The sequence below is a fragment of the Gasterosteus aculeatus genome, chromosome 20 (assembly GCF_964276395.1).
Source record: "Gasterosteus aculeatus chromosome 20, fGasAcu3.hap1.1, whole genome shotgun sequence".
Lineage (NCBI taxonomy): Eukaryota > Metazoa > Chordata > Actinopteri > Perciformes > Gasterosteidae > Gasterosteus > Gasterosteus aculeatus.
The window spans coordinates 12804532-12948710 of NC_135707.1; the positions used below are offsets into that span (position 1 = coordinate 12804532).

Here is a 144179-nt window from a genome sequence, read left to right on the forward strand (position 1 = left end):
TAGAGAAAACCTACCGATGTAGATATGTATATCTGCACCCTTTGTCACATTCATCCCCTGGGTAATCTAAGTGCACAGAATCCACATGAAAGGCTAACCTGTATCAGCCAAACCCAAACGTATCAGCCGAGCTTCGGAGCAGTGGGCCACTATTAACACATTTGTACATTGTACAGATGGCGGATCCATTCACCTAGCGACCACAGTAAACAGGTTTTGCAGTGATGAAGATGAGCAATTTTGCCACCATCCCAGTACTAAGAGGACTGTTTCATCACCAAAGCGCTCCAGGAGTAAACAATTATGCTGCCTGTTTACGTTTGCTAAATTGCCTAAAATATATTCTAGCTAAAAAATAAAATGTTGCTCATTTACAATATTAATAAAATCATGAGCACATTTAAGGGTCACTTTTATTGGCTGAATGATAAGGAATAGCAGTAATAAAAGGCTGTTTATACATGAAGACACAATTATCAGTTCAAAGGGTAAATTTTCTTGGGCTTCATCCCAGGAAGACTGATTCCATTTTATTCCAGCCCGTTGTGCTGTATGCTGGCTGTCTGCTGTTCAGACAGTCATGTTTTCCCTTCCCCCTCTCCCAGACAGGCCCTTATTATAGGGGGAAGGGCTGGTTTAGGAGCAGTCAGCCAAGGGCCCTCCAGCATAGCTGATGAGCATGTCTGTCTGTCTACGTTATGTGTGGGACTGTGTGTGTGTGTGTGTTTGTGTGCGTGTGTGTGCATGTATGCATTTGGTTTAAATTCTACGGATAAAATGTAACCACATGACATGGCGATCTCTGTAGTAGGACCAGCCACTGTATCTCTGCCTCCCACAGATAGATATACACATATATATATATATATATATATTTCATTATTATTGTGGTATAAGACAACAAGCTGTGTACCAATGCAGTAAGAACCCTACAGCATGTTCTAGTTATGTGGGACTTCCTCGAAGCAATACATAGGCATGCATTGTGCTGCATGAATACCAGTGGTTGTTTCATGGAGTTATGCGTTTTCTCATGTTGTGATTAAATAATTAAATGAAGATAGCAAGACGTTAAAGACGTTTGCTTTCATAAAAAAAAGTGCTATATTATGCAATGAGAAAAACAGTATCATTTAAATGAGCACATGCCAAATTAGGTGATTGCTCATGTAGCGGCAGCGGCATCTATATGTTAAGTGTTCATAAAAACACGATTATCAGGTTAAGAGCTACATATACAATATTACGCCATAGGACCTATAGCCTCACGCCATGAGGTCTGATTCACATTAACAGACGGATAATGGGGAAGGAGATGGGTGCAAGAAATGAAACAGACAACACATTTGAATTCAACATTTAGTTACGAGTGTACGAGAAGCAGCCATGCTTGCTCTTGTGGAGGAAATACACTGAGTGTGCACTTGTGCATCATCCATAAGTGATCTTACGAAGTGGCTTCAACTAAGCCGTTGCAACATCAAACCAATAGGCAGATAGGTGCATTTGTTCCAGGCTTAATTGGGTGTTGGTGACTAACTGATTGTTCAAAGTAAACACTGTTGATATTGCTTTATTTTTATACCCACCATTTGTATCATTCATGGAGATGATATCTTAAGTGTGTGGTGCAAATTGTTCTAAAAGCTCCAGCACTTCCCTGTATGTGTGTGTATGTGTGTGTGTGTTAAACTCCTCTAAGCTGTATAGCCTGCTCAGTGTGCAGTCTCATGGCCGGCTCAGCTGACTCCGCGGTGGGAGACGTGCAGCAGGCAGCCGGAGCAGAGCGGACTGACTGCTGGAGTCAGTGGCCCAGTAAAACCACAGCAGGGAGGATAAGAGCCCCGCCGGAGGGGGGGCGAGAGAGGCATGACTGTATCTCTATGTCCTACTGTCTGTATAGGTAGCTGATCTGCGCTCAGGCAACGGGGGCTGGATGGTGGGGTGGATTAGTTGATAGTAGAGTATATTTCCCCTCACTGTTTTTTCCTTTAAAAAAACATGTACTATATATATTTTATTTCTTTTTCTTCCTTTTTGATATTGCATAACACCACGTGTTTGGCGTTTCTGTTGTTTTCAATTCACAGACTTGTTGAATTCATTTTTTATCATGCATGGCTATTAAAAGGAGGACACAGTGTTCTCTTGAGTGTTCTAGCCTCCACTTGACTGACTCTCCCAGATCTGAGATCTTCCTGTATGATTGTACTCTCCTGCAAACTGGAACTTCCCCCAAAACTGGAACTCACAGCGATGTTCCAGGTGGTTGTGACTGAGAGTAGTTTCTGTGTGCCTGTCTGCTGTGTGTCTGCCAAGAGACTAAATAACTAATCGGTTTGTGTGTGGGGTGTGTGTGTGTGTGTGTGCGCAGTATAAGAGGAGGGTGTGTGTGTGTGTGCGGTATAACAGGAGGGACTACATTTTGATCCGCCTGTTCTTGTGGATGTGGAAGTATAGTTCTACATGTACACAACAACATTAAGATCCCTTCCTTTTTTACCAAAACATTGGCAATTAACTATGTAATTAGCTGTGTTAAGGTGTTAATAGACTGAACTGATAATTAAAACTGAATAATATCACAAGTCTAGATAATAAAACTAACAAACTTGCATGCACATGGAATAAATCAACTGATTTGAATGTGTACTTAAATAAGGGGTGTAATATCAAGTAATTTAATAATAACAGTTTAATGCCAAAATATAACATTACATGTTTATTATATATATATATATATATATATATATATATATATATATATATATATATATATATATATATATATATATATATATATATAATAAACAAGATGTATGATCTTACAGGCCTTCTTTGATCTCAAATGATGCTCTTTATCCTTGTATGTGTTGCCATTAACTGAATGTATCCGCTACTCTGTGCATTAAATAACAACAATACCATTTTCGGTGCTGCTGCTCAAACACAACATATAGTCTCAGCCAATGGATCCAGGAAAGTTTGTTGACTGACTGACTGACTGACTGATGCTACACTTGACACTGAGTAAACAGTCTTCGTGTATTACTTAATAAGTGACGAAGCAAAGATTTTGACTGATTGTATCGTAAGTGGCCACTAGAATAAAAGAAGAGAGTGAGAGAGATATCTGAATAGGGGGAACATAAATAATACAATAATAAAATGAATGAAATAAAGACAAATACATATTTGAAAGCAGATACTTGACTCACTTAAAACAAATAAAAATAAAGTTAGTGGGTTTCAAAAAAATAAAAGAAACTAACCTGATCCCAAACGATTAACCGTCGTGCCTGTTTTAGTAACAACACACATCCACCGGCCGTCCACAGTGTTTTGCGCACATAGTTGTTTGACTTTGAGAGGGCGGGACTCTTTGGAGAGCGAAATGAACTAGGCGCGGCCAAAAGGCGCCCCATCCATCTATCACACGTGTAGACAAAGGGGGACTCCACAACACAAAGCTGGATGCGCCCTCTCAAACTTTTTCCACGACGCGCGGAGAGGCGCGCAGAGCGAAAAGCCTCCTGGTGAGTTGTCTCCTGCCTTTTCCTTTTCTCCCCGCCGCGTTCCTTTCGAATTGATTTCCAGTTAAAAGTTGCCGCTGTAGTTGGTGCGTCAGCGCTCAAACTTGGGAGCACAAAGCGGGGCGAGAGACACCGAGAACCAGCGGCGGCGGCGAGGAGAGAGAGAGGGAGAGAGAGAGAATGAGAGCGAGAGGAGCGCTCCCCTTTTCCTTTGTCTGATGCGGGGCGCTTTGAGGGGAGAACTTGAGGGGATGCTCAGGCACGCAGGCATCTTCATTACGCTCAATATTACAGCATATGATGCTTAAAACGCGTTGTCACGGAGGGGAGATGGAGTTCCTGCTGCCGCCGTATATTTGCGTCTCATGGGGATGTTGCGACGCACCAAGACAAAGCAACTGCCTGTCAGAAGTTTGCGGAGAAAATGACCTGTTATGCACGCAGAAAAAGTAGTATTTGTTATTAAATAGTTTGTAACTAGTCCCCAACCCCGTGCAAGGGTTTTTATGAAAGTGTGGTTTGTGTTCTTGCGAAGTTGCCAGTGCACTGAGGGAATTCAGGACAATGCAATCAGGTGTAAAGTAGCTAAAGAAACGAAACGGCGACAGAATTTAAACCTGTTGCTCGAATGTGGAATATTGTTTGGAGTCAAAAATGATAGACACGCGTTATGTTTGTCCCGAAAAGCACCAGGAAAGTTGTTGTAGTTGATTAGAAAAAGTGCAACAGGTACAAGTCGATGCAGCGTCTTTGTTACAGTAAAGGCTCCTTTGTTCTCAGTCATACAAAGAAGACCGGCCGAAAGGAGCGCAAATACACAAGGAATCTACTTTTTGTAAAGCCTGAAATGGTTTTCACGAGATATGAAATATTTTCAATTTAGTTTTTTTGAAGAAAATTGTTGAAAATTGAAGAATAAGGTTGTATTTCCCCTTTTGTCGTTCAAATGTTTAAATCCCGCCAGAGTACGTGAGGATGAGTACGCATACTTACAACATCCAAATGTCTTCTTGATTTAATGTGAGCTGAGTAAAACATCTTAAATCACTTTACATGATTTTTTTAAAAGTTTCTTCATCATGTGAAGGTGTGGCCAAATAACTTGTTTGGATTTCCTGCATTCCATAGTCCTGGGCTTCAACTTTCGAGTCAATTTATCAATTTGCATTTACAGGATTATTTTGGTATATAAAAAAAAGTGTGGTGTTCTTTATAATAATTGATTTTGGATACGTTTGTTTTTCCAACTTTTTACAGCACATACCAACTTGTACACTGCACAGCCTGACAGCTAAAGTTTTACTTGATTCAACATCATTTTTCCAACAATGTATGACTTGGTTTTCTTTTTTGGAATACCAGTAATGAACACTTGCTTTTAAAGATTTTTCTCGATTCCTCTGGGATCCGTCCTTAGGTGAATTTTAACACCAGATTAACCAGCAAAAGGTTTTCTTCAGTTGGAGGTTAAAGAAAGGAAAATATGAGGAAATCACACGGAAGATGTAAAGTCACCCACCAAGCAGCTTTTAAGAAGAAGACGAGGATTAAGAGACTGCCGTTTTTTCTTTTTGGAGAAGGTGAGGACCCATCTCATACGGATTTAAACCTCAGGAGGAGCAGCAGTGCCATGCGGGATGCATTTCAGGCACGCATGGATATCTAAAACTCATGGAGACACTTTAAGGCTTATAAAGAATGTGCAGTGTGTCTCTCCACAAGACAGCATGCCACCCCAAAGTCACTGGGAGAGCAGGATATTGCATCTATGATCCTCTTCGGCCCTCCACAATGGTAGGTGATATTACCTTGAACTGTGACTCTTGCTCTTTGTTTCTTTGTTTGTAGGGTTTCCCTGCTCACTTGAGAGCGAGCACCAGCTAACGCCACAAACAAACACAGAATACCAACATTTTTATCTGAATTTCAGTTGAATTTTGGTAGAGGCTGAGGTGCCCGTATGGCTTTATATATATGTGAGAAAGTTGTTGTAACCAAAAATCAAGATGAATGCGATTAAAACAATAAAATGAAACAAATCAATGCTCCGCGGTAACCATCGTCATTTTAGTCACTACCAATTGTAGTCGTCAGATAATAAACTGTTTGTACTCTAAGGGTTTTGCCACAACTGGGGAGTTTGACTTTCACACTTGCAGAAAACACACTGAAAAACACGTTTAACCTGAAGTGCCTCATGAACATAATCCAATTTACTGCATGTTATAGAGTATTTGATTGGCTGTAGACAGTTCATGATGGATCAGTGATTTCATAAGGTTGCACATTTCCCTGACTGGTCCAACATTCCATGCAACTTCTTTGTCTTTAAAGTCTCTGTCTCAGCAGACTTGACTTGACCAACCCGGTGTGTTTGGCTTATTTAATTCTCTCATAATCACTTCTTCTTTGTTACGTGACATCCAATGCGTATTACAGTTGTAACTTGTCCAGTTGACCTCAGTCGGACCCATAATACCAATAAGGGCGTAGCAGAATAAGAGCTTCAGAACGAAGAAGGTTCATTTATTTCCCTTTCAACCTGTGCTTGAACAATATGTGTGCGTGTGTGTGTGTGTGTGTGTGTGAGGGAGCGCTAGAGCAAGACTCAATAATCAATGATGTCATTAAGAGCCAATGAGAGCGCACAGTGGTGCGAGTCAGCACTCAAGCTCCGCCTCCGGCCTCTGTGCTTTGCAATCCACATGTTCCCGCAGCATCACATTGTCCCCATGCTGCAGAGAGAGCTAACACAGGGATGTGGCCCGTGGCTGTGTGCTCTCATGTTACTGTAATCTACCGTGTTTTTCCCCAAAAATAGCTTGTTTTTCACTGGAAGCATATGGAAGGTACAACCGGAGGTGTCAAGAGGCATTTTTTTGTTTACATTAAAGATTAGCCCAAAAATATCTTCTCCCCTTGAAACTTGCAGTTGCAGGATGCAAAATGCAGGAAAAACATCCAAACAGAAAAGTTAAATTATTGAAGTCTTCAACTCAGTCAACGGATTTTCTATTTTTAATGTGCCAATAAATTAATTTAAGCTTTTATTGCCTAAAATATAGAAAATTGATCATAAAAGATTGCGTGAATTCAGCCCAAATCATCCGTTTCATAGGCAGAAGGACATAATTGTACCCGACAGTATCTGTGTGAGCTCAAGGTCAATTTACCAGGAGAGCTTTACGGTTCTGATAGAACGTCTCTGTGCTGCTCTTTTGGAACAGGCTCAGGTCACAGTTTGTAAATGACTGGATCAGTGCGAACGGGGCTCAGTAAACAATGTGACACCTTTTTTGCTTAATTGTTGTAAAATCTAATTTAGTTTATGGAGTACAGAGCTGGATGGTTGTCTACAATGTCAAGCACATGTTATATTTCAAGTGTCAGCATGGTAGCTTCAAATAGGATTAAGATGGTCTAGTTCTCCTTTAATGCGCAAAGGCAAAAAGAAAAAAAGTTAAGTCTGCTTCTTACATTTAGAGCTCTACAACCATTCTGCCCTTCCATTTAGCCGGCCTATTCTACTGTGGATTATAAGTATGCAGATTCAGTACGGTACCCAGTTAATGAACTTGTGAGTAAAACAGATACATCAGGTTTAGCATAACTAATCATTATGACAGGCCCAGCACTGAGCTCTCAATAGGCATTGCATGGTATGCTTTCTGCAACAATACAGTGTTCTCCACAGTGTGTAGCTTAATTACATTGCTTATCTGTAATGCTATTATCAAATACAGGCAGAGCTTTCATAACATTTACCATTTGGTGGACGCTTTATGAGCAAATGCATTTCTTTTTTTTTACGGACGTCCCAGTTGGAGTTGAACTTCTAAACCTAATCCATTGAGTTACTCGGGACAACATTTGCACAGCAATCTGTGGCATCTTCCAGCTCTGAAGTCTCAATATCCTTCTAAGCTGGAATGCTCATTAAAATGGGCAATGGTTTCACAACATCTTTGTCCCTGCAGCATATGCACAACTAAATCTGCCCCAACATAATCTCTCATCCCATCTGTATTTGCTATGACATTAATATTAAGTACTTCATTTTCTGGTGAAGCCTGATTAGGACCACAAAGCGTATTACTGTGTGGGAGCAAAGTAGACCGACTCAGACATCCATGCATTCTAGTCTACGTAATTCTTTTGTAGTTATATTTCTGTAACACAAAGCATGTCCGTGAGCTGGCCTGATGTTATGCAAAGTGCATTGGACTAGAATAGGCTCGCAACATTAAGCCTAGAATAACCAATCACTACAGTAAGCCTAATTCTCTCAGACATCCTGTGGTCAGCCTTGGGGAAGCCATCAGGTTTAGTTTTAAACACCATCGGACGTAGCCTGTGGGCATTACAGGAAATCACTACAATACACGTGTGCGTATACACTGGTTAGATTTTATGGTTCATCAACCAACAACAATACAACTCTTACAAGATAAGCTCCAATCTGTTTTTGCAGTATTTGATACACAAGAAACACTGTTAACCGATGGCCGATGGTACTTTATGCATTATTTAATTTACACTATTTCTGCACAGAAAACACATGGGGTTTGATGCTCCAATACAAGTACATGGACAAATGCACGTTGAGCTTCATCATCAACTAACTCATTTATATCTGTATCAAACTTGACAAAAAAAGAGACTGAATTGATGAAAATGAGAACCCCAAAAATGGTTTTAACAACGATTCAATCTAATTTTACTCATCAGCTGACTTTGTGTTGATGTTCCCTTTGTGCAAGTATCAGTGACTCACACAAATACACCACACTGTGGGTACAGTAAATTACAGTGCAGTGAAACATTAGGCCAACCATCACTAATCGGGACGACAGTCCTGATTCTCCGAGCTACAGGCATTCTTTGGTCATCCTGTTGCAAAGCATCAGAGCTTAGTTTTACACCGGGCGCCTGTGGCCGCGAGATAAGTTAACAGGCTGCGCTGGCATGCTAATACATACCCGCACATGGGGGGGGCAGGGCAGGAATAAATGATTTCTTTATGACTGCGCACAAGGCAGAGCGCTTGAAGGAGGGGAGGAAGAGATAGAGCGGGAAGCTATGGACACGAAGCGAGGAACAGAGACATGGGGGTGAATGATGGGCAGCAAAAGAAGGAGGGAGAGAGAGAGAGAGAGAGAGAGAGAGAGAGACGGAAAGAGAGAGATGTGGGGAAAGAGAGAGGAAAAAGATAAGATACGAAAAATACACATAGTAAGCTATACAGTGCTTTTTATATCGGTCTCTCTTCCGTTTATAGTAATTATTTCACCATGACAAAGTGGGGTAGTCATTTTATGTCTGACTGACATGTCTCCGTAAAATGGAAAAAATGACCAAAAGGACGGCTAACTGAAATGTATTTTTTTTGCAGATAGGAAACATTTAAAAGGGTCATGGGCAACAAAAGGCTTTCTTTGGCAAATATTAGGCGTAAAGATTTATTTTACGGCTTCAACCGAAAAAATATTCAGCTTGTATCGAGCATAGTCGGACCCTTTGAGGGATTTAGTCCTAGTTTGAAATAACCAAATCATGCAATGAGAAATAGCTTTTGGATGTCATGGGGACGGAAATCCAACTACAAAAATGTTTTTTGTAAAGAGGAAACCAGTGGGATGAATTCGTCCATAACATTTAGCTATTTTATTATTATTTTGGGTGTTAATGTCTTTCTTTGTGCCAAGTCTTTCTGCCCGGTGCACATTTGCCCACTGGGATGTGAGTCAAGTCAAGAACAAACGACAAACAATTGCCGGGAAAATCAGTTGGAAAACCCATAAGACATATCCAAACTCACTGGTTGGGAGCTCACATGTTGTCTTGCTTAGCAGGCCAGAAATGCCCCTGAAGATAATGCTTTGTTCTCCTCCCAGCACAGGCGCGGATATAAGAACACAATTTCCAAAACGAGCTTCAGCCAGTGGTCTGTCTATTACAGGTCAACTTATTACCTCCATAAATGCACAGCATGCTGCTGTCTGGGGATGGACTGATAATCCCTCTAAAGACTAGGGTTTTATCAAAGGCTAAATCTGCTCCTTATCAAACACACGCACACATGCACATACACACACACAAGGAAAGACATTCATCGGGAATATCCACATGGTAACACACAGACAGACCGACTACACACGCACACACACACACACACACCCACGAATATGAAGATAGACCGGCCTGGTAGACAGACAGCCACACGTGTAAAGACCATGGTTCTTATCGCAGACAAATCTGTTATCGTCTGGTTGTAGATTAGGAAGCGGTGATTCCATAGACACAAACGCACACTCGTCATTAGAGGATGAACACTGGCGGCACTCTGAAGGCACACTGCAGTTAAGGATCACCAGTGCAGCTTACATTTACTGTAATGGTTTGATATTACCATAAAGACCCAGAAAATCATTTTGCTAACAGCTTTCACTGTATGTACGTATCTCTGTTTTTACGTCCCACTTTCAATAAATCTCCTTTCAATCACCGGCAGTCCATTAATGTGCTGCCTCTTCCTCAGTTTTGTTTCGTTCAGCCACAATGACTATATTTGTCAACTTGATTGACAAATGGGGATTTTGGAGGTCCTTATTAACAGTCTCTATTAACAGATTTCCAAGCAACCTTTTGCTGGTTAATTTGTGGCAAACGGTCCATTCGATAACTTATACTAAGAACATGGTCACGGTGTTGTGCTTATGCTAACACATTGCAACCCGTAGGCTTCAAACTATGACACCCTCCATGGCCCTGTAGTGTTGGTTTAGGGTGGCGAATCAAATCCGCTTTAAAAAAAATCCCTACACTAAAATCCCGTGTTAGTCTTTTTCGGGTGTCTGTGTTTGTCTTCTGTGGGAGTACGTGGTCATGCTATGTCGCTGCTTTTCTCCAAACACATCCATCTGACCTTTTCGTAGCAGGAACACGCTTGCCTGATTAAGACTACGACCTGTCAAGCCTCCCACCTCAGGAGGATCAGGATAGCTGCCAAATCCTTCTGCTCTCGGTTTGTTGTTTTTGGTTGACCCGTGGCTCTGGTTCTTCTCCTCACATGCAGGTGTGTGGGAGTTCAGATGACGGGGCCTTTTCTTTCTCATTTTCTTTTTTGTTCTCAATAATTATCCACAAGGGGCAAAAGAGAAAGACTGTGAATCACAGTGATCCATTTAAAGAGCACAATCCAATCCTGCTGCACTGACTGTATCTCTAATCACTAGCTGAGAGAAAACTTGAAACTACTCCAGTTTCTGCTGCACCCATTTGTGTACAAACACCTCTACATTCAGCAATATGAGTTTTAATATGAATATTGCTGCGTGGAATGATGATCTCTGCATGCTCTTGCTCATTTACCCAGTAAAGCCAGCCGGACGACACCCAGAGCTGAACAAGGTGTCGACTGGACCAGGAGTTGTTTGAATATGTTTGTACGTCCTGCTTTAAGGACCCAGTCTGTAACTGTAGTTTTGTAGATGTTTTGTCTTCTGAGCTCTTGATACTATGCACACTGATCTGCTGAATCACCGTCCCATCTCAGACGCTAGTCCTGCTCTTAATTACAATGCTGCATGATGCTGGACTGGCATACTCTAAAAGGACCAGAAAAATGTATCTTGCTTGCCATGCGATTCTTACAATGGTCTGCATCAAAGATCTTTTTGTGGGTAAACCTTTCTGTATGGATGTGCCATTTCTAGCCATGTGATGGCTAATGTAAAATGTTGGGCTTCCTGGAGGTAGATTATGCATCAGACTATGATAGCCTTCCCATAAGTATCTGCACTGACATGATTTTCCAGTCCACTGCCAGACATAATCTGAGTGCCTGGAAATGGGCTGAATAAGCTCGAGTAAATGCCTCGTTCTCAATAATGTAGTACAGTGCTTCAATGCTGGAGGAAGCCTGTGTGCTAAATAGGGCTGGAAGCAGTTTCTTATCAAGAAATGTTTGTGCAAGAAAAAAAAGAGTCCAGATTGCAATTTAAAATTGAGGCTTTTTTTTTATAAACAATAAAAAAATAAATATGCTTTTATTGTCATCTGTGATGAAGGCTACTTTCATATTATTTCAGTGTGTAATCTCCGGTGGGAATGTTGCTAAATAAGGCCGAGTCATGCATACTATGCGTCAGCCGTTAGCCATTCTGTGTTGCCAGCGCACAAGGTCAGATGTCCTCGGTAGATGTCCTTGCTTTATCAAATAAGATTCTGATTCGTACCGTGCACTATGTGTGCTTGAGACTCGCTGAATTTGTCACTGACACACACACACACACACACACACACACACACACACACACACACACAAGCCCAGCCCACACACAATGTTTGTTATAGCCTGCGGCAACGTTCACAACACCTCAACACTCTTATTAAGACAAACAAACCAGTGCCGAATCACAGTGGACACACATTTCATCCCAGACAAGGTCAAGACGTCATCTTCAGCATGAGTTGAGTAAGCATGAGTCACGCTTTGAATTATGCATCAGCCTCTGACGAGCAGGCGGCGTTAGCTTTCAGATAGCTCTCAAAGGGTGGAATCGCATGTGACCCTGTAATCTGTGGTCATGTTACAGTATCCCTACTTGGAATCCAGAAAATGCTTACAATCCAAAAATGAAACACTCCCTAAAGATGTACTTTCGTCTGCGTCTAATTAAATCCTAAAATGGACACTTCTCCTGTGAGTAGCTATCTTACCGTCAGGATAATAACTTGTCAGCAGGAACAATTTGCTCTCTCTCTCAAAATTGAAGCGGCCCCATGTAAACACTTTAATTGGCGTAGACGGAATTAAGAATATTAACATACAACTTAATTGTACAGTATATTAATATGACTCATTTACTTTTATTTCAAATTACGTGCCATAAAACCTGAGGCAGCTTAGAGGAACGTGACTGGCCAGATTACTCTCACATACAAAATGAATCCCTGTGTACCAGTCAGACTACTTTGCAGTCTGGTTGGGTATATAATCCACTTCCAGCCTCAACAGTACGTGTTTAACGTGCGTCGGTGATTCTGTGTTCATTTGCGTGCCACTATTTCTCCGGCTGTCGGTTTGTTTGGTTGCCTCAGTTGTCGTCTGTGTTCAGATAGAAATCAGCCACCCAGCAGCCTCTCTGATGTCCTCGGCCGCGCGCGGTAACGAGAGCTGCCGACGCAGTGAACTGCGGCCACTCAGACTCAAAGAGAGTCAGTATGAAACACGCTCTCTCCCCCATTTTACTCCCTGTCTTACTATCTGTTTGACATATGTTCTCTTTTCTTTTTGCCATTGCCCCCCCCCCCCCCCCCCCGTCCTCTCTGCCTCTTTATCTCCTTCTCTGACTTAATTATGTGGCACACGCTCCGCGAGATGTTGTTGTGCCGCGTTAGAAAAATGGAGAGCGGTGAGCAAGCTTCCTCCTCAGTTCACCCACAGTTCACCCGGCTCCCCACTGACAGCAGTGATGCTAGACAGAAATGCAGATTTAACAATGACAGCGACCACGCCAGCCACAAATGTTAACAGTTCTCCTCAAAACTTCAGGGACCATTTTGAATTCTCTTGAAAATGTAACTGCAGACTTTTGGACGAGGGTCTTTGTTATTCTTGTCTCGGAGGAGTGTGGCAGACTGATAAAATGCTGTCATTTGGTGCTGACTCGTCTGTCCCAGGAGATTCCAAAGGATCTACAAATATAGCCAGACCTTGTGAAAGCAATAAATATATAAAAATGCTGCACTCAGTGGCACCGTTAATCAAAAAAGAAGAAAAAAAGAGCGCATCCTGGGACAGTCTCAGCATAAGTCCCATCAGTCCCCTCTCAATGTCCTCGTGGGAACTCGATCAACCCGACAATGAGGTGACTCATTGATGCCGCCAGTGTGGACGGCTGGTCATCTGACGGGCTGGTTTGCCGCCTGTTTCACAGCCTCAGCTTAGAGGGTGTGGTGGACAGACAAGTTGTCCTTGTCATGCAGTATTTAGGACTGTGCCCTTACGCGCATGTAAGAATCCCTGCCGAGTTATCAGTCGGCGTGTACGTCTCTCTCACCATCTGGAGCTCTCACCCTACTTGCACACCTCCTCTTTCACTTTTTCTATCCCCTCTAGTTACACTTTGACTTTGCCCCCCCCCCTCCCCTGCCTCTCTCCCTCTCTGTTACGTGCTGCTATGCATGGCTGTCTTTCTGTATTTGCACTTTAAGGTTCCTCGGGCCAATGTGGTCTGCCTGTCACAGTTGGGATGCCTGTCTGTCTTTTTCTCTCATCCTCACTTTATACCTTGATCTCTTGCTGGATGAGTGTCTGCTTCTATTTCTCTCTCGGTATCGGTGTCTGGCTGTGAGTCTATGTCTGCATCTTCCTCCCACTCTATACCTCTCTCTGTCTCTCTCTGCCTGCATTACCGCATTTGAGCATAAATGTCTTACCAGTAATGCTTTTTTCAAAATGTGGGTTTCTTTCTACTTCCTGAGCTAGACACTATAATCTCGCAGGTTGCAGGTTCCATGGCTTAGGTGCATTAAATCAATATTTGTGAGCAAGGCTATTGTCCCTCTCCCCCACCATAAGAATATACATTTTGAAAATGGGTTATGGTCCTTTTTAAGTGATATATTCTCCGTAGCTGACTTTAGGCTCTGTACACACAGCTTTTTCCTTCTCTTATATGACACAAAGTAGAATATATTTGTGCTCAAGATGTAACCTTCCAACTGGCTCTGAGAGGAAATGGTGGAAGGAGCAGGTGAACCTACTGTTTTGTACACAGTAAATCTCAATGGACAAATTGTGATGTAGTGTGTTCTTGCTTTGCCTTTGTGTGTGCCAGATTGTTCTGTCCCTTGGTCTCCATGTGTTCATGTCCATGTGCGCACGGTATCTGTCTGTGCATCTGTGTCACTATATGTTTGTTTAGCTACATGTCTGTGTTTTTTACTTGTCACATGTGTTTACAGTGTGCGTTCGCCTCTAAGTGTGTAGTCCCCCCACCGTGCGTCACCGTTGAGCTGCTGAGTGTTTGTGTGTGTGTGTGTGTGTGTGTGTGTGTTCGGATCAGGATCCCAGTCGACACGTCAGGTCGTTGACGTGGACTTTCCGCTCAAGAGTCCAAACCATGGGAGCCATTTTCAATCTGGGGAGCCATAAAACTAAATCTCCCATGGAGCCGTGATCGGGGGGTGGTGCGGTTTGGGCGGTGGAGGGGGGTATTTTGAGGTCCAAATGTTCTTATCTCATGCACTATTAAGCGAGGCAGTGGGGTGTGTGGGTAACAGGGTTTAGAGTCCGTCTGTCACAGCCTCAGGGAACGCACACACAGACACAGACACAGACACATGCATACATGAAAAGTATGCATGCGCATAAACACACACAAACACACACACACACACACACACACACACACACACACACACACACACACACAAACACACCTCTTTCTCTCATTTCCTCATTTGCAGACACAATTATGCACAGCCCCTAAGGCCGCTGTAGCTCTTGTCCTATACAGCCTTGGTGCAGGTCAGAGGGGTCGACTGTGGCTCTCACTCCATTAATCACATCTGGACAGCTAGCTGCTTTTTTATGTACATGTTTCCACATGCATTTAAACTTTATTCAACTTTGACTTGAGGGCAACGTATGAACCTAACGATGTCTTTAAATATTTAATTTGATCCAGGAATGGATGTAATTGAGAGGATAGTAAACGTGTATCAAGACAGGATTTTGTTGTAAATTGATTTTGTTCAGCAGTAATTGAACACAAACATTTTCTTTCTACTTGTTTCTCTTAAGTGTTTAAACGCTAACAGAGCTTTAACCAAATTCCGACCCTTCAGAAACTCTGAGACATTTGTGTTTTCTGTCATTTTTTTATTTTATTTTGTGATCATGATCATGTTCATATTTAAAATTACTCCAATAAAAGTGCATAGTAAATGTAAAAGCACAGTCTGACCTTAAATAAATAATTTTTTTCAGCTTGATTGCCATCATTTATGTAACAAAATGTCATGGGTGACTACAACATTTACAAGATCCTGGCCATGCATTGATTAAATAAACAAATGAGGGCGTAATGGTTTTGACACAGAGTTAATAATAGTCGGTGCGCTTACAAACTCATGCTGTCATCACCCACCTTGAGCCGGAGGGAGATACCTGAAGAGGCTTTGGCAGAGCAGTGCTGAGTCGTGTGAGGTGTTATCAAAACGCCTGCAGTGAAACTGGTGTCACACTGGGTTCATTGTGCCTGTGCAGGTGCACGTGTGTGTGTGTGTGTGTGTGTGTGTGTTTCGCCCTTGACTGTTGACACTCCCACATCCTGGGGAATAGTAGTAGGGGGATTTTGATGGCCGGTGTGTGCGTGAGAGTGAGAGAGAGGGCCTAAAAATAAAAGATTATCATCCCTGAGAAAAATAACATCACTCCTTTTCTCAAATGCTCCGTTTTTTTTCATGCACACACACACACACACGGTGCATGATTTCAGTTAACAGCAGGCATCAGTTTTTCACCGTAGTCGTCCAACATCAGGTGTTTCTCTCACAAGGTGTCTGTTATATGTGTGTGCGTGTCGAGGGAGGGCAAAGACACAGAGCGAGAGAAAGGGGGAGGTGTGGGGGGGGAGCTATTTGCGTCTCTTTGTGTGAATGCCAGGAGAAGTGATGTTTGATGTGTGCGTCTGTGTGTGTGTGCGTGTGCAGATGGGAGTCTGGCAGTGGGTGAGGGGTGCATTTGTGTCATCACGATCAACATGGAGGCAGGGGAGAAAGGAAGTGAAGATGTCTGAGCATATGTGACTCTGCTGTAGCTTTGTGCGTGAGTCTTTTCCATTTTTAATCGAAGCAATATGCCAACTGTGTGTGTGTGAGTGCGTCGGGGGTGTGCGTCAGTATATTCACACTGTGTCAGTGGCCCCCTTGTGGTCAACACTATACAACATTTAACCCACTTGACAAGGATATACATACAATTGAAAGGTTACCTGCGGTCACTCGTCCGCCGTCGGGCCTCCTCTCCAGTGGATTCTCTCTCCCGCTCGGCTTCAGTCTGAGCTCATTCAAAAAAAACTCTGGACCAACTCAGCATCAAACTTTTGATTCAGCTCTTCTACTTTGTTTCCAGGTTATCCAGGACTACGATTTATTTTTTGGGACAGTCACACCAAAAAAAAAACCCTCGCCCACACTTCATGCTGTAGCTGATGGAGTAACGCAGGGAATGACAGACTGTGTGTGAAGTGCTAAGTGAGCAGGCTACTGCAGCCTCTCACAGCCTCCGCCAACAGCATGTCGCCTTGGCAGGAGAACTGTCCTCTTTTTTTTTTTTTTTTTTGCACAGCAAGCGGCACCACTGATCAAATGTGCTTGTGTGTCTGCATCTGTGTATGTGTGAGTGAGACCGGTGTAGTTGCCACTAAGTATTTCTTAGTTTGTTGTGAACAAGGAGTTTTAGTCTGAGGCCTGCTCGGATGGCGACAAGGGCTCCAAAGAGAGCTGGCGTTGAGATTTGTAATCAGTCTAACTCACCTTTCAGGTGCCAAGGAGCGTGGACGTCTTCGGGTGCGTCCAAACTCTCATTCCGCATTACTCAGATAGTGGGAGGGGGTGAGCACAGACCAGCGAACCTCAAAGTGGGTTTATCAACAAAGCACTTTGAGGAAGAAGGAGGTGAAAAGTTAAAAGTAGCAGTAGGGATCTCTTTTTGGAAGTTTACCTCGGAGGGAGCTTTGGATCAAGGCCCAGCTGGGTGACTCCACGTCTGACCCAATTCCAGGGAAAAAAGATAGAATGCGCACCAATTTCAGAGGTAGAACGAGTGGGAGGGAGAGAGAGCTTGGGGTGAGAAAGATTGTATTGACTTTTAATCTCCGGCTTTATGTTTGTACACATACTTTTCAGAAAGGACACAAATGCCCTCAACATAACTGAAAGAATGAACCCAGTTGAGCATCATGATGTTGCCTCATAGTCTCTGGGATGTAACTGGATATGCAGCATGTGAGTTAGGCCCGGCTCGCACGCTGCCTTTAATTAACCACCTTTCAGCCTTATCACAGTTTTGTACAAGTCAGACTGTTCAATTAATTAAGCAACAAAGTTGCAATCTCAGCCAGATTTTCTAGGATGTCTCGGGGCTGCTTATAACATGGATTTATTTTGGTTTTCTAAACTCGGAGCAGCAGGCCTAATTAGAGGTTGAGTTTGGTTGAGTGGTGTTGGCTGTAACACTGAGTTTTTATCCAACCTGAAAGCACACCAGAGTGTCGTTTTGGTGTCTCAGCAGAATAGTGTTGATGCAGCTGTACTGCCCGGAACGCTTTTCCTGCCACTCGCCATTTCATTTTCATGCTATAAAAATATCATAACGTGTTTAGAGAAAGCAACCTTTGCTGTCAATAAACTCCAAGCACAAAGAGAAACCCAGTACGCAGTTATCCCCTTTTCAGCAAAAAACAAATGTGTCCATTCCTTTTGATTTGAAGAAAAATGCAGGAACTAGATTGCAGTAACAGGTTTTTCAACATTAGCAGAGGCGTAGTATATTTATATTCATCTTTCACAACCACATCTATTAAATACCCGAAGAATAATGTCATTCTTATTCACATGCCTTATGAGCATCATTATTGTATGCGACGCTCTTCTGGGATGTCGCTTTGCACGTACAAATAATCTGCATTGCCCAAAGCAAAGACCCCAAAGTTGAGCCAATTAAATGGATCCAAGTTTTCCTCACGTCTGGTTTCAGTCCAGCGAGGTTTTTATGAGGGCATATTTCACTGACTCACTGGCAGGGCTGAGCGGGGAAATCCTTCTCTTCACGGTCTAGTTGGGATGACTGATGCAAATATGCCGCTGCTGAGTCCAGACACTGACACCATCATCACACTGACCCAGTGGGGGAGAGAATGAGAGAGAGAGAGAGACACAGAGAGAGGAGGGGGGAGGGAGAGAGAGATGTTCCGCGTCATTTCTTACTTGCAATATTTTTTGACTCCACATTTTTTGAAGTACTTTCCAAGATCGTTAAAGCTTTGAGCCACGCATGGCAGCCCCTATGATGTGGAATGGAAGAAAAGATATATTTCGTTTTTTTTGGACACTCAATAAAGAAACAGAACAGCTTCAGATCATTTATGATGTTATATTGTGTGTTTCCTGTGCAAACACATGGAAATTGACACACACTGTTGCTGTTATAACTAGCTTGCTATAACTGCTATATAACTTGCTATAACTAGCAAGTTGTATGCTGGTCGTCCTTTTGTCATTAAAGCAGCTATTGTTTTTTGTGTAATTCTTAATACTCATTTGAAGAACGGTAATTGTATACATGTATAATAAATGCATGAATGAATGGATAATGGACATTTTGGGAGGAAATAATACTACAGCAGGATATTCCATTAATATGAATCTCTATCAAAGGTTCTTCTCCCCCATGTCGGGTCGGGTCTCTACTGTTCTTGTTTGTATTCCATGTGAGTGGTGCTGGCCTTACTGCTCGTTAACCTTTCTTAATACGACCAGCATGTATTAATAACACTTAGCTCAAAAGGTCAATCGATGTGAGTGTGTGTGCGTGTTTGTGTAATTGTTTGTTGCAGGAAATGCTTTGCAACCTATAGGTGGCTGCGTTTAGATGGTATATGGGCTTGTCAGAGAACCAGTGAGGGTAAATTGAATTTGCTCCCAATAATTAACCAGGACTGATGGTTTAAGTTGTGCTGTGCTTATGTTTCCTGGGTTGCAGGGGAAAAAATCTTGCTACTGATATACAATCAATTGAATTGTGTATCATAATGTGTGTGCTGGCTCTGCATTTGCCGTTTCATTAAAATAGTGCTGCTCAGCCTTTGGATTCCAAGTGAAATTTAACAGATTTACACACTGCATAGTGATTAACTGCATAATTAAATTCAGTTTGACTTCAAGAGATACTATAATTATTGTAAATGCGTATATCTGACCGGTTTAGGGGGATTGAATCGATCGTCTTATTGCGATGTGGGATTCTGAATCCAGGTTGACCTTTTGAATGTTACAATGCTTTGCAACGTGGCTCTTATACAAACTAACAGCACTTCTCATGTTGAAGATATAACTGATTTATATCAACAGAGAAAAACAATGAGAAGTACACAATAATGATACGAGATGAAGGCATCAACATCAAAATGATCTTTTATCCACTTAATGAGGTGTTTAGACGCTTGTTTTTGCGTGCCTGACTTTGGCCTTCATGCTAAGCTAACATGATCCGGGCTGCATACTAAAGACATGATAGTGATATTTGTCTTGTTATCTGAATCTCAGCAAAACAGTGAGCAAGCATTTCTACCAAGTTGTCACACTATATCCTCCAACAAGATTACTGACATTCAAATATCATTGGGAAGGGATCACTTCACAGTATGAACAAACATAAATACAGTGACCAATATCTGTGAGCAGCAAAATGTTCTATCAAGTAAAAAGAAAATACTTCTATGCCGCCTCAGATTGCCTCAGTAAATCTGTACTTACAAATTTCCTATTCCGGGTTTGCGAGGCCGCTCCCTGGTGTGACTTTGGTGAGCGGGTGTCAGAGCCCACCTGATGCCACTCCTCGTATGTCCTGTGACGCATGACTGTCCACTATGAAACCCTGAGGAGCCACAAGAGAGAGATTCAGTGATGACAGCACATTGTGTCAAACAAGCATCAGTCAAAGGTCCAAATTGTTACCGGTTGCATCAAAATGAATGAATAATTCAAAGCGCATTCGTTTAGTTTTAATTTTTTTTCACGTCGGCCAACTTTTTGCCATGAAGTAGGAGAAATTGTGATGAATAATAAACCATCTTGCTTCAGTTGTATTGATTATCAGCCAGAGCATGATGGAAAAAAAACAGTAAACAGAGCTAGAGTTCAAGACACACAGACCTACACAAATGGTGTTTTTCACAGTCTGGCTGTACGCGTTGGACTGTTAGGTGAATGTGAATGATTCACTCAAACACGGCTTCACCCTCCAGGCGAATGCGGCACTCAGAAAACCCACCGTTTCTTGCAGGTTAAAATATATTAACCAGCCGACCGTTTTGATGTTCAGATCAGTGACTTTTCAGAAGCCTTTCAGATCTTTGCAAAAAGGCACGCAAAGTTCAGCTTTCATTTAATTACGACCCACCAAAGACCCAATTCTGGGTCCTAACCCATGATTTAGGAAAACAGCCGACACAACCCACTGCGGATGAACATTTCATGTTTTCACGGTGTCTGATTTCCAATCTGACTGAGGCCCGATAACGGCAACATTGCCGTTACTCATTCCCTTAGATCCCCTGCCTCAGACTCGGCTAATCACATTTCTCTGGTTGGGTTATTTATCATCGCCAGCTCTGACTGTGAGTGATGCTTGGCTAATGGGTTTAGCATTCAAATCTGCTGGCTTGATGCGACGGAATCCCAACAAGGGTTGTCATTCCTGTGGCGGCAGCAGCTTCAGAGTGGCGTAAATAGGAGGGAAATGAAATTGGTGAAATCTGTATTCATGGCACGGTGGATTTTACGTTTGGTTAGATTTTTATTGATTCTAAAGGTCTCGAGATGAAAAGGAACAAAAAGAGAGAGTGAAAGAAAGAAAGAAGGAAAGCAAGAGGAGAAGAAACTAGACTATTTGTGCTTACAAATCAAAGACGGACGTGTCCGTCCAAGCTCTCATGTGCACATGCATAAATCCACAAGTAAACCACACATACTTTTGCCAGCTCATTACTTTTCAGAGGAGACAGGAGTCAGGACAAAGAAAAACATCATGTATTGTCCAAAGGAGAAAAGGAAAAGAACAAATCAACTAAACTAAACTAAAAGAGAGAGGCTGTCTCACCGTGTGGTGTGTCAAAGAGGCCACGTGGGGTTGAAGGACAGTTACGGTTAAGACAATGATTATGAGACACAAAGCGACAGCTGTGTGTAACTCTGCCTGCAGTTTTTTTCGTTTGCACCTGTGCCATGTGGTAACATCATGCGGTATCATATTGTTATGTGCAATCTGCCATCTGACAGAAGTGTAAATTATAAAACAGATGTTAGTCAGTCTCCATCTATTTAGTTATGATACGATATGTGCTTTAGTGTTACAGATTGTTTATAATGTTTGATCTAAGACCATGAATTAAGTGGGAGCATAGATAACGAGACAGTGTGCACGATGGTGTGTCTGCGTGTGTGTTACCCTCTTCAGTGTCTTCTGCCCCAACACCTGTTCCATGTACGTAGCTCCAGATGTGTGGAGGAAAGGCTTCATGTGGCTCATTGGAAACGTCCTGGACACCCGTTACCTCATTGGTCGTTATAACCCAGTTACAAATACTGACACCCGTCCAACAGACGCTTCTTTTTAAACAGCAAGTTTTATGTTTACTCTGAAATAAGGCAGTTATGAGGACAAGTGATGTTGTGATGCAGCAACGCATTTTGACCTTCAACCCAACTCCCTCGTATACAAATTACTGATCAATCTTATCCATTATCATCCAACAGCGAGTCCGGACAAGTCTCCTTGATCTGAGTTAAAAAAAGAAAAAAAACCCTGGTGTTACGAGAGAGTCACAGCACGAGTGCATGACCTGTCTGAGGCGGAACAACCCGCTAGTCAGGTAGAGTTTGACAGCGTGTGAAGCACTCTTGTGTGGCCTGTGCGGTGCGGGCATGTTACAGCAGATGTTGTGTTGGTGGTTGTTGACAAACCAACAGGATGTGTGTGTGTCGAGGGACGTTCTACGGTATCTTCCAATAACGTACTAACGTTATCTCGTTATATTGTTTTTTTAGTCCGTTTTTTTCAGGCGCATCTCTTTTTGATCCGCAGCGTCTGATTGATCAGATGCTTTCACCTCTCTTTCACCTGTTAATCTTTCACGCTTACTTAGTTGCCGACACTGCTTGATCTCATTCAGGTTTCATTTCAACATTCCTCCGATTAGCCCTTTTTTCTACATATTCATCATAACAACCATTGATGATGATCATCTCCCTCTGTTAAATTATATTACATTATTCATCTATATATAATTTAACTTAATAAAACCTTGAGAGGCATTTCATTTTCACAATATAGATATTGTGATGGTCCTTGACGTTGAATGGGACCCCTTGTTTTCACGTATCAGTTTGGATTAGTGTCTGTTTTATGTCCGTTCGTGTCTATGGGATGTTTATGTGTCTCAGCATGACTTCAAGTCCCCCCCTCGGCTTTGCAATTACCGTTCTTTAAGCTATGACTGGGAATTGGAGTTCAGGAAAAAAAAAATCACTGTGGCAAACACGCACCCGCACGCATAAGCACACGCATGTACACAAACACAAACACAGTTGTGAATTCATTACTTTTGGGAACATTACATGTACTGACAGTAATGTGTGGCCATTGCGGCGCCACACCACCCCACACGGCCTGTGAAGAGAGAGAGCAATGCTCCTAATTATTAAGTTAAAGCCCTTCTGTGACCATTGCAAAGATTCATGTTGGAGAAAAACACATGGATGAAACATACATGTCTACATGTAAGATTTCAGTGGATTTCTGCTTGCGGAAATACACATCTGACCGGTGAAATCCTTTGTTTTGTTGTGTGGAGTGGACACGGCTCTATTAAGGAGGAACCTCATTCAGCCTTATTAGGAAAAAGTTCTGGAGAAAAATGTAGATAATGTCAAAGCCAACAGCGAAACCCAAAGACTGCAAACAGGGGGAACGGCTTCCCTGGCTAGTAACAAAAATCCAACACTGCAACACAAATTCACAGCGGATCCAGTATTTATAGTTGTCTCAATGTGAAGATTTGCACTTCTCACTTCTCATTCTTCTCACTCACACATTGGAACAGCATTGAGACATTACATCACTGATTTATATTGATCGAAACGTATCTTAGCATACGCATGTTTACTCATTATATAGGATGAGATCTTAAGGACTCACAGACACACAAAGAAAAAGAAAGTTAATACAATGTTAACCTCGGGTTTGCTTCAAGGGATCAAAGGAGGGTATATCTGATCCATCTCTCTGTCTTTCTTATTCTGTTTCCCATCTCTTTCTCTGCTGTCGTTCACTTCCATCTCTTTCTTTAGATGCCTTAGTCTTAGTTTAGAGGAGCTCTTAAATGAAAAAAACTTCAAGAAGTAAATGTGCGCACTGATTACCTCCAGCAATCTGTCAGCAAAACAACACCGCTGAACTCACACTCAACTTCATATCAAAATGTCACAAAGTTTGTACTTTAATAAAGGTCTTGACAGAGTTCATCTACTGAATTCACTGAGTGACAGAAACAGACACAGCGTAGACAGAAAGAAGAATATCAAGTTCCAAAACTCACATCCACTTCAATTAGAATGTCAGAGAATGTCACTTTATTGTAATACGATTTCTGACGGGAAAAAGAGAAGAAGAAGAAAGCAATAAATGCAAAAAGAGAGTCACAAAACAAACATTCATTTATAGGAATTGCCACGAGTATTGCTGTGGACGTGCATTTTTGTTTGGTCAACCATTTTCAACGGTGAAGCCACATGTTCTCTATTTTTACTTCAGGTTGCGTATGCGCCCCTGAGTGTGTGTGTGTGTGTGTGTGTGTGTGTGTGTGAGAGAGAGAGAGTAGAATACAAAGGCAGACTGTGATTCTGGCCATGGTTGAAGTCATTCCTCGAATGAGTGTGTGTGTGTGTGTGTGCGTGTGTGTGTGTGTGTGTGTGTGTGTTATTTTGTGACAACAAAGCCACAGATTATTGCACATGAAATGTTATTCATATGAAGCAGCTCTGGCGTGACTATCCCCCTGCTACAGAACTCAACAGCCTGCTGGAGAAACACAACAGAACAAATCTCAGTGAAAATAACTTTTTCGAGGGAGATGCTTGCTGCAGTTGACAATGAAAGTGTTCTTTTAATTAAAGCAATTATCTACATACGTGTGGAACAGTGGCGTGTGACTTTGACTCTTGTGTTTCTAGAAACCCATTAATAGGAAAAAGTGGAGGAATTTATCTATTGATTCTGCTCAAAAGCTTTGATCAGCCATAATGTCCAAATATTGTCCTGATTGGATTTTACATAATGTGCATTCATTCACCATTGGTTTAGCTAGATTGCAAGTAATTATACAACTTTTTCCCAAAAATGAAAAATCAATCGTTAACAGAAAACAAACAAAAACAATATTTTCGTAAGAAACATGACTTTACTGCACCAGATATTTGGCCAAATCTCTAAATGTGTTGTCTGACTTCTTAGTACCTGAGCGGATGGACATGTCTCCTCTCTGCTTTGCTTACGTTTCCGGCTCAGTGGTGAGTGCATTTTAGTGCATGCGAGTCCCCGTTGTGCACCACTGGCTTTCTTAAGGGTGCCGCTCTGCACTGCGCTGATACGGCAGTCACCGCTGACAACCTTTCCCAGACCCATGAGGTCGTCACAGTAGCATAACGCCTAATATCCAGCTCCTACCTCAGGTAAACACGGGCAAAATCAGCACTAATGCTGTTAGTTGCTGTGTTTGGGCGTTTTTCGCACCATTAACTGCTGGCCGCCGGCTCAGCCGGCTCAATGTTGCGAGCTGTGTGGTGGCAATAGATTCACTCCAAGGGTGATCAATACAAAATCCAACCACTCTTACAGCGCTCCAGTGACCATATACAAGGCAAGTCTGCAGGGTAGCTAATCATGGTGGAAGGTAAGCATGCCACCTACATTTTGTTTTGGTCTCTGCTGCACAAGTGATTCCGGAGTAAACCAAGCACATTTTATGATGCAAACAAAACCATGATTCACTTTATTTAAAGTAGTTGTTGTTATGCGGCCGGTGCTTCCTCCAGCTGTGTGTTTATGTGTCTGATAGCCATGAAGTGGATGTGAGGAGTGGATGTTGCCATTGTGACTTCACACGTTGGTTTGTGGACCACAGGTACAACTGTTCTGCAAGAACGTCGCTTGGTTAATCGTGACGAGGATTCTCTGTTGCAACTTATTCCTGCTTTAACAGTTTGCATGCTATGAATGTATGGAACCAGGAAACATGGACACGATTCAACATTCTTGTGTGGCACCCCAAAGCGTTATTACGCGCGAACAAATTTCCGGCTAGAGATAAAAGCCGTAAAAAAATAGACTGATTGAAATGCTGACTTGTTGTATCTTGATTGTTGTAGGAGTCCCTAGAGTGCATGCAGGGAATTTTGGAGAGATTACCAGCTGTGTTATCAGTCCAGGGAGGAAACTCTCACAAACAATCAATCCTTCTTCTCAGTTCATCACAATTCATGATGATTCATTCATCTCCTTCCTGTTTTTCTCTCCTTCTCTTCTTTTACCTAGTTGTGCTCTGAGATTTCTACCCTCTGCTGTTTGGGTTTTTGTCTTTTTAATCGCTGTGATCTCCATGCGAGTTGCTTATAACCCCTAAATGTGCCACCTCTCCACGCTGACTTATTTTCCCTGAGTAACAGTGCAGAGAAATGTATTCACGTTCATGGCGCTCCGACATGCTTATCTTTTATTTCCCTTCGGATTTTTTTTTTTTTATGGCAGTTCAGTTTTGTCAGATTTTATATGGTGAGAGGTAAGGCAGAATTGGAAACGGGTTCCACTGTTGTCTCTGTGCAATGACGTTTTAATGCTGTGGTTTCATGTCTTTTACTGTTTTATCCTATTTTGAGCTTTAGCACCAAGTCTTTCACATTTAAACAAAACACTTGTCACTTATTCTCTGTATGGTAAATTGAATAATAAATATTTTATTGGTTTGCTCTCAGCTGCACTAAAGGAAATGTAAAAAACCTTGCGCGGCTCATTGCTCGCATGAAACTCTGGTAATATATTGGTACAATAACAAAGGGAAAAACTGTGCAAGACATTTTCCTTTTAATAAATAAGATTCAAATGTCGCTTTTCCTCTTTGCAAAGTCCTTCAACTGTTGCTAAAAAAGTATCCGTTGCTAAGCAACTTGCGAGTGGTAAGTTGCATGTTCATATTAAAATCATGTCCAATGTGGTTGCGTGTGTTTGGACATTTTAAACCAGCAGGTCTGTCAAAACTACAGTCAACAAGCTGTTTTATTGCCTTCTAAATTTCCATTGTGGTTTATAGAGTTGTTGAAATGGTGGCTCAGTCTTGCCAAAATGAAGCGCATGAACAGGAACAATCCATCTGAAGTCCAACAATTGCATGAATGGATATTAAAAGGATTTTACATATTCAGATTTATTTGAGAGGCATTAGAAATGTGCTTTTCCGCCTGTCTTCTATTTTTCGATGCATACAGGTGAAACATCTTTACTGTACACCAATGAGCCATAATTCACCGAACACTGTAGCCTTGTACTCTAAAAAATAGAACACAGATGAAAGAATGGCTCCTGTATTCCGCCTTTGACACTTATGATGCCTTCGACTTTTTAACCCCAACTTTCATTGGATGAAAGCGTCCCCCTCACCGCCTGTCTCCTTTTCCCATTTGCTGTCCTCTGTCTGTCATACACGCCACCCCCACCTCTCTTTCGCTGTCTCATACCCCCCCCCCCCCCCCCTCACACACACACACACACACAGACACACACACTGCACAATGCCTCTCCCTTCTCTCTCAGTGCCTGCGGTCATTTTCACCCGGTGATTGAACTGGCTGTGGAGCTTGCGTGTGCGTTTGAAACAGGAGTTGTGGGAAAGAGAGAGAAAGAGAATCCGGTAAAGAGGTTGCGGCAATAGAGAGTAACGGGATGAGAGCGGGGAAGGATAGAGCCACGGGCAGGGAGACAGATGCCAGGGCGAAAGAGAGGGAGGATTGTACAGCTACGGATATTGCCTTGATGTTGATAGCACCACGCTGACCTCCCATCATCCTGGTATCTCTGCCTCTGGTCTGCCTCTCAGGCTCACTGAACTTCTTCCTCTATGATCTCTGGGCTGGAATCATTACAGCCAATTCGTCTTTCACAATGCCATGCTCCATTTATTACTGTTTTCTAATTATCTTAAGGGGGGAGGGAGTACTTTCGCAACCAAAGATGCACACTAAGTTTTGTGAATATAGAACTTTTTTTAAACCAGAATCTCTATCTGTCTCTCAGAATATGTGAATATTTCCCTCTGTGCCTCAGCTGTTTAGCGTCCCCCCCCCCCACACCCCCTTTCCTCTCCTTGTGTTCCTCTCTTTCACCGTGTAATTTGAGAGGGAACACAGTGAGAAAATCCCCCGGTCGCCTGACCCACCAATGAACCTTTGCTTTGACTGATCGCTGCAACAAGAGCCTCTCATTTAATCGGCGAAAAAGGGTCCCTCTCCTCCTCTTTTTTCCTCTCCGCGTTATGTCTTCCACCGCAAATGGAAAAAGATCCAGTGAAGTCCAGCGCCATTAACGTGTTTGATACGTGTGCCTTGTGTTGGTCACGGATGTGTATGATCATCGGTGAGTCTGTATGGGGCCCATTTATGAGATAAGGTTAGCCGTAGTAGAGATAAGGGGGGGGCGCAGAAAGAGGATCCGTTTTGGCCTGGCGTCGCGAGAGGCGTCGCAGACAGTTATAATGATTAATTTGCTCGCACTTACTGAGAAAGTACGCCCTAAAACACACCATGCTGGACACCTTTGTTAGATCCAGTCTTTTTGACATTTATCTATGGTACCAAAAAACAAATGGGATCACATAAAAGCTTAGTGAACTCCATTACCTCAGAGTTTTACATTTTATTTTACATTTCCGTTGGCAGGCACTGAGGCGAGCCAGCATGGCTAGCCAGCCCGGCTGTGTCAACAGAGAAGAAACCGGACTACAACACACACGGAGGGGGAGCGACTCATTCTCTGCTCAGGTATTGATCCACTATTTCTTATCTATTAATGCTCTCAATGTTAAATACGAAGTTAATACGTTAAGAATGAAGTCAGGAATAGGGACAGTAAGAAGTGATTTCAAGGTGGATCTGGGAAATTAGCAAGTTAAATGAACCTCCCCGACATCAAACCTAACCCAAAAGAAACCTAAATCTACCAGTTGTCTATCACAAGTATTTTCTCTTTACATGATGGTGAATTACCTGCTTATCAAAAATGTCTTTTAATCATAATTACAATCACTTGGTATGCTATGAGGGAATAGGGCGAATTGAAGCGTTTCCAGTTTTGCAAAGATAAGGCCCATTTTCAATCCTTGTCAGGCCACTGTGAATGTAACGGCCCTTTTGTTTTGGAACAAATGAAACGTTACGCCAATTGGGAGAGAAATTAAAGGTTATAAATGAAATTGAGTATTTCCTGCAGAGGGGCATCGAGGAGATTGAGATTGTAATCATTACTGTTGTGTCTGACAAAGAGTGCAATGGGTACAGGGTCTATTGTGTAATGGTAATGAAAAAAGCAGGGAACTGACATTGCAAAGGTTAGACTTAAGGCAAGAGTGAAAGAAGTGGAAGGAAGGGGGGAGGGGGAAGGGGGCTGGACACAGATAAATGGATGGGGTGAGTGGGAGCAGAGTGGGAGGAGATGATAGAGGGACAGAAAGGGGAATACAGGGTGAGGGCAGATAAGAGACAGCTGGAGGTTGAGAAAGCAAGAAAGCCGGCCAGGTTGATTTTAGAGGTTTCAGGAAGGTCAGTCGTTTGACACAGTTGGCTGCGCCGTGCCGACCCCGACCGCTCGGCCCGGCTCGCCCTCTCTTTCCGTGACTCCATCTGTCGCCATGCAAAGTAATCTGTCTGTCCGGGTGAAGTTGTGGAAAGATGCCAAACACCTTACTGTCATGCGGCCCTCCGCCCCTCTTGCTGAATCCTTGCTTCTTCTTCTCTCTGACTCCAATGGCAACGTAACGCGACAGATACAAATAATTAAAGGTGGGCTCAGAAATACACAAGTGAGTAATTTGCATTTGTTAATTAAAGTAAATTTGCCCAGCAGAACAAAACAACTACAACATGTGAGCGATAGAGACCATTTGCAGAAATGATGTTTTTCTGGGCATCCCATTGCATAAAGTCGTTAAAGTAGATGTATTCCTTAACTTCCAGTATCATAAAAGCAAACTCCCCATCTTCTACTGGGGGAATACTTTTCCCTCACTGGGCTCACATTTTGAAAAATAAGTGGCTCCGTAATGTTTGCTGTGTGTTCTGTGTCGAAGGCCATTTATCCGTGGGAAGGCAGTGCGTCCTGCCTGGGGAACAGTTTTCGACCCATTTCCACTGACAGTCCATTCAATTTTTTGTTCCTCTTGTGTTCATTCACAGTGTCCAGGTATCATGCCACTGTGAACTGCTTGTTTGATTCCAATTACTCTGATTTGTTCCCTGATCCTCCTCACTGCTCTTTTCCTGGCAACAAAGAGCCTTGTAATGAAAGACTCGGGCCACTTTTTTTTTTTTTAAATGCTGTGTATTGTTTTCTTTTTCTTTTTCTTACCAAAACATAATTTCAAATTGGCTGAGATTTTGAAAACGTTGCCTGGTCTCTGAGCTGTTGTAAATCTTGGGGTTTTGAAGCTTAGTTTGTTCCATTTCCCTGCTGTCCCAGAGTCACTGTTTACAGGTGGTTCAAAGAGGGCTTTGGAAGGATAAATCCATGTACGTCCTAACTTTGTGCTCTCAAGGCTTTAAACTCTTGCCTTTTGACTCAACTGATACATGTAAACAATTCAAAGTTACTATAGAAATATCTAATAATGTCCGTTTTGTGATCACGTCTCTACATCTGGATCGCTTCTGTTCCAACATTAAAAAGTATTCATTTGTTTGGAGAATGGTTTTGGGATCTGAACCCATAGCTTGGAAAACGCGTCTCTTTTTTATCTTCCACACATCAAACAAGTTCTGTGTTATTGAGATAATCTGATCAAGCAGGTGATCTGTTATCTGTAATATATTTCATTTTGAGAGTAATCCGCTCAGCCCTTTTAACACAATAAATGCTTTTATGAGCCTCAGTCCTTGTACATTTAAAGTCTCTCTGCTGTGTGTTAACTCTGCCAATAACACATGCTGTTTAAGACTTGGCAGCTAGTCTGCCGCCTCCACAGTAAATGGTTTGCAGCTGACTTTAACACACAGTGGCTTTCAAACTTTTCAAAAAGATTTTTGTTGCGGGCAAAATTGATTTGGCGAGGTAAGGTTTCTGACCCCCACTCAGCGTGCGTGTCAGTCACCTTTTCCCATGTGCATGACTTTGGAGCTTGGGCAAGCTTTTCGGAGTAAATCACAAATAATTAAAGGAACCGTTTACCCTCCTTCCCCAAGACACCTTTGAAGTTGTCTGAACTATTGTTGGAGAGGAAGATATGTGTGTGAGTGCTAGTGTGTGTTTATCGCCGTCTCATTCTACCTGACGTAATGTAACCAAATAGGCTCACAGACACACACACCTTGTGTTTTAACAAGATAAGCCTGCTGAGCTTGTGCTGTGAAACATTGATTTCCAGTGTATATCAGGAAGGGAAGTTATGGTAAAGATAATAGAGGTGCTTGATGTGTGTGGGGGAGGAGGGGGGAGAAAGAGAGAGAGAGAGTGAGAGAGAGAATAAGAGGGGTGAGAGGAGAGCAAGTAGAGTAGGGCTGCATTTTAATTATTAACAGCCGGGCTACTGAAACTTCTCTCTCTCTCTCTCTCTCTCTCTCTCTCTCTCTCTCTCTCTCTCTCTCTCTCTCTCTCTCTCTCTCTCTCTCTCTCTCTCTCATACCCTATAATCCAGAGTTAGGGTATAAACACAGTTACAGTTTCCATCTATCTCACTCATCCTGGGTGGCCAAACTGTGTGTTTGTGCGTGTGTGTTTCCCTCTATGTGTGTTTTCTTGTTTGTGGGCGAATGTCTGTATAGTTGTGCGGCCACACTGTGACCTCTCCTGACCCATTGTGTTTATTCCACCGTACAAAACAGAAACACAAGACACAAAAACACTTGTAATGTGAAGTCTTGACTACTCACGCTTGCAATAAAACAGTAAAACCTCTACAAGTTGCAGGGTGAATAACAAACACATCTTCCCTTCTGCAGTAAACACTGTAGTTCTGCGTTGGATGGATTCACACACTTGCAGTCACATTTTCACACCAAGATCAACCGTCTGTGGGGCTTTTAAAGAAGTCTCATGTTCCATGTGATCCATCAGTTGTAATATGACGCTTTATTGATCCCTTTAGTCATATTCTGTTTTTATTGAGGTCAAAGGTCAAGCTCAGCTACAGAACAGCACGACTGCGAGTCTCGACGGGCCAAGGGTGTCCCAATACAACCCGTCACTAAATGTTGTTGTTCAAACACATTATCTTTACACGGGTCATGAATATTTGAGATTCGTTTTTTGTGTCCTGAATGCAAGTTGATGTGCTGGATCTTTCACCCAAAAATAATAAGAATGCAACAAAAATGGAAAAGGTGCAGAGTTGAAACTTTACTTGAAACACTTACTTTATATAACCCCAATGTTTGACTTTGAGTTTTGCATAATGCAAATAACTTTTTTCATGCTTGAATGACACATTCTGTCGTGGTCAGTGTCAGCTGTTTAAGTAAGGAGCTTTAATATCTGTACTGCAGATGTATGGTGCCTCCACTTTAACTGCTCTACTCAATTTTAAAATGAAGACAAAATAACTCACAATATTTAATAGTGCAATCTTATTGCCTTTTGGCAAAGTTCTCACTGACGTATGTCTCAGGTGATTGGCTCTAAAAGCAGCCTATACGGTTTGGATGAACTAGATCAACACAAGTTATGAACGTTTTTAAGCTGGCAAAGGAGAAGGAGGCCACGTGATGGGACGAGACGTTGCTGACACCACTCTTTAGCTGTTGAGTTATAGAAAGCCCCCATATATGATCTGTGGGTGGCCTCGAATGCCTTTCAGAGACACAGGAGGGTAGTTTGAACTTTTTCTGAGGGAACGTGAAACCCGCCAAATCCTCTCAAGTCTTACATCAACATCAGACTGTTATTGATGTGCTCTATTTTAAGGTGAGAGCTTTGAGAGTCTCACTCTCGCTCTCCTGTATATATTTTTCCCACTCCGTCTCTCCCTTCCTGTGTTGTCCGTGGAAGCGTGGAGCATTCCTCTCACTGCACAACTATGTGAAAGGAAAAAAGCAACCCTGGTTAACTTTCCCAAAAGTTAATGATTTAGAGGAGGTGTTGGCAGACTAAATTATCACCTCCTGAAAGGACCCATTGAGATCACATATCTGAGCCACACATATCTGTAGCGAGGCTCAACTCAGCCAAGAAAGACGGAGCACAGCTCCACCCGAATCCAGAAGCTGTCTATTCCAAACTGAAATGAAACACGGTTATTTAGTTGTTAGCTCTCAATCAAAACCTGGAAAAACACCTTTAAGAGCTCTTAGAACGTTTGATTTATTTTACACCGTTGAACACGCTGAAGGAAAATCAAGGTGCAGACGTGGTTTAAGTTGTTTCACCATTAGCAAACAGGTTGCGTTTGATCAGCTATGTTTGATGTTTAAAGGGTGAAGTATGGCAGTGACTTTTTTTTCTTGCTTGGATTGCTGAAATACTCTCTTTCAAGGTGTTACTTTTTTAAAGCATATTTCTTTTCTGATCGGGTGAATTCAGGTGTGTGCAGGGAACCATGCAAACCTTAAATCACTTAACTGATCTATTACATGATTTGACTTCTGGGGCTTTTCTGCACATTCACCTCTTTTGCCAATCCTCCCGTATGAAAATCGTGAGATGAAAAATCCCAGAGTTGAAAGCGCAGAAAGTGAGCCTGTGTAATATGACAGCTAAATTGACGGCATGGGACGGAGTAAGCTGACTGTTCTGAAGGTCTAATGAAAGGTTTCTTTGAGAGGCCATGTCAGCCAGTGAATGGAGGTAAAATGTGCTGCACCCCCCCACCTCCCTCTCTACCTCTTTCTCTTGGCTGAAAATAAAGCCTATGTCTCTTTTGATAGGCAAACACATTATTATTTTCTCCAACGTACTTGCATGCAGTTCACAAACACACATCGTAGCTCATATCGATGCCAAGCGGTCTAGAAGGAACTGTACAAATAACTGAGGTAACGTACTGTAACTCGAAATAATTTAATTGTGAGCGACGGTCTTTCCTTTCATCAAGTACAATGGACATTTCATCCCTTTCTTCTTTGATCTACATGTGTCTCACTCTTTCTGTCAGTCCGTGTGTGTCCACGAGTCATGCTGCTAACAGAGGGAGTTATTCCGCTACATCTTCCAGCTACCTTTGATGGTCCTTCTTGATTTATAGCAACATTAAAAGGCTGTTGCCGGCGTTTGCATTTTTATTTTATGTTTCCTCTCCCGTGCATGAAGAGATCCTATATGACTTATTATTGCGACAGATTCTGCAGAGGACAGTGTTGGTGTGTGGATGTGGGTGTGTTGGGGCGGATCAGTTAGACTGCAGTCTGTGCTGCATGCATTTCAATGACTTAGACATAAAATCTCATTATTATACTTTCCATGAAAGGTGAACAATCAAAACATTCCCTTTTTGCAGAGTTAAAAAATGCATTGGAAAGAAAAATGGGTGCAATTTTAATTTAATTAAATGATTTTTAATAGCAAACCAAGGCAAGTAAATGAACTCATACACATACATGTGTGTTATGTATTATGTATTACTACATAAATAACTTTTTTTCTTGCTGAATTTACTGTGAAGAGAAAGTTGGACAATATTGGCATTATTTAAAATTGCATTGTTGTCCAAGAACACACACGTTTGCATTCATCTTTCTTTTCTCAAATTGTTTAAATCAACCCTTCACTGTTCAAACTGCATCTTAAGAAAAAAAATGGAATCTGACACCACTTTGCACTGGGCCCCAGGGCGAGTGAGAGACAATATGTTGTTCTAATATGCTAATTCTGCATTAACGATTCAGTGACAATGAGCGGGTGAGATAATAACACCATTAAAAGTTAGCATTAGCATGTAGTATGTTAATTAGGCCAGATGGGACCATTATGTTTGTGTAAATTAACTCTTTGACAGGCCTTTGAGAATGTTGTCATTAGAAGTACACTGTAATATACTTTATTTGCTGAAACATTTATGTTGCAGTATGTAACTTTAAGAAGAAAGAAAGAGTCAACATTTTGTGATAAAATACATAAAAACTGTCTACATTATATTATTTCATATTCAAATTGTTCAACTTGATTAACTGACTATAGTCATTTTAAGATTAGGGTTAGTAGTTATTATTTTGACACTGTCATAAACTTGAAACTATTTGTATTTATTTTTAACGCATATACAAATACATACATAGGCAGAAGTAAAAGGACACAATTGCATAACCAGTTAGTATAAGCAGAGGCGGAGCCGTCTACCGGACTATATGGTTGATACTTTCCAATCATGAACATGCATTTGCCCACTGAACATAAGCATAAGTATAAGAGACGGTTCCACCAGCTGCTAAGCTGTTCTACAGCTGAGGGTTCCGCCTCTGCTTATAGAACGAGGGATATAATATTGAAAACTGGGCTCTGCTGCTCCACTGAATTCTATGGGCGCAGCCCCTTAAATTGACATCCTGCCGTGACATAACATAACATACGTGACTGAAGTGTGGTCAGTGCTCCAAGCCAGGAGCAACTGCAGGCTTTGATGCTAATTTATTTCAATTCATATATCGCAAGTATTTTACATAGTGTATTTATTAAATCTTTCTGTTATTGTGATTTAAACCACACATCTGAATGTCTAAAAGATGAGTCATTCATCTGTCATCTTTTAAACGGCTTATCCTTACGGTCGCAAGGGGGCTGGAGTCAATTTTCTAACATCAGGCAAGAGACAGCGTGCACCCAGGACATGACCGCCCGCCTGTCAATGGAGGGCAAAGGTCAAGTGGGGCATCAACCATTCCTACGAATGCATTGGCTGGGAAATAAACCCTGGTCAACTGCTTAGGCTCCGCCTATGCGAGCCACTATACCACCAACACATTGTTGTTATTGTTATATTATATTACAGAAGGAAATGAAACGTTTAACACTTTTTAAATGTTCTTTTAGCAGTGGTGATTGTTTCTAATTGTATAAGCCTACAACTCAGGAAAAACAAATATCTGCTCTATAAAGTAACTTTTGGTCATTGTCCTGAAGACACTGGACCAACTGTCTCTCAAAGAACCCAGTATCCTTCTTTAGCCAGAATCAGTATTCTTTTTCCACTAGTGTCCCAGGGCATTTTCTGGCTTTTTGGCTCAGTAATCCAGGGCATATTCTTAAAGATTCTTAACCCAGCAGCAATCTTTTTTGGGGGGTTTAGTCCAGCGCTGCTCTTGGGAGGTCCAACAGCTCACCAAACCCCTCCAGTCATTTTTTGCCATGAAGGTTTTTATTTTCACTCACACTGTCCCAATCCCCGCGACAATTAGAGGTCATCGAGGAGCAGTTTCTAGCAAATGCAGGGCTAGACAATGTTGTTTTGGAAAGTTGCAATGGTCCCTTGTGTTATTTGAATAAACTTGAAACACCAACATTAAAAGAACAAAGACATCTACAATACAGAAACAGAAATAGGTTGCTTATCTTTTAATCATTTTTTACTTTCCAGAAAATCTTGTTTATCTAAATCCCCTTGGAGTCAAGGTTGTCCGAGATAATTAAAATTAAATTTAAATGATCTGCTTAGACGTTCATTGAAATTCTCTACCGAGTCTTATTCAAATTTTGAAATATGAATGGAATCCATTTTTGTCTTCCTTTTGCTTGTGCTCATTATCAATCCACAAGTAACATCAAAGATCTGAGGCTTGGAAAAATATTCCACTGTGCCAAAAGATGTGCCCACCTGTGGCATTAATGCTTCCAATCAGGGATGTTTGTTGAAACACAGCTCATCTTTTTTCCATAGTGTCACAATCCATCTCCCTAAACCCTAATGATTTAAAACTACAGTCTCTACTGCACTCAAGAGGCAAGGAAACTGCTGCAGCGGAATGCTCATAATCCTTTTCTCTGTGTGTGGGAATTTGGCCTATCGAGAAACTATTGATCCTGACCCATTAATCAGACATTATCCAAATCAGCCAATGTTGCTTAGCAGCCGTTCAACAAATATATTGAGCACTAAGCTTTAATGGGTTTAAAATAACCTCTGTGCACTGGGCCGCCTTTCGTTCGTACATGTGACTTTTGCAGCCAAACTCTGCTCTGTCTGTCTGTCTGTCTCTGTCGCTCTCTCTCTCTCTCTCAGTGTCTTGTCAGTATGAGATCATTGTCTCATCCATGCCCAATGATGTCATTTCCTTCATAAACAAGTTCAACTTCCTCTCAAGGATCCATATCGGCTGAGCTTATCCTGTTGGTGACCCACTTGGGAATTTTGTTTAATTTCAGATAAACTCTGTTTTAGTTTCTTGTCATTTTGCAAAGTTGCATGAAACTATATTTCCTCTGCACAATAGTGCGTTTAGCTCTACGGTGCGTGATGCAGAGTACAAAAAGGCTCCTAGCCTGCCGCAGAACCACAAAAGACCAGTGGTGAGCCAGATGTTATCCCTTTATGTATGTTGAAACGTCTTTATTTTACCTGACTCAAAGCTCAGATTTACGTAAGTGAAACCATCTGACTTTCCAGTGGCTCGTTGGTGGGGCGGTGTTTGCACAGCAGTGCAGATCAAGTGAGCAACCACAACCTACACCGGTGTCAAACAACTCTTAGGCACCACGGCATGTGGAATTCAACGGCTTCACTTGTGCAAATGTATTGAAATGGATGTTGTCCCTCTATAAGTCAGTAAGGTAAAGGAAAGGTTTTTTATTGAGTGAGGCGCAGCTGTCGCCTGCCTGCAACAACATGGGCTGAGGTTACGGCGTTCAGCCAAGGTAATCACATCTAGATGAGCTTTAAAGCTGATGGGTGCTGTGAGGTAAAACGGACCTGTTTTCTTTGCCAATCCCCCCCCCCCTCCTCTCTTGGGGGTTTCTCAGGGGAGGTTGATGTGGGTTAGGGGTTGAAAAACTGCTACACCCATGTGTTTCAACAGCTCTCCACCACATGTGTTATCAGCTGAGCCATGGATGTGGGAAAGCCTCGCAGGCGGAATGACATCATGCCTTCTGTAAAACTAGATATAGTTAAACACGAAAGGGTGTAACTGGGAAACCAAGGAAAAAGGGAAGATTGTTGGAAACGGACAAAACAAGTGCAAACAAACAAAGACTTAAATTCCCACAAAAACCGTTAAAACACAAACCTCGGTGGGCTTTTGGAAGCTGAACTACACCAATGGAGAGTTGGAAATTCCATTCTCTGAATCAGACTGTTTGTTAGATTTTAATTCTAGTATCAGTGTTCTGTCTCTCAGCCGTTTCACCATAAAAGCAATGTTTGCACTGTGGCCTATGTTGATGTGTTTTACTGTGGCCCAGCAAAGCAAATGGATTTCTTTGCCCTTTCAAAGAGCTTTGGCATCGTCAGCTGTTTGGTGTTGAGATGTTTGAACAGTTAAAGATTCTCCGCATGTGTTACCAGTTTAGCCAGAATGAGCAAGAAGCCCAGTGGCCAAGTGACATAATTTATAGTTTAGCACCAACACACAGGGGTGGAACTGGTAATAGTAGGGAATCTGTGGAAATAAGGGAAAAAAACAACAACACGATAATATGTTGTGCTCTCACATTGGAAACTAATTGTTCTTGATGTTAAACACTGTGTCTCCTACGTTTGGCTGAGAATGGCAATGCAGGACGGACTGGAGCTTACAGTTTAAACACCTCATGAACATCTGGACTCTTTTCATAAAAACACCACTCATTTCATTAGATCAGTTTAATAATTTTTGGTGCTTTAATTATGTGAACTCATGACTTGAGATAATTGCCTTGCTCGGCTTCAAGGCCTTCTTGTGAAAATGAAAAGAGGACCACATTTGAGTAGATTAAAAACACAATATACATTCTGATACCACATTATATACAAAGACAGAAATAGTAGAAATAGACATAAATGGTTAATGTATTGTAATTAAAGTATATTGCTCATTTTATACATACCCAGTACAAACGTAAGCTATGTAGAAGAAAATAATTATTGTAATACTATAATTGCTAGTAGATCACATGGGACCATCTTACATTATAAACTTTCTAAATTATTCGCCCATTCGGGTTAAAATATTTTCATCTCAGTTTGAGTCCAAAATCCCTACTGGTGAACACTGTAACACAGCAAGGTCAAAGTAAGCTAATTTACCCACCGATTAGATGTCTAGTCATGATAGTAATGTTAATAAATACATTACATATGTACATTACTGGGGAGATCAGGAATAGTTGTGCCGGCACAACCCAACAAGGGTGTTTTTATAGAAAGAGGTAAATTGGCTCAAGCCATAAAAGCTTTTTTTCTACAGCACAAGAGAGAAGTGGTGAACTGCTCATGTTGTTAAAAGAGGGCTTTAGGGAAGATTACATCGCCATTGTCATCACCACCATGACCGCTGCTCTGACCAGCACCATGATCATCATCATCATCATCTCCAGTCCTCTAACCACCATCATCATCATCATGTTCCAGAGATCAGCACACAGGGATAATAACTCCAAGATTTAGGGCCCCATTGGAAAGATGACGTCACTATTTCCCCCCTCTATAACGCTCCCGAGTACAACTGACTGAGCTGAAGAGCAGGAATGTAGTTTTGTAAATGATGTGATGTGTTGCTATGCTTTGCCGTCCACATCTCAGGGATTTCCAGAAACAGCCCTGTAGGAAAGTTGACATCATCCTCATACTGCAGAACAATAACTGGCATCCCCAGTCTACTCACATAAAATGGACATATGTCTGGAGATGTATGACAACAATGGAAGCTGTTGGCCCTTATGCAGGAAATTGTCAGCTGCTTGACGGTCTGGAAATAAATATAGGGGATTGAAGTGTCTTAGCGGAGCGGTAGACTTGCCAGAGGCACGGCCCATGAACTGTGACTGTAAGGGTTCGAACCTTCCTGGTGAAACACTGTCACACATTTCTGTTTGATGTTCAAAGAGTATCTGGGCCGTAATGTCCGAAATCAGATTAGTAAGCCTGTGGAGGGTGACTTTAGTCTGCCCTTGGGCCATATTACCGTACATAGTTTCCAGACACAGTGAGCACATTTTATAAACCGATATAAAAATGTGAAACAAGAATGTCGACAGCGTCTGAAAAAACAACAACACAGAAGGCTCAAGTTTAAACACCCATCTTGATCTAAACAGAGAATTCTAGCAAGTTAATTAGTGATTTAACTGCCGTAAGTGATCGAGGGAATCATTCAGCTGTGTTTAACTAAAATCAAACGTGCTACAGGAAAAATAAGTTAAATCCTACTCGCAAGAGTACACGGCTGAGTGACTGAATAGAGAACCGAGTGTGTAGAACTCCTCTTATGGTTTAGCACTCTGAAAGTGACAACATGGTGGGAAATGATGACCACAGCGCGTTTGTCTGTCAGCAGTTTCTTAGGGAGAGGGAGTGCGTGTGTATTTGCGGTCGATCATGTGTCATAAAACAAATGACAAAGGCTTTAAAATACCAGAGACACGATCATGTTCGTACCTGCGCACACAGCTGTAGCAAAGTGGTGACTTTTTACACACAGCTGACAGCAATGTGATGTCATCCTGCTTAAATCTAGCTCTAACAGCATGTATCAGCTGCCCCTGTGGGGGTCAACATATGCATGAAGCCATTTTAATCTTAATGTCATTCCGAGCAGTTGTGAACAGGGATCTCGATCCTCTCATTTTCTGCCACAAACACACAAAGCGTGCGGTGGGTGACTCAGTCCTGAGGGGTGAGGGCATCCCTGAGTAGTCTGAGTAAGTGTGCTGTATACCTTACGCTCTCTTTAGATGTGTCCTTAGGCACAATGGAGCTGGGCCTCTGACTCATTTGAGTCACGCTGATGTGTCTAAAGAGGAAACATTGTTTTTTTGTGTTTGAATCAATGAGGGGTCAGCTAGCTGAATCAAATGGGTTATAAAAAAACAGCTGACTAATTCGCTACGGTCCATAAAGCAACCTCCTCGTATCACATCCGACATGATCTGTGAGACGAGGTGTACGAAACCTGCACACACACATGCTGTTCAACTTGTCCTCTTTCCTGCGGAACGAGAATACTTCCTTGTTTATGCAGCAACAATAAAAAACACAATCAGCCACAAGTCAACACTGACTGACTCCAAACAAGCTGCATTACGGCTCTAATTGAGCTTTAATAAACCCTTATTAAACGGCCGCAGGCCTCATTAGGCAGTTCATTAAGTCATTTCATCCTTTTATTTCTTCATTAAGTCTATTTTCTTCTCTCTTTTGCTCCCAGGAAGTGTGGGAGTGGTGAGGTCGGGGAGATCACGACCTTAATTCTCTCCAAGACAGACAGTTTAATTAACACTGGAGGAATCCTCACTGGCTCCAGACTTCTACGCCGGGAATGTTCAGGGGGATTGGACCGCCAAGGTAAGGCACTAAGCTAATTTGGCTTTTACAGGCAATATATCCCAACCTTTTCAATTATAGCTACTGTGTTCCCTGTGTTTAAAATGTAATTAGATGCTGATAAAAAAAGGAATAAAAAATGCATACCAATTATGAATACATATGTTATTTAGCAGTGTTTGAAAGAAATTCCTGATAATAAACAATGGTTTGATTAAATGTGAGCAATTCTTTTTTATTTTCCACTAGACTCTGACATGGGGAATAAGTAGTAAATGCAAAGTAAACAACTACTGACTACACTACAGTGAGACTGGGAGATATGGAACTATTGCAAGATACTGACAGAAGGGAAATAGCAACATACAGTCGTGTCTATTAGTACTTCCCCTTCATTTTGCATCCACATGTGGGCCGTGTACAGTTGACAGGGACATTTCTGCCACAGCGGTTCTCAAAACGTTCAAAACGGCACCACCAAACCACTCGTGCTCATGTGTAGGTTGTTTACAATCCAAAACAGGAAATGTTGATCTTTATCTTCATAAACATAAAAAAACAAGTGTGACAGTGAAAGTGAAGAGGATGAATCACTGATGGTTTTAAGTTAGTGCTGAAAGTCTGTTCAACCTTTAAGCTTTATTCGGTTTTGACCTTGTTCTGTGCTTGTTATGTGCGTCTTAGGTTTGCACTTTATGATGAACTTCCCCTTCATCGTTCACCTCCTTCAATCAAAGACGAGATCGCTTTCAGGGTTTCACATGTTTGAAAAACATTTGAAAAACGTCATGAGGACGCGGTGTTGTGTATTTTATGACAAATATTGATTGTACACAGAGTTTTTTTATGGTTGGATGAACATAATAACAGAGACCAGAATAACAACCAGATGCAAAAGGACACACACACACACACACACACACACACACACACACACACACACACACACACACACACGCCCTCCAAACCTCCAAAGATTCGAATCTGAAACATTAAAACTGTCCCTTTGAAGAGTACGATGAAAATTGTTCCCCCTAAAGCTGAAAAGTTGAAGATTATAGTTAGTTAAACATCTGTTTTTTCGTCGTGGAGGGGATTTCCAATGTTGTGTGGAATATTCGGAGAACTCTGCACGCACAAACCGTGTACTGTTTTTCATGTGCCGTTAAATAACACCTGGTCCACTTTTTGCTGTTAGCAGTCAAGTAAGACATTCACATGGAAATCTTAGCGGAAACCGTATGAAGCAATTTCATGTTGCATAGCGATCAGTTTGAACGTTGTAAAAATACAAAAAATGGTTAAAATACGCACAAACAAACAGAGATGACACTGATAAAATACCGCAGCAGTAATACATGGAGACTGGACTCAATTTAGCTACGTATTTGACTGAATGAGGTTTATGTGCATAATAAGAGTGAGGGAGAAATCAAGATCGTGTCTGTGAGTGCGTGTGTGTATGTGTGTGTGTGTGTGTGTGAGAGGTTTGGATCCTGCTGAGGAGACAGATGTTCATGGCAGAGATGAGACGGAGTCCAAATGAATCCACTTGTGAGTGTGTGAGTGTGTGTGTGTGTTACAGGGAGTACTCATCCCCTGCAAGTTAGAGAAACTCATTCACCTGCGTGTGTTGTCTTCATGACGTTTCGTATGGTTGTGTGTGTGTGTGTGTGTGTGCCGTATGTTGGCATGGTTCAGTGCAGACAGACTTCCACCTTCAGCCATGAAGTGATTGAGTGCTCTGAAGCGTCAGCAGATGTCCAAACCTCGGGATTCACTCCAGCCTCTTCCTATCTTCTGCTTTCTCCCTGCTGTGTATGTTCTTCCTCATCTCCTTGACACTTTGTCACTCATTTACATAAATACACACACACACGCACCTATTCAACATGCATATAAAGTATATTATATTCAAATACACACACATACAGTATTACTGGCTGTTGATGCAAATAAACATGCACAAACACTCAAACATAAGGAAGTCCTGTTTTCTTTGTTATGTAAAATTATAACGGGTGAATTGAAAGACACACAAGAAAAACACACACGCACAAACACACACACACACACACACACGTGTATGTCAACTTATTGGTTACACAATTGGAACCATAACTTCCATTAAAAGCAGAAGCTGTCGACTGTTTGTATCTTTGGAAAGAGAAATGAAACTGGAGTCCGTTGAAGCCAGTAAAGATGTTTCATGTTTTATCGTCTTCTTTGAAAATCATATCCCACATGATCCAGACGACACATAAAAAGCTGAGAGCTACCTGCAAATATGTGTTATTTTAAAAGTCGGCATTATTAGAATTCAATCTGGGACGTGTTTACAGAAATTAACAATTCATCCAGTGTGTTCTGTCAGGTGCAGATTGTACAACGTCCAGCCATGCCGCTCAATGTAAACGACTGGGTAGAGAAATAAAGAATAAATCATGTACTCAGAAGTTTAATACAATCCAATCATGTCCACATCTGGAACTTACGGGGAGACCGCAAGATCTCCTTGAGGGGGGAGGGGGAGAGACCCTTAGCTGTGTGTTGTGATTTTAGCTGTACTCAACTAATTGAAAGCAATCAAAGGCAAGCAATTACAAGACACGGGTCAGTTTCAGATCAGGGGACATGCATGTGCACAAATACACAAAAGGACACACACACACAAACAGGCAGTCACCCACACATTTCCGATGTGTTTCATGTGAGACGGTCTTTTCTTCTTTCTCTTTCTTTTGGAGAGGAAGTGCGGGTCTAATGACTTTTCCAATGCGTCACAAGCCCGGCGTGTGGGAGGCAGACAGCCGCGCTGCACGTGTTCGCATGTGAGAACCCAGTTTGGGCTTTATGAGTTCGGCTTTTTGAAATTCACATTTTTTTTGTCCCAGGAAAAGACTTTTTTGATTTTTATAGTTTATAGGTCTTCCTCTGGAGGAAATGTACACATATGCTTATTTCACTGTGTACATTTTACTTTGTTGTGCTTGTGGGACATGTGCTTGTAATGAGGCATGCTCACTGGTACTGTATCAGTGTGCGCTTTGCTTTCTGTGTGTGACTCAGTTCTGTAAACACTGCCTCCACTGGGACCTCACACACTTTTTTCTCGGCCACACATTTTCTATATCAATCCTAATCCATATTTTATTCCATGTGAGAATAACTGTGGATCGAGCTGAAATTTCGGTGATTGTTTGCTGTCGTAGTGGATCCTATATTGATGAGGGTTGCTACCAATGCACATCCAGATTTCTACATCAATGTCCTATATCATTATTAAACTTTATAGGAGAATCCCACCCCAAAAGCCAAAGTGACCTGTAAAACTACAGTTTCTTAAACATTGCTGGGGTTTGGGTTGTATCTTACAAGATACAAAGTGATGCAAAGAACATACGGCCACGTGTTTTAATTCATTGACTCCACACAATAGGTAATACACTTAATAATAATGATCATTAAACTTAAAATGAATGAGGTTCACCGATACAAGATAAGCACACAACCAAAAGTCCTTCGGTTCCGTTTGTTTTTTTGAGGTTCAAATATTTCAAGCAATATTGAATAATAGAGTATACATGTAGCTCAAAACCACATCTCCAAAAATATGAAAAAAAACAAAAAAGTCTTTATGAGAGTGAGAGAAGGTTATCTTGTCTAATGGTAAGTTCCTCATACTGTTGGGAGTCTGTTCATGTGGGGCCACAGAGGAGTTTTGAGCACCAAACGAGTACGCATTCCAAGACCAAGGTTGATGCTTAGCGGTAAGCAGGAGATTGTTGAAACATTGTTTTAGGTGAAATGAAAAACAGACTCAAAAGCAGCCTTTTGATTGGATCCAAGGCCTTTGCTGAACTCTTCTTCCAAACTCATCTCTCCCCTTTTCTACCTTTGCTCTCTGGTGCAAACTCTATCATTTCCCTTTCCATGGCTTTCGTTTATGGACACCCACCCCCATTCCCAGGTCCTGTAGATCAAATATTTTTATTCACCATGATGTGTATTTTTTCTAATACAATTCTTTCTCACTATTTTAACATCCGTCTTTCTGTGTCTCTGACCCCTTTCAGATTTTTTCATCTTCAATTATGCTTCATTGGCTTTGTGACAACATAATGTAGTGTAAAGATCTAAATAACTGAGTTATGGGGGTTACGTATGGAAAGTGGACGGGTCAAACAAACAGTACATTTGAAAGAGAAATCTAATATCCAAGTGTTTCTGTACCAAAGTTATTTTTCAAGTTACATTTTTTGTACGAATATTAGACTGCTTGCATTTTACAAGTTCACACAGTTATTTTAGCAACTATAATGTTTATACAAAACAAGTAGAATTTGTAGAAATAGCACGTTAACTGCGACTGAACTGGGATACCTAGTCCTTGTGAGAGTGACCCTTCTAAAGGAAAAAGCGTGTCTGACCGAGCATCAGTATTAGATGACTTGGAGTGACAGCATTTTATTGTCTTTGTTTATGCAGTAAATCAGTAACTCCAAGATTGATTCACTAACACAATACCGGTGATTTAGTTGCACGTGATGTGTAATTCCAGGTTTTTCAATGTTTGTTTTAGTTTAAATCAATTATTACATTGAATTTCCTTAGAGCAGTTTCATTGAGAGGATGACAGAAACAAGTAAAGGAAGTTTGTTTCATCCTGCTCCCTCTCCATTCTATCTCTGTTGCTGTCGTTGTGGCAGAAGACCAACGAAGACCGTGCTCGGAGTTTGCAACCAGCGGGTGTATTTTGTTGCAGATGAGCTCACAGAAAATGTTCACCTCCCTACAAAAGCCTTCTCTTTGTGCTCCACATCATGAGCTGTATGACTACTGTTCCAGTTGAGTAGAGTTCGGTTGAGGTCAGACAGACACTGTGTGCCCCCCCCCCCCCCCGGCTGGCTACAGGCTGGCTACAGGCTGGCTACCAACCAGATAAGTTGGAAGACAATGTGCTGGTATTTCCTCTCTCTTATTTCTGAGGGCATGTTTCTCCCACTGAGTGTTAAAAGCTCAGACAACCTCCTGAGAAACCAAATCTGACCGTTATAGTGAATAAAAATGAGAATAAATGAAGGACATTCTGTCTCTCATTTTCCTATCTCAGCATCTCCAAGCGCACACACACAAACACACACAGCACAGATTTGAATTATGCATTTGTGTCCGTATAAATAACAGCAATAATCACTTGGTAACCATAAGAAAATGATACTTGTGCGGTTAGCGTTTTAGCACTGATGTGTCCATGCCAGCAAATTTGAAACGGTGTGTTTCAGGGTGTGTGCGCACATGTGTTTGTTTAAAGTCACTTGGCTTTCCCTAACAAGTTTAATCTGAGTAAACAAGGAGCCAGCCAAATAACTGCGGAGCGAGAGAGAAAGAAACAGGGTCAGAGAGTGTGCGAAGCAGTGAGATGCAGAAAAAGCTGAGGCAAACACTTACTCAGGCTATAGCCTGAAGTCATGGACAGGAAGCTGATATTTTCCCAGACTTACTCTACTCTTTTCTTTCTTTTTTTTTTTCAGTCTGATCCGACAATAGTAGCTTCCTCTGAGGGGCTAATAATACAACGGAGCCATTGTGCCGAGCGTTGTTTCCCTTCGCCTGGTTCAGCAAGAGAGATGGCGTTTGCTTGACATGTTTCCACTCCCAGTGTGGTTGGGTGGAGCTTTCATTGCCATCAGATTGGATTGTCACACCGCATCGCAATAATGCACTATTATAGTCTGGCTCAGATAAATATGAATACACAGACACACAGTGCTCCAGCTAGTAGCCTCAATAGGCTCTGATTCCCTGTGTTTATCTTGCACTGGGACCTTAGTAGTTGGGTGAAACAGCTGTGAAGAAAAAAAGTGGGAATTATGGGCAAATAAGTGCAGTTCTCTATTGACTTTACATGCAATTGTGCTGCTTAATACATCCACACAGAAAGGGTGCTTATTACTTTTAGCTTGAAACGGCAAACAAATCTGCCAATGATTGGACTGATATGATATTGTATTTTTGGGGTTTGGGTTTTTTATGTCGCAGATATACATTTACTTTCATGTTGGAGGGACGGCGCGGTCACCACATTATCTTCATTATTGAATGTTAGTATGATGTTTTTTATGAAAAGTTTTATAGTTCTATTATTAATGGTCCTACCACACATTTTATTTCTCAAACTGTATTTATCCAAATTTGATAAGCTGCTACTGTGGGTAGATTGTTTTATTCTGTTAACAGTAACACTAACAATGCTGATCTGAAAATTGATATTGTAACATCTGGTTTGTACTCATGCGATTGCAAACAACATGAACTGAGAAATAATGATTTGTATCAACGTTAAGTTCTCATGCCTTAGACAGGTCCGTGGTCCGTTTTTAAGGCTGCTTAGTAAACAAAGGAGGAACTGCATTAGTAATTCTTAAGATTAAAAACATCCATAATGCTTCACGTCTCACGGATCCTATTTGACGGGGCCGAGTTTTATTAGAAATGTGTTGTGAGCAAGTCTGGCATTGAAAATAGTCCCACACGGACTTGAAGGCTGAATGTGAGAGGAGATTACTTGTTAGATGGATGTCTTTTGTAGTGTTCTTGACACAGCCTGATAAAAAAAAAGTATAAGTGATTTTGCAAATGAAACATTAACCCTAGCATTGCCTTGCTATTCACTCCGAACCTCCACTACACTGTCCATTAAATTGAGCCTTCTCCAGTACAATATTATGTTGAAACACTTATTATTCACCTCTTCCTAGACGCACAAATGATACATGGGGTTCTTTGAGATGAGATGATAATATAAAATCACAAGAAAGCATTACTCTTGCATGCATAGTGAGAAAGCCGTCGTATTTATGACCTAGACGGTGCAACATTAGCAAGACAAATCACTGCGTACCCCAGCTTACCCTTGATCATCCCCACAGGCATAGCACAGCCTGTCCGGCCAGGTTACCCAGTTTGTCCGTCTCCCGTTTGTGTGGGCGACTGTGTGTGTCTGCAGCCTTGCATGCATCACGATCTGTTCGCCTAGCTTCTGGCCCCGTCGTGCTGTTTGTCCACATGTTTGGATAACCATGCATCTATCATTTTATCATTAAGTCTGTCAATTTGTGTGTATGTGCGTGTCCATGGGTGAAATGACTACTGGGTTTCCCGCTGTGACAACCACATGCTCCACTCCACCCTCTTCACTTCGGGTCCCTGTTTTTAACCCACCTGGCTACTCTACCTTGACCACCCATGTTGTTCCGTCTGGCTCGGCTTTTTCTGCTGCACAAAGAGAAGGCAATGTTATGGCTTTTTCATCTTTGGGGCCCCATGTGGGGTTCCTGCAGGTGTAAATGGTACACCATGCCACCAAACCATGCCGGAGCGGCACAAAGGACATTTTCATACAAATTCATTTTGCTGCTCTCCAGTGCAAATGCATATTCCACACTACTGACTGAAACGTTACAAACCAATACTATTATGTTCTAGTTTTACCTTTTCAGGGATATCTATATGTCAGCATATAACTATGAATGACCCGGAGGTATCAACCTTCACTGAACAAATAATGAGCAATGAGCAGAAAATACTAAACTACGGCAACAGGGATGCCCAGCAGTCCATCGTGACTATTAACCACTAACCCCTTCATGGCCATCACAATCTAAAGCAAAGCCCTCCATCCTCCTCCTCTCTACCTCATCTCAACTCTTTTCTCTCTCTCCAATCACCGCCAAATTCTCCAGCAGTCACATTGTCAGTGACAATGAAGGTCTAACTTCTCTTGGCCAGTGGACCCTGTGGTTAGTAGAAGTCTGCATATCTCTGTGTATTACCTCACATGTCTGGAGGCAATACATTGCTTGTGTGTTTGAACATTGTGTGAGGATACACCCGTTTGGCGGGTTGAGTGCGTGTTTGTAGTGATTTCTGCATGGTCTTTGCTTATGACTTCTTATAATGCCGCTAATTACCTGGTCGTGGACTTAAAAGGAGAGAAGTTTTTGGTTCTGAGAGAGGAAGTGGGTAAGTGTCTCCCAGTCTAGACTAATCTGGATGATTAGGTACACCACACTGATTTAGAGGGAAAAATGTTTTGCGGGGGGATTGTTTTTGTTATAGTAAGTAGCTACTTCCTTCCTGTTTTAACAGTGTACAAAGGATGCCAGAAAAAGACTTAAGTTGGCCAAAATATGGAGAAAATAATCAGCATCTGATCTAACTCCATTATAACGTCTCTCTATAAGGTGCCTCTTCTTGCTGATCAACTCATTTTCTTCAAGTGTTCTTGTGAATTCTTGGAGGTACGTTACAAATATTAACTTCACCCACAACAATTTAAATAAGTGCATGCACATCACTGCCCTGCAGTAAACATTCACTTGTGTCCTCTTTAAACTTTCTCCCAGTCTCTATTTAAGGGGCAGACGCTAGTAAACCTAGCCAGCTGTCTACCCTCCACCTCCGACCTTGTTTTGATGAATACGGTCGCCTGTGTGCGTGTGTGTGTGTGTGCGCGCGCACACATACGTACCGGCGTGTGGGCATACATGTCAATAGGCTTTCAGTGCGACCTTTAACCTTTTGTGACTGACAGGCTAAATCTAGCCTCCATCCCTCTTGCTCTTGTTCTCGTCTCCTTTTTTCCCCTCTGTTTCCTGACTGATAGCCTGTCAGTGGGACAAGCACTCAGGCTCGGACATTATGTGAGTGTGAGGGTGGAGCGGGGGATGGAGGTGTGCAGGAGTGAGTGAGGGAAGGGGCGGGGGGGTTGTGCGGTTGCCAGTGAAACAGGGAGGAAAAGAGAGCACGTTCAAGTGTGTGTTTCTGTATAGGTGTGTGTGCGCGCTAAGGGGGTCGCAGAGGAAGACACTGTGCAGGCATTTAAAAAATAACAACCCATATAGTCGTTAAGTTGTGCTTTCAATTGTGTGTGTTTGTGTGTTCGTCGTCGCAAAGAGTGTCTGGTAATTATTTAGTCAGGCTTTGACCTTTGAACCTCTCTTTTGACCTCTCACATCCTGTTCAACTGGAGTAAAGATGGACACACATTCATACATATGCGCACCCACACACACATTTTGGAGTTTAGAGGGTTTGTGTGGGCCGGTTAAATTCAGAGGCTTAGCGATTTTGTCAATGTGAGTGGTTCAGGGTTCCTATCAAGGAATGTGCGCAAAATTGATCAAACATTCCTCATATATACTGTTAACACAGAAATGAAGTAGGAAGCAAAAGGGAAAGGATGTAACTTATTGAAGGTTTTTGCCAATAACATTACCATTTATTGATCACCAAATGCACCAGGGCTTTGTCCATTCAAAATAAATACCCCAAATACAAAAAATACAAAATATTGCCTTGGTAACCAAGTTTTTTTTTCCTGCCAATACAAAAAAGGAGAAGAAAAGCAGCAGGAACTTGCTCTGGGCTCCCTGCTGGATTACATTATTTTGTTCTTTTGTGATAACATCTACTCAGAGCCTTACATTAGCCATCATTAAGCTTAGTGTGAGCATGTGTGTGTGTGTATGATGCATCCAGTGGTTGTTTGACATCAAATATATTTCATATAAAATAGAAGGAAACTCTAAATGGTGAGTGCCCTTTTACGGAACACTAATGACTCACAATTGTTAACGTTTGTTTTCTCATCTTTTAGATACGTAGTGTGGGAGACCCCGAGACCCCTGTCTGCACAGCTGTAGACGCTGATGATTAAGCAAAAGTGCAGACACACAATAAGGTATGTTGCCCTCCCATTTTCATGGGTTACTACTGCAGGGCCTGTTGAAACGGGCCGATTGCGTGTCCTCCGCTACATACGTGTCCCGTACACCTAAAGCTTTCCCACTTGAAAGCAGGCGTCTTTGGGTTCACAGCAATACATCCGCTGGCGTGAAGTAGGGCTACGGTTTACCAATTTGCAAACCGATTTAGCCCCGACGCCGGCGTCAGAATTCCTTAGGAGTTTTTCCCGTAGCGTCATACCGGTGAATAGCCGTAACTACTGATGTTGCTCTTCGGCAGGCAGCAGTTATTTATTTTTACGTCACGGTTATAACATAATACAAATGAATAATAACCCACTCCACACTTTTCAACAGGATGTTTTACCCTGACACATAAACAATAGCGATCTTATCAGGCTGAATGTACCAAATGTACTAGTTATAAGTGTCGTGGTTGTAACCATATCTCAAGAGTCACACATACCAGCAGTGATAGCTTTAAATATCCTCAAGACATGCTTTAAAATAAAATAAAGAAAAGTTGTATGGATGTATAGTTGAATCGTGACATTTATTTAACCACCTATCGAAAATAAACAAAAACACAGCAGCAGTATAGAAAACAACAATAAAATTACTGCAGTGAATCACTTGCAATTTCAGACTCAAGCTTATGTTTGTCTGTGCAGTGTGTGTCGTGAGAGTGTGCGTTTGCAGGTGTGTGTGTGTTTGGATGTTAACGGATGTCTGTGTATGTACACAGATCCTATCCTTAATTCCAGGATGAACTTGGATTTCCTCCCCTTTCAAGTCTTTTTTTCAACACAGACTGACAGAAGTACTATTCTCACTCGTTCTTCCTCACGTAGATGTTTGTTGCTCTTGTAATATCCTTCCATTGTAATTCAGCTAATTTTACAGCAATGGTATTTTGTTATTTGGCCTATGAATGATGTAATAGCTCATTTTAAATTATTCTGACGGCTTTCGATTTTTTGTGGATGGTAATAAAATGGTGATGGAGTATATGTATTGATTTTATGTTTCAAGACAGTATCCCCATAGCCCCCATAGTCTCACGTCCTCTTCTGACTATCAAAAGGAGTTGCCAAAGGGAGAGGAAACATCCTATTTATCAGGGGCTTTAATATTATTCTGGCAACTGTAAGTAATAAATCTCTGGATTTTTTATTTCATAAGCTATACTGTCTCAGGACAGTTTCCAATGTCACTTATCCCTGTGAATAAAGCTGCAGTACATCTCTATGTTGAAAATAGTGATAGGCGCCCACATGGGATGCTCTCTAAGTTCTCAACGGTGTTAGTTGTCAAGCCTTCGACTATGTTTGTTCAATGTCACCTCACACCAGACCTGACCCTGGTGGCTTTTCAACTTTTGAAGGGTGAACTTTAACCTTCGGAAAAATGACCCTTGATCTTAACAGGTCCTAATGGGAACAGGAGACAGATGGAAACACACACACATGTAAAGGCAGATACACATGTGCTAGTGTGCAGACATGAGACACTCTAATAGAGTGGAAAGCTTTGCTCTGCAGGCCTGAGGAGTGACAGGAGAACCATGGGGACACACGCAGACAGAGCTCGACTTACACAGGAAACTGCTGAGACATGCAGGTCATGTCTGTTTCCGTGTTTGTGGACCCAGCAGTCTCAGAAAGGCAGACCTGCACATACTGTGTAATCAAAATATTTGTTGTGTGGGCTGCTGGACAGAAGTTTTGGCTAAGACAGCATTGTTTGTTTGACAAAGTAGTTGCTGGTTTTGTCTACCAAGGAATACAGGTCAGCTTGACTTTGTTTTATTACTGTTGTTTAAGAATATGAATGCACGTGTGCACAAACTCTCTAGAACATGTATGAATATTGCACATGCATACACCTCACCTACAGTAATTGAGTTTTCTGAAGGTTAAACTGGACACAAACTAATCGGTTTTGGCCTCCAAGGGCAGCCTCCTCCTGAAATAATGAGCTTTGTAGTTTACCCTTTACTAAACCTCCCCAGTAGACCACAGATGGCCTTTCAATTACCAAGCTAAAACATGCAGAATGGCAATGCATGGCATTATCAATGAAAATGCAAAAGGGACCACCTTCCCAGCTCCTCTTGAGCAAGCAGTCAAGAAAACACACACACACACATTTGCAGACCTGCTAAGGCACTATAGACCGTATGCGTGTGTGCATGAACAGCCACTTGCATGTGTGGACACGCACACAGAGGCAGATTACTTTGTGCTTAGCAAGCAATCTTTGTTGGGGTCAACACTCGTCACCCCAAGACTGTACCAATCTATAGAGCCAGCCCTCGGGGACCCATTCAAGCCAAAGTGTAGAGTGATCTGAAGTTAGTTTCTGAGCGGCTGCTGACTCGTTTATCTTCAACTGGAGGTTTCAGATTTAACATAAATGGAGTATGCAGCAAAAGAAGACGGACTGTAAAGTTCTAGATACAACTCACCCATGTGACATGAGGCCATTTGCGCCCCGATTTTTCAAAGTAAGCGAACCTTATAAGTATTTCCACAATGTGTGAAAATATGAAAATATTCTCCCTTGTTTAATATTTTCTATGGGATATATTTCCTTTACAGTTTTGAACTGTTTTTAGTTTTGAGACACCAATCACCTGCAGTCACTGAACAAATTGTGTGCTACACAGTCGCTGCTAATTGTTAAACATTTGTTTTAATGATTTAATTGTAAATTAAAAAATAACATATGTCCACTTTATACAACGTAATAAAATAAATGCGGATAGATGGAGACATGAATCTTCCCAGTAGGCAAACTGTAGGCTCGTTCTCTGAGATGGGGAGATGAGACAGTTGTAGAAAGCTATATGCATGGAGGTCCTACGGTTTAGGAATATATAATTCTCTATTCATATGCTAAAAATACATTCGGGATACGAGTATGGAGGCCCATATCCAACAGGGAGTTGTGTGCTAGCACAGGGTAGTAGCATAATCAGCTCCACCATCAGCTAACTGATGTTCTGCACACTAGAGATGGGATTTCTGGGTCAGTGAGTGCATGTGTCGTGTGTATGTGGTGCGTGTGTGTGTGTGTGTGTGTGGCAGTAGTGGTGGGGCTTGTCCTTTTATCTGCATGTATGTGCGCATGTTTGCTGCATGTGTCCTTTTTGCAAGTGTATGAACGTGTCCGTTCAACGCCTGTATGTTAATCTGTGTGTGTGTGCGTGTGTGTGTCAGGGGCTGCGACCTCTTTCCCCAAACGGAGGACAGTCCCTGTCTCATTAGTGAAGAGAGACTGAGTGAGAGAGACAGATCGACAGATGGGAAGGAAGGGACAAAACACAAACAGAGCACAAAGCAAAGCAGCAGTGGAAAACACAAATGGAATATATTAGGGGGTCAAAGGTCACTTATCCGTTACCCCATTGAGCAGAAAGAGCCATGGCAAAGAAGGTCGAGACGTTCTCTTATTTTCACAAACCGTGCACACACACACACACACACACACACACACACACACACACACACACACACACACACACACACACCTCCCTTCCCTCATGTGATATGTCACAATCCAGACTTGACTAGTTTAATTGAATGAAGTGGCAGTCTGTGTGCGTTTGAGTGTATGTTGATGACTGTGTACATGTGTGCACATGTGTGAATACTCAGTTGTCATCCAGCCTGTTTGGCCTTATTAAAACAAAAGACAGGTTAACATTTCTTTTAAGTTAGATCAATAATACGGCATATTTTCTTCTTCACACACATCAAGGTTTATGTAAGAATATAGAGGACAAAAAAGGACACAATATAGCTCTGGTTATTGTACAAACGTTTCACATTCAAATTAAAGGATGTTAAAAATCACACTTTGGACTGAGGGTGTGAAAGATGCAGAGGTTGAGTAACAGAATTGCTTAGTGAATATCATGATCATAATCCCAGAAAAACAGAATAGCACTGAAGTACAAAGCAACCACAACTGAAGCCCTAAACCTCAAGGAAGACCACCACCTTATGATTACGGAGCCATGTGGTTTATCTGGCAGGAGATTCTACAGTATGTTCATTAAAGTCGTTATACAAACTCCTCCTGTGTTGATTCTACAAAATGTTTAACATTTTTCTCTTTAACAAATGTGACTTTGGCCTGAAACTCTTAGTGTCCTACGTACACAGTGTCACAAAGCTCGACACGCATTGCTGAGCTAGAGACATTTACACTGCCTATTTGAAGGCAGATACCATGTCGCTCAGATCACTGCAAATGCCTTTTATTGACATGTATTGCCTCCAAGGAAGTGAGCGATGGATGGGGTTAAGGATGAGAGAAAGATTGATGGATATAGAGAAGAAAACGCAGAGAAACAGCCCAAGGGAAACAGAGCGAGAAACAGACACGAGTCGGGATGGAGTGAGAGAGACAGAGATGGGGAAAAAAGAGATGGAGAGAATTAAAGTAACCACAACAGAAGCCCAAATCCCACTAAATCTCCTTCTCCTGATGATGTTGGGGTGTGGTGTTGGGGATCTGGAACAACTTCCTTCAGTACGGCCCATCTCTAAACATCTCATGTATACACCCAGTCAGAGACAAAGTCAGCTAACCACATCACAACCTTTGTGCGTGCGTGTGTTTGCTCGCAGGCCCACTGAACACATACGCTGCTCGAGCATGTCAGAGGTGTCTCTTAATGTCATCCGTCTTTTCATTGCCTAATCCCAGTCTTTCTCCTCAGTCCCCCCTGTCAGTCCTTACAGTATATCCCTCCATCCGCCATCCCTCTACATCTTTTTTCCTTCAGGTTTTAAATACAGCCCAGTTGCTCCAGTAACAGAGGAGCCTTTCCATTCATGTCAATAAAGGTCATCTGTGATTCTCTGTGTGTTTGATACGGGCATTCGTCATTGAACCTTTCAAGGGTTCCATGGATGAGATTTAGTCAATACATCATGTGGCTCATTCATGCACCAATGGGTTGAGTGTGAGACGACGGCTTGCTCGTTATTCGTACATTTTGGTTAACATGACAATGGCTCAGCCATGTGGTACTACGCACTAAACGTATGCTGTGTGGTCCTTCTCGTCTCACCATTTGTCAGTCTCTCATTCGTTAGCTGTCTCTTTAAATTTGCTTCTCCATTGCTCTCGGTCTCATTCTATTAAAATAACATGCAATTAAGATAGGTCAACATCAGACTGGACCCTCGCTCATTATTATTGGCTTAAATATTTGTCCTAGATTTAGATTTAGGCAGTTCGAATGACAGTGATCTCTATACTTTGGTTATTCTTTATTTTGTTGTACTGCAGAGTAAATATACAACTTTATATATATATATATATATATATATATATATATATATATATATATATATATATATATATATATATATATATATATATATACGTATAACATAACAACCATAATGACATCCACGAAAATCTTGAAAAAAATGAATGTATGTTTACTGAAGTACATCCAGATACACATTGTGTATCGCATTTCAGTAGTCTAGAGAAAAAATAGTCCTCGTACGTGCACGTAAACATCTCCCGCACCATCTCATTCATTCACATCATCGCTCATGACGTCCACCTTAATTGTCCCCTTGCGAAAGCTCGCATTGTCTGAAACCGATCAATTGTGGGGTTTCATTTTTTTTTTTTTGTTGATCGCCACCGAGCTAAAAGCTAAAATGTTGACTAACGGTCGCGCAAAATCTGTCACTTTGAGTGATACGCAGTGATATGAAATGCTCAGGTCAATGTGAACAGCAACTGTACATTATTGAGCGATAATGTACAGTTGCTGTTCACATTGACCTGAACTGTACATTATCGCTCAATAATGTACCCCTCGTTATCCGCTCTCAACCAATCAGAACGCTGGATATCATCTACCCGCGTTATAATCACAGATAGTTAGGCCAGTTTATAGTGCACATCTCCTCTGAATGTGAGTGCAGGATCACAGTTTATTTTTCTGCCATGCCTCAAGCAACAGGGGCGGCACGGTGGCGTGGTGGTTAGCACTGTTGCCTCACAGCAAGAAGGTCCTGGGTTCGATTCTGCCCAGTGGCCTTTCTGTGTGGAGTCTGCATGTTCTCTGCTCTGGGGATCAGGTTAATTGGTTTAAATTGCCGTTGATGTAGATGTGTGAATGTGAGTGTGAATGGTTGTATGTCTCTGTGTAGCCCTGCGATTGGCTGGCGACCAATCCAGGGTGTACCCTGTCTATCGCCCGAAGTTGGCTGGGATGGACTCCAGCCCCCCCGCGACCCTGTGTGCAGGATAAGCGGTTTGACAATGGATGGATGGCCTCAAGCAACAGGGCATTGAGTCCCTGCCCGGCCGTGCTTCTGAGTCTCCTCGAATGCAAAGGACATCTTTCATTTCTTAGCCAGGTCTGCAGTGACTTTTTCATAATTTTTTTTAAATGTGTATAGAATATACCGTGTGTTATGAAGTGTTATGTCATCCTCGAGGGAAGTAGCTCCCTTGTGTGTATCTGCCCAGTATACAGATACAATAAACATCTCAATCAACTTATTTTGTTCAAACTTTCAACTTTGCGCCTCTAATTGCACGATATACATACATGAAAGCACAGCTCAAATTTCATAGACTTTGTCCCCAGAATTAGCCTGTAATTTGTGTCTGATTCATGAAGGCAGAAGATAATTACACAATCAGTGAGCAAAGCAGAATTCACTACACATGAACTGCGGAAGTTGTTTTTTGTATAGTTTTTGTAAGGCACTGCATGTGTGTCAGATGAAGGGTTTAAAGTCAAGATGAAATGAAAAATATCCCCTTTAGGATCCCATCCAATGTCATCGGGTCAATCAAATGCAAAGGGTTTGATTGTAGTCCCTCTTTTTACTCTGCGCCACTCAAAAGTTCTTTGTCACTGGGGAATAAGTCAGAATACAAAAGCTAAAGACGCTTCAATTTCCACATCACTAGAAGTTTGAAACCGGTTCAAATGTTTTTCGTTGTCTCTGACGCAATCAACGCTGTCTTTATTGAAAGACATGCCTCTAAAGACAGTCTACTGTCATTTATTGGAAGGATGAAGGATTATTGGAACAATGGACGGGACAGAGAGTGAGTGCTTCGTCGGCTGTGGTCCAGAACCAGCTCTGTTCTTACATTTTAGCAGTGGCACAAAGTAAGAACACCACAACGTGTGAGTCAGGTCTCACTACCAATAAACGGGAAAATAGTTCATGTGTTTCCATGCCGGTTCAAATGTCTATTTCTATACCCGTCGTGGTCCAGCCTCAGTTCCTCCTCAGTTATGATTCATGTTGTTTTAGACTTTTACAGTGCTGTGCAGACAGTAACTCATAAACGTCAGCGTAGGTCTCCAACCTTTGACAGATAAGTTCTAGCAGGCCCTTAAATATGCCAATAAATATAGTTTGTCTCTAATTATCCAAAAATGTCAAGACCAATGCTATCTAGGTAATAATTATCATCTCCTTAATTTCCTTCGTCTGCCATGTCATCCCACAACACAATCACACTGTTCATTTTTTATTTGGTCAATGTCTGTGACCCACTTTCTGGGGAGGTGTTTGCAGCGGTGATATCGGGGTATGAGTCAGGCCTCCTGGCATGTTTTCTCTCTTACTATCCGTCAGGTCCTGTCGACATTTAGTAGACTGTGAAGCTACCAGACGATGCCCATGAATGATGAATGATGACTGGAGGTCTGTCTGGTGCCAACAGAATGCATAATACAACTTGGATAAAGAGATTCCGGTGCTCCCCAGCAGACACAAGGTGCAGTTACTGTATCGTGTCATTGGCAGAGCTGCTCCGGGCAGAAAGGAAAGAAACTATCAAGTAGAAGGGCACCCAAAAAAAGCATTCAGGCAGGAGAGGCTGGTTACATAATGGCAAAAACCACAACCACGTGCAGAACATTTGTATCTTTCATTGCATCAGTTTTCCCATACTAATAAGCTAGTTCTTTTATGACAGCTATTAGAATACATGTTTGATCTTTCAGGGAAGATCACAGAGTGCAACTTTTTCTTCCATACATTATGCACATTTCCCAGTTTTTGTGCCTTTTTTTCTGCATGCATGCTCGATGCCTCTTCTGTAGATGTCTGTATTCCAGCATAGAAGCATCTACAGCTATACTGGTGTGTATGTGTCGGTCTGTCTGTGTGTGTGTTCCTACTGTAGTATGTAGGTCACCAATATATTCATGATGAGGTCTAGTCCTCTGGAGAACTCTACAGACATGAGGGCCTAAATTAGACACTATTATCTGTGTGAGTGTTTGTGTGTGTGCGCATTACTGTGTGAGAAAGTGAACTAGACGTCATTATCAGACGAGAGCCTCACAGGCAATTTCAATGCTGTGCACATGTATACTTTTACATGTAAAGAGCGGTATGATGAGTGCGGTGTCCCCTCTATGTGCGTAGGTGTCAAATTGCATGCTATTTCCCACATAATGTATTTGTGTATGTATGTAAGTGTGAAAATGACACACTGTTATCATCTGACCAGCTGTCGGTTACCACTGACCTGGGACAGTAAAACCTCAAGCCTCAGTTTTAACGACTTGGCTCAGAAAGCCCGTCCATGTTGCCGTTGCTGAGCCAAACTGTTAATAAGCCTCAAGCACCACTCAAAGAAGAGGGTTGCCAACGGCGGAAACACACACAGCATCCTCAAGGCTTGGTGTTTGTGAAACAAAAAAAAGGTATTCCTTAAAAAAGGTTTCTGTATGAAGTGGTAGCTGCGGTACATGTTTTTCGACCGGATCATTCAAACACTCAAATTCTGTTGTGCATTTCTTTTTTTGCAGGGATAATGAGGTTTGATTTCAAGCATACCGAATTACGCATTTGGTTTCACTTCCTCGTTAAAAATAGCATAGCTGCTGATCTAGGACAGTTTGTTGAAACAGTAAATTTAATTTCAGCAGGTCTACTGTTGGTAAATCACAGCGACAGTACCACATGCAGTCAATCTGTCCAACCAATTTTGGAATTTTGTCAGAGCTCAGCCCAAAAAGTTACACTAAAACCCAAGAGAGATAAAATGGGAGGGAGAATGTCTACCTTTGAAAAGCTGCATGCTTTGACCAAATCATATGCTGTCATTCCCAAGCTTTAGAAGGCCTGCACTTTTCATCAAAGCTCTTGATGGCTACCTTCCACAGTACTGTCGAATGCACCCTCAAAAGCTTCCCTCCCTCCTTTCCTCCTGTCCCCTCCCAAATCTCTTTTTTATTCTTCCCTCCAATGTTAGCTACCCCTCTTCCCTGCCTCTCCTCCTCCCTTGATCCTTCCATCCCCCTTGTCCTTAATCCCAACATCCCTCCCTCCTCAAATCAAATCCCTCCAGATTTTTTTCTTTCCGTGTGTCAGTATCTGTCAAGGTGGTTGAAACATCAGGAGTTCAGATTTATCACAGTCATAACCTGACTGATAATAATCCACAACTATTGTTCCCATGTGGCCGTAGGCCAATGTCACCGGCCTTTTTTGGCATTTATTTGCATATTTGTTTCCCCTTTTGTTTCTTTTGATGAATTATTTACCGTGGAATGAAATGACAGCAGAGCTCACCGATGATTGCTGTTGCGGGTGGATGGGTACTTTTCTCTTCTTTGTAATTATTCCCTTTTTTCTCAATTTTGTTTCCCCAGTGACAAAAGACAAGAAGCCTAAAAACACACACACACATTTGAGCATTTCTGGTGGAACCTTTCCCCTGTCTAGCAGGGGCACAGCTTCCTTTGTTGTTGTAGTGATTACGGGAAACGGCAGGAAAAAAAATAAAAAAAAGGGGAGAGTAGAGATAAAATGAAAAAAAAAGCAGACACACACACACACAAATGCTTAGAGGGCCACCTCTCAGACACACACGACAAATGAGTGAAAAATCACTCGCATCTCCTTCTTTACTTCATCTGACCCATCAAGCGAGTTACAGTAAATAGCATGAGATCAACTACTGCTAATAATGGATTGGGACTGATTGTGATCCTTTAGAGTGTGGATTGGGTACATGTGTGCACAAAAAACATTTTCATCAGAGGTACTCACAGTCGGATGTGTCCACATTGGTGACGTGATTATAAACCTCAGAAACTGTGTGTACCATGACACACACACACACACACACACACACTCCCTGTATTGCCCTATCCAGAAATAACAATGCATAATTCATGTCCCGCAGTCTCGTCTGCAGACAAAAGTCAGCATTTGCATGTATTATTTATTGAAAACATCTCACATGATGAATCCTTTAACAAACAGAGATTCCAGTAAGCACTGCACCTATTGCTTCTTCTCTTGCTGTTTTTGTTTGGCATGGGTTTAAATGGGCTCATTAGCAAAGATGAGAATGTAAGCAGACAAGGAATGGCAGGCGAGAGAGAAAGTAAGAAAGGGGGAGTGACAGAAAAAATGAGGCGATAGGATAAAGGAATCATTTTTGTGAAGCACAAGCTAATTATTTTAGCAATGACATGCTTTAGGGACATTTATAGAGTACAAGTTCACTAGTGCTCCCCTTTGGATATTTAACATTGACTTGCATTGAAAAACCTACAGGTGTAAATGTATAGTAATAACGTCTTTCTTCCTGCAGTGCTATACAGCTTACAAATTCAGGAGGAATTTTTAAAAAAGTGGCACACGTACAGACACACACGCACACTGCCACAGTTACACTTGTCGTGCGGACAGTTGCCTTGAGAATGGGAGGCAATTCATCGTAGAGTGAAAGGAGCATTTGCCATCCTATGGTAATGTAGTCATCACTTATCCAGAGAACTTGCTTTTTCCACTGCTTCAACTACAACCCTTCACCATCCATCAATCATCCAAGGAATGAGGTATTATCTTCACGGAACATTCTACATTCAGTCCCCTTAGATGGGTGGACGTACACCAATACACACATATGCAGTGATTTTTGCTAAATCAAAAGAAAAAGGAAAAAAAGGAAAAAGATATATCAAATCTGGTCTAGCAAAGCTGAATAATTGATGTGTTATGTTAAAAAAGGAATGAAATAATCATACCCTGTAGGATTTTGGAGCAACATCAAACCCAGCGTTGGAGCTTGGCAGACCAGGCTGAGCAGGGTAGAGGCCGTATGTCTTTGGGACGGCTGCCCTGTGAAATAATTATGAATAGAAAAGGGTTAGCAGATTAGGAGATTTTTGTCCTGCACTGTACCTGACACGTTGTGCCTGCCCACCCATGCTTTCTTTACAACACGACCAAAGTACGCACGTTTATATGTATCCTGCATTAATATTAATACAGCAGGGTTCTTCTGACAAAAAAGTTTGGTTTGTTGGGCTTTGAAACGTTCCAGCAGGCCTGCAGAAAATGTATCAATGACGGTAGAAAGGGGAACATTGCTCACAAGAAGTGCTGATCTAATGGGAAGACATTGGTGGCTCTCTGTAAGCAACGCATCTCAGGGGCATCTCAGGGGTGCTGCAACAGCTCAGCCAGCAAGCTGGACTCAAACGACAGCAAATCGCTCCATTAAAAATCCAAAACGCATTGGATTTTCAATTTTCCAAGGTTAGTGTTATGGACATTATTGTGAGGTTTGAAAGGGCTTTGAGATTAATAAAACTATGACCCCCATTAGATTAGAAAAAGCAGAAGTAAATTTAATCTTTGTAAGATTTTTTGTTATTGTTTTGACCAATTACCAAAGAGTTGGACAATGAGATTTTGTACCATTGTTTGAATCATAAAAAAAATGTATCACTAGACCAATGAATATGCATAGTGTTCCGTTTTTGACTACACATACTCAACCTGGCGGATGGTTTACAATAAACTACCAGCACTTAGCTCTACTGTGCCATGAGCTCATGATGATGAAATTAAATATCTCCCGTCTTGCAATCCAAGACTAGTGGGCCTCTTTTGTTATGGCAATAAAAGTCAGCCATGAATATATCAACTACACATCTCTAAGACACACACACACACACACAGCCTATCACGCATCAGTGCTTCAAATGAAGATAAACTGTTTCTTTATGTTTAGGGCCACCTTTGAAGATTGTCCCCATTTGGGATGCAACAACAGTGTATGATGAATACATTCATCTCAAGCTCCAGTGAGAGCAGTGCAGCCATGCATCTCTGCAGACACCTTTTTATTATTGTATGAAGGCTGTACAGTATAGATTTTCCCATACAGCAACAGAGGGATGTAAATGTTTATTATTATTACGGTTTCAGCATCTGCCTCTTTTTTCTGCCCACCAGTTCCAATTTACGTTTAACGAATGATCTCTGGGAACGAGATTTGATGGAGTCAAAAGGTGCATTTGCTCCTTTTTACTATGCAGGGGTTGGAATTATGATTTTATTAGATACTTAACGGTACCGTCCATACAAATAACAGACACCATGTGACCAACATGATGATTTTTCCAGAGTGGTTGAGGAGGGAGGGTGGTTGACTTGAAAAATTATTTTATGTGATGACCCCAAATAAGACCTTGGAATGAGTGCTTGACTCCGGGGAACAAAAGCGGCAAAACGTGAAATAAGTTCTGTGCATCCATCAAAGATAACACATGAAATATGATCAGGATGCATCACGCTTTTATGAATTCAGAGCAGATGTGTTAACCTCTAGATGGATGGTCATTGGGTTTGAAAACTGACAAATGATAGTATATTATCTTTGGTCCCCCTTAATACTCTGCTTTCCATCCCGTACCTAAACCCTCTGACTTAGAGTTCTATTTGGGGCCGCCTGTCTTTATAGTCCACATTGCGAAAAGACCACCTGACAGGGATTTTCCCCTTCACCAGGTAACCACAAAAGAAGAAAAGAGGTACATTACATTCACATGGACAACATAACCCCCCCCAAGACACACACGCACACACACGATGCTGACCACCAGCACAGCAGGAAACACACACAACGTATTATCTTTATGAGGTGTTATACATCAGTGACCACCAACACAGAGTCCCTGTGTTCTCTAATCCACAATCAGGCTGAATAAGGCGCTCCCTGCAATGGGGGGATTACACTGTCGGATTAATGAGCCTTTTAATTTGAGTCATTGTGAGATTATACCAATAGGTGCAAGCAATGAACACCATTGCCTCTATATGATATTGTTGAATGTGTTACAACTGCGCATTTAATTTACTGCATTTACCGCTATGACACACATTAAAGAGTGCGCACGCACAGAGAAAATGACCAAACAGACGCTTTAAAAGACTGAAACCCAATGATATTGATTCTGAAACTACTGTAACAAATGGCACAGCGACCCCTACATTTTAAGGGGTTACTAAAAGTACAGGGACTCTTTTTGGAACGATTTACTTCTGTAGGGCTTGAAAAAGTGTTTTTATGCAATTAAATTGAAAAAGAAACTTACCTTACCTGGCCTCCAGCCCCCCCGCGACCCTGTGTGCAGGATAAGCGGTTGGACAATGGATGGATGGACTTACCTTACCTTTCAACATTAAACAGAAAGTGATTTCCCTCCACTGTAGCATCTTATAGAATACATTATTCAGTTATATAGTTATTCAGTCTGATGTTAAAAGAAAGTCAATTTTGTTAAAAACTGCTTAAAGAATGAAAAGTCAAACTGATAAGAATAAAAACAACGTTTCTATTACTATACTCAGACCTTCATTTGTCGGTGTGTCTCCTTTTGCTTTACGCACGGCATGAACAAACAATAGCTAACAAAAATACCCAGAATGCAGCATCGCTTGATGTTGTGTCCCATTGCCACTTAACTGCTATGGATATGTTTTGTTGCATCTGCCATGACTATAAATAAAGTGAATATACAATTATTCATCCTTTAATCTGCCTCAGTTGGCCCTGTTCAGCAAATTCTGTCTAATAATACACAGCGCATGTCAGTACATTGTTTGATGTGCGTTACCTAAATAGGTCCAAGATGGCGAGAAAAAAAAAAAAAGAAAAGAAAAAGAGACTGGAAAAGAAGAAGAGGCCAACAGTCACGCAGAAACTAAGAGAGAAAACAGACCAAAGGACTTTCAGGCAGAGTGAAGAAAGCCTGCCGAATGGATGGATGGGTGCAGGGAGGGAAAACAAAGCGGTTTAGTGTTACCATTCCGAAAAAAGCAACAATGTAGTCACAGATTCAAGCATAACCCTGGGCAAACAAAGGGTGACTTACAAGGCTGCAGTGTGTTGTTTTTTTCTTATTCTCCTTCTTTTCACTTTATTTTACCAGAAACATGACAGCTGCTGAATTAGAAAATAATAGTATGTTGATTGAATCAATTTGAATGTATTTTGCACGAGGTCAGCGTGGTGCATGACGAGTTCATTTTCCTGGGAAAGAGAATACAACATCCAAACCCTAAAATCTCAAGAGGTTGTCAAGCTATTTAACATTAAAACCACTTGGCCTTCAAAACTGACATTTCTGAAAGTGCCGGTTTGAATACGAATAAATCCCCGTCCTTTGTAATGAAAAATACATTTTAAAAACCCAACAGATGTCTTGAACAACAGAAGCAGCTGAACATTGATCATTGTGCCTGCCAAAGTTGAATTCAATCCCTGATATGAATTTACAAGACCTGTGCCACTATTATTGTGGCTTACCTCAACCTCATCTTAACTAAATAAACAAAAATATATAACTACCACATGCAGATTATTCTCTGGATTCTGTATTAAACACTTGAATAGCTACTCGGTCCCAGTTTCTTTATCTGTCTTGGGGAGTTTGATTCTAATGAAATCATCTGTCGAGTTGCTGCTTCAGAGACTTTCAAATAACTTCTAATCAATAAACATAAGAAATTAAACGGAGGTTAGAATGAGGTCAATACAGGGTGAGGCTTTTGCATAGATATTTTTCCTTTTCTTGACGCCCCCACTGACTTGTGGGGCTGGTTAAAGATGCCTTTACATAGAAAGAGTAACGTGACGTTTGATCGTATACTCGTTGCACTTTGTTGTAAGTAACAATGACTTGAGAATGTAAATATACATGCTGATATAACAGCGGAAATCTATTAAAAACTTGAGTCAAGATGTAACGTCTCCTTTCTTATTTGAAGGCACAAATTTGAATATAGCTGGTAAAATTACAATGTTTCTACATGGGATTGGGACGTGCTTCCATTTGGCAAATTGGGACACCCGCGTTGATATGGAGATGCTTTTGGCAGGGGAAAAAAAAAAATGGCTCGGCTCATATATTATGCTCCAAAAATACACATTTGAAAGAATTCTGGTGCTGTAAGCAGGAAATTGGGGGTAAATTGACACATCCACCCAGCTTTACATTAATTGTGCTGGTGCTGCTGTCAGGCCGTTGCTGGGTGACAGACAGCTGGCTGAGGGCCGACACATGTTTTTGCAGGAGTTTAAAATCCAAATGCGTCTCATGTGTGAATTCAGACACTTGAGGGTAATCAACTGGCTGCGCGTATGACCAGTTAGTGACTGCAAAGCTACAGTTACCCACAAGCCCCTCTGTCCTCACCGGTCTCCCTGTCGGGGTCTCTCCCTTGCTCTCTGGTGTCGGCTACACGGTCTGTCATGTTTGCTGACTGATCAGAGCGGTGCCGCATCCCGGAGAAATAAACACGCTTTAGCTAAATAAGGTTTCGAATTATGGAAGCAAGGCATTTATGTTGGTTTGAGCTCCTTGTATAGCTGATCCAAATGCTATTAAAAATTCATTCACTGGTAATACCCTCCCACATGTCCCTCCCCTGTCTCCCTCTGTAGTGCACCCATCATCGGTATCTCTGTGTCAGTTCACTTCATTTTATTGGCACGGGGTGGGAATCACTGTCTCCATCTCTCTTTGTTCCATTTCTTCCCCTCTCCTTTCTGTCTACGTTTCCATCCGTCTCCCGCTTCTTCTTCCTCCATCTGACGTGGAATTGAGACAGGAGAGAGCCTGCTGTTTCTTTGACACGCTCTTCCTCTCTTAAATCAAAACCAACCCAGGCACAATCAGGTTATTACCTGAGCTGTGTTTTTGCTTGCTCCCTCTCATCCATTCGAACTTTGTGCTCAAGGTCTATGGAATTCTACCCTTTCAGAAGAAACCGAGGGCGTTTGGTCAGTCAGAGAAACTGTTGGGAGTTTCCGCACGGATAAAGCAAAATGAAATAAATTCAGAAGTGTTGGATGGACGCTCGACATGGTCTGTGTGTGCGTATTCTTGCTTCTCAGCCTCCCTTCAGACTCCACAAGAAATACCTAGTCTGATCATGTAGGCTGGTGTTGACTGTCTGGCCTGGCTTGTTGTGGTTACATATTTTCACGTTTGCTTTCATCTTAGGAGAGAAGTAAGCATCGACCTGTGTATGGTCTTCGAAAACAGGCAGCTGCATGCAGTCTGCAAATGAACTTTTAGCATCCAGACATGAGCAGACACAGAGGGAAATAAGATGAGAAATTCAAGACACGCAAAACCAAATAACATCAAATATGTTGTCGAAAGGGGCGGAGGGTGATGAGGAAAGAAGTTATGATGAACAGGACAGTTTGAAGAGAACTCCAACAAAAGCGGTCAATAAACAGGATGGCCAATCAGGCCTAAACAACACAGCAATGTGGTGGAATGGCTTTATACATGATGGACACACGGAAGAGCTGTCATCAAGTCTGAACAGACTTTTTGTCTGTCTGTGTCAGAAGGAGCATGGCTGAAGTTTTGGGAGGTTGATGTTTTTTTTTCTTAACAGTTTATGAACAGCTTCTGAGCTTCAGGACTATAAAAACTAATTCCAAAAGAGGCGAGATGGATGGACGGTAGATTATTATGCGGACGATACAAGAAAGTAAGTAAACTTAAACAGGGATAGAAATATAGCAGAAATGTGACTGATGGAATGAGAGCGTCCCTAGGGAGTTAAAGTACTTTGAACACTAAAACACAAATTGTTTTGTATTTTTTTGTATTAGACATATTAGATCCTCTTTCAAAATAAATAAAGGCCGGACTTTGGAGATGGGGAATGGATTCCAATATGTTTACAAGTTTGTGTTTTTCTTGTCTTTTTGTGTCGCCACAGGGGCCAAGCAACAGCTCCACAACATTACGACAAAACGTGCAGTCTACACAACAGGCCGGACGACAAACACTTGAATGACCGACCACACGAATGCCGAGGAGGAGGAACAACCAGGCAATTGCAAATGGCAGATAGATTTTTCAAAGCAAAAACCAAACCAATCCCAAATCACCTGACGTGTCTCTGAAGTGGAGGAACTGGAACACCTGGTTAAAAGCTACATATAGACATTCAACAAAAAACCCTTTGACCCTGTTGAGGATCAAATGCACAAGAGCTTTACTTTGAAAATAGACTGCTTACCACTGATCCTCATTTCACAAACAAATAATGATAGTTGTACTAACTACGTTTGGTTCACATGTGTTGGTTGAGGCAAGACTAAAGAAAAGTCCCTTTAGGTGATGATCATCATTTGTTTAACTGCTGCATGTGCCTTGTGTTATAATGAATACAGAATTAAATACAGATTCCACATTGTTTATTGCTCTACTGATGTTGCAGTAATGCTCCCACCTTGAAATAAATATTCACTATTTTTGTTTCAGATTATTTGCTTTGTAAGTGCGATTTCAAACATGGCTGAATTCTTCGCCCAGGATTAATGAATGAAATGGATTCAGGACTTTTCCATTCCCCAGTGGTGGGGGACTGAAAACAAGGCCGTGCTGTTTTCATCCCAGCAGCCCAGCTTCTCTCACCTGTGCAATTACTGCGTGTAAGCATACAAGATCACACTAGCTTCATGTGGTTAGCCACTTCCCTGGCTGGGACCTGGTCTACTCAGGAGAAATAAGCCATTTCCTGTTCACTCGGGGGAAAGATACGGCCAACTGTAACCAACTGTAATTCTTTCCAGGTGGTGGCTGGATTTTTATCTTTTAAGAGGATGTACAATATTCAACAGGAAACATGTTGAGCAAACGTTAAAAGTCCCTCAAAGCAATGTTGCTTATGTTCTTAGTGAAAACATTGTGATAGATTAGTTAACATTCATGATGGCAATCATTAAAACCAAAACCTTTATGGACTATAAAGACAACCAAAAAAAAGATGGAAAAAGTCAGTATCTCGGACCGTCCCGCCTGCTCGATTTCCCATCATATGTTGGCGTTCTCAACTTAGTGACTAATGATAACAAACCGGTATTCTGGTCCCAAAGTGCTGTTATTTTGAAGAGACCTGTATTTGTTACTTATGTTGCATTGTTTACCTCCAAACCTCTGTTATACCTAGGAATAGGATAGACCATTTAAATAAAACCTGGGAAAGTGTGGTTGTTTGAAATCACAAAGCAAACCATACGTTTAACCACCACCATACGTTAGTGTATGTTGGCGCGCTGGGTATGTGATGTAAGTGAAGGTTATCATCAAGTAATAATAGTAATATCATTTAACTTTACATAACTTGTTTTCCATTCTGCAATAATGCAAGCATGAAGGCTGAATGCAAAGCAAACAAATACCAAAGTGTTTTGAATAGATTTCTATATAAAACAACTTATTTTTGTATTAGTTGAATGTACTAAATCAAAATGGTTTGAAACCGGCACCAATCCAAATAAAAAGCAAGCAAAGACTCAGAAGCTGTCTCGCTGTAGATGTAAATGTGAATAAACCGGTTGCTCTTGTGCTTGTTTATCAGATTGGTTATGAACATTTACATCCATTAATTATACACAATAATCAAATATTTATCACACATTTAAATGCAGTATCAACATATAAAGTGTATGACTTAGTAAGATCATAAATACCCAATGAGCTTGAGCTACAAGAATATATGATGTGATATGTGTTGATGCTTTAGGAGGATCATTTATAAATCATATAAACTTAAAACAGGTTTCTATTATCATATGATTTCATAAATATCCTCACAAGGTCATTTCAAACACTGCTCTAATTCCCAAGCCTGACCTTGTGTGTGTGAGATATAAAAAGCATTCCAGCCAAAGTGGAGGCATGTCCTGGCTAATCCACAGGCCAAAGCACACAGGCCGTTAAGTTTCCATGACCTCAACTCAGCTCGAACATGCACACGCATTTCATGCACACGCACACAAATACACACTGCTGTGCCTTCTTGCTTTAACTATTTTTTCCCTTCCTCCCCTCCTACTGATTTTCCTGTCTTTCTCCCGCTGCCACGTCCTCTCCCGTTTTGTCAATTACCATTTAGTTCATTGTTAACCCACTGAGGAAAAGCGAAGTGTGTTCTGTAATACCACAGGAGTTCCGTCGTCTTCAGAACAATGATGTCAATTAGCTCACATTTAAAATGGTTCCCAGAGAGGAGAAGCTAGGCTAATAACAGCCCAATGAAGTGACAACCAGCCAAGCAATTAATCTCACTCGAATTGCTCAGTAGGTACCGTCAATCAGTCATAATCTCCCACTCTCCCTCTACTTTGTTTCTTTCTTTCTTTCTGTACGCTTTCCATCACTCAGTGGCCTGAATAACCAACTGTCAATCAATCAAATACAAACTAGCCCTTCCAGCCCCTACAGAGAGGGAGGTGCATTCCAGCGTGTGGACATCATGGTCGTGCTGCGAGGCCTTTTAACAGAACAGTGAGAAATACTGGATTAGAGAGAGGAAACTATAAGGCAGAGCAGCACTAAAAGAGGTAGAGGAAGAACAGAAAAAGTAAGTGAAGAAGTCATGTTTCAAGCGTAAAAAATAAAAAAATAAAATAAAACTCGTTTAAGAGCTAAATGCATGTTTGTAGCTTAGATCAACGTGAACATTCAATGAAACGATAGATGTCTATTTCACTCTGCCACATCTCACAGCCGGTCTTCAACTAATGGTTTTCACAAGCCTACATGTTTTCTATGTATTGGAAGAGATTTACTCAAATTACTATTTTTAGAACATCTCAGGAACATCCAACAATAAAGGTCTTCGATGATCATTGCTTTAGCTGGAGCCTATCGGGGGCTAGATGTACACCACGATGCACCGAGTCCGTTAACAAATCCGGGTCGCCGTTGCTGATGGGCACGTGTTGCTTATCTCAAGAGCACATGCACAATGGAATAACAAGATACTCACCACATTTCAACTTTCATTAGATCAGTTGCCATTGTGCAGCAACCAGTAAGTAATGAAAAGAACATCATGACTGTAATAAGAAATGTAGATTATCATTGGCGCCCATTGATAGTATAGTGAGACACGTACCCAGGGTGTACCGGAGGCGTCCATTGATACGTTATTCGGTTTCCCCACATTTCATTTTACTTGCAGACTACTCACTCTGAAGTATTCAACGCATCCGCCCGGAGCTGCCTCACACATCTGAAAACCACACATTGGTAATCTAAAAGGCGGCGTTCTGGCATTGAAACATTGAAAGACTTTTAGTTCTAGATCTAACAAAAATGACAGTTTGTTCTCAAGGGAACTGGACGCAAACCGTTGAGCTACACGCCCTCCTCACTCTACTTGTCAGTCACTCATCAGTCTAAACTGGCTTCACCTGTTCACTCGCCTGCCTCTGATGGTTAATCAAGCCACTAGAACGTGCACTCTGTACTGTGCCGGATGTTATCATATAGTTACTCTGTACATCAGGGGGGGTCAAGCTCACTTTAGGTTTGGGCCCACTTTGATCTCAAGTGGTCCAGACCATTAGAAATCATAGGAGAGGGGGGTGGTCGACAGGGGAGACACAGTCATTTTCAAGCTGGCGCTGCTGCTTGGGCAGTTCGCCAGAATAGTAATAATAATAGTAGTCGTAACCAAATGGAACAACAGCACGATTCGATATAAAAAAACACAACGAGCCTCTCGTCTGTCAGAAGCGATCGCTGACAGGATTTTTTTTTTTTTTTGACAATGGAAGCGATGAGTTACATCAACTGTTATACGCTTTGTGACATGAAAGCATTGCTCACCACATATATCTGTGAGCTGAAGTATCTTAAACTCAGTTATAATAATTCCAATGAAAATCTTAATTTAGTCAATAGGCTTAATATGTTTTGACAGGGACTCACACAACCCACAGCATTCTATTGTGTACAAGCTAGAAAAGCTTCAAGCTTCACTATTGTCGCAAAGCTAAGAATAACTTGCATTCCATTTATCTTAATCCCCGTAACAATAACAATGAAACATTTGATATCATTTGGGTTGGATAGGATGTACCTTGTTAGACATTAAAGGTTTAGTGACATCAAGTGAAGAAAACTACAACCGAGGGGAAGAAGAGATGAAAAACAAATTCTTATTTGTTCATTGAAATCCACAGCACGATGAGTACATTTCATCGCACGCCACGCTGTGAAATATTGTTTTCCCTCACCGATGTTTAATTGTTCCTCAACCGAGCCGCTTCTTCCTTTTTCATTCTGTTCCCCACCACTAATTACGAACGGGATTTTATGGCCAATGACTTTAGTGCAGGATCAGAACACACCCAGCCATTATAAAAAGCCCGGGGACCCACAATGTGGTGTGGGCCTGGCGGTTAAAACCATGGGTTGGAGAGACAGGAGGGGAGAGCTGGTAACTGTTTCTCTTGGTTGCTCATTGAATTGTTGGTTTTCTCCTCTCTTGCCTTTGGCTTGTCATAAGAGGTTTTCTCTCCCCCATTTTTTAAATGGTTTTTCTGTTTGGCTCTTCTGCCCTCCTGCTCTCTTTCTCAATGTCTCTCTGTTTCTCTCTGCTCCACCAGTTTACCCTCCATCCACTCCCTCATACTCTCTCTCTCTCTCCCTGCCTCCCTTCCCCACACACACTCTCGCCACACTAAGACCTGATATGAACTTTTGACAGGAGCTTGGCTCTTTGTTTAATTGCCAGTGTTACTGTGAATGCCCTCGTAAATCTAATGCCGTAATGCCTTTGAAACGCCTTCTAGGCCATGCAAACTCCCTCTCTCTCGCTCTCTCTCTCACACACATCATCCATTTCTCATTTTCTCCCACTTCCTCTCTCTTCATGCACACCCTAGCGCACGCACAATCGAATGCACAGATGTGACGTGTGCGAACGAGGGCTTTGAGGTTGTTTGTGCTCACATTAACAAGACTACAGCTCCAATTTTTGTTTGCAATTTCCACTGGCGCTAGTCCAGTCCACCAAACCCACGGGAATTGAAGGATCAGCATCCTCTCGAAAGGCTTCTGAGCAGCAAAGGAGTGCAATGGGGTTGCTTTTATATCTGTTTTTTAGGATTTCAACTTTATACAAGAGTTTATAGCTGGTTGGAAGAGGGCTGAGTGCAGGGTGGGGGGAGTAAATAATATATTATAAGGCAGTACTGCAGAACGTTTGATAAAGTAAGGCTCTAAATGTTCTTTCCCTGCATTTAAATGAAATAAACACTAAAAATAAAACTTGAACGCTGCAACATGGTGAGCTGTAAGTTCAGGTACCATGATAATAATCAGAATATTGCGAGATATTCGTAATCATGACATGAAGCGGTCGTACATTAATACCTCATCAGAGGACAGACGAGGCCTTTCATTACTCATAAACTGTATAGCAGTTCAATCAGGAGAGATTCTATTCCAATTTAACGATACTGAAACAACATGCATAAATATGAATCGTGCAATATCTTGGGGGATTGAACTCCATCCAGGGGTGAGCATACTGAGGTTGGACAAGGCATATTCTGCCTTAGAGTCCAGACACCAGTGAAGACAGTTGCTGCAATGCGATGATAAGATGTTCTTTGCTACATCTGAAGTTTTTACAGTTTAACAGCAACAATGCTATTGGCTCACAGAAACGGTGCCAACAAATGGTTGCCTCATTTGAATGTGCCCACAGGCAGAGAGGTGGCAACCGGATGAATGATCAAGATTTCCCAGCTTGTCTTCCTGACTGAACCCAGGCAACCTGAATTTCAAAAATGGAAACCCACACCTGCAATTAAAGGTTACTGATACTCTTACGGGAATGTGGTCAAAGTGTGACACGTTTTGGACCGTAACAGTAACACTGTGACAACACCAGTTCTCACTGAGGCTGCTCATGCACGAGCGAAAGCAACAGCACAGCGAGAAGCATCAACATATGCAGTAGTTTTTGACCTGTAATTAAACAGTACTGGTTCCACGGGCTTTAAATGAGTGAATGAACAAACCTATGACATGCTGCAAAGGCCCTGAGCCTTTTGTGACAAGTAACGCCGTGTATCACGGTAACAAGGTTTAATCGCAGACAAACATTTAAGATGTTTTTTTCAGGTGTGGCAGTGGAGAAGAACACTGGGTCCAGACTGCACCGTTACCAGGGCCCCCTCTTTGTTGCCTATTACACTATTTGATGCCTGTGGTCCTTGCACATTCCTGTCTTTTTCTCTGCAGCCCTCATTTTGGTTTTTTCTTATTTTCTTTGTCTCATCTCTCTTTCTCTCTGTGCTCTTACAGCTGATAACATGAATTATTTGCTGCACGCAAGTCCTCAGCAGCTGTTCTCACCCTGTGCCCCTCCTTGTTCCTCTGTCTTTTTTCTTTCAGGGTTAACGCAGAAGTATTTTTCTCAACTTTGTCACCTTTCCTTTCTCTCTGTGCCTGGGGATAAGCTCTCTCTCTCTCTCTCGCTCTCTCTCTCTCCAATTACACATCTTAAATTGCAGCCCTGTGTCTTTCCCTTATCATGGGACTGGCAGAAATACATGTTTTTTCTTCAGTCATGATATGAATTTTAGCCAACAAGTTCATAGTTATTTGTGTGTGTATGTCTTTGATGTGTGTATATGGCTGGTACATATCATATCCTTTCAATCAAGACTAACATGTGGACTCAAAATTCTTTGTGTTAATATTTAGTTTTTCATCGACTGTGCCATATGTACAACAGAGAAGATATTTTCATACTTTAAAGCCTTTTATAAGGCTTCCAAACTCGGCTGTAAAATTATTTTTTTACTTTTTCTTCTTCTACTTCTTCTGTTCCTTCAATCCTAAATTGCACTCCAAGCATATTTTTTTCATTTTTTTCAACATAAAAAATGAAGTAATTTCATGTTGAAAAGAAATTAGGGGAAATCCATCAAGAATAGCATCAGGCTAATTCAATGCAAAAAAGGGACAACGAAAGAGAAGCATTACCTTTGGCTCAGTTAAATTATGTATTTTCCCCATTCAGTTTCCATTGTTGGAAGCCAGGGCCGATCTGTCCAATTGTACTGCTGATCTAATTTCAAAGTGCTGCAGTCATGTTAAAGCAAGTTTTAATTGTGATAAGGAATATGCTTTCATGCTTAAACCCTTCTCGTCAGTTCGTCTCGACAGAACCCATAAATATTGAGGCCTTTTTTTCATTTGCAATTAAAATTAGAATTGGTCACATTTTTCACCGTCAGCCATTTCATTTGCACAAAAAGACGTGTGTGGGCCACACACACACACACACAGACAAATCCAGCACTTGAAGAGCCAGAGTTTGCCGTACCAGTGGACGCAGAGACAATTAACACCTTGCCTGATGTCCTTTGAGCAATAAAACCTGCACAGCTAAAAGTGCTCAAAGGAATTTCTAGCTTTGCAGTCTGACAGGGCTCATGAGTCACCACAGACTTAGCTGTTGTTCTTATGACACACGAGATGTAGGCTGCACCATGGTGTCCAGGGATACACAGTGAAGGGATTCTTTAGTCAATCCCTTGCATTGTAGTGCAAAGACAATTCTTGAAACTTGGTGGAGGTGGAGCCGAGAGATGCAATTCTTGTTGTCAGTCGAAGTTTAGACAGCAGTACCTTTGAATCAAACATCAGTTATCAGACCTGTATCTGTATCTGTATCTCTGTAGCCTGAAAAAGATTCTCCTCTGTTTTGAGAATGTGCCCATCTTTATATTTTCTCCACAAATGAGAGGAATACAAAAGAAAGAGGAAGACAAAGAGGATGAGTAACTGTGTATGGTGTCAAATCCATCACATGAGAAGATTAACATTTGTTTCATCTTTGTGCGTGCAGTATATCTACAATAGATATGGAATGTGTTACCCTGGCACGGAGAAACATAACCCAGGCTATTTTAAAAGCAAAGAAATACACCTTTTAATGAGTTCTAAAATGTGTCCTGGGGGATTTGAGTTCAGTGTGACTAGTGTCTGAGTGTGAATTAACTGATTCTGCCAGCACTAGCAGCGTTATTTCATTATATGCGTATTGGTCACATTTTTATTTTAATACAGCCGGCATGTTTGACAAAACTAATAGGACCATCATCTATTTATATTTATGTTACGTTTCCTATGTTGCCACTTATACGCTATAGATCATTGTGTCATACGTGTCATAAGGCTAAGAGGCTGGTCAGGGGACCCTCCTTTTGGAGGCCCATCAATTTAACAGAAAACAACTTCTTCAGTGACATGCAGCATTCCTAACACTGCAGTCAGACTGACAGCTTTCCGTGCAGTGACTTTCACACAGTCATTGAGGCTTTTATTTCAGACATGCTGCAGTCCAAATGCTTCAAACTGAGATCCTCACTTGGAGCGAGATTTGTTTCCAAGTCTGGAGAATAAACTATTAGTGACGGTGAGGGAACGGAAGAAGCTTGACTGGAGTTCGTTCCCCCTCACCTCAGCTCACTACAGCGTGTCTTTCCCACTGCGCTCGGCGTTGGTATTGGTTTTGGCTGACCTGGCTGGGCTGGCTCACTGCTTTAGCAGCTTGTTTATGCATGTCCGCGCTTGTGTTTCAGCAGGATTTGTGTGCTTGTGTGTGTGAATGACTGACTGTCTGCACACCCCTGTATGCTTGCATTTGTCCCATGCAGTGAGGAAGTTCTGTAAACCTCGCGCTGGGGTGGAGGTACTTTCGAGAGGGGCTGCAGGGGAGGGAGGAGAGGCGGGGGTTGGGGGGGGGGGGTGTTGTTGTGCAGTGTGGTCTCATTACCCAGGTGTTTACCCCCAACCACAGGAAGCGCTTGTCAATGACGACTGTCTGCCGGAAAACATCGCCTTAGGGAAAGATATTGGGAGGAGGAGAGAGAGAGCGAGACGGAGCGCAGATGAATCATGAAACACGGCTTTGTATCTATCTATCTATCCATCTATCCATCCATCCATCCATCTATTTATCAATCTATCTATTTATCTATTTATAGAACATCCAGAAGTGCATTCCTCTTTGTGTGTTTCTTTTTTTCTCAAAGTGTGTTTTTATGTGTGTCCGCGGGAGTGTTACAGTCAAACCCACACTGGCAGGTCATCGGGTTCCTCCACTCCTCCAGCAATCTGAGGGAGAGACTGAGGGAGGGAGGAGAGGCAGAGAGCGAGGGAGAGAGAGAGAGAGAGGGGGGCGGGGGGGAGAGGCAGAGAGCGAGGGAGAGAGAGGGGGGGAGAGAGAGAGAGGGGAGAGAGAGGCAGAGAGCGAGGGAGGGAGAGAGGAGACATACAAGCTGTTGACAGGGATTTATGAGCTGATAGTGTCAGACTGCAAGCACAACAACAGTCTCCTTGTCTCTGCGTGTCTGCTTAGAGAGAGACTGACAGAACGGACGGGAGGAGGGGGAGGGGGGAAGAGAAAGTGAGGCAGCAAAATGAGAAAAAAGAAAAAGCAGAGTGAGGAAATGAAAAAGGAACATGGAGAAGGACAGTGAAAGAGGCCCAGACTATACACTGTTGTAAGCTTATCTCTCTTTGCTCCCATCACATTGCATACTTGCTTTCTTGAGACACTTTTCTCTCCCCTGTTCACTTTAACATCATCGTGGCATGAACGGAAATGTTTCTGTGTCGATTAGTGCCTGCTTTTGTTTTTGCTTGTTATTTTGCTGTGCACTCATGCTATTGCTGCTCTTTTGCATGAACAGAAAGATGATGACGAGGACTGTACACATATTCTGGCGAGTCAAATATCCTCCGTCCTACTGTTGAATCACATTTTTGAAAAAAGCTGATGGTTTGATGTTTCGTATCTTTACGTAGAAATAAAACCACTCTTCTAAAAACCAAAGCACGCCTGGATGTCCCTTGTGTCCAAGTGCGACAACATCACATGTTCATTTTTGACAGCTGTGCAATAACAAACCATCTATTGAAAACTTTCAGCATGTTATAGAAGGTAATTGTGTTTGCGTCTGCTTGTATGTGGGTGTTTCGTTATTTGTCATGGTGAGTCCGGGCCGTGCTCACTGGAAGACGACAAACTGACGTAGTCGAACTGTCTGTTATATCAGAGACACCGTCTGGTGGGTATTTTCGTCACATGAATCGATAATATCAGATTCTATTTGAGATGAGGCTGCTGTTTTCATACGCCGGTGTTGTCCTCACCCGACTAATCGATGCCGCTGTTACGAGGAAATTCATTCTTTATGAGTTACTTCTTTCATATAAAGTCATTTTGCTTATACGAACATTGTGAAATCTGTCAAGGACTTAAATCTTTATTCATAAGCTGTATCTACGTTATTGATCAGTTCTATTTAGTGATAAGTTTACATGGAATTCATAAGTGAGACTAAAAATAGGCTCAAGTCTAAAATCAAACTGTACATATAGACATCCTGCGTTTCTATGCAGACGGGCTTTTCCAAATACCACACCCTGTTAAGTGTTATGATTTTCATAATAACAATGATCCAGAAGTGAACTTTGTTGGTTTGTTGGCAGAGCGCATTCCCCTTACGGATAATATAGACTTTTTATTGATTCATATGTCAGTCCCTGTTTAATGGCATAGCATTAAAGTTGGTGATTTATGAGGTATTTTTTATTTAAATATAGACATGCTGAGTAATAATGTGTTTTGAGTTCCCCAGAAAAGCAAACGTCATTATGCGGATGGCTGACAAGTACTAGAACTATTCATATGGGGCGAAATGTAGAGACTGCTAAGTTATCTTAAAACATTGTGAGTTTTAAGTTCTACTCTAATTAAACAATCATCGCCCCGGGTTGGGTTATATTCACACAGTCCAGACGGGATACTCAGAAGAGCAAACTCAGGACCACCAGGAAGTTTGCTATAGTCTTTGTGTATGACATATTTGAAATCCCTATTCTGCGTTTAAACATAAGAAAGTCACATTTTCTGTCCACATTTTGTACCATAATAATGTTCCTCTTTACGGTGCATAGCTTTTTCCTAATGTTTCTCATGTAAGTAGATCTGAGAGAACATCTTAGGATTCACAGTGTTCTACAGCAACCCTAATGTCTACAGCGACATATTGATGTATGTGCACTGTATCTGTGAAGAAGCAATAATCCCAACGTGGTCACAGGGGAATAAAAACAGCATTGACAATGTATGTGCAGCATTCCACTTTTATCATCCCACCATGAATTTCTAATGAATATTGCATTGGTCTGCGACAAATCTAAGGTAATATAAGGTTGAATAAAGAATTGTTGATGGTGTCTCAACAGGCTCATAGGAAACATGGGACTATAGTTGTGATGTGAGAATCTAGCAGGCTATGAATGATCCACTGTCTTCCACATCTGTGTTTTATAGCTTTTCCTGTATTTATGAGTTGAGCAGCTTGCTGCAGGGTGCCGTTGTTATCTCACTAGAGTAATAAAATCAGAACGAGCAACGTGTCATAAATAAAGTTGAAAACCTTGTTTTTTCATATGTTTGCGGTTCACCTACTGTGTAGCACGTCCACTTTGACCTGTAAGGATTGAAAGTGAACTATTGCACGAGCTGTGCACCGGACACACAGGGTCTCTGTGTGCATGTTAGGGGAAGGGGAATACAACCAAGAAAAGCAACGTGACCTGCACTGTTTGTGTGTCTGTGTCTCCTTCTCCTCCGCTCTTGTTTCAGGGATACGGACATGGCTGTGCAGGGGTAGGTGATACTATATCACCACAAAAGTCCAGCATTCCAAAACTACAGCTAAACAACAGTCACGCGGATTGGACATACAATGTTGCTGACCTTGACCCAGAGTGCGTACAGTGAAACTATATCTGATGGTCACCAAAGGATACACACTTCTGAAATAATAATAGGTGTAACTAACTCTCTAGAATAATGTTTCCTTTTTGGATGACTTGGCTAATTAAAACTATACTTAGTATATACAGTATATTTATGTCAATGTTAGCTAAGCTATTGGTTTGGCATTGGTTTGTTCACATACTCGTTCAAAATTAAATTGCAATCAATTCAACAGCTGTCAAGACATTTGACGTAAAATCCTAATGTAGCAGAAATCCAAGATTCTACCTAACCAATCATATTAGACTGTTTTTGAGAGATTTCAGCCTAGACCAGACTGGCTTCTTGCATGAGTAATTAACAGCTTTGGAAGTTTAAAACAGTTAAATGACATCATGAAAATGAGAGAACTAAAAATGCCAGAGCTCGGTAAGCCCTATTGCACCCCTGAAGTGAACAGTTTCGGACCCTTCCTATCTGCCTCCGCGACCTTTGTCTGTGGTTACTTTCCTCAGCTACAGCGGTCAGACCCGGGCCCCAGCTCTCCATAGACTGTTTATCACACTTCCTTTCCCACTCTGCTGGGCCCCCAGTCGGTCTGCCATACACAGAATTAAAGACTTAACTTAAAGACAGTACAAGTGGTATATTGCCTGAAATCAAAGGTAAAATAGTTTGCAAATTTTATTTCCAAGGAACTGTATGGCGTTGAATTTTATTAGACAAGGTGTTTAATAAATCTTCCCTAATTCCTTCCGCTAAGCTGCTATAAGGATCATGCTTTTGAGCTATATTGTAAACATGGCCTTTGTTAATAAAATACCTCCTTGTTTCTATGCTGGTTACTTTTTTAATGATACTTGGAGGCCCATCAATTTAACAGAGGTACATATCAGGTGGAACACTTAGTTCTACTAACCTCGTATTCATATTGAATATCCTCATATTGTTATATTGTGCGTGGCACAATATAACAATTTAATTGTTTAATTGTAAACATACACATTTTGTTATATTATCAAAACCTGTAATAGGTGTTTTTATTAAAAAGTCTATGGAAAACATTCCCACATCATTTCATCAATTTAAACATCATTTGTCTGTTATTTCCTCCATAGTTTTTCGATTGACGCTAGTATGTCACTTTCCCACTAACCGAAAGGATAAGACAAGACTTCTCAATCTACAGACAGCTTACCTCGAAATACACTTTGTAATCAAAAAGGCATACAATAATATTAGTTTGTAAAAAAAAAAAAGATGTTTCTGTACTTTTTATCAAATAGGGCTCTGACACATACATACTGTGTAATGAAGAAGCAATAATGAAAAATTGACAGGTTTTATTGGACAATTAAGAAAGACATATGATAATCATAGCTGCATGGTGTTTTATGACACCTGTAATCAGCTGGCTTAATTGGACATGCCATGAAATGCAACCGTACACATTTTATCGTCCACTTGTGACCTCCGATGACAGCAATGGTTTCTATTTTGTTTTTCCTCCTACAGCATGTACCTCAGCCAGGATGCGTATGAGCCTGCCAGCCGTTAACCCCACAGAGGAAGTGTGCAGGAAATGAGATCAGCCTTAAAGAAAGGTAATGCCTGAGCCCTGGCACTGGACCAATAACTGTCACTCACTGAGATACTTAAAACACACAGAATTAAATGAAGGTCAGAAAAGAGAGTATAGACAAATTTAAAAATAAAGCCGGAAACACAAAGAAATCAAACACTGCCCACAAAAACAGAGGAAAGTGACACAAGAAAGCAGGACATTTAACTTTCACAATTAGTCTGTGAAATGTAAATCAGTCTGATGGGTTCGGTTGGAAAAACTTCTGTCAGAGGAGTTAAAAATATCTGTGAAGGGGTGGAGGTTGAATTCTTGCACCGAACTGCTGCACCACGTGGTCCGTGTTTCCCTCTGTGCTCTATATAATGTAATAGGGTAAAATGCAGAAGAGTAGAACATGAAAAATAAACAAACACTACACCAAAGCATTAAAGACAAGACTACCACAGCTCAACTGAGCAGAATGAGTGTTCAGTACAATGCGACAACAAAGTAACTATCAGACAAATTTAGTTTGAAACATGTTGTTTTTTCAGTAGCTAAAAATACCACGACGGTTGGGCCTACTTCAGTGGCTGTATGTGAAACTGTCTCTCTGCTCTGAACATATTCTCTTTACCAGGAAGTAACAGTGTAACTTCACTGCAGAAACGAGGTCTGACAGGCCTACAGTGTGCAGGTGTGTGGATGTGTGTGTGTGTGGATGATGTGCATATACATACGTGTATCACACTGGGGTTTTTTTGTAATTTTTTTTCTTATTGAGGCAGAAGCCATGAAGAATGATGAAACATTTACAGTGCCAGTTATCACCTACACTAGAGAACAAGAGCCGTTTGATAAAACACATGAATTTGATTTGTGTTAAACTCCTCACATTTCAAAGACTTCCGAACAGATGGATGGAACACTGACACGCCACAAAGTGAAGGTATCATGAATATTCCAGTTGTCAATCATAGATTTGTTTATTTGTCCGCCTTGTCCACCTCCTGTTCGTGTCTCATGATCTGGGTGCTACACGCGTAATGACACAGGAATACAGCATGTTATGCTGTTGTTATGTTGCAATACTTTTACTCACGTGTGGATGGCTGTACTCTGTGGTTGCATAATAGTAGACCTGTTTTTCTACTTGAGGGTGTTAAACAGAGAAAATGTTTCTTTCCGTCTACAGATGGGACACTTTGACAAAAGCAAATAGGAAGACGGAGCATCTTACCTCATTACAGGGTATAAGAATAAATGTCCAAGGTGACCTATGAAGATATTTGGTCATGACTGTGAACTGTTGAGCTTCCCACAAAAATATAATTCTTGTAAATGGTGTCTTTTTGTCATATTATTTGACTCACTGAATGACCGATGACACGGCCAAAGAAATAACAAATGAATGAACGATTAATCATTTGATTTGTTAAACAAACCAAGCGTGTGTCAGAAGGTATTTCCTTTAACCACATAACTGCATTTCATGAGATAACATTGTATCTTGCATTATTTATCAAAATTGCGGAAGAAATGTTGTATTATGTCAATGTAAATTGGCTAATTGTAGCGCATTAACACAACAATCAGTAGATGCACAGGTTACAATACACACAGAGGAGATGGACCTGGTTATCGGCTCAGCTAGACATCAGGTAGACATCAATCCACCAGCAACAATGAATCATAACATGACTGGACATGCCTGCATGTACCTTTTGGAGTAAAGAGTAAAATATGGCCCTTTGTTTTGATTATAAAGCAGCCGTCGACTCCGAAGCAGTAAACTTTGAAGTCATTACAAATATAACATGGAATTCTGAGGAATTCAATCACTTTAAATGTGAGATCTAAAAGCATTGCAAACTCAGCTTTCCCATATTCTCCAGGAAACCAGGGCAAACTAATTTAGCAGAAACAAGGGTGGCTGACTGATGCAACTCAGTGAAATTAGAGAATTCAGGGACCATAAACCACTTCAGACAAACTACTGAGTGTGTGCCGATGTATTTGTGCATGTGTTCAAATCAATGTCAGCATGTTTGTGTAGTGCAGAAGCGTATGTGCGTCTACCCACCACTGATGCACGTAAGAAAGAGATGCTTCATCACTACTTCCATGTTGAAGAACGTCTATTTTTACCGGAACTTCATTGATATGAGAACGACTCATGTTTAACGGACAAATGTTAATGATATCAGCAGCTTATGGGTCACATGCGGGGGAACTGAGGCAGCTCATTCATTTTTTAATCAACCACACTCTTACTGCTTGTTTTGCCAACCTTACAGTTTTGTGTCAGTGTGGCAAAGATAGGGTGAAAAAGGGGAATGCAACTAAATAAAGGAAAACCAACAACGCCATGAAATGTACAAGGCCCACAGGTAAGTGTACTCGTTTTAGGCAGGAGACGCAGTTCAAGGTTTTAGAACAAGTACAACTTTATTTTAAATACCTTTAAAATCAGTGCAATTTAATTGAAATCAAAAGAAAATCAATAGAAAAATCAATTGAAAACCAATTAGAGGGCTGAAGCTGGTTGGGTGGACAACGCTAGGTGTAGAGGGGGTGGGGGGAACCCACCAAATCAAGAAAACAAACTCAAAACAACTCAAAACCACCCGACATAGTGAGGAACCCGTTTCCCAGGACACCGCAAACAAAGGGGTAGGACACCACCACCCAGCCGCCAGCACCACCACTCTCCAGCAACTAAGAAAAAAAGACAAAAACAAATTACAATAAAATAACATCCAGCCAACAATACAAAAGGGACACAGCCCTGGTTAAAACACATACGTGATAAGTGTTTAAAATGGAACTGATCTGGCGCACGTATAAACAGGATGCCAGGCAGTTCAGCGAGGCGACCGATATTCGGCACACCAAGCTGCAGACCGGCCCCTCACGCAGTCCTACACAGCGCAGTGTAGTACGACAACACTTCCAGGGGGGAGATAAGGTTGAAGAAGTGACTGTCACCTTAAACTTCATCTTGGAATACATCCCAGTTGTCAGCCAAAACACACTATCCACTGACCCATCTAGCTGGACCTCAGAGGACCTAGTTGGTACAATAGGCAATTTCTTCCTTGATTTAAGTCAAAAGCCAATTTGTAGTTGAGCTGCTGCTGTTGTTACAATACTAAAACACTCAAAACAAAGGTTTAAACATTGTCAAAATAAACATTAGTATTGGAGTGATTAGTGCCGTCTATGCGGTCATTGCCAAAATAGCAAACCAAAATAATATATACCGCAATAGACGCAGGCTTAAGCCACCACGGTTACCAGCTTGCATGAATAGATCCAGGCTGCCAGGAAATAACCAAACCCAAAATAATGCTGTAATTGTTCCTTCGATCTCAGATGCTTTCTCCCTTACTGTCTCTCATAATAAAAGCCTAGTTTGACAGGCCAGTGGACTATGCACAGGAGGGGGTCTTCTGTTGCTGTTCAACACAAATTTGTATCATTGAAGACTACACCCAGCACAGTGCATTCTTATTCTCCCCCTGTATCCATTCTTATATTAGAAATGTCTTCAGATGCCAATAAAGGCATAATACAGTTCTACACATGCAGCATTTGCAAGCGAATTGCGGTGCCCCGTGTTGCCTCTGATGGTAATCAGAAAACATTGTGCTGTGAGAGACAGAATAGCAAGTCCAATATTGAGTATGATTGTGCTGAATGTTATCTGATAGAGATGTTGGGAAAAGAGGCGTACTGTCTGTACACTGAATGCCAAGCTGCTTGGTAGCAGTAAGATACGGGAAAAAGAAACAGCTGGAACAAATTATTCTTGAATCATAGTCACAGCTCTGCAAGCATGTGAAACCAAAAGTAAATAGAACAAGCACATGGTGCAGATAACTTATGGTTGTGTTACATGGGAAATATAGTTAAATTGTTAAAGAAGGAACTTGTGCGGCATCCTTTGTGATGTCAGTAAACAACATATCAACTCTCTTCCTCTCTGTCTCATTTGTGTCCATCTCATTTTCCTCCCAATCAAACTTCCATTTCACTCGTATTTCTCTGCAGCCTCAACTTATTAATATGCTCCTCAGTGTCTTCTTCTCTATTCATATTTCACTCTTGATCTCCCTGCCTGTGATTTATTTTTGTCCCCTATACAGCATCTCTGGTTCATCTACTGTTGTTCTTTTGCTTTTCTAACAACCAATATAGTGTATTTAGATTACATTTAGCAGCCCACAGATTACTCTTGTGCACATTTCCACCTCCAAAATCCCTCCAGAAGAACTGCTTACCCCATAGCAGGATCCTTTTTAACATCTGAAATACTGACAATTTGGTTGGTGACAGGTAAAAATATGCTGCTGTCGGCAAAAATAACGCACTAAGCTAAATTTATAAACTTGAACTAGAAAAAAAAAAGGTGAACGTGTTTGCATCAGAATGAGGTGCAAAGTGAAGAATGTATTAAGGCAAAGGAAAAGATAATAAAGGCTAAAACGTTAAAAGAAATGATTGAAATTTGGGTATGATAATTCTGTCAATAGACACCGCATTTAGACTTTTAACAACCTCAAAGGAACGTTTTTACATCAACTATCATGATTTTATGTAAACCCACACGCAGTCAAAATGAAATGAAATTCATTATAAAGGATGGCCGTTTTTGGAACTATGTCAATAAAAACGGATATGTTTAGAACTTGAGGTATATTCATTAAGGGGATAATGGGTTGTATTGCAGTACAACAAAAACATTTATTGTGAAAAGGAAAAAGGAACTGAGGGAGATCGAAGAGATTGATGTCTTATAGAACATTTTTCCTGCTTTCCTCTATCTCATGAAATCCCTCCTTCTACTCACATCTGCTTTGACCCAGTAAACTTAGTTGTGAACCTCAATCACAGTTTTCTGATTTGCTACATCAGTCATGTGACAACAAACACACAACCTCTCTCTCTCTCTTTCGCTCCCCCTTCTAAGATGCAGAAGCGAGCAAAAATAAAATCCTGGTCTGTTTTGCTTTGATGATGTCTGTCCTTCTTTTCAGAATCTGCATAAGAACCATTTATTGCCAAGTATTTTGCACTTTTACGGAATTGTACTTGTCCGAATGGTGCAAACAATAAACATAAATAGACATAAATGTATATAAGTGTTCATATAATAATATAAGGTGTCCAGACCCATTTCTTGCCATGTCCTCAGTATCGTCTCTACTTTTGAAAATGTTCTTTTTTTATTGTTATTTCTTGCTCAAAAGAAAAATCACTTCCCCTGCTTGAAGCTGGCTAACTATCTCCCTATTTTTACCATTTGTACCCTTTTGTCAGTTTAGTGACAAATCCTGTATTAACATTTCCATTTATTGGCTTTTTCAGTAACTGAAAACCCAGTCGGGAAATGAACGAATCATTTCTGTTTCCTTGACTGAGCCTTTGCAACACTCACGAGAAATTGAACGATTCTCTCTTTGAGAGGACTCGTTAATCCCGAGTCCTTGTAAGGATTCTTTCAAAATGAACTAATCGTTCACGAACAACACATCACTACAGGTTAGATTTTGCGCAACCGCTAGTTGACATTTTAGCTTTTAGCTCGGTGGCGATTGCCGAAACCCCCCCAGAAATCCCACAAATGATCGGTTTCGGGCAATGCAAGCTTTCACAAAGGGATAATAAGGTGGACGTCATGAGCGATGTGAATGAATGAGATGGTGCGGTCCCCAATACTGTTTACGTACACATGAGGGGACTATTTTTTCTCTAGACTACTGAAATGCGATACACAACGTTTGGTGGCTACAATTATTTTGTGCTGAAAGGCAGCTATTTACTTAGTAGTTATAACTTCGCTGGTAACCGTATTATAAAAGCAATAAGGTACTTGAGGCTGCACTTTATCTTCTGCGCGTCGGGCCTAACAACACCCCCGAACTGTCACATTATTGGACGATAAAGTACAGCCTCTCGTACCTAATTGCTTTAGTAGCCTATATTGAAGTAATGTAAACCTAAGCAGATACTAAAGTAACTTCCCCTCTGTGTTTGCCCTTTATTTATTCAGGAATATAACAATAAAGAGATAACAAGCACTAAAGGCTTCAAATAACCATTTGTAATAACAATGATAATAGCAGTGATAAAGGAACCTAAACAAAAAAATTCCACATAGATTTTATTCTGCAAAATCTGCATTCTACTTTTTTGCCAGGGAGCAGCTTGCTGCTCGCTCACGGGCAGCAGATCTTTTTGTACTGACCCCTCACATGCAGTTTAATAACTGCTGGACACAAAGCCATCGCAGAAGAATTTTGTCTTCACTCTGTCCGTGAACCTTTTCTTTTCTCTATTTTCTGCCGCTATCTTGCACCACCCTGCACCGCCCTACCTTCACCACCTCCATCTCGTACTCTTGCTGCTTTCCCATGATTTCATGCACATTGCAGCAGCAGATCTGACAACCACATCCTCTCTCCTGTCCTTTCTCCACGCCGGACCCCTGAGGGAGTGGTGTTGGTGGTGGATCTGGGTTCAATTTCTATTGTGTAATATTGTAATACACAGGTCAGCACTTCACACGACTCCTTTTCACCCAGAAACATCGCTTCAATTTTACCCGTTTTCCGCCAGTCGGACTGAAAACAATTAGGTCCACGTGCATTTTTTATTTATCTTTGACTTTACCGTCTTCCCTCTGTCTGTGTTTATCTTATTCTATTCTGTTGCCTACATTACCTCCTTGTTGTATTCTAATCCTGCTTAATGTGAGGCCTAAATGAAAAGGCAGTTGTTATCTCCGCTAAAACTGCTGTGGAAGAAACTTTTGACCTGGCAATAAATTCATTTTTAATACTGTTGGCTTTGTTTCAAAGCCTTACACAACGCAGTAATAGCCCCTGTTAAGAGGACATTTGAAAGGGTTGGTTCTTGGTTCAGATGCTATCGTTCTTTATTTTCCTGTACTTTTCAGCAGTAAAACTGTGGTGCAACATACCTGATCCAAATCTGGTAAATGAGGCCTGCAACTCCAGCTGCTGACTAGGCCAGACACGTACAGAGGGGACAGGGGTGGCAGGCCAATGAGAACCAGGGCTGGATATTGTTGCCTCACAATCATTTGAGTGAAGATCTGGGACTGTGATACATACAAACACTGTGGCACGTTTACCCGGCGTTAAATGAGAAATGAATCCGCTGACTAGATTATTAAAACAGTTTGGCAGTGTATGTCATGGAAGACATGAGAGAAATGTGCCTGGATTTAACCTTCCTTCTTTAAAGATGTGATTAGCTTGTTGCCTTCACATGAGATTTGCCTCATATACGCAATCGCTTGCAACTACCGTACATTCTTTAGTTCAATGTATTCTTTACTTGAATATATTGAACTGCCCCTCATTACCCAGCAATGGTGTCCAGTATCTCTAAGGGCATTACACAACTCTTACACGTCAGGACTGCACCAGCCAAATGAGTTTAGAGGTTTCCATATACTTCAACTGAATTTTGATTGCTATCCATTCCAACAAAAAACGCTGTGTCCTCCGGCCCCTCGGAGCCGGGCTCTAACAGACGCTTTGATGTGATTATAAGTCTCACGGAGGGACTATGTGAAGCAGACTGTTGACGATGAATGGTGGCATTCATGAACTAAACATCTGACCTTAGCGCTCTCGCCTCAATAATAAACATGCTCTGTAACAGAACACTTCAAGGAGTGAAAAATGCACCTGCAGGCAAGACCTGTTTCTGATCTGGTCAATCTGGTCTCCCTTCACTATGGACTGTAAGTGGAGGACGGGCAGTATGGCGGACTTGTCAGTAACTGAACCACAGCCTCCGCTCTCCATCTGAACAGTGCCAGAAGAGGAGATTATTTGGTCTTTTCACACAAGGACTTGGTATTCTGACCTGCCGGGTCAAAAACACATCACCTTTGATGGATTGGTTATTAAATAACAGGGCAGATGCTCAGATGTAACTATAATTTTTGTAAACATGACTAGATAGTAAATTCAGTTTATTTGAGGAAGCACATGTCCACCCTGATATGAGATATGACTGGTGGTGTTACATTTTAACACAGTAGGTAATGAATGAAACAGTTTATCGGACCTCGTCTGAACTTTTTGAGAGAAGAACATTTCTAAAAATCCATCAAAACAAAATAAAGTAGCGACATGCAAAAATGAAAGATGGAATAAGACTATATATAAACTTGACGGAATTGAACTAAGTGAGCACACACACGCACACAGACACACACGGGTACACTAACATTGTTGTTTCCAAACTCAAACCACATGGAAGCACAGCTGTGCGTCTGTTTTGTATCATGCAGCTTAATTTTTGTCCTTCCAAAAGTTCTACATATAGATGTCCTCCCTCTTATTAATTATCAAAATGATAGGGAGCCTGTGCCTTGTGTGTGTCTGTGCGGGCCTTCATACGTGCCTCCCTAATATGGTTTAGTAAATAAATTGAAATGCTAATTATACAGTGACTTTGCTGTCATTTCAGCATCAACTTTATATATCAGCTTGCTGCCTGTGTGAGATTCTTAAACCGACTAATTCGCATCTTATTAAATCATTGCATTTTATACATTGTTGTTTTAATGCATTTCTCATGGACATACGTCTTTTTTTAGGAATTCATATGAATATGGGAAAATTGTGATTTCCCCCAAGTACATTATAATTATGACATCATTTATTTCAGATCACTGTGTGGCAGCTGGCACCGCATGTGTGGCACTTAAAAGACAAACAAAGCTTACTTAATGTCTTTCTCCTTCACTATTGCTCTCACTCACCGTCTCCCTGCTCGTCTCTTTTGTACTTTTTACCTCGCTCGCTCTCTTTCCACATCGCACCTCTCTTTATCCCTATCACTTTTAGAATAAATAGTTCAGAGGCAGAACTCCAAGGGAACACGCCATGATCCTGCACACACACACACACACACACACACACACACACACACACACACACACACACACACACAGGGACCTCCAATGTGTGTTGCTTTTTCCAGAGACTGGAGGGGGTTCTGGGAGCAAAAATAATGAGCTCATCAGTTCAGCCTGGAGGTGGTGTTGGCAACACACACACACACACACACACACACACACACACACACACACACACACACACACACACACACACACACACACACACACACACACATACACACACACACACATACACTACATTTTTCTTTCTTTTTACCCTACACACAGACACAGAGGCAATTACAACGATCCGGTATGCTATTCCATCCAACCGTCTTCCCCGTGACTCACTGTAAAGACTCTGGGAGGCTGAAACTATTGTTCTCCGGCCTCCTTTTTTTGGGGCCTTTTCCCTTCTTGTAGCACGGAAACAAATGTAGTTTCAAAAGAGGAGTGCCCGTGCCTCTGTGCCTGTGTTAGTCAGTGCTCATGTTTGGCACCTTGGGTGTTTGTTAAGATGCACAAGCGTGTGTGTCAGTACTGTACGTTTGCTGAGATCTGCTATTCTCCAGCACTGATATGGAAATTTGCTGTTGGATGTTTTTATGAAGCGGAGGTTGTGCGTGGCAGGCGTGCTCTATATGTGCATGTCTGAAGGCATGCATACAGTAATGAAAGTGGAGATGATGATGAGGAGCAAGAGGCTGGTGATGGAGTGTTTTCAAGTGTTGTCTGCAAGAAGACTTGACTTGTTTGTTTGAAGGGAAGATTATTATTTGAATGAACTGCATGAACTCAGAGTTAAAGCATAGCAGTTTGAGAAACGGAGGTTATGAACTAGTTGATTGAAAAATTGCCTCAATTTTTTGTGCTCTCTGCAAAGTAAAACATCAAGGGGCTGGTCTAAATCCATACAAATAGAGATAGAAAAATGTCCATAAAGAAGAAGAAGTGGACTGTCTCCTTAAAATATTGTTAATGTTCTGTTCATGGAATCATTTGCAATGATACGCTATTCGGCTGCGGAAAAATAGATTAATTCAACAGGGTAAACTGATCATTTCAAGGACAACATTGCATATAATAACTGCTGTTAAATGTGTTACATTGTTTTATAACAAACTTCACATTTCCTTTAACTTATCATGCATTCTTTGTTTTATTGTCAGTAATGCTTCTTTACAATCAACATGATCAATATGGTAATCCATTGAGCCGCAGAGTCTCACTTAACTTTGAAGAGACAATACATTTGACCTAAAAATCAATCCCAGGTTAATTAACACATGGTGGATTGTTACAGCTCATCAATCATTTCCAGCCTGGGCTCCTTGGCTTGGTGCAATTTGCTCTCATCGGTTTAATTGAGATTTCTTATGAGTGAAATATAAAGACAACAGAATGTCGTGTGGATTATTGATTCAGTGGTTCAGTCTTTCCACCGTCCCTGCTAATCTTAAAGGGTTTCTGCTTCCCCTTCTCGTCCAGACTCTTGACTTTTATTCGCTGTACCCTTCAAGTTTTCCCCTCCCCTTGTCATCCACCTCTTAATCCCTCTCTATTCCTCCCCCCACCTCCGTTTTTTCTCACCCTTTATCCTTCCGTTGCCAGGTATTATTTTGGAATAATGATAGTCTGCTATGTGGTCTCACAGCTGTGGGTTATTAGATCCAATATAATTTCTAAAGCAATAAATGGGAGACAGTACTTGTGTGTATTTTATTCTTTGTATTTCTTTTTTTCATTACTTCCAGAACATATTAACAAGCTTACTTTTTATCCGTACAGGCTCAAGCTTAATTACATTCAGGGAAGCGCCGCTATCAGCCATGGAGCAGAATAAGTAACGAAGGCTTTTTTGATTAAGACCAAAGTTTGTGTTTTGGGTTCCATTTTTTTATTAGTTAATATGTGGATTCCTGCTGATGTCAGTCATGACTGCAAGCTGAGTTATATTTTTCAATAACCTCATATATGGAAGGTTTAAGCTCTTAAAATCCAGGATGGTGAATATTTGGCAAGTAAAATGTCAAATTGGAATACGGCATTAACCTTCTAGTATTGAAACACTCATTATGCAAGTTATCAACATCATTTATTTTTTCAACTACAGCCTCTGTATGTGCTTGTGTTTGTGTGAGCGTTTTTTGTGGGGAAGGTCAGTATGCCCGATCATCGATTGCATTGCAAACACACAGAGACAAAAAACATTCAAGCACCGTTCCACCTCACTTAGCAAAGAAATATTTACTTAATAAATTGAGACTGCCGTGGCAAACCAAATGCTATTTCATAAATACTGTTTGAGAGCTGACATAAAGTGTGCACCAGGTTCTTGATTATGTGTCATTTTGCAAAAGAGTGCAAAGAAATGTTTTTAAAGATAAAAGGCAGTGACTATTTTGGTGGATAATAACTGAAGACAGAAATTGGGCTTCAGATGTCAATATATTACACTGTCCCTTCATGAGTATTCTTCCTTTGGCCATCTCAAAGCCCTGAAGACAACGAAGATGGGTGTGGATTCCCGCTAGAACGCCGTCCCCTTTGCCCCAAGTCCCTCCACTTCCTACAGGCTCCATCATTACCCAGGACCTCAGGGAGCTGAACCCCAGCTCCATCCAAAAGAAGGCTCTGCATAGAGTACCCTTCCTGAGGCAGATACGTGCACACTGCCATGGTGGAGCCCACCCTCACCTCCTCCACCACCATCTGGAGCGCTGCAGCCACTGTTGACGACCAGAGCGCACCATTTGCTCTGCTGAGACTGTGATTGGCTGTAATTGGACATCCTTTCATGACTTGTTTGCCTTTGGGTCTGTGTGGCGGGCAAGAAAGATTGTAGCCAACACCTCTCAGCCTGGACACAAACTGTTTGAGTCCATTCCCTCTGGCAGGAGGCTGAGGTCCATGAGGACAAACATCTCACCGCCAAAAGAAAACGTTTCTTCCCCATCTGCAGATGGGCTCAACAACAAACCCCAGAACCCCCACTGAATCAGACACTTAAATTCCCCGGACAATAAATACAGTTACACAGTCACACTTTGCACTACCTTACAACTCTACAACATTTTCCACTTGATTTGATTGTTAGTTTGTCGTCTTTTATTACAAATTGATTTACCTGTATTTTCTATGTTAAATGATGTATTTTAATACTGCATGTTTAGTGTCACGCAGCCAAATTACTTGCATGTGTAACATACTTTGCAATTATAACAGTCACGTGAAAACGTGAAAATATTTCATGCTAAAAATGTGAGCTAATGAAGTGAATGCTTAAAGGCAGCTACAGACACCCAGTCATGCATTATATTTACCTCAATTTAAAAATGTGCCTAAGATGACAAACATGATCATAAACATGTTAAAAGTGCAAGGATAATGCAAAACAGAGGTCATGAAAGTACTGCATGTTCCACTCTTATGCCTAACACTTATTTTTTTTCTAGACCTATTCAATGAAAGAAGTATATCAAAAATGAATTTCATTCCAGTTAATGGCCTCCAGAACATCTTAAAATTGATGTATCTATGACGTTAATGATGTACGATTTTATTTATATATATGTATATTTAAAGGCTTAATACTTTGCACATTGTAACCCTTAAAGCATCCATCTTGCACTTCATGGACATTCTTTATAGATATGGGTGATGCTGATCGAAGGAAGTCATTGTCGTCTTTTCCGTCATTGTAATATTGCCACATGTGTCACAATGAAGTGGACGTATCATCAATGGTTTTCATTTAATGAGCTATTAAGAAACCGTGAAAAAACGGATTCATTTTAACACTAACAAAAAACCTAATGCTGTGTAGAAATGATGCTTTGTCCTTGAGTCGTATAACTCAATTAAACAAACTGTCTGTGGTCATTTACAGAATAAGACAAAAAATGAGCTACAAGGTTTTTACATAAAACTGACTACTGAATACTGAATGGATAAAAAATACCACAAACCATTCCGAAGCTTACTTTCCTCTTCTCATGAATACTGATGTGAACTACAATCCATTTGCAGCCGCACGTTCGCTCAGTCTGCAATTTATGATTCAAGCTGTAACTACCTCATTTGATCCCATCCTTGTTATGCTAATTTCCTCTCACAATGGTAGCAAATCAGTTTGATTTAACTGTGCAAACTGTGTGAGCTGAGGACTGTCTGTGTGTGTGTGTGGCATTTGGGAGGAGTGGTTGCTACCATAGTTGTGCCTGTGTGTCTGAATGAGTTAGCTTACACACATTCGTGCATTTGTGTGTGTGTGTGTGTGTGTGTGTGTGTGTGTGTGTGTGTGTGTGTGTGTGTGTGTGTGTGTGTGTGTGTGTCATACAGCATACAGTTGTTAGAGAAGTGAGAGGTGTTTTTGTGCCAAAGCCAAAGCTCCCAATCTGCATTTTGATGTCATTAGCTTGCCACATGAAGCTGCTTCAGTGGTACTTTAAACCCAGATTGTGTTTTCAAGAGCACTAAACAGAATAGGAAATGAAAGGCTTAAAAAGCGTCAAAAATAACCTTGTAAAGAAATCAAAAATTATTTTAGATATTGGTGTTTAGTATTCAAAAGTTGGGACTTCTCTCTTTGAAAAATAAATATTGGCTTAGTGAGCCAACTCTCATATTGCAGTGAGAGTGATCTTTTCTTTTTACATACACACAGCACAATTTTCTTTTCCGAGAACAAAACGTTTATACAAAACAGATTTGATTTTAAATAAGGGACCACTTGCTACCTTAAAAACTAAAGAAATTATAAAATGTGAAGTGAATATAAAAATTCAGCAAAGCTCAGTGTTGGTCTACAGTAAAATGAGGTTCAGGTTGAACTTTCCCTGCTTCCTATGTAAGTCATTTAACCTTTTATTACAAACGGGGCAGAGGTGGCTGATGGTTTTACTAAAAGTTCCAGTTTGCCATTTTAAGGAAGATCAGGCCAATATTATTATTGTTTTTTTTGTTCAAGTCAAATCCCCTCTGTACAACACGATTAAACCAAAACTACACATACTGCTGTACAGAATGTAGTTTCAGTTCACATGCAACATTGGCATTACCTACTAATGTAAAAAACGACATAATCAGTCAGTGTGTGTGTGTGTGTGTTTGTGTACGCATGCTAGTGCACACATATACACACACAAACCAACACAATAAATAAAAAAAGGGGTAAAAACCTGATTTCTTGTAATAGGACATTTCCATTTGCATTTGAGTAGCTACAGGGTATGTTGACCTTGAACTCCACCCTGTTTTTCAAAGTCTAGACATAATGCTATCAAAGATATATCCCCAATTCTGTTCCGAATTATTTTTTGTCTGTGTGTGTAATAGAGGGAAAGTGAATATTTGATGGAGATAGACAGAGGGAGAGAGAGAGAGAGAGAGAGAGAGAGAGAGAGAGAGAGAGAGAGAGAGAGAGAGAGAGAGAGAGAGTAAAGGGGTTTTATGTTTAAGTCTTTCCTGCTGGGATCTCTGGAGCGTGAAACTGAGGGAAAACAAACCAAAGAAGCAGTCGATGATTGAGTTAGCTGGCAAGAGGCCTGGAGAAGAATCCGGGTAATTCATTTTAAAAAGTTTTAGCCAGTTTTTCCTCCTGTTTTGATCGTTCCAGAATAACTTAGAAATTCAACCTTGCATCTGAAGAAGATTATTCTCCAAAAGAGCATCAGCAGCTCTTCTTCTCAATTCTTCCGCTTCCAAAGCAACACAGTGAACTGTCACCTTGTCCGGTTGCGCTTGTCAGTAACAACCTATCATGTCCTGGTCACCACCATTATTACCAGAGCTTACCTTTTTGTGATGCATTAGTTCAAGCCCTGCTCTTGTCATCTGCACGACCAAAGCAATGGTGCAACATCTCACAGTTTGCTTCCGGGATGGAGTGATGGAAGTGAGACAGAACATTGCAGCGCACTGCCACATATACATACAAGACACACGATTCTAACTTGAAAACTGTTGAGAAGGTATTGCTGCGGGAGACCCTTCAAATCCAGACTACCATGTCTGGCTTCACAGACTTGACACACCTGACAACAAGAGGAGCAGCTGGCATGTCACAAGTGCATATTCAGTGTCAAAGTTCAGCAGCCGACGTGGGACCGCTGCGTTCTCCTCAAACGTGTCCCACAATGGTTGTTTGAAGGAAGAAGCTCACCAGCCTGCTGCCCTCTTCACTTTTTCCAAAACATTTGGGTGAGCGATACCCTGAATCCGAATAAACGGAAGAAATAACCAATCAAATAGCATCTCTCTATATAGTCTATACTCTGCCGCAGTGTGTTTGTGCATGAGTAAAACTATGTGTTACCCAGATGATCGACAGAGAATCATTAATGTGTGCATATTAAAACAATATAAACTTAATTCACTAAATCTAAACACAATCCCTGAGTCATATTGATGTCTCAGGTATTGGCCTAATACTAATGCATACCAGCATTATCTTAAAACAATTTGCACTTTCCTCACAAACTCCCCGTCTCTGCGGTTCCACCAAACTAAATCTAACGCGCTTTCCTATTTTCCCCTCCTCTACTTCTCTGTCTCTTTCACTCTGTGAATCAATTTTGGGCTCGAGGCTGCCGTGCCTTGCAGGCATCGCTCCCTTTGAAAGCGTTCCCATCACTACTCCCAGTGTGTGTCTGTGTGATCGCACCCACCACTGCCAAACAGGAAGCCAAGCCAGATTTCAAACTTCTCTGTAGGATTTAGGTTTAAACTCAGTCCTGTTGTGGCCAAAAAGGCAACTTAAAGACGAGCACACACACACACACACACACACACACACAGACACACCTACACAGAAGCACACACAGAGATGGACCCACAAACAGCCGTGTATCGCACATACATGGCTTTGAACCATGGGCACGGGAAATTAGAAGTTTTGTTTAAAACATGACGCGTAAATATGAGGGGAAATTTGTTCATTCACATTTTGTAGTTCCTCACACACACAAAAACACACCTAAACACAGAGACACACACCTACACACAAACGCATATTTACTTTTCAGAGTGAGTCTGTCAAGCAGGACATGATCTGTGAAACTATATTAATTGTAATACGACTGAAAAGGATCAACTTTCCATCTGACTTGTGCATCATTCATGAACAATAAGATTACCAGTCAACAGTCGTTAATCATAGCCTGGTACCCCGAAACAGCTCCAGCAAGTACCCATTGGACGACTACTGTGTATACGCCTCTTAAAGCCGTGTCCTAAACCCTCAGAGCTATTCTAAACTGCAGCTGTAAACAAATGCATGGAAAAACCTGCAGTGACTGAGAGTGGAATATATCACATTAGCCGGCATCATGGCCACCTGTCTTGCAAGTGATGCCAGACTTGGAACTCGCATCAGAAGACTGCAGACAGGAGCTCACAGTGGGTCACGCCTGGTTAACGTCCATCCCGTGTGAAAGAGCTCCACCTGTTGACTGATGCCTGTACAGCTGGTGAATAGTTTTTACTGCTAGATATTGTGTGTAGTAATACAGCCACAGTCACAAACAGTAATGTAGAAAGTGTCCACATTTGCAGACTTCTTTTATTAGAACTCAAAATTATATTATTTTCAGAGCGGGCACACACTAAAATGTAACAACAAAAAGCCTGAAATCTGCTAATCATTATGTTTTACCAATAAAAAATAATTACTCAATTTACAGGGCGAACCCCCTTTTACAACTCTGATATACAATAGCAGGCAAATACTACACCAGCTGAGCTTTAACTCTGGTTTTTGGTTGGTTTATTGATCTTCATCCTAAAGATTTACTCATCAGACTCATTTATACGACAGCGTTGTGTAAAAAATGTTATGAAAAAACATAATGCATTATTGACAAAGGATTACCAGATTCTACTTTTGACTTTGGATTACATAAATATTCCACTAAAAGACACAGCCAAACGACTTTCCAGAATATATCATGATCACAAGGAGAACCAGCGTGCTAACTGATCAAAACTCCAACCTAGATTGGTTGACAAGGCCCAAGTGCACCACTGTCTTCCCTTAAGAGACGTGTCTGGCAGTGAGATGAATAACTGCTGCCATGGGACGTAACAAACTGCTTCAGATGGTTTTCTATTCAAATGATGAAGCATGAACTTTGAAGTTGTAGCATTAAGTCAAAGCATGACATCATGACATGCTCTGGCAGGAGTTGATCTCACATTTTCTGCCACAGTGTTAAAAGGCAGTGAGTGGAAATGAGTTCACAAGATTGTCAGAACATAAAGAGCTGATATAGCTCTGAGTGGGTATGGGCTTTTTCTTAAAATATCATTCTTATGATATATTTTCCCTTTTTCATATCGTTTACACAGAGGAAACAAGAAATGAAGAAAAGAAAAAGGCTTGAGAGTTTTGTCACAATGCTGCACTGTGAAATATATGTTGCTCATTTTAACCTTTCAAACTACTGTAATGGGTGTTCTTCAAATATATTTTTGCAGTAATATGACCTGGAAACCTGTAGTATATTCCCTTTAATAAAGTGGTAGGCACCAAATGACACCGTGTGTTTGGTACTTTTTTTACTAGACACTAGGTCACTAGACCTGTTCTGTTGTTAATGTTAAATTTAAATAAAGCGCTTGCTGTTATAATTCTCTTTTTTGCATTTTTACATGACATGTGTATTTGTAATAAGGAGAAGTTGAGGTTTCTTTAGTTTGACCTGACAACGGAAAACCTTCATTAAACGTTAAGGGGCTGTGTCCCATATTTCCCATCTCTACTTACAGACTCATCAGGCCCCTGCATTATTGAACTACTAGTAAATACTCACAGCTGAGTTTTCAACAGAAAAATATATCTTAGAAGTGTTTCCTTTAAATGTTCTCAATCTTTTGTGGGTTTGCGTGAAGAATTAAAGCAAATGTGTCAAAATAACACACAGACAAAAGCAAAGAGGTGGAAAATACTTTTGTAAAGAAAGGGAAAAGGGACACAAGACTTTAACGCAGGCAGCTAGCATTCGTGTCCTGTGTGAAACCAAAGGTTCAGTGTGTTTTTTTAGCAAATAAAACTATACCACAAAGTTACATGCAGTTTTGTCTCTAGCTCACACTATATTGTTTTTAGGATCCACGGCTGGACTTTTTAGTCATTCCCCACAGCACACATTCCTAAATTCCTAAACCTTTACACAGCTGAATCATACGAGTTGCTTTTCTGAAGAATCTTCTTCCGATACCTTTAATCAGTCCCAACGGCACAGATCCCACAACGGCGTTTCATCACTCCATGTCCAAAGTCTTTGGAGCTGCAGCAGAACGCTCAGGCCGCTATAACTCAGTTGTTCAATTCTTTATACATTTTTGTATCTCAGGCTTAGATAATTTTTCTTTTAATCCATGCTTGCGTTTTAGCTACAAATGAAGGAGGCTTAGTTTTAATATTTCATATTTCTTTCAGAATCAGATTTCTTTCCCCCAGAAAAAGTCAATCGATGATTTCACCCGACTAACAAGCTGAATGTGTTGAAGCTGTACAAAACAGACAGAAGGGGCTGAAAGAAAATAACTCACAACTTCCGTGAGATGTGAACTAGGAATACTGTAATGCAATACACTATTATGTCAAATCATACGTCTGTAATTTTGTGGGCCACAGAATATGGACAAATCAGAACGAAAACCCAAAGAGGTGTTCACAAAATGCATAACAGAGCCGTGTTTCTGCAAAACCAGGCCTCTGAAATTTCAATAAAAACGGTTAACCACATGTTGATACATATGACTTAATGTCTCGTTCCTCTCTCACACTTTCTCACACGTATAGACAAAGGTACGTACTGGTGTCTTAGTTATCCAGATGTGGGGCTGTATGAAGTAAGGTCCAATGGGACAGAAAGGAATGTACAGTTGGTTTTGGACATACAGTAGGGCCTCTGTGCTGCTCAACTATCCCCAACGCTGCAGTGTGTAGATCAGAATACCTCCGTCCAGGTGTGTATGTGCATGTGTATGCATGCTTGCAAGCAGACAATCCCTCTCTTTCATGTACACAAAAAAGCACACACATGTGCCCTTGCATATGACCCTCAGTGGCCTGTGAAGGGATTAAGCCGCCGCGGGGTGCTATGGCTGCCAACCTATCCTCAGTGCCTAATCGGCACGTGTGGATGCACACACGCACATGCACATACACTCAAACAGTAGTTGTCATCCTGTCCTACACCTCTGTAACCTTTTACACAGGCGTGCAGATGTTTCCTGAGTCTAAAGCGTAGGGGAACAGAAGCAAGACTCACTGTCCTGTTCACTTCCACAATACACATTGTTGTTATTGTTGTGGCTATCTAGAAAAAGTTCAAATCTTTATAGGTGAAGACCAGAGGAATTGATATAAAAGAGGGAGAAGCGACCCGCATGCCTGAGGACTGTTCCGTAATTCTCACAGTAGCAAAGTCATCCGGCGGGCCGCACTGGACGGCCAGTCCGGCGGCGGTCCGGATTTGGCCCGCGGGCCGCAAGTTTGACATATGTGTTGAAGACTGTCATCCTGTATTTTAGAGAATTACTCATTATTTCAATGCATTTTCTATGTAAAGTCCTTTTTCTGTTGCATTGTATAATACTATTTTATGATTAAGGATTATTTTTGCAAACTCTGCATCACAGCCGTCCAACTCACTCACCTTCTCACATGATGATAGTGCCACCTAGGGGTATATTTGCATGCTCTTGATGAATGAGCCTGAAGTGATTACTAGTACTTTACTGCAAAAAGTAGAAAAGAAAATTCAGGGATGAGAATGTGTATTTATCTGGTTAATCAGATGTGTTTTCCCATCAAATACACTTCCTCATTCTGAGCTAACCAATTAGATATATGTCATTAGTCCTAATTTACCTCTGAATTCTAATTAGTAATCCAAGTCTTTGTTTCTAAAATGCATGCACACAAGCACACACAAACACACCTACAGACACACACGCGTACAAACTTTGTCTCTTCACTGCCGTGACAAAGAAATGACCATTCTAGTGTATAACAATGTGTGTTGCAGCTAACTGCACCTTCGGGGGTTACTGTTGCGTGTGTGAGTGTGTACGTGATGTATGGCGGAATGTATTTATGTGTGTGTGTGTGTCTCTTGGGGTACCTCAGCCAAAGCCAGCTGTATATCACAGGAATATCCCACGTGCAATTTCAAAGTTTCTGCATGCCCGGTTCAGGCTATTAATGACAGAGTCACAGGAAGGACACATGGTTTTGTGCTGCGCTTTGTGTAACAGAACCTGGACCTTTCCACTGTTTCAGTGTTTGTCTACTCAGCAAGATGTGGATCTTAGTGGACGGCAGAGAATCTCTGCGGCCCAGGACAGAAGAGGCCTTCATCTGTGCCGGGTGTCCAAACCATTTGAAACAAGAATAACCATGCTTTGAAAGGACTTTTGCCATAAGAAAATGGACTTAATTCATTGTCTGGCTTTGTTTTAACAAGTCTGCTTGGAAACCTTTGGACTATCGTGACATTGGTGAAAATTAGAGGAAGAAAAGTAGGAAAAGACACTGTATGGGGATGGGGCAAGGACAGAAATAATCTTGAATAAACAATTTATTTTTTGTAGAGACTACATTTTCACTAGAGCAAAGGGGCAGTATGTTATAGTTGATAACAACTGTCCTGTCTTTTTTTTGTTTTGTCTTGGGCTACTAAAACCTTTTCCACCATGCATGGCGACCCTTTCCCAGACCACCTTCAATGTCTGTGTTAAAGAATGCAACCGCTTTTCTTCACTGGCGATGTTCCGATTGAATCCAGGCAGCAATTACGTCTACTTCCAAACAATCCAATATAATTTTGAGGAGACGAGACTATAATTTTACTACAAGCACCCTCAGGCAGCAAGTGGGTGGGTTGGTGTGTGGTATCGCAGGATTTTGAGAGGTGAGAGTGTTTCTGATGAGCTGCATGGGCCGACAATTGTATAAAGTCTTTATCTTGAGCAATTTTCTGAATGAAAGAAACTTGTAGTGGTCACAGTGGAATTATTTATTCAAGGGAAATTATTTTTTTTAGTAAAGTAACTTTTCATCAAACTGTAGAACACTTGTCGTTGCAGCATTTGCCAACTCCAAACATCTTACACACTTCTCCCGAGCTCTCACATTCACTCCCCCTCCCACCCTCTGTCCCTCCTTCTGTCTGTTCCTGTGTGACAGAGTCAGTAACACCACAGCAGGAGGTGAAAGAAGGAGAGCTGGAGGCAGGAAGAGAGCGATGGCAGGAGGGAGATGGTGCAAAAGTGGAGCACAGAATCACGCTTGACATTTGAAGAGAGCAATGCAGAAACGTGTGACACCGCAAAAAGGGAGAAGGGAAGAATTTTTGCTTATGTGTGAATGGCAGAGTCACTCCTAATAACTGCGTGCACGTTTTTGTAATTGTCCAAATAAGTGTGTGAGTGTTTATCTGTGTGTGTGTGTGTGTGTGTGTGTGCACAGTGAGCGGGGTGCCAGGCAGCAGCAGCTGGGAAGGCCTTCCTCTGTTCTCCTGTCATCAATAAATGATCAGAGTGGGCCATCTGGAGAGAGGGAACCACCAACCAACGGGACCTGGCACTGAACGAAAGACAGAGAAAAAGAGAGAGAACGTGTGGATAGATGGAGGAGACGGCGGGGGAGATGGGACAGAGCGGCAGAGGAAAGAATGAAGTTACTGTAAAATTACACAGGACAACAACAATAGTGACGCGCCCTGTGTCTGTGTTCATGTCTATCTACAAAATGTACTAGTTCATGTGAATATGACAAAACAACACGGGACCTTTACACAGACAAGGATGCAAAGAGAAGAGAGGACGACGGGAAATGCAGAGAAGACAGACAGATGCCGTGAGATGTCAGGAAACGCTGAGGGCAACCCTCCTGATGTTGAACCTAATGGCACGCACAAAAACACACACACACACACAGACACGCATAGGGAAAGTAGACCAGATTTATTTTGAGTTGTCTCATTTCCAGAGCTAAACTAAAGGTGAGTTTAACACATTCAATAAGTTTTGCAAAAAAACAAAATGTTGCCTTGCACTAGATTCACACTTGCTTTTATTGTCCAAAACACATGATACTATAATCAGCGATTGGATGTCTGTTTGTGGATCCGTTTGGTGAGAATACAAAATATGTAAAACCAAAGAGGAGTATGAGAATATGTGTGATTTGATTTTTAATACCCACTTATATTTTACCCAGTCATTTTATATATGTGTGTGTGTATTCTTTCATACATACATATTCCATATTTACTAATTCCGAGTTTGGGTCAGAGACAGCCTATTGGCTACAAGTCGGGGGAACAACCTTCATGTAGATAGGAAATTTACTGCCCTCAGTTAAACTCACTTGCTTTTGGGAGGATGCTGGCGCACCTGAAGGGAACGCATGCAAACACACCGATGTGACTGGGCCAAACCATCCTCGGTCAGCTCCCTTAAAGTCTATTCAATTTCCATTACCCTAATTTCCCTTTGACATAGTCATAGTCGTAATCGTATCTTGAACACCAACCTTTTTTTGATCAGCAGGCGTGGTCCCCAGCAGCGTGGTCAAAATCAGCTCAGCCGTTGCTTACTCGAGTGTCGACAGTTCCGCTAGTAAAATCATATCTAATCATTTATTTAGTGGGCAGTAGGCAAACGTTAGCATTGGGCCTCTCAACCCTGAGGTTTTATGAAGAGTTTGGTCAATGAGGGCCGACATAGTCACGGCTTGATTTGAGGGGAGATCAGACCAAAACCCTGTTGACCCACGGGAACCCAAAGACGTTGGTTCATACATACCAGGATTTTTGGGGTGAACATCAGCACGCAGGTTTTATTGGGCGAGGGATGGAGACATTCTGGAATTCTCCATCAGATTATAAAAATCAGCTTCACCTCCACCCCTCCCCCTTCTGTCTGACTCAAGTTGGTGTAAGCAGGTACAGAAACAACGACGCGTCATTCCACGCAATGCGGTTCGCATGAAAGTTACTTAACCTGTTGCCATTCATGTCAGCTAGCCACTCTGCCTCGCTAGCTCCAGGGAAGGGAAGTTCCTTTACCAACATTTATGTGCTATTAGCAGGCTAAGTGGCCACGTCAGCACACAATATACTCAATACATAATATACCACCATTGTTGCGCAAGTGCCTTCCGTTTATCTGTAGAAAAGAGTATTACTGATCTACACGTTTATTATGGAACCGTGAAACTAGAAGAAGCCAATGCAGCTACCTGAACAAACAACAAGGAAACGAAAAATCTTTACCTGCCTTTACCTGCAACCTTTTAATAATTAGAATTTCATACAACAACCTAATCATACAAATTGCGTCAGTCGACATGCGACGTTGTCATGGAAACCTAAATACGCGGTCAGATAGACTCTGCGAATAATACGCTGGTTTCTGCATAGTCTTGAAGTCTTCCGCAGTGCTTTTTTCACTGTTTAAAGTGTTTTAAAGAGGACATACCACGAAAATTCCCCTTTGATAGATCTTCTCCATGTTAATGTGGCTGTCTGTGGCATGTTTACCAACCACTTGCACACTTGTGATTCTTGTAATTAATTAATACTAATAAAAAATATACAAATTTGTGTATATATATATGGACAATAAAAACAAATGGAGTGATTGAAATCGTACAATAATTAAATTTATATCAAAGATCGGTGGACATATATTTATGTATTTAATCTTTTGCTGCATGCCATGCAAGGCGCAAACCACGCAGGAGTGTGGATGGTGGAGGGGAGAAGAGGGAGGGTCAGGGGGAAGGGGTTGGCTGGCTCATTAGCATTAAGACCCCAAAGGTTCGTTTGAGCACAGGTGTTCCAGGCAGGCTGAAATGGGTGCCGTTTATATTGATCCTTGGTACTTTGACCAAAGTATATTTTTGATTTTTAATTCAGACTACAAATAACCGTATCAACTTGTGGTAAAAGGGCATAATATTGCTCCTTTAACAATAAACTAACTTAAACTTTAACGTTGCGTGTCTAAATTGTACCATGCCACAGAAAGAAGTAGATCAGATAGGCGGATCTCAGGATCTTCTAAGGACACACATGTAGAGATACCTTGATTTACAGTTAGAAATGCTTAGAATGTTTTGTTATTAGAGAGGTAATAATTACTTAATGTATTTAATTAAAGTAGCAGGGTTAGCGTAAATTAACCATCTTTCTCCTGCACCAGCAACCTTTGAGTCTGTGACATGTGCGATGCAAAGGGCGCCAGGTTGGAAGTCATTTATTGACTTCTTCTGACAGTTACCAGAGCATTCCCATTACATTACCAGGAAAGCTTTACCTAGTCTCCATGGCAACATTTGTAGATTGATGGCACGCCTTTTTTAGGGAGCTCTGTGTGTACATGACACACATTTGGCACACAGCATATTTTACAATTCTCTATCTCTATTTCAGTTTTATCATTCATCATGTACGAAGCACTTAGAAATGCGTTTGATTTATTACACAGCTATATAAATAAAACGTTGTTGAGTAATTGAGTTGCAAAATAATCTACCAGACTATCACATGCAGTTATGACCAAATGTAATTCCACATATCAACCTAATTTATTTATATATTTACAAATCTAAAAAAAACAATGTAGTTTACTCAAAAATGTACGAATAATCAACGTTGCTGTACCGCATTAGTTTTTAAATCTGTTCATGATATTTCGCTTCATAAATAGATATCTGAGAATTTTTCTTGTCTAATTTTGAAGGTATTGTTTATAAGTCATGAATGTATCTATCAATGTATTTGACATTAAAAGCCTCTTCCATTTTATTGTGTTCATATATATGTATTTCGTTTGCACAGTAAATGCATTACATAAATATGCATGCCCTTGCTTTGATTATAGGATTACTTTAATATGGATATGTGCATATTTGTTCCCTACATTGTCATCTAACTAAATAATTGTACAGTGGTCTAGTGCTTACCCTGGAGATAAAATACTAAATTAGGAATTCATTTTGAACATCCTCAAGCTATACTTAACAGTGAACCACTATCTCGGAATATGTCTACGTGCCTGTATGTGTAAGTTTCGCTAATTTGAATATGCATGGTCATTTCAGATAGAATTTGCTTCAACGTGTGACTAATATTTTTTTTATTCCCGAGGATATGAAACCGTGCCATTCTTAAATTCAAAATATAATCTTATAATTGGGAGATGCTGAAACGGTGCGCAATGATTAGCCACTGTAATTAAATTAACCTATTAGAGCTCAGTATGGGTAAACCAAGTATAGGTGAGCTACATAAGACTCACCAAGTAACTCCAACATTAAATGACAAAGTGAAAAACTACATCCCTTAAGTGCTGTTATTCTTACTCCAGAGGTTCCCAACGCCACGCAGCCGGCGACGACTCCGGCTTCCCTCGCCACGCAGCCGGCGACGACTCCGGCTTCCCTCGCCACGCAGCCGGCGACAACTCCGGCTTCCCTCGCCACGCAGCCGGCGACGACACCGGCTTCCCTCGCCACGCAGCCGGCGATTGCAGAGACTTCCTGGGTCCTGCAGTCGGCGCTCCGGAGCCAGACTACTGATCGTCCGCCGGGCGGACCCCCGGAGCCCTTCTGGCCGTCTGACCGCCCGCCAGGCCGCCCGACGAGTTCCCCGGCCGGTCCGACCATAGTCTCTGGTTTCCCTCCCTCCCGCCCCTTGTCTGTTCTTTACCAAGTTTGGGCCATCCAGAATTTGGCCCTTGAGGGGGGAGTTCTGTCACGGTTTGGGTTCATGTCCTGTTTTATTTCGTAGTTTTCTGTCTCTCGTCTTCCTGTCTAACTTCACTTCCTGCCTTGTCCTCTCATCCCCTGTGATTGTGATGATTGTTTCCACCTGTATCCAATCACCTGCACCTCCCTACTGTATTTAAACCATGTGTGTCTCTTGTCTCTTGTTGCGTCATCGTTAGCTGTCGGAAGCGCATGTCCATGTCCTTGTTGTTGTCTCCTGTGCCCTGACTACGTTTTGCCTTTTCGGAATTTTGACTATTAAAGTCCCTTTTTGTTTTCTGCAAACTCTGCGTTTGAGTCCTGCCTTTTTCCCCACGCAACTTCGTGACAATATTACACATGAGCTAAGCTATACCAGTTATATTCAAACAGTGTGTACAGCAGTACACCATACGAGTGTGCTGGGGCTCACAGGGGTCAACTGATCACAGAGCTTTGCAGGCCTTCAGTCCTCCTCATATCTGTGGAAAATAGATAACTGAAATAAATGTAACATATAGCTGCAGTAAGTTCCCATGTTTCATAGACAGCCAAACTCTATCTATGGGAAAACATGTTTCTCTCCACTTCAGATTCCACATACCTTTATCTAACTCTCTCTCTCTCACACACACACACACACACACACACACACACATATATATATATATATATATATATATATATATATATATATATATATATATGGCACAGTAATCTAGCACTTGTCCAGGTGCCAGCAATTATAGAATGAATTGTCTTTATAGTCTCCAAACTGGGTAATACAAAGACAGACATCTATCCACCAGGGATGAGCTTCCCATCATCTAATCCTTTGTGGCTACTTAACCTGTCATTGCCATGTGGGTGGAATATTTTAAAGGCCTCTAACCTTGCACAGGTACCAGAGCACATAAAAGACACAGAGGGCAATGGGTGAATTACAAACATCGGCAGTATTAAAAAAGAGTACATGCAGTATGGTAAAATGGAGAGCAGTATTGAAAACACATGTGTAGGTCAGTCAATACGGAGAATAACTCTGAGCAGGTGACGCTGTCGGCCTTGTTTGGAGGAAAACTAAAACAGATCATTGCAGGACTTAGCCAAATCCTAAAGTATGGCCACATATTTTATTTCTATCTTTTTTGTAATGTTTACAAAACAGTTTGTTGTTCACAATAACATTTACTGGAGAGGAAAGCAATAGCCTTGTCATTTTTCCTCATCATCCAGCCGTCTTGCCATCCGTCTCTCTGTGCATTCCTTCCTACTCTACAATAATTCCCTCACAAACACACCTCAGCAACATGCCATAAGCACAAGCAAGAGATCCTGCCATGTTGTACACCATCATATATCCCCTCCCAGCAGGACCGTCATGAGTACATATGACCTCAATAACAAATCCATTTTTCACATGAACCCAGTGCTTTCCAAACTATTTGCTAAAGCCGTGTCACTTATACAGTTTGAGGAACTCTTTGAACAATGTTATGCAGAAGGTGTCATGTATCCTTTTCTTTGATCCAGGGATGTTTTTTTCCCCTTCTCTCACCTTGCTGGTTGTGATCACTGACAGAAAGTACTTTTTGAGTATTTACATGTGCTTGAGACCACCTGCCGAGAGAGCAGCTGTCGAAAGCTCCACACACATGCACACAGACCCACATCTGAGAAGGCCTATGATGTAACCTCTGCTGCTCCTTGTCAAGGAAAAAGGAAAAGTTTTTCATATAAATGTTTATGCAGGACAGATAAGGTTCCCCCCTCCCCCTCTGGTTTCCCTTCTCTTTTAGCAGAAAGAAAAATCCAGGACATTTGGAGTAAATCAAACAGCTTTAGATGTTTATTTCAGTACCCTGTGTTCTCATGGGTGTTTGGTAGACTTTCAAATGATCTTTGATTACATTTTCTTTTAATTCTGAATATGACAATGTGTATAGTGTTTCCATAGATGAAAGCATACTTTTTAACAATCATCCGATTTTTTCTCATTCAACCTTTATATCTATGAAGGGTAGACGGGTGTTTGTCACACACGCGTGTCTAGGTACCCATCGAGGCTATTGAAAAACTGACATCTTGGCATGTCTAGTTGCATTTACACCAGATAACATTTACTGTATGAAATGCTAATCCTCCCACTATTTTGAGTGACTTAGTGTGTTTGGTTTGAGATGATTGCCGTCGCAGAAAATGCAAAAGAAAACGCAACGGCAATGTGGTGGGAAAGTTTAAACAGAGTCAACTTTGAAGATACAAAATCTGAAGCATCATTACTGTGGCAGATCATCTGACAATTGATCCAGAGTTGAACAAGCCAGCATCGAGGGAACGATAATTGCTGTGCGGCGGCCTGATATTTACGGGAAATTAAGTGACACTCCACAATTGTAGCGCCGTGCCGACGTTTTCAACCTATAGCCTTTATGGTTTGATCGCGCCAAGAAACAGGGTGGTATCTACAGGACCTTCAACCTACAGAATCAGGTCCCATGAGGACAAGATTTTTCACTCATGTTTCTTTAAAATCATAATCAATTCTTGAGAATATTGGTAGTCAAATAGTTAATAGTTAGTACACTGAGGGATTTGGGGCACGTACAGTAATGCACTGAACGTAGAGGGTATTTGGGTCTCAGGAATTCTCTACTTCAACTAAATCAGTTAAGTTTTGAAAATATACTGTACCTCGAGGCGAACATCATTTTGGCTTGCATGGAAATCAAAACAGCAATGCTTGTTTGGGAGTCGATATGCTCACAAAGATGTGGAGAGGAACTTACTTTTTTGAATCTCACTGCTCTAACACTCTTTCCTGATCCTCACCGATTGAATCTTGAACAGTCTGCATTTTCTCAACCAAACAACAGAATTATACACATTGTAGCATTTTTCATGAAAGATGCACATGGGCTCAACGGGTCTGCCACCAAGCGGCATCCATTTCAACAAACTCAAATATTAAAGCCTCACTCAGAAGAGCAGTTGTTTTGAAATCCAACCGTGACTCAAAGCATGTAACTATTCATTACCATATTCTGTTCATCCTCTTCAACAAATACTTTACTATGAACTCACATTGCTACACAATCAGTCCTGTTTGTTCTTATTATATTGAAAGCTTTTTTTTCCATTTGTATTACAAAGATTCATGGAAGAATTCCGTCCATACGTTTTCTTTTACGCCATGATAGCCACGATAATTGTCAAAGACATGTCTCGTGTGATGTATTAGAAGAAAAAAAGAATACGTCAATTAATAGAAATAAAACATAGGCCTTTGCAATGGCCATTATTTTAGTAAGTCGGGGACAATGTGTGTCTCTCAATGTGTGTCTCTCATTCTCTTGGCATCTAGCCAACCATCTCAAGCTTGATGGGGCATGAAGGCAGCGTAACAAGCACAATAATGTCCCTATATTTCCTCCCCCTCCTTCCCTCCCTCCCATCCTCTTTCTTCCTCATTCTTTATTTGCAGCATACATTTTCACTGTTACATGGAATTATGATCAAAGACTTTGTGGCTGCATATTGTCTATCCTAACGTTAGTCACACATCAGTGAGTTAAATTCTGATCTGCCTGGAGCGTTCCGGACTAAAAAGCAAGGCAGACGGAGGGAGCAGCGAAGAAGTGGATGAATAAAGAAAGCGAAAATGAGAAACATGGCAGAGAGCAAAAACAATGTAATCTGGTGCCAGGATGTTTTTCTCAATGTACATCTCTGCCTCCATCTCTTTCTCTTGCCATCTCTTTTCACTCACAACCTTTTTTGTAAGACACCAACAGTGAAATGGAGGTGATGAAAACCGCACATCCTCTTCATGCACAATGGTAAACTGAAGCTCTTTTCATCCAGAATTCTACTGCATTGAACATAAAATATGTTTCTTCACGTAAATTATATTGTGATAATTCCATAATGGTTGACAGCGTTCCACTCTCCCAGACACAGCAGATACTTACTTTGAGGCTAACTCCACCTTTGCTTAAACCAGATTTTCTTAACATTCCACTCCTTGCAATATGGAAATATAAATGAGGGATATGAACAATGACAGGATGTGTGTATTTGCTTGTGTGTGTGTTTTTCTTCATTAAATAATATATATAAATTGTACAATAATGTTGCTTTTGTTGGCTTGGAAGATGAACTAATATTTTGAACGGTCCGAGCCATCCACCAGCAGGAAGTGATCTCCAGCCTCACTGAAGCAATACCGACCGGGCCCACCTTCAGTGACACAAGTACAGCGCACATGGGATCTACACATCTGTCCCAAGAGAAGAGAGGTCGGGGGTCTTGGCTCTGGGAAAATAATTGGGTAGCAGATAGACAGGCCATCGTTAAGTCGGGCTGGATTCATCCAAGTTGCGGACAGAGAGGCAGACATAAACTAGGCAGTTAGTGAGTCCAGTGAGGCCAGTGCAGATCTGACCAGGGCAACCAGTATGTTGACATGTTTTCACACCAACACACGAGGGGATGTACAACGGTTCTGCTGTGAAACAGAGATGTGAAACTACTCTGAAGAGGGCTTGTCTTTCTATCAATGGCCTGTCACTCAATAGTTTTTCACGACAAATGAAAACAAACTAATTATTACATATCTACTTTGGTATGTTTGGTGACTGAAATTGGCATCAACTTGCTTGGTTGCTCGGCTATTTTCACACTGTTATATATAATGTAAGCTTCAAGTTTAGTTGAATAAGCTACTGCCATGTATGGTAATAATTAAGAAAAGCCTAGTTATCTGTTATGAGCAGCCTGAAACTACCAGGAGACAAACCAACAGTGTCCTCATGGATGTTTTTGCGGTAATGATTTTGAGTAGCTTAAAAAATAGTTTTCATGGATGTAAAGTCTTGTCTGCACAAAACCTTTTTTATTTTTGTTGTTCGAAATATTCCTTATTATAAAAGTATTTGAAACTGACACATGTTGTTGCCCTCATAAAATCCATATTCACATACGGTAAAAGATTAGTCATTAAGAGTCTCCTTATTTAAAATTCTTTAGCCCAAAGGCAATGGGTATACATCCCAGCTAAAACAGCACTAAGTCACCAAGCCAGCCTACCAGATGACGGGCCTTCACCTAGCCGCCACAGTCACAACACACTGGGGATCTGAGGGGACAGCCGGAGCAGACAAGGTGAGGGCCTACGTTGCAGGTGCAGTGACAGAGACAGTAATTGGCCAATAGACAGAGACGGACTGGATAACCTGCCGGTCACAGTTTCAATCATGGTACTGTTTGAAGAAGTCTTCATGATACATTTATAGCACTACATTTATTCTGCATTGTACTCTTGAACAATTTTGCATTGTACGCTTAAACAATGGGAATACTGCAGGGCAAGATTTGCAAAAAAAAGAAGAAAAAAAAATTAGTGAGCAGTGATCGCAAACCCGAATTTGATGTCATTCGGTCACTCGCTTTGATTCAAATAATCCCAATGAAGATAAGATTGCCGTGCAAGAGATACCTGTCCCTATCCCTGTGTACAACAACACCAATTAAACAAACGTCAGACGTGAACAATGTCTCACATGACCCTAACCTTGTTAATGTCCTTTTGAGGAGCACATCCAAAAACAGTATATAAGATTTTGGTCAAGTTTGAAATAGCGCATGTGCACATGAGTACAAACAAGTTTGAGTTGTTTGTGTGTGTTTGTGTCTGTGTTTAGTATATATGTATTATTGGCTCCAGGGAGTCCGACTCAGACCAAATTACCTGTCAGGGGTTGACATCACCTACCCCACAGCCAACCACACACAGAGGACAACGGGCCCTGCTCTAAGGCTCCTGCGATCTGTCAACTAGCCTCTCCTTCCTCTCCTTCCTCCTCTTTCCAGCCGTCTGAATATGTGTTACTTCTTTTATTTTTCCCCCTCTCCTTTCATTTCCTTCTTTTTGTGATATTATACGATCAGTCTCTTAAAAAAAAGATGTGCCCAATGTCTCCCTCTGGTGCTGGTTATTATCGCAGCCTGATGACACAACACCATCTGCACACACACCCACACTCATCTACACACATGTTAAACAGATATAAATGGGGGGGGGGGGGGGGGGGGGGGTTCTGTTCACACACACCTGGAGGTGGATGTGTCAGTGGTCTTTGTATCTTCGGATCCTGAGCCCCTGAGCTGTCTCTCATCATGCCACTATCGCCGCTTGTGAATTGGTGCCCCCAACACCCACCCGGCTACTCATTCAGACACTGAGACACACCACATATACCCCCCAAACAAGCCCACACACACATCCACATAAATGGAAATGAATGTCACCCAAAAGCATAATGTCCACACAGAATGATACAGAGTTTTCTCTCTCTGCCCCCCCCCCCACACACACACAGACAGACAGACAGACAGGCAACCTATGACCCCCGCCCCCTACAGCCCCCAGTCACCAGAGAGTGACAAAATGGAGCCTGAACCAACATGTCTGATTGGGCTGCACTTGTCAAAATAGTGGTAGGAGGCATGTTTTCAAGATCGTTCTCTCAAGGTCAACAATATTTCAACCAGACGTCCTACAGGGAAAATACTTGACTGCCTACTGACTGAGCACATACAATAGGCGATACGTACAATGCATTTTTAATACTACGGGCCAACGCTAAATACAACTGCTGTTTTATGTATGTGCAGCCATTTTTTTCAAACCCAGTTGAAGAGTTGAATATTCAACCCGAAAATACACTGAAACCAACAACTCTACTGCTAGTTGCTGTAAAGTTAATCATAAACTTGGGGCTTTTTAGGAAACAAGAGTATTACAAGGCATGTTCAAAGTGTTGCTTTACTGTTAGGACTAAATTACATTTCTAATTGTTGTTATTACAATACTAATTAGGTAGTATAAGATCCAGGAAGGGCTAAATTAGTTTAGCTTGTGAGAAGGAAATATAATGAAGCAGTTCCATGCCTTAATACAACTCCAGAGAACTACTCACCATGTCCAACACATATCCACTATTTCTGTGAATACATTAATCCAGCATGGATTTCTTCTATGGTTGCAGCAGAAATACGAGCATGATTTTGGGCTTTGAAACCACAAATCCTTGTGGTCCTATAGTCAAAGATGCATTCACATCTATAATGATATTTTTGATGGATCTAAATTAGTTTTAGTATGTCGTATTTTTGTGAAAGTAAAAAACAGCAAAAAAAGAGTTGTCTTGTAATAGAGAGGCTCCTGTCAATGGTGTATCCCGCCTCCTATTGTAGCCATAACAACAAAGAAATGCATGCATAGACATCACGGTTTTCTCTCTGAGAAAAATTAGTATTCATCTTACAGGGAAGAAAATGATGAGGGGTTTGCTAATGGTATGTCTCTTTTACTTAGTACAACTTCATAAAATAAAAATAAAATTGCCAATGAAACGTATGTGAAACCATCTTAAAAAGAGGGAGATACTTTTCAAGCTAATAGACCGGTGGATAACAAACACCTAAGCTTAATGGGGGATTTTTTGCAGCCCCATATTGCCTGATAAATCAACTCCTCTATGCACACAGAAATGCATCATCTGATTTATCCAGCCTCCGTGAAAGACTGAAATTGCTTTTTTCCTGTGTGACAACACTCCTGCTTCATGCTCAAGGGCTTCTTTTAAGACCTAGGATCCTCAGCCAGTTTTCGATGTGTCAGGATTCCTATTCATTTGGTGGCCTGGCATGTAAAACCACCACAGGCTCAACATGCAAATGCTCCCAGTACAGACGACATGAACCCGTTTTCAGTAAGGGACAGCTGGACTTAAAGTTATTTAGTGATGCTGTCAGGCAATTTATTCCTATTTGGTCTGATTTATATGGAGCTTTCTCCGTCTTAAGTTATGCGGCTTCCTTCTTGGGATTCATGTGTGAGAGGAAGATCCAACCTTTTAAGCAGACTAGAGTTTCAGCATTGAGTCTTGGATTGACTGGCTGTCACCAGATATTGATTTCCTCTCACCTATTTAGTTCATAGCAAAAAGCCGATGGTGAATCCCAGGGCACCACGCAGTTCCTACATGGACAGGAGCCCGCAATTCAATAATGGAGAGTTTTGCTCTTATTATTATGCTGTGATTTAAAATCTTAGTTGCAATAGGTAACTTTCAAGCATCTTTACAGAAGTTAGCAATATCATTTTTCATACGTGTTGGTGGGAGACATAAGGAAGCTATGAACCAGACCTGGTAATCCATGAATAATTTAAAGGTTTACTATTACAATGAAATCAAGGAAAAATTGTCCCTGAATTATGATGTTGTGGTTTTCATTGGATGATTAGTGTTAATGATTGTAATGATCACAGTGGTTAATCATCTTTTCAAAATACAAATGAGAAAGGTACTGGCTAAAAAGCCAAACACCTGCAAGGTTAGACACTCTTTTTGTGTGTGTGTGTGTGTGTGTGTGTGTGTGTCTGTGCGTATGGGTATGTGGACATGGGTGTGTTTATGGTTGGACGTGTTCCAACTGCATTACTAATATCTGTATTTGTTGCCATTCCAATAAGATGATGGGCAAACACCGCTCCTCATCCCTCACAGCCGAATAACTAATCTCTGCAACATTTCTCGCCTCTTCACTGACATTTATTCTACTGGCTTTTTCTTTTTTTCTGATTTGTTGTTCTGTCGTCCAGAAAACAAATATGTGTTACATTTACGACAGTGTGTATATTTGTGCATGTGTGGGTATTTGTTTACACAATATATGCACATGTGCAGTGGAGGGGAATTTGGGGGAGATATGTGTGCAGGACCACTAAATCAGATTAAATAGATGTCATGCACCCTCCAAATCTCCTCGGCCTAAGCTTAGTCGTCTCTATGGCGACCTGTGACCTGGGCTGCATTCCCTAAGGATTGACACACCCGTAGCTCTTCACATACAAAAACGTCTCGGTAACAGTCTAATCTACCTAACCTTCCACAGACAGGACAGAAAAAGTAACAAAACAAAAGGCATTATTGAAAACAAACCGCTGTCTGATCACACAAATAAAAGTTGCAAATAGTCTAGTTTTAGATTAGTCTACATTTTATAGATTAAAAAGATCCTACGGCACACTAAAAACAAAAACAACATGTTCGATGTCAGCAGACATGTACCCGATACGTTTGGCAATTGTGTTGTCTGAGAGAGTGACCTTAAATTCTTTTAGCTCGGCTATTCAACTGGATTAGAATTTAGAATATTTATTAGAATATATTAGAATTTTTCTCCATCTCTGTTTGCCTTGTCACCTCAACCTCTCCCACGCATCATTTCATTCTACCGTCTTAAGAGAACAAGGTCATTTTTGCGCTGCCTTGTGCCAAACACTGGTATGGAATAGTACTTAATTACTCAGCCAGCCACTATATCGGCTCAGGCTCAGATGCTCAGCAATGGCAAATTATTTGCAGCAAATAGTATTTTTTTGGACCAATTGAGCCAAATTGGACATTTACCCACTATACACTCGACGATCTCACCACGATGCAGCAGTTGAAAATGCCTGCACACTGACCTAAGGTCACCAACCAGATTATGTTCTTTTAATTTAATTAAAAATGATTTTTTTTGCAATATAATATCAACAATCTCCAATTCAACCACTTGCTAAGTTTTTCAGTGCTGTTCATTGGATTGGAGCAATGTTGGCACATACTCTCCTAAGGAAATACCCTTTCTGCATTGTTTTCCAGCAAATGTCACACTAGATTAGGGGCAACGTTAAGGGACAGTGGAGGGTGAAGGGGTGCGTTCGACGTGCATCATGGGTCGAGGTGGGCAGACCCCCTGCCGGGTGGCCTTGGCTGTCGAAGCCTTTAATTATAGCTTCATTGACAAGGTTGCAGATGGTCCTGCTGAAGAGGGATGAAAGAAACACGACACTACACATAGCATGTGAATATATCCGTTTCCTTTTCGCTGTGTGTGTCTTTCTCTTCCTCATACTATCCTTTATCCTTCAATACAACTGTTTGTGACCTCATACAACTAGCATTCTGCAGAAAATAATAGACTATACTTTAATTTTCACAAACCCATAATGGAAATGGTAACAAAGGGGATGTTGTCATACAAACCCATAGGTCTACTACTACTACTTCAACTGACACTTTAAAAAATCATATTCTATTAAGACGTTTAAAGATCCTGTATTAAAACCAATCCTGCCATATATGCTCCTGAAAGCCCCCATTCCCAATAATACAAATACAAGTTGTGCTGTTATCTCTGTGATATGAGAAAGAAGAAAAAACCTTCAGCAATTCATGTCATTACCATGCATCACCTGTCACTGCCTCACTAAATGCACAAGGGAGATTTGCCTAAATGGCAGTGAGGAAAGGTGAAACTACACAACAGAGAATACTTGGATAATGGTATACATTTGAAACTTCAAGCCACACACAGTCGTGGACAAGGACAGATACATCATGAAGTACAGAAGGATGTAAATGAGAAAGAAAAAGACACAGGGCAGAAAAAGAGGAAATGCTAATGAAAGAGAAGAGAACAATCATTTCTTTAAGTGATTGCATAGACAAGGGATAATTTATTTTAAATGTGTGCCTGGCTTTATTTGACGCGCGGAAAGCATTAGTTTGCCCCACAACTGTTTCTCAATAGATCTCTGGAATCATAATTTTGTCCCTCAGTATCATGCAAATGACTCACTGTTGGCCAGCTCTTCGTTCATAGATTGCATTCAGTGGCCCCTCGCCAAGCCATTGTCCCATAATTAATGACTCATTCCCAGTTCTTTCCACCAGTAAGGTCATTACAATATACATATTAAACCTTGGAGGGTGTGTAGGGAGCAAAGCCAAACAAAATGTATTTACATGATCAATAAAACATTCAATAGGGTTTCTAAACTTTTTTTTAAAAGACATGGTACATGGTACATAATAATGATGTAGGTGATACTAAAACTAACATTCAATTTACACATTGTGATAGAAAAAGAATTGCCATAATCCCAATTATCATGCGCACATAATTAATAATTCTGGGTAACATAGACAGCGTTCACTCAACACAGATGAAGCAGTTTATGAAATGATGCATCCAAGCAAATTGAATTATACCATCTGTGGTTTATGTGGTTTTAAGCCTCAGGGGACAGCTTAGATTGTTGTTGACATGCAGCCATTATGGTTGCTACAGTATGTCAGCATTGCTTTGTGTTCAAACATCCAAACCCATGAACACATGCACATGCAAGTCTGGCTTTAAATATTAAGGATATAGAAATCAAAAGTACTATTTGACTTCAAAGATATAGAAGCTCAGATCCAGGTCGAGATACAGCGTGCAGATTGGTTGCCGAATTACAGAAATGGCTGTATTTGTGTGTCTACACCTTTCTCTATCTTAGAAAACACTTTCATTGCATATTTCCTCCCAAAATAATACCCCCTGTGCTTTGCGTATATGCATCAGGCCTGGGCAAAAGGCCAGTGCTGTCCAACATATTTGCAGAATCTCAAAGGATTCAACAACATAGAGCCTACAATAGGAGATGGTCCAAGCAAAAATCAAATCTGCCCGTCTGAATAAATATCATCTTGCCGCTCCAAGATAACCTGTCTGCTGAACACAGCTGCTTGACACACATACACACACAAACCGAAAGACACACACTCACACACACACACACACACACACACACACACACACACACACACACACAGACACACATACACACACACACACACATACAGACACAAGGATCCGGGCTGGGTGAAAAATAAGCTTTGGACATGACAGGAATGCAGACAGACAACCATGTGTAAAAATGCCTATCCATCCATCCATTCACCCCTCCACTTATCCAACCATCCATTTGTTCACCCGTCCATCTGTCTGCCAATTCGTTTGTCGGTCCATCGATCCCCCCATCCATCTGTCTGCTCATCCATCCATCAAACGTGGTTTACCATTAAGGTCTGAGGCAGCAACTCCAACATAGAAGCCTGGGAGATATTGAGAGGTTCTTGGAATAATCCAAGACAATAAGGTGAGAAAGGTATGGGTGTCGTCAATTTCTGAGTGTACTGCCAAGTCTTAATTGTTGGAACGATTACCACGGTCTTGCCATGTTATTTCTACCTGGTTAGTAATAGGTGTCAAAAGGTGGGCCTTAATCAAAAGCCTAAAGTGCTATTAGTAGAGTCAACACAATAGGAAGGAAACGGAAGGAGAAAAACGAACAAATCCTTTTTTTCACAATGTGAAGAGCTCAGATTACACATTTGAAGACTGATGCCCATCCACTATTTATTATAGTTCAGTTAGTTTCATATTCAATTAAATAATTTTGTTATTATTATTATACCGAAGACCAACACAGAGTTAAATTAGATGTGCATTGATCAGACCTTATTGTCCTAGTTGATTTTGAAGATCTTCTCTTCTGTTAAGATAGCAAACATCTCGCAGTAGATGGATCAGAAAACATGAGCATTCTCCTAGGTACCAACAGGGTGACCTCCCTAATTCAGTTTGCAGCATCTAAACTGCAATGATCTATATTAATGGTACCAACAACATTCATAGAAAGACCAGCATTTACAGCAGCATTTACGTTGAGAGAAGCGATTAAGAATCAGTGAGGTTCGGCACACATGGATAATGTGCAAAATCAACGTGAATATGTGTCTGCAATAATATATTTCTATACTTGAACATCTCGTAAACTCATGCACACATCTCACGCACAACTAACCTGCTCACAGCCAAGGTCAGGCTACTGCAATTCAGATGAACATATTTTATCAAACTAGGAGATGTTATGCAAATAGGATTCCCGCAATTAAACATTCATGCATAATAGATAAAGCCTTTGCACTTGTCCGTGCATGTGTATACCAATGTCTGCCTGTTTGTAGTTGTATATCTCTGGGGCAAAAAGGGGTGTGACCACTTCTATTGGTATTAACACAACTGTGCTTGATCAGTGAAAAATAGGTTTTATTAGTCTCAATAAAGTGAAGAATTCAAAAGCACCTTTTCAAAACATTGTTGAGTATTCTTCTTTCTGAACAGACCACACTGAATAAAGTATAGATCACCTGCGGGAGAAACTGTTGTATCCGAGGGTCCCCATCCAACGTACAAAACCGAACAGAACCAACTTCAAACAGGACACATTACACAAGAAAATATAGGGATTTCATTCTTCATTCAAAACAATGGTCCTACAATATATATTTATCCAAACACAACTCCAACAAGTGATACAATTTGATATGCAAATTAGTCCAGAAAATGTGCACACGGATGTGCATTTCTAACATTTCGAACGAAGCCACATGCAAATAAAGGAAACGGCCCGCTGAAGAGCAAGCCGAGACGGCGCTGAAGACGGTGATATGAGCATCATTTCTCTCAGACAAACCTTGCCAAAACCAGAGCAAAAATAACCACCATGTCCCAAGCATATGAATCATACATGTCTCGTTTCACGTCGTAAATTAATCTGTTTTTTGAGCGAGCTACAGCCATCCACCATTGAATGAGCACCACAACCAGTTTCAGCGCTTTCCGCACTGTTTTTTTTCAGCCATTCCTCACTCTGAAACTGCAATGGATGTCATGTATAGAGAATGAAGAACATAGAAGATGTACATTACAGAAAATATTCAAGTAATGAGAGTAGCAAGCCAGGTGTACAACAGGACCACTGCAGGGGCAACCACCATCAGATGTAACCACCATCCACCATAATGTTGGTTTAAGTTGACGGTAATAGTGATGTGATTAAAATGAATAATGGTATTTATAGCAGCAGCAGTTGTCACTGGGGCTATGGCAGGAGGCAGGAAAAGGGTCCAGATCTAACAATGACCCATGGGAACCAACCAAGAACGCACAATGAACTCTGGGGAAGAAGCTGAATTAGTGATGTGCATTAATGAGATGCGAATTCTTATAGAAGGAGAGAGAGCGTAGAGAGGATCTCAGCGTGTTCTGAGAAATCCTGCGGCCTGTAGCTGCATATCTAAGGGATGGTCCAGGCTAACTTGAGCCTGCCCTAACTATAAGATTTATTAAAGAGGAAACTTTTAAGCTTTGTCTTAAATTAGGTGACTGTGTATGTACCCCGGACGGAAGGTGGAAGCTGGTTCCACAAAAGAGGAACTTGATAACTGAAGGCCCTGGCTCCCATCCTACTTTTTAAGACTCCATGAAACAACAAGTAACCCAGCCTCTATGCAGCACAGCTCTCAAATAGGGATATACGGGATTACATGCTCATTAAATATAAGACGGCACTTGAGACAAGAAATACCTTAAATCCTATTCTTGATTTAACAGGGAACATTTAGTGAAGTGTGTTTGAGTTATGATGTTGCTGATACGTAAAAAGCAGAGTTGGTATGGATATTGTGTAATTTTTTTAATAAATAGTAAAATACAATGTTTAGAGAATGTACTTTAGATTATCAGAGATATTAAATACAGTTCACAATATACTATACAGCAAAAATATCTCAACTGTGTATAAAATATGTTTCAGGCATTCAATTCCAGGCAGAATTTTACTGTATCTGGCTAGGACACTTGCTTTAAGACCTTACCATTCCCTGACTGCCTGTCTATCTTCCTGTAATTATGCTTATCCTCTTTTGGGGTGACCCCCACTCTCCCAGTCTACTTTCCCCTAAATCTTTATGGATCCTGAGGCGGTTGTCATGGAAACAAGAAGTACGCCAGGCACATGGTCCCCCCTTTGAATGCAATTAACATGCATTCTGATTCATCCCCCTTTCTTAGGCGGGGTGCAGGGAGGGGTTGATGGGAGAACAGGGGTCTTGCAATTGGGGTACAAAAAAAGAGGGAGGGATAAATGAAATAAAATTAGAAGATTTTGAAATTCGTAGGTTGTGAGGATGTGATACATTCTAAGGAAGGTTGGAGGATGGTTAGATGGATGGAATGATTGTAATAAAATACGATAAAAGAGGATTAAGATGATTTAAAATCAATCTTTGGCTTCCTGCAAAAAAATTGTCGTCAGTCATCTTGGAATTGGGACAATTGGGACATTGTAAGGCTGAGCTGTGTGTAAGGATGGTGGATGGGTGTAAGGATGATTAAAGGACCGACTGAAAGAGAAATGGTGTGTTGTCAACAATCTCTGCTGCTTCTTGAAAACAGAACTATATCTAATGCTTGAATTTTGAAATGTGAAATCACAGAAAGAACTGGTTGCATGTAAATTAGAGATGATGTCACTCAGTTTTTCAGGTAAACAAAGGGAGATTTTAAACAATTCTCTTTGCTGGTATAGTAGACAATTATGGTACTGTATATGGGAGATGAAACCTCTAGTATGTCACTAGATGTTCTGTCCAACTATGTTTCTCTTCTGTCTCCTCTTGTATATCCATCAACTATAACAGGACACATTATCCTCCCTCGTTAGACGCATTGTGAGAGTCCTTCAGTTACAGCAGAGGGCTTGAACTTACAAGGGGGCCACGACACTGAGAGCAGATAAAGAAAAAGAAGCAGTGGAAGGAGAATAGGGGACATAAAGAGAAACTGGGAAAGGGAGGGATGGGGGGAGAGAGGAGAGAGAGAGAGAGAGAGAGAGACTCAAGTGGGAGCGAGAGACAGGTGACAGACACACAGAAGCAGTCGGGTGGAAAGAGCCAAACGCTGGAGCCAATTAATTCCCTCCACATGTTTTGAGACAAAAGCCTGTGCACTTGACCCTCCTGTGAGCTGAGGGAGGGGATGGAAAGGAGGGGTGGGGGGAGGTGGCGTGTGGTGGTAGAGGAGTTGACAAAATGAAGAAGGAGTAGGAGGATCAAAGGGATTGAAGAGAGTGATGGAAAAGGGAGACAAACAAGTAAGCAAAAGGGAATAAAACAAAAAAAAGGGTGTTGAGTGGGGGTGAGGGAAACGGGAAGGACATTTGTACATAAAATAATATAGGAGGTGCACAAATAGGAAATAGCAAATATGGGGATAGAGAAGGAGAGCAATAGATAAAGGGAGGGAATCAGATCTAATTTATGTCAAGATTTAGGGAGGGTTTCTGTCTTGTAAATGCATTTTTCACTCCCGTAGGAATCTGTACCATGCAGGTTTGTCCAGCAGATAACTCCTAAGCCACTAACCCAGGAGTGCCCACACTTTTCAGGCCCGCAAACAGCTTTTCAACTAACCAAGTCATGGCGATCTACCCCCCGAGGTAAGTAGTAGAAACGAGTCGCTATGAAGAAAAAAACAACGAGCCTCTGATCTGTCAGAGGAAGGAAACCGTCACAAGCATCGGGCACATTCTTGGTCATTACCTTACTGGAGTCAGCCTGGGTGCGTCCGTTAAACAAGGATCGCTAATTATTAGGGCTGTCAATAGATTAAAAGAAATAAACTAATTAATCGCACATTTTGAAATTAATTAATCTCGATTAATGAATGGTGTTGTTGCTGTTGTTGTTACAATGTTGTTTTTAATGAATGTTTGTTTTTTCTTCTAAATCTTAAAAGTAATGAGTAATCACTTTAGAAACTATGTATTTTAGACCCTATTGTTGTTTAATTGTCAATGTTATTTCATACACAAAACTACTCTACCTTATTTGCACATCTTGGAGACAGAATTCCACCGGGTGGAACTTATTGAACATGTTGAACTAGCAACTCTTCATGCTGTCTTCGGGCACTTTGCTCTCAACTCGCCATAATATCACGGCTGTGTTTAAAGTGCCAACAATCTCCTCACATTTAGCCAGGACGTTTTCAAACCACTGTCTTTTAGGGACACAGTGGTGGTCCTTTGCAGACTGTGTTTCGTGCAGTGTAACGTTAGATGTTGAGATGGAAGTAGCCTAGCAGTGATTTTTTGTGGCCCGTCTGCCACTCGCCCCCTTTCTGTTTGATATGTCCAGTAATTCCTCTCCACAGTTCTCTGCTGTAGGTCACGCCCCTGTTTGTTTTACTTCCAATGCAAAAAGCTCTTTCCATTTTGATGTAACTGACTGCAGCTAGCGGCCGTTTCATTTCCGCCGTAAACTTCTGGTTTACATACTTCCGTTCCGCAACCGGAAGTAAACAAACAACCATTAACTTTGTTGAAATATTTTGTTGCATTAATTTGGCCACATTCATCGCATAGATGAATGCGTTTTATGTTGACAGCCCTACTAATTAGCATTAGCACTAGTTCCGGTTATCTCACGCGGTAGACCGTGCATGTGTGATGTCATTTTTTTTATCGCTGGCACGCGATCGACTGGTACTGCCTTCCCAACCGAACGAATTATGTAATGAATATAATATTGTCCAAAAAAAATAGGGAGAAATGATCTTAGTGGAACTAATGGCAAAAGAGAGACGGACAACTTCAGTTTCATGAATATAATTACAATTATTAAAAAGTTCCCTCTTTTAACACATTGTTAAAAATGATTAAAAGAGAAAATCCAATCATTTGATTGTCTGATTGACTACCTCTCCTCACCTCCAAGTGCTCAACACCCCATGAACCTCTCTCTGGGACAATAGACTGAACAAGTACTCTAGCAGGGAGGCAATCTAGTGTTAGATATGTCATCAGAGGAGCCCTAAGAGCAAGCGATTGAGCAGAGAGTGCATCCCTGGAGAGCTGGTGCAGTCTGGTCTTTCACTGAGGTTTTACAGCATTATTCGTGTTCTTATCTTACTTGCTTATGTCAAATTTGTGATGTCTTCACAGATTCAACAATTACATTGAGGCAGTAGTAATTTACACTGGAGGAGTAACATTTCCCTTTTGTGTATAATCCTTAGACACACTATTTCTGGTAGTCACATGGCTTCACACCATGAATAACAAGTTACAAAGCCACCTGCACGCAACACAATGGCCATGATTGAATTTGAAACTATGCTTAAGACAGTTCTCCCAAACACATGCGTATGGATATGGAATGGGCCACAATGAAGTCATTTCTGCTATTTTTGTAGAACATAACCATATGGCAAAATTCAATCCGTGATATGGGGGAAACGCACCCCGTAGAAAACCTCTAAGGGGCACTTTAGAGTTATATCTTTATACCCAAATGCGAAAAAATCTCCACATTTCAGAGTTTTGGAGAGTTTTTGAATATGACAAAGGCCTCAAAACTGAGATTTAATTTGTGAAATAATAGCCCCTAACAATAACAATCAGACGTTTTAGAAATACAATAGGTTCCTCTACAACAAAGTCATTGCAAGTACCCTAATTATTCAATTAGCTTACCCCAGTCTAGCTGTAAGACACTCCCCGATATTTGTGTTTATATTTTGGAGTAATTCTGCCATTTCGTCCATGTGTCATCAAAAATGTTCAGCTCGGGGATTGGCAACCGGAATCTCCATAAATCATCAGATTGGCTAAGGATACGGCCGGAATCTCCCTATGTGAGTAAATCCGCCACCTAACTGTTTTCCTGTTTCCTGCCCGCCATACTTACTACAATATTGCGCAAGGCATGTAATATCTGAAAAGAAAAGCAGTTTAAAGCTATTTGGAACACTTTTACGAAAAAAAAGACATGACTGTCTGTCAGAAGGGACCTTTTTGTAATTCTCACAATAACAAAGTCATCCAGTTTGACATATGTGCCTTAAAAGAACAGTTTATGGCTTTCAAGATTCTATTTTCTTCCTGTTACAAAGCAAGATTCAATACTTTTGGAAAAAATGTTGTACTCTTTCCAAACAGCCATATCAAATAAAATGCCAGTTATACCTTGACAATCACACTTATCCTAAACTGAAGTTTAAACTACATTTCCAAATGCATGCATCACCATCAATGTCCATCACCACATGATAATTCCTGTCAGAAATAATTGCTCAGCCTTTGACCACGCTAATGATATCACACATCATTTTATTGCTGTACCCTCTTCTAACAAGAGGTTCAGTACCCTTGAGTGTGTCCCTTACCTCAGATTGTCATGCAGTGTGTGGCCAGAATACTGTCTGGCTGATTTGACTTCCTCTAACAAGGTACTATGTCAATGTGTCACCAGAAATTCTCTTCTATTATTATTACGGTATGTCTGCGAGAACAAACTCGTGCAAGTGTGCTATATCGTTTTTTTGTAATATGGTGAATAAGAAAAAGAACCCAAGAACTGTTCCTGTCATTCCTGTTATTCCCTGCATGAACAAGACACCTTTACAAATACTCTCAACCAACTGCAGCATTTTAGAGGTGCTTGCCACCAGCAAGCTGCTGAAATAGTTACAAAACTGCCGAATTCTTTTCTTGCATTGTGTGCATGGTGTGCAAGGAACCAATAGATTACTATGAAACAACCAATCTCTTCTCTTAGGGGTAAGATCCCTTTGTAATCAAATGAGTTTAAATTTTTCAGTTTAATGCAACCTGCTGTCAAAACCTAATCAATAGAGGTATTCTGCCAATGTGGAGTTTAACTTCACCTGGACAAGCATCACTTTTTTTGCATGCCTTTCCCAGGATTAACTATGTCTCTACTACCTTGAAAATACAGCAAATCCTGTCGCCATCATTAACTTATTCATATATATATATATATTCTCTACAGCATCTTATAAATGAACACCATTGCAGCTTGGATGTCAAATGGCCACAGCGGACATTACATCAATATTAACCAATTACGTAATTACAGCCATCCTCGGTTACCAATTAGACTGGCTCTTTGGCTCTCTGCTTCCAATGCGTGTTGATGTTGATGTCTTGATGCTGCCTCTTCTTTGCGGTCAGTCCCTTCTTAAAACAACGGTTCAGGTAGAAGGAGTTGACATAACAGAGCTTGGTAGAGTGTTGGTTAAATAGACTCCTTCACTACTATTACTACTACTACTATTAATTTAAGAGCAGACTTTTCACTTTCTATGTGAATACAGGTATGGATGTGGAAGAACAGCAATTTGTTAGAATAAGTGTAAATACGTTTGATCATTTTCAAAAGTAAACAGTTTGTAGTTATAACTGCCTTTAATTCCAAGTCTCTTTTGAAACTGATTGATGTGCTTTTTCATAGAACATTACAAAGGTAAGCGACTGTGTGGCTGTGTGATATGGCTCTCCCAATTGCATGCGCTTGTCCCTATTGACACAATTCCCAAGCATTTTTCTTGCTGTGCCGCTAGAGGCCGTTCCGTTCCAAAATATGTATGCTTAAAAGCTTTGACACAATACATGCCAACAACAAACATAAACATTTACAAACGAAATCAACCAAACGAAATACGAAAAATTATTGTGTTCACTGTAGCACACACAAGCCCAAGAATGAACTTTCCTTACACACAAAAGAACCAATGCACTGCTACGCACACATCCACAAAGCCATCACTGTAAGGTCAAGTGACAGCCGGCAGATGAAGAGCCACTTGGGAGACCTGTCTCTTGTCTTTATCCTATTCCTCCCCTTTGGGAGCTTTACTAAAACTCTTATTGAACAAAAGATGAATGCACACTTGCTCTCAATGTCAGGTGGAAGAGAAATGCATGTATCAAGAGTTAAGGTAGGGTAGAAAAGTAGAGCATAATTGTGTGAAACTGCAATTAATCACATAATTAGTGGATCATCATTTATGTTGGGTGTCTTTGGGGGATACTGTCTTATCAAAAGGCCATAAACCAGCTTGAAGACTTGAAGACTAAGTAACGCAAGTATTAAAGCATATAATTACATATAATGGAAATAGAAGTGTTAACACACCGATTTTGTACACTAGACTACAGCAATCCATGTTAAGTTTGATTCAGAGATTGAAAAGATAAAATAAAATAAATAATGTTTGACCGCAGCATAAAACCAGGGTACACAATGCCAAAACAAAATAGGGTTTGTAATGGATGCTTTGAGATTGGAGATTCTGTGTGTGTTCAATATTGTTTATTCTGCTCCACAGAGCAGGCTTATCACCTCTGAAAACACTGGAGACCCATTCGTTCAGTGCAGATTATAAATATGCATGGGAATCAATACATATTTGGCAGTGGGGGAGTGAAAAAGTGAGAAAACACTAGAAAAGAGGAATGTTCATCTTCATTTATTGGAGTCATTTATTCTCTTTTGCTCTCTTTTCTCTGCTCAACACGTCTACATACTCACTTCCCTACCTATGCATGCAAACGCACACACACATACACACACGCAGACGCGGACAATAGGGCATGCGGCATAAACACACAAATTCCTTCCCAGCAGAGAGAGAGAGAATATGTCCGCATCAGCAAACTATACATTCTTTTCTTTTCGATGGTTCCTGTGGGGCTGTGTAGTGTTTAATAGCATATGCACTCCTATGATGATTTGCCAGACTGTATATTTGTCAACTCAGATCGACAAAGGAGGCCAGAGCGCAGTCTAAGCGCTCAGGTTAATTTATTTATTGGTCTTCAACACAATGGAGATCATTTATTAAATTAGGGAAAATGCAAACTAAAGACATGTAATTCAAAATATGACTAAAAAAGAATTCATAGGAACTAAGTTATTTTAACCCATCTTCTCATTTGCTGTGAATTTTTGAATGAGCCTTTTTTGTTTTCAAAACAAGAGTTCAACTTTCAAATAATTTGCTATTATAAATACTTACAAAATAAATACAAGGCAGTACAAACACACACACACTTGTAGAAAAATTACAGCAAATTCTGACCTTTTGTGAACTCAATGGTAACTTTATGAATAAGACTAGACACATTTTCTGGATTTACAAAGTCATTGTGCAGTAGCTTACATATCAAACCAACTTGATGGACAAAAAAAAAGTCATATACAATTACAATATTATTATGTATTAACAATTTGCTCCAAATTGGCTTTTCTTTGATTATTGTTTGATCGTTGATAATTTGATAAATCTATTGTATCGAACAATTTTGTCATTGGGACTTATCGCAACAATTGACAACAAATGGATTGCCATCACCAGGACAGAGATTAAATGAAATATGACAACTTAAATAAGTTATACGTTACATATTTTCAAGTTTCTCTCCCTGAGTAAAGAGCTAACTGAGTAGAGCTTGCAGAGCGTAAAAAGCACTCACAATGCTCCTTGTAACTGGGCCGTCTACAAGGAGGCTTTAACTTAAGCCCTACCACTAATAATAATGTCCCCACTTGTCCTGCTTCAGCCCCTCTCCACCAATCATTTGATGTGTAATTTGCAATGTTTCCATTCGTAGAAATTCTCAATAGACTTGTTGTGAACCCAAATTACCTCTATGCAACATTAACATTTGACAACGGACAGTATAAATGCAAATCTGCGGAATTACAATTTATCTTTGTTTAGTAATTGGTGACACTTTGTGACTGTTTTGTAGCCCAATGGGTCAGTTGATACTGTAATGATAGCAGGCTGTCATACACACTTTTTTACCACTGACAATCAATGGTTTTATAATTGTCTGGAAGGAGTTCCCTTCTTTTATCATGGGGTAAATGGGTAAATTTATAATCAACCAGTGTTAATATGGTCGACGACAACTATGACGAAAAATGTTCATTAACAACCTTTTTTCCATGACTAAGACTAGACTAAGACATGACGAAAACGATCTTAAAAAATAAAACTATGACTAAATCTATTCCCTATCTATCCCCCTAATTTCGCACGCACCCAACAGACAACAGGCAGGCAAAGTACGGCCCCGTACGGCAGTTATTAACGCGTCATGATGACGTCATCCACGAAATTACCTTGCAAATAAATGCTTTGCTATTTGTTAAAATCCAAATCCTTTCATGTAATGATTTTTCACGTCATTTATATTAGCTCACACAAACACTTCAACCATTTGTTCTTGGCCCAGCTCCTCCGTCAAATTTTACAACCCATTGTGACCCGCGAGTCAAAAAATTTGCCGACCCCTGCTATAGACCTGTCCTAGGAGGGACTTCTAATGGACAACCAAGTACTGCAAGCTAGACTATTATGCAGTTGTAGACACAACACAGGGGGTCCCTGGGCCTGAGAAGGGAAGAAAAGGAGTTTAATATGGCTATTAAATGTGACTAAAACTAATTACATTTTAGTCTAGTTTTCGTCGACTAAAACTAGACTAAAATGTTCTGAGTTTTCGTCAATAAAAACTGGACTAAAACTAAGAAGGATTAAAATGAATAAATGTGACTAAACCTAATATGCATTGTCGTCTAAAGACTAAGACTAAATCAAAAATAGCTGCCAAAATTAACACTGTACTTTTTGGAATCACTTGGGTGTATTCCAGTGTCTAATGAACTGTATCACAATCTTCTCTCATTGCCCATTTCATGTATTTCATATCTTCATTTCATATCTGAATTTCCTCTCCGTCATCCTCTTGCCTACTTAAAAAAAAAAATCTCTCTCCCACTAACCACCTCTCATTGTTTTTCATTTCCGGCTTTTTAATAAGCTCTAATACATGCGCGCTATATACGCTCCATACAGACCAAAACAGGTGCATCATTAATCTAAGCCCCTTGCTGTGGTGGCTATGTGTAATGGTAACTGGATAACACATTATTTCCTCTGTGAACCAGGGCATCCATATTATCTACCGTCACTCGTTAATAAATCACACCCGGAGATGTGGCACTTTGTCTCTGTGTGCCAAAGCCGTGTGTTGTTGGACTTCCCCCGATGGATGAATGAATACAATACAGGTGTCCTTTAATTAGCCCTGCCTCTCTCTAGTATCCCGGCATACTTTCAATCTCTCTCTCTCTCTCCCAGGTTTTCTCCTGGTTAGTCAAGCAAAACATTGAAGTATGAAAAAAACTGCATTGTCCCCTAAACAGGTTTATATTCTGCAAACTATCACGTTTATAAATGTTGTAATAGACAAGCTAAAAAAGGACCTTGGTGAACAACCAACAATGAATCTTTTGAAAGCAAAACTCCAACATTTTGAGAAATTCATAATAAATACTCTACCAAGGATGTCCAAATAAAAAATTGCCACACCAAAAATTCACCACGGAATTCCCCATATGCACAAGGCGGCATGTCTGATCTGCATGCCGATTAGCAGACAACGGTGCGATGAAACAGAATTTTAGAGGCATTCCTAATAGATTTAATGGCTCTACTTTGTTGAATACATTTTGTTTTTGATTCACACTCTAACTGCACTAGGCTTTGTTATAGAAATATTTTGATTTGAACCATCTATTCTGCGTTATTTTATTTTAGGAAACACAATACCTTAACGTTGTAACAGTTAATCAAAATTGTATGCAGATTTTCTGTCATATGGGGCATCAGTTAAACGACTAAAGAACTTATTGCTTCAGCTTTAAAATACAGAACTGATAATAATCCACATGAAGAAAGTAGTTATCATGTCATGTTATCTCTTTAAATATACACATGCACAACTCAATTCAATTCAATACAATACTTTTATCTAACAAATCCCAATATTATCTGTTCTTACGCTCCAGTGTACACACACACACACGCACACACACACACACACACACACACACACACACACACACACACACACACATCCGCACCCACAAACATGCAGAACACAATGACACAATTTATTGTACTCAGACTAAGGCCTGCAGATGGGAAACAGTTGCTTGCCACATTTGGCTGGATCCACACTGGTAGTCGGAAGTGGGCTGAAGTGTACAGGGGGAATAGTTTGATACCTATCACACTTTCTGTGTATGTATGTTTGTGCTGACTGTGGATGTGAAAGAGATACACACATATTGTATACTATGTGTGCAGTTTGGGCATTTGTATGTGTAAAAGAAATATGAATCTAATGTTATTTTCCTGAACATAGGCAAGCTGTCCTGACCAACTGGATTTTTATGCCTGCTAGTGAAAAGTAAAAATGTGTGTGTTCTTATGAAGGTCTCCCATCTTCTCCTTCATGACATCTTTTTTTAATAGATCTGTTAGGCATTTCAAAGAAAATGAAAATGTCTGTTAATGTTTACAGATTCTGCCATTCCCAAAATCTCTAATATGTTGTAAATATATTATGCTAAAAAGAAATGATGTGGCCCACAGTATGCACAGGTCACCAAGTTATTACATTTCTTTATTGAAATGTTTTGATTCTATACATTCTTTTGTGTTTTCTCTGCACTATATCTCAAATGTCTTTGTTAGGCTTTGTTAAGCTCTATGTTGTGAAATACCAATACTGTATGAGAAAGGTGCTTAATTGTTCCATTTAAAAAACCTGACCTTGCTGGAATCTAATTAATTAGTGCGTTATGAAGGTTAATTAGCAACGAAGGATGTCCATGCATCATAAAGCCCCTTTCCTTAACCCACATTGGCAGTCAGCCAGAAAAACTATCATCAGTCACCCCTTTGAGGGTAAAATAACTGAAGTGATACTTAAACGCTTACCTCTGAGTTCATCTTCGTCCAGCTATTGTGCATTGACTTTTACAGCTATGGACGCCAAAATGATCTTCCTGGGGGGGATATTGTATTTGAAATTGGTTAATGTGAAGTTGCATTGTACTGTATTCATGAGGTTTATAATGCAGAAGTTGAAAGTTACAGCCAACATATTTGCGTGAAGCAAAAAATACTATTGAACAGGATTTGGCCATTTTTGCCACTGTCATTTAGACTAAAGCTGCACTTATTTAGTGGGGAATGAGGCTAGCAAGACCCAAAACACGGATGATTTGGTGCATCTTACGTAATCAAATGCACTCATTTTTATAAAATATGTTCATTCAATTTCCTGACATGCCTTGAACAAGCTGGTGGTTGGTGCATTTTGTTGCACCAGGACATATGCCAGCTAGCTGTTTCCCCCTGCTTTCAGTATCCACGCTAAGCTGCCCCTTTATATACGAATCTTCTCATATACTGTGTCTTTCAATGGAAACACTTATTTTAGGAATAAGGAAAAATAAGCTTATTGCCTCAAAATGTGAAAACTGTTTAAATAGAAACATTGTTTTTTTTCTGCCCTGTAGTCACAGACACTCACACAGTAACACAAACACAAACAAACATGCCTTAATTATGCTATTCATACCATTTTAATCCAGATTGCTTCAGGGGAGATCCATCAGGGTAATCATTTGTTTTTTAAAATGTTTATAATTAAAAACAACCAATAGTGTGACATCATAAGCATTTTTTATGATAATGTGTACAACAATCTTTGATGAAAAAGGAGATGGGTTGTGTTGATATCATATATATGAAGTGCAGTTGATTCATCATGTGTGTGCAACCAAGGCACGATTAGATAAATAGACATCAATCATTTTGCAGCATGCACCATTTTTGATATAATCTTGGCAAAATTATGACTGTAGTCCAGCTCTACTGTGGCTTTTTTTTGCTTGTAACCCCTTGTTATGTTCAGTTAGGACTTAAAGGCAGCCATTTGTAGACTCACATTCCACAGGGATTTTGAAATCAAATCCTTGGAAAATCCTCAAGTAGAGGTGGCTGTCAAACTGCTGAGATGCGCAGTTTTCCATCTGTGTGTGGAGATGTAATTGACAGGAAAGGAGGAGGAGAGAAGAGGAGGGTAAAATGGAAGAAGCTCTTTGCAAGTATTACAGGTATGGGATTGCACTCTTGTCGCTGAGTCTGCATAGTAAGAAAAGTAAGCATATGATTGTGGCAACAAAAGGGAGTATTCAACATTTTGTGGATGGGTTGCCTTCAAATCTGTGCTGTAGTGGATATCTGATTGGGGCATTTCAAAGAACGCTAAGGATCCATGGTTGCATGAAAACGACAATATATGAAGTTACATAGTTGCTGGTGATTTTTATTTAGTTTGTACACTTTTTGTACAGATTAAGAGGCTTCTAGGGTTTTTTGAAAAATATTAATTGTGATTTAACATCATGATAGTTGGTTGACAAATTAAAAAAATAGTAGCAAATATATTTTCTCCCTGAACTTTATTACTTGTTTTCATCTAAAATCTACTAGCTGACACTGGATATTTGGCTCCTCCTTTCCTCTTTTAGATTGCAGACGTGCAAAAGGGTTTTATTGAAACTAGTCCCAGCAAATCACTAAAAACTAAAATGTTAAATATGCAGAAGAGATATCTTTTGTAAGAATGCCGTCTCATTTTCCTCTCAGATAAGTACCGAAATTTTTCTAAGATGATGAACAGATAATGAATTAGGAATTTTAAGGCTAAAAAATATCATTCTTTATCAACTGTTATGAACAACCTCTCCACACTACCCAATTATCATAATTAATTTGTTTATGATGATTACACATAAATACAATTATCAAAAACAATTCATAATGAATACACGCAAAGGTTATTCTCCTGATAAATTGAGATGAGGACCAATGAAAAAGGGCAATTCAACTATAGTGTCTAACAACTACCCCTTCATACATTAGGCTATAGAGCCCTGCGGTGGTTAAACATAATCTCTCTTTCAGTAATTAATTAATTTCCCTTTGAAAAATCACCATGTGATGAACTGATCATTCAACAATATTATGAACTCTTGCAGATGGTACATCTTATTTCCTGGCATCTCCCTCATCCCCCTTTAAGTCCTCTACTCCCTACAGCTTGGAGTGGTCTGGCCTTGGCACAGCCCGGTATATTTAACATGATCTGTGGGTGAATTTGTGCACCTCTGTCTCTGCTCATGGAAAATCTCACACTGTGCAGCGGCAAAGTGCATTCTATTTGGCCCACAGCGGGGGGATCACAGTTTGCTCTTTAAAGGCTAAAATAATTATGCTACGATGAAGTAAGGTGTTTAATGCATTTACATTCAAGTTTACTTACTTTGCTCAAGCACACAGGATATTAGTATAAAAGGATATTGTACATATAGTTATTTATACAGCGTGGAACAAAGCCTTTTTCTTGTGTTAGCCTACAAAGCATATCGAACATACTGCCAGGTTTATGTAATCCATTTCGTATACGACTTAACTCTGTACATGAAAAGATTCATCTGAGTTGTTAAAGCTTTATTCTCCAGCATGGGGAAAATTAGCTACAAAGATGCTGTTCAACCAACTTTCATATATCTTTTCATTTTGTTTGCTATCATTCAGAAACCACAAGGCAAATTCAACCACAAGTAGTTAGTTTAGATTAGTTTAGAATTGATTTTCTAAGAAATTTGAAGATCCGAGAATGAAATTGAACCTCTTTTTGTCCAGATCAAATCAACACTTTTATCAATTTGAATCAAAGCTGAAAGACACATTTGGTAACAGTGACTCAAGCTGATTGGCCTCAAAGCTGGAAGTGATGGAGCCAAAGATACCTCCTGCACACTTGGTCCATGCCAACAAACAGTTTAATAATAAAAGAGTGTTGTCATTATTTTACCTTCGTCTTCATTGACGCTGATAGCATGGCACCTGAGTCCTCTAATTCCATTGCAAAATGCAACGCTTTTCATAAGCACTTCATTCATTCATTCATAACGTGTGTACTCTGTGACCTTGACCTTCAAACAATACATCACTTTTAGGTTTATACTGCGACGATTCAGTTTCCTTCTCAGTGTTTCATCACATCCATTAAACTCACAATGGTTGATGTTAGTATGGTTGAAAATAGCAATCGTAAAAGCTGTCCTTTGGTGTCCTTAATTACTGGGGGATATTATTGCCTGTTTGTTGATATTGTAACCTCTTTCCCTCACGACCTGTGAGACTTTTAACCCTTTTAAAGATGATTTATAGCAGATACACATTCTTTTTAATCATTCCTGCAGCAAGGTGTCCAACAGATTTGTAAAGCCATTACTGAAAATCAATACTCAGCTTTTAGGTGATGAATTAATTAATGAAGTGCGAAGTTTACCTTGAGTGAGGGTGCATTGACAACGGGAGAAAGACAGTGAATAAGAGGTAGAAGGAAAGAAGGAGATGTAGTTGAGGTGATTCCATATCAGTTAGTTTGGAGCTTTGCACTCAATTTGTGTTTTGATTGAAATAATTAGATGGTTAGGCTTTAAAACAAACATCTCGCCACTGGAGACGGGTGAGTGATTTCCACCGTGTGCCTTTGGCAGCCAATCTCCCAGACTGGCTAATGGCTCATTATCGTTGGAACAATTCAACCGAAAGAATTTAGTCTTTGGAGCCTGACTGATTGTTTTTCCATCCTTTGTTTTCGTCATTGTGATCTGCTTTGCTTGTAGTGTTCACCAAAGCTCATGAGCCCCAATCTTAACAGTCCTATGACAATCAGGTAATGAATAATGAATCCCAGCTATTTTTGTCAACTCTTTAACCCACAGCTTTACAAAAAGTTAAAAAGCGCCCAGTTATGCGATTGGTGGTACTGATTTTCAGCTTTCCGACTCATTAAGAATTACCTAATTGTCCAGAATGGTGCGGAGCCGTTTTAGGGCGATCACACAAACATCCTGGTTAATATTGTTGTCTTTTTATAATTGTATTTTGTGTCATTACTGTCAAAAATAAATGTTTGTCGGTGCACGTGTTTGAGAAGGATGGAAGTAGATAGAAAAACAGGAGCCGATGGAATTGAATGTGAACCTCTGAGTCACAGAAAGTGAGCCGTGTTTGTGACACGTGTTCTGTATAGATCTAGACATATATTTTTTGCACATAAATAACTCAAAACATTGATCAAAATATCTATAATAAACGCAAAAATGACTACTTTTGTCTGGGTGCACTACCTTGCAACCAATAGTCCCCATTATTCATGGCCCTAAAGCAGAGGTCACGGCCGTGGGGTTTACTCTTTTTTACCTCTCTAAATTGGAAGTCAAGAGAAAAATGAATCAAGACACCCACACATGGAATGAGCTATACATTTGACTTTGACCTGTCCTCAAACTGCAAAGTGAAAATAGTTTTTCTATTTGTTATGTGGAATATTGGTGATTGTGCTGGAGGCTCAGGTGTTGATGTCAAAATACATTTAGTTGGAACTTAAAGGAAGTTGGGATTTTTTTTCTTTATTCATTCATTTTGTCCGGTTATTTTTTTTAATGTCCTTGTCATAAAGTATGAAATGTGATACATTTCATTCCAATTGAAACAGCTGTCCCTTTAACTGTTGATTTCCCCATTCCCCAGCTCACAGTTCTCCGCATGAAAGCCAGAATGACAGAAAGTCAGAATGTCCCCTGGTTTCTGTCTTTAGGTATCATAACAAAAAAGACCAAGTTAATCCATATTTAATTAAACAGCTGCAAACTCCCAGACTAACCATGAAAACTAACCAGATAAACCTTTAATGACAAAATTCCGACCACCTTCATTTCTATTTTTTACAATAATCCCAACGAGGTAAATGTAACAGTAACAAAATGAAATGAACAGAGTCAGAATAAAAAAGAAGAAGTTTGATTTGAATAATCAGCACAGAAATAATAAACAAAATCCTATGAAAGGCTTGGTCGGGACTATTAACAGAGTGAGTTTTTAGCTAAAAAGAAGTGATTTTGCTGCAGCGTTCAATTGGTATTGAAGTATTTCTAAAGTCTCTTGGAAAAAAAGCTTTGTAAAGGAATTACCCACCTCAAGCAATAAACTGACCAGTCAATCTAGAGTAAGTCTTCAATTTTCCACAACTGCCAAGAGCAAGTTTTTTCTGATAACACAGACATCTGATAAATTGGTCATTTTAACAACCAGCAGTTGAATTAAGGTGATGGGTTTGAGCCTGGAACTGTTTTTCACCTTGTAAGTTCAAGGTCTGGCTTTTGAAAATGGAGACATTTTGCAAGAAGATTGAAAATGCCTCTTTAGCCAATGTTCACTTTGCTGAGCGTGACTTTTTCATCTTCCGGGCAGAATAATTATGCTTTAGAGAGAAGTAAAGTTTAGGATTGAGCTAAATCTCTGTTTCATGTAAACACGACTAAAAGATTAGGTCTTACATAAAAAGGGTTACATTAAAGTTCTATGACATTGGGAGTAACAATAGTCAAATGTGCATAGGAATGGACAAATAGAGAATGAGCAAAATGTTGCGCTATTGTCAATTGTAAACATTATTATTACATTTGAAAATAAATTACAGATAAGAATTACCTTTGTTTTTAACTTCATATAAAGCAAGTTTTATCTGCATTTTGTATTCATACATACACACATACATACCCATACACAAAACTCATCCTGAATTTACGTAGAAAAAAAATTGCACACAACCCCGTCAGATGCAACATGCACGGTTCATACTAAACTATCTAGCATCAGTAGGAACAACGTCCACCTTCCCTGCCATCCATTTTATGCCTATTTGTCTGATTCTCCTAATTAAAGGCAAATGGTGAAGTCTGATAGTAATGCATGTCTTTAAGTAGCTCCATTGTCTGTCAAGAAAGATTTATTCTTCTTTGGGGTGAGCAATAAATCAGCTTTATAAGTACATGTATTGTCTGTAGCATGAGGTAATGTAATGGTGATCCACCCAGGTACTCTCTACTATCAGCCAGTTAATTTATGGGGGCATTCAGCCATTGTAACAACGTATTCCTGTTTATAGACCTCTGGTCCTCCCAGCACTTTATTTTTCCTTTTTTAATTAGTTACGGTTCAGGGTTTACTTTATCGCGATTACTTCACTCACATATTAGCCATGTTGTTTTTTGGTTTGTGGTCATGTGGGACCTTTTGCCCAGAGGATTATTTACCAAGTTGATAAAAATATAAAATTTCATGTTACATGATTTTCAAATTATTGACAGAATTTTTCAGGCAGTATGCACCTTTTAGATATGATTAAATGACAGGAACCCCATGATGAGACTTCTAAAATGTTACTTTTTTTCAATTCATATGTGCAGTGTGAAAGGGCATTTTAAGGTTCAACCACTGCATACCTCATGCTTATGTGCTTCTTTTCAGGGAGAATATATTTCTAGTGCTCAGTATAGAAATATTTAAAGACTTGAATAATTAAGTTAAGGAATGGAATGTGCTCTCGAGAAAATCTATCACAAACCAAATTAGAAAGATTAATGGTGAGAGGTGGGAAGTGTACCATAAAATGTCAGTGAGCAAAAAAAAAATCCCATTTAACGTTGAATGTCTTTCACTGGAATACATCTTTTACACTTGTGGCGTGATACTGTAATTTCAAGGTACCGTAAGTCAGCAGAGGCAAGGGGGCCATTAAACTACATGAAGTAAAGGTTCACTGAGACAAGGGGTTCACTGTTCAATTAAAACACAGTAATATATTCATAATTCTTTCCTACAACAGGTTATAACGGTTTCTGGTAATGTCTTTGCCTCCTCGATCAATCATTTCACGTACGTATATAAAGTTCACAGCTGTTGGCGAATCGGCAAAAAAACATTTTAACTGTTACCGAGTATTCTCCATGTGGCCAAAACATATGGAGCTTAAGCGTTATTTCCAAGAAGGAAGAATTCCCTTTTGCCACGTGTAATTTCTGTACGCCTCTGCTGGTCTCCCAGCATCACGCTATCAGCGCAGAGGGGCTCCGCCCAGGTGTACACAACCAACCAGAGGCAACGCCGGGCCTCTAAACCAATCACATAGGTGCTGTCAAACCTTTAAAAGGGTCTCTCTCCGTTGTTGCCGTCAGGTATCATTTCAGCGCGACACCGGATGCGACCCTCCTCCTCCTCCCTCGGACACCTCCAGCCAGCTGTCAGGAATTCTCCACTCATCCTTGGTTTTCATCAACTCCCTTATTCACCACCACCATCACCACCAGTGTCTGGACTCCAGGGAGGGAAGGGGATTCTGCCCAGCAGGCCCCTTGATTACCCTGGTTTAGGATGGAGTCCAATCAAGAATGTGCACTCTTTCAATATTATACGTGTGTAATAAATGTTTGTGTATTCAGGCCGAGTCTGCCCTCACTGAAAGCTTATATCCCCATAGACAATCCTGTTACGCTTAAAATGTTGTCTGCGTTGCCTTTTTCAGTTGAATTAAATAAACCTACTATTCCTACACCGTGCCCCTAGATAAAAAGACAGAGATAGTTTGATGGAATGATGGACAGGTAGGTAGATGGATACATAGACCTTGACATATCAGTCCCAGGCTAATTCCCTAGTTTAATATCAGCTCGGATTCTAATATATATTTATGAAGTCTCCTGAAATCCCAGTTAGCAGAGCAGCAGGTGTTCGGTCGATGCAGTTTACAGCCTGGGTGTCAGACAAACACACAAACAGGGGAACATTGGGATAAAGCCTAGAATATTACTTTAGGACACACACACACTTGTTTCTCAAGCACAAATTACCTGGAGGATGGCAAGCTTCACTTTTAGTGTTTCCAAGGTCAAAATAACTACTGTATGTTACAATCTACAGGTGCTCGTGCAATCCCAGCGGAATGTGCACTACGTGTGTATTTTGTGTGTGCGTTAAAATGGAAATGAGCTCTTCTAGTATGGCTAAAGGGCCTAACCCTCTCTCACAAGATAGATAGGATCTTAACAAGCATAAGAGCAGAAGGGAAGTGTGTGAGTTTGTGTGTGTGTGTGTGTGTGTGTGTCTGTCCTTTGGCTACAACACTTTTCACATTTCTAATACATCAAAACACAAAGACGATTCCAATGATTTTCTGACCGGTGGCGTAGCCGATGGTGAGCTGCGAAAGCTCGTCGATCAAATATTTACCGCTGTATATCCTGGTTTAAATCCCAGAAAGTGTTATTTATGTTTCACCTCAAAGGATGCTTCTGCTGCTGCTTTTTACTGTTATTTTAACAAATCCTTGATGAATAACAAAAAACCCAGATAGAACTCCATCCAAACTTAAAAGTGAAAACAGATATTTTATGGGAAGGCAAGCACTTTAATGAAAGTTGCAAGTAGTATCAAACCAACTAATCCAATGTGTCGCGCATCATCCCGTCCAATGGTCCAATACCAGCCTGTGAAAGCTTTTAAAGCATAAAAGCCTGACGGTGTTTATGTTACAAACAGGCAAAAGACGTGGAATATATTTATGTTGTGCCAAAACGTTGTGATCTTTTATGGTGAACAAGTGTGTACTGCATTCTAAATAGTTAAGTGAAGCTTAAAGAGTTATTTTGTGTGGCAGCGTTGAATAATTATTTAACTGATGCCATCAAAAGCCTTGATTGAACTGTCTCCTTTTGGTTTCCCGACAGTTAATTGACCGGACTCATTATAAAAAGGACTCATGCTCATTAAAACGACAACCATCAAAACCCAATGAGGATTTTTGACTATTTGCAGAGCTTTGTGTATTATTGATATATTGCACACCAAATATCCCCTAAAACCATTTAATTAATTTGGGAATACCAAGCTGTAAAGTTGTTTAAGGGTGAAGATCTGGAGGAAATTAAATAATATTGTTAAACTGGAATGTCCCGGTATTATAATTTCTTATACTCCAAAACAAACCTACCATGTCAACATGGCATATATTTAGAATAAGAACTGAGGTGCAGCCCCTGGGAATAAATAGTTCCCTTTATGAAATCATTATCTGACTTAATGCTAATGGCATCTGTGACGGCCTCTGTGTGGTTCATTCAGGCCACTCTGTGGGAGTGATACCTCTCTGGTAGTAACATCTTTGTCTTTAAGTTGATTGCAGATCTGGGGCACCTGGGAGTGGTGAGCCAAGGGTGATAAAGCCCACCTGATCAGGACTACGTGGCTAGCTCTTCACCGCAATGCAGAGGTCAGCCATGGCCTGATTACCCTGCTTGTTTTATTTGAGTTATCCGTTACCAAATATATGTTTAGTTGATTCCTTTGTTTCCTTGTGGCCCTTGAGCCAGGTTGTGACACATCAAAGACTTACAAGCAGGGTATATATTTAAATGTACACTATGTCCACATAGAACTAATCGATAAATGCATGAAAGTGGACCTGCATGAGCCCAATATGGTATTGACAATTCCAATGCTATATTTATATAGCCCTTGAAATCACTGTTGTTGTCAAGTGTGTGACTCCGCAAGGGCAATGGGTTTCGACCCCTTCTACGGTTAAAGTTGGTTCCTACCTGTGGTGCGTTCAATAGTCAGTAGGAAAAAAAGGACCAGTTTGTGTTGTTGCCACAGCAAATAAAGGGAAATAAATAACTTTGCCTGATAAATGTATAAATAAAACCAAAACTACACCATCATGTCTCTGGTTTTGAAAGGAAATGCACAACAGGATGTGCACCCCACATTCCATTATGTCTATCAAAGTGAATTTGCAAGAGGGATACAGCGAAACAGAGCGCCCTGATGTTCACCGAAGTGATTCCAATATGGTTGCATGAACGGGGGGAGGAGAGGAGAGCTGATATTCAGGGTATTCACACTTCATTTAACAGGCAAACTATCCCCTGCCCATGAGAAAGTATGAACATACTATATCATCAACCTGCACGAAGTAATTCTACTGGTGCATTCTTCTGGTGCATACCAGAAAAAAGAGACCTGCATTTCTGCTATTCTGTCCTCGCCACAAATGTCTCGCTGCAGTGCGTGTAGATATACGTCCCTTGTGCATTAGCTCCATTTCGTTTTTGTGAATTCCAAGGGCTGCGTATGTGAGAGAAAATCTTCGCTGGTGGTAAAGTAGCATTGGTAGTTGGCAGAGAAATATCAGAGCCCGGTAACAGCTTGGGCTCCAGGTGGGTTGGCATGTGAAGTTGCCGATGCGTTGTCACAATCTATTGCAGATGTTTGGCCATTTCATTTCACTGCACAGTTTTTTTTTTGGTCTGTGATTTGGTTTTCTTCTTATAAGTGTGACACATATGCTTTAAGTACAGTGCTACAAGCTAAGGGGATATATTACTTGAAACATTTACCCTAAAATAGGATTGCTATGTTGCCTCTACAGATTACAAGAGTTTGTCTCATTGAGTTGTGTTGCCACCGTGAAGCCTATTATCCATATTATTGATACACTTGTGTGTATTTTGCCAGTAGCGATGTACTGTGTTTTGTCAATGCAGTTCTATGTACAGTATGCATTCATTCGTAACTGAGTCATTTTGTGAAACTGCTACAGACTGCACACAATTTGGGTGGAGAGAGATTATAAAATGCACTTGAGGAAGGGAAGAGAACCTGGGATGGAGCATAAATATGACATCCACTGCTCTGTAACCAATGCTTTCTGTCACAGCAGCAGTCGGCAGCACAGAACTGCGGTGATGGGAAGGACCAGATCTTGTATTTATATGCAGTATTCGATCGGGTCATACAACTAAATCATGTTTATACTGGTTTCATCCATTTCTTGTTGTTGGTATCAAGTTTTCACTGCTTCAGTGTAAAATAGTGAAATATGTTTTTTCCTTGCGTTCAGGTTCACTTAGTAAACAGCAAGAGGTCCAAAGTATACTGATCTACTGTAAGATGCAAACAGCACTACAGCGTAAATGTCAATAGTCAAATGTACAATCTCCATGAACTCCCTATCTTTCGGTCTGCCAATATCTTTCTTTGTCTCTCTCTCTCATCAGTAACTACAGAACATATTCCAAATTTTCAATTATTCTGGCTAAGGGCAATATGTTTTAATGATGAGCTGACTATCTGCAGTCTCCAGCTTTGCCAGCTCAAACAGTAATGCCTTTTGCACATGTCAGGGTCGCGGCCCAGTTGTAAACTGAGGCTCATTACAGCCGGTAAGGCCAAGAGCAGAAACGGAACACAACTTCTCCCTGCAGCGTTGAATTACTTTTCCACTGGGTTCCCCTCTCCCTCGTTCAATGTTTCTCTCTCTGTCTCAGCTGCTTCACAGTTTGTCTTTGATCTCTTTCTTTTCTGTCCTGCTCACACCCTCCCAGTCTCTCTCAATCTCAATATCGTGCTCTCCCCCGTTTGCTTCTCCATTTATCTATCGGCTCGTGTTTCTTGCTCTCTCTTTCTCTCGGCTTCCCTCCTTCTCGATGTGTATCAACACTGCGAGACACAATGAGCCGGGGGAGCTCACAGCGCAGTGGTTTCGGAGTTGGAGGCTAGTTTTATTGAGTTTGCTCGGGGCCTGGAAAGGCCTACTTACCAATAAGGTCATGATGAGGTGCATTGAGTCTATGAGCAAACCCTCAAATCCCCCTCAAACCAGAATGTGTATGTGCTTATGTGTGTTTCTTGTCTCCTGCATGGTCACCCATATTTCCTGCACTGAATATTAGATGTCTAGGCCCTTCATAGAGGTGGGCTTATCTTGTGCAGCATATTGACAGGTATGTGTAGTATTGACAGAATGACAATACATGTACA

The 144179-nt window shown here is 40.9% G+C and overlaps 2 long non-coding RNA genes across 2 annotated transcripts; both read left to right on the top strand.

Moving 5' to 3' along the window:
* The first annotated feature begins 3390 nt into the window (after positions 1-3390).
* On the top strand, positions 3391-68384 carry LOC144389717 (uncharacterized). The gene is made up of 6 exons (XR_013453863.1): positions 3391-3536; positions 4791-5327; positions 28311-28412; positions 40905-41041; positions 50682-50765; positions 67833-68384. It is a non-coding gene; the product is annotated as an uncharacterized LOC144389717 (long non-coding RNA).
* Positions 68385-77180: 8796 nt separating this feature from the next.
* On the top strand, positions 77181-103648 carry LOC120809961 (uncharacterized). Its single transcript, XR_013453864.1, has 3 exons — positions 77181-79717; positions 81225-81313; positions 102414-103648. It is a non-coding gene; the product is annotated as an uncharacterized LOC120809961 (long non-coding RNA).
* The last annotated feature ends 40531 nt before the right edge of the window (positions 103649-144179 follow it).